The 142,962-nt window shown below is 39.2% G+C and overlaps 6 protein-coding genes across 12 annotated transcripts in view; 5 read left to right on the top strand and 1 right to left on the bottom strand.

Annotated features, from left to right (window-relative positions):
- Positions 1-464: 464 nt before the first annotated feature.
- Positions 465-32,150, top strand: CPSF6 (cleavage and polyadenylation specific factor 6). Of its 4 annotated transcripts, none has more exons than XM_083860554.1 (11): positions 465-584; positions 10,897-11,106; positions 12,233-12,336; positions 13,024-13,169; positions 13,844-14,017; positions 15,108-15,612; positions 16,848-16,940; positions 17,976-18,091; positions 18,428-18,581; positions 19,153-19,344; positions 26,822-32,150. In XM_083860554.1, the coding sequence occupies exons 1-10, from the start codon at positions 525-527 to the stop codon at positions 19,337-19,339; spliced, it is 1,749 nt and encodes a 582-aa protein (XP_083716680.1). In that variant the 5' UTR covers positions 465-524; the 3' UTR covers positions 19,340-19,344; positions 26,822-32,150. The 4 variants fall into 4 exon arrangements, with proteins under 4 accessions (XP_083716680.1, XP_083716679.1, XP_083716682.1 ...); XM_083860553.1 differs by having other exon boundaries at positions 19,150-19,344; XM_083860556.1 differs by lacking the exon at positions 16,848-16,940.
- Positions 32,151-41,036: 8,886 nt separating this feature from the next.
- Positions 41,037-46,251, top strand: YEATS4 (YEATS domain containing 4). 2 transcript variants are annotated; one of them, XM_083860318.1, is made up of 7 exons: positions 41,037-41,121; positions 41,219-41,338; positions 41,873-41,939; positions 42,030-42,124; positions 43,489-43,581; positions 43,656-43,743; positions 45,669-46,251. In XM_083860318.1, the coding sequence occupies exons 1-7, from the start codon at positions 41,071-41,073 to the stop codon at positions 45,836-45,838; spliced, it is 684 nt and encodes a 227-aa protein (XP_083716444.1). In that variant the 5' UTR covers positions 41,037-41,070; the 3' UTR covers positions 45,839-46,251. The 2 variants fall into 2 exon arrangements, with proteins under 2 accessions (XP_083716444.1, XP_083716445.1); XM_083860319.1 differs by lacking the exon at positions 43,489-43,581.
- A 19,320-nt stretch (positions 46,252-65,571) lies between these two features.
- Positions 65,572-110,542, top strand: FRS2 (fibroblast growth factor receptor substrate 2). 3 transcript variants are annotated; one of them, XM_083860249.1, is made up of 8 exons: positions 71,288-71,351; positions 77,975-78,046; positions 97,650-97,755; positions 100,093-100,184; positions 102,016-102,202; positions 105,191-105,349; positions 106,165-106,328; positions 108,643-110,542. In XM_083860249.1, the coding sequence occupies exons 4-8, from the start codon at positions 100,119-100,121 to the stop codon at positions 109,591-109,593; spliced, it is 1,527 nt and encodes a 508-aa protein (XP_083716375.1). In that variant the 5' UTR covers positions 71,288-71,351; positions 77,975-78,046; positions 97,650-97,755; positions 100,093-100,118; the 3' UTR covers positions 109,594-110,542. The 3 variants fall into 3 exon arrangements, with proteins under 3 accessions (XP_083716376.1, XP_083716374.1, XP_083716375.1); XM_083860250.1 differs by lacking the exons at positions 71,288-71,351; positions 77,975-78,046 and adding an exon at positions 65,572-65,593; XM_083860248.1 differs by lacking the exon at positions 77,975-78,046 and having other exon boundaries at positions 71,261-71,351.
- Positions 110,543-118,040: 7,498 nt separating this feature from the next.
- On the top strand, positions 118,041-128,538 carry CCT2 (chaperonin containing TCP1 subunit 2). The gene is made up of 16 exons (XM_083859645.1): positions 118,041-118,108; positions 118,889-118,963; positions 119,410-119,475; positions 119,574-119,685; positions 120,508-120,584; positions 121,305-121,417; positions 121,960-122,162; positions 122,351-122,451; positions 122,531-122,658; positions 123,101-123,204; positions 124,734-124,853; positions 125,421-125,549; positions 125,634-125,737; positions 126,731-126,830; positions 127,533-127,674; positions 128,231-128,538. Exons 1-16 carry the CDS (start codon positions 118,106-118,108, stop codon positions 128,259-128,261), a joined length of 1,608 nt encoding a protein of 535 aa, XP_083715771.1. The 5' UTR covers positions 118,041-118,105; the 3' UTR covers positions 128,262-128,538.
- A 2,494-nt stretch (positions 128,539-131,032) lies between these two features.
- On the bottom strand, positions 131,033-131,869 carry LRRC10 (leucine rich repeat containing 10; the record flags this gene model as incomplete). Its single annotated transcript, XM_083858778.1, has 1 exon — positions 131,033-131,869. One exon carries the CDS (start codon positions 131,867-131,869, stop codon positions 131,033-131,035), a length of 837 nt encoding a protein of 278 aa, XP_083714904.1.
- Positions 131,870-137,181: 5,312 nt separating this feature from the next.
- Positions 137,182-142,962, top strand: part of LOC310908065 (cathepsin E-like) — a gene marked incomplete at both ends in the record, with an annotated part of 8,469 nt that continues 2,688 nt past the window's right edge. The window contains 7 exons of the mRNA XM_083858727.1: positions 137,182-137,237; positions 137,409-137,586; positions 139,626-139,743; positions 140,230-140,348; positions 140,806-141,005; positions 141,666-141,788; positions 142,696-142,840. Of these exons, the coding sequence (XP_083714853.1) occupies positions 137,182-137,237; positions 137,409-137,586; positions 139,626-139,743; positions 140,230-140,348; positions 140,806-141,005; positions 141,666-141,788; positions 142,696-142,840 (939 nt within the window). The remainder of the gene's footprint in view (positions 137,238-137,408; positions 137,587-139,625; positions 139,744-140,229; positions 140,349-140,805; positions 141,006-141,665; positions 141,789-142,695; positions 142,841-142,962) is intronic.

The following is a 142,962-nucleotide window of genomic DNA, read 5'->3' as shown; positions in this document are numbered from 1 at the left end:
TGTGATGTTACAAAGAGAGCTCTGCAGCAGCAGCAGAGCAGAGAGCCCAGGCCAAATGCAGGTGCCCGTTTTGTGTCCTTTCCGCAGGTCTCACTGCGCTCCCGAGCCCGGCGCGCCGCTCTTTTGAAGACGCAGCGCGGTGCTCGTTCTTCAGCCGATAATTCCGGCCCCAGGCTACGGAGCCCCAACGCTGGGCCTGTGCTGGAGCTCCTTCCCCGGAGCGAGGCCGTGCGGCACACGAGCCCGCACCCGCAGCGCCGACACGGACCGCACCGCCGGGCACGGCACAGCCCAGCCCAGCCCAGCACAGCCCCGCGGAGCCGGGCCGGGCAGGGACGGGAGGCGGCCCTGGCGGGCGGGGCGGGGCGGGGCGGGGCGGGGCGGAGGAGCGGCCCGGCGCTGGCCGCGGGCGGAAGCCTCTCCGCGCCGCCGCGGAAGTGACGCCGCGCTCCGCCCCCCCTCCCTCCCCCTCCCGGCGGCGGCTCGGGAGCCGGGCGCGGCTGGCGGCGGCCCCGGGTGGGACCATGGCGGACGGCGTGGACCACATCGACATCTACGCCGACGTGGGCGAGGAGTTCAACCAGGTACGCGCGGCCGGCGGGCGCGGCCTCTCCGCTCCGCTCCCCTCCGCTCCCCTCCCTCTCCCGCCCTCGTCGCCGCGCCGCCTGCAGGGCCCTCAGCGCGCCGCCGCCATTGTTCGGGCGCTCCCGCCCCGCCGGGCGCGGGCAGCGCGGGGAGCGCGGGGCCGGGGCGGGCGCGGCCTCACGCCCGGGCCGCGGGGGCCGGTGGCGGGCCCGCCTGGGGCAGAGCGCGCCTGGCGCTGAGAGGGGCTGCTGCTGCCGCCGCCGGGCTGGACGTGCCGGGGGCGAGCGCCTGCCTTCCCTCCTTCCTTCCTTCCTTCCCTCGCTTTTTCGCTTCTTACCAGCCTTCCTCCCTCTGCGCCTTTTCTCCTCAGGGCCCGCTCCAGAGGGCTCTCCCGCGCCGCTCGGCGGACGGGCCGTGCCGGATGCGGGGGGAGAGCGGCCCCTTCCCGCCGCGGCGCAGGGGAAGCGCTGCCATTGTTCGCAGATGAATCAAAAAGCCGCCGAGCGGTGGCCGGGCCTGGGCCGCGCTTTGCGGGGGAGGCGGAACTAGTGCGGCTTCATTCTGCAGCGCTGGAGAAAGTATCCAGCTTTTTGTATTTCCTTTTTTTGTTTGTTTTTCTTATTCGTTATTATCTTCCGCTTTAAAAAGTGGCGCAAGCTTTTTTTAGAGGACGACTTCATATTTTGTTGAGGAAATTTGGATGAAATAAACATCTCCGGATTATAAGTAGTCTACTTTTGTAGTTTGTTGTTGTTGTTGGGTTTTTTGTTTTTTTTTTTTTGTTTGGTTTTTTGGGGGTTTTTTGCGATGTTTGTATCAGTTTTGCACGCCATCTATCCTGTTAGCGAGTCCTGCACTTGTCCAGGTTGAGTTGCCCCGGATTGCTTTGTTCCTGCCCTAGAGCGTAAATAACCGGGAACAACTGCACTAACGGGGCCCAGCTGTATGCCGGCTTGCCCTACAGAGAACTGGGAAATGGGTAATGGCTTTGGAATTCACAGGTAATTGGTAACTTTCTCAGCAACTTGCAGCTTTCTCAGAAGGCTGTTTCTTCAGGTATCGAGTAATACAGTAATTCTAAGTATTAATAATCTCGTAAAGGTATACTGTGAAAGAATGCCATGCTAAAAGGAGATGATGAAAAGCACTGATTTGCTCTTAGTTTGTGTGCCTGTGAAGGTTTCTCCTTTACAGTTGAAGACCCACTATATGAATTTAAACAGGAACAAACCCTAAGACAGATATAATTTAGCAAAACAGTACATTTTTTGAGATTCTGTGATAACTTGAATTTGGTTTAATCAATTCTAGATCAAACTGTTAACAAAACAGATTTTTCAGGGGAAAATCCCGTGCTTGAATCTGGTAGTGTTTGTGTATATTCATATGTGCAGAAGCCCTCAGAGTAGAGTAGTTATGTGCTGTAAGTATATAGTGTAAAGAGATAATGCCAGGACAAACGTGATGGGGATGATCTGTTTCACTCACACAGTCCTGGTCTACTCAGCTCGTCATTGCTGTCAATATTCTCTATAACCATGGTGGTATGAATGAAGAGAATCTTGTGATAATGTAGTTTAGCTTAATCCAGCAGGCAGAGAACCCTTTTGCTTTTTTCACTGTATTCACCCCAGTTGCTTCCCTGTTGGGTTTGCATTTCTGCAGTCTGTTGCTTCAGTTCATAAATCTTGCAAAATACAGGGCAGAAAGGTGAGAAGAAGCTAGTGCCCTTTTTCCATCAGCTTGAATTTGGGGGTTTTGTTTGTTTGTTTTAGGGGGTTTTCTTCTGTGACTTTCTATTTAAAGTAATGTTGAACTGAGCAAGTCTTGAGACAGTTTTAAAGTTTTACTATGAGAGATTGATGCCTCTGCACTTTCCATTTCCTTCTGTCACATATGAAAGAAGGCGAATTGTATTAGTTACTACCACTTAATTCTGACATCGAGAAAGGTTGTCTAGAAACTTATTCATCTGTTGCTGTTCCTGATTTGAAGCTGACAGCTTAAATAGATCAGATGGAACATAGTTCTGTGGATGTGTGAAGATGACAATTAGGAAAATGCTTTAGGGAGAAAGTGATTTGCATTATTAATTTGTTTATGTAGAGGGCATTTGACAGAACGTATTTGGAAAATAAATTGTCTTTATCTGTTAAATGAACTTGTTTTTTGATTTTGTTGCTCTACAGTAATGTGACTTACTAATGTATTTTAAATTGGAGTATAGAAACCCTTTCCACTGGTTTTGGCAGTAACAGGGACTGAAGAATATACTTTGGAGCTTGCTGTTCTTCTGAATGCAGTACTAACTGTGTTTATACACAAGCTGGGACAAAACTTTTGTTTGCACCTGGAGTTAACCCTTCATTTAGGACTTGTGACTGTTGTTTGTTGGTTGTTTTGTCTTGTTCTCTACCTCAAGGTACTCCTCCTTGAGGCTATTCTGGGATTTTTTAGATGCCTTTTCTCCAAGTAGGAGGAGGGTAGGGATGTTCTGCTTGATTAGTGCTAAATGAACCTTAGGTTATAAAGGTGAAATAAAGACCACAGAGCCGTGGGTTTACAAGCTGGCTAAGATGGATGACAGCTGTAAACTGTCTTGGGTTGTATTTAGTGTTGGTTCCAGTGAGCTGACTAACTTGATATCAGATCTTTTGATTAAAATGCATCTTTCCTATTCCATCTGAAGCTCATTGTCTGTCAGTGTTATGTCCTTACTCTTTTATTAACATACTGTTCGTTATAATAATATTTTTTGTCCTTGGGCTAACAGCTTTAGTCAATTTGGCTCTGACCAATTACATTTTTGTTTAAACTGTGGTTTCTTTTTTTTTTTTCTCTTTTTCTTGAAGAGCTTGGTTGAGTAACTTTTCATATTTTTCTTCTAAGCTGAACTTCCCCATCCAGCAGTCTTTTCTGTTTATTTATGGTCTCATTTTGGGATGATAGCCCCATAAATGTAGTAGTTCCTGCATGCATTGCTTGTGCCCTGTTAGAAATAGGTATTGCATGGAATATTTTACCTTGAGCATCTCCCTGCATGTTACACATCTTGCTGTTCAAGAGAGTGAGATCTGTGGTGCTTGTTAGAACCGTTACCTGCATACAAATCGCTGAGGATGGCATTCTCTCAAGGGCAGAAGACCCTCAGTAAGGTTGGGGTGCTTTAGCAAATATTAGGGTGTGGTTTTGTACACAAAACCCTAGAATATTGCTATGTGATACAGAGAAAATAGAGAGCTAGTGCAGGAGGCCAGTTTGGTTTTGACTCGAGGCTGCCTGCCAGTTTGGCCAGCAAACTGGGTTGCTTTTTTATGGCCATGAAGATTTGACCATTGCCTGTCAAGTCCCCCGATGTGCTTTGCATTTTCGAGCTTGGGGATTTTTTTTCACACGTGCTCGTGCACGTAGTTAAACAGTAAAAACTTTCTACACGTGTACATGCAAAAAACTTTCTGATCAGAAAGAGGATGCAAAAGAACTTAAGGATATTGTATTTTGATGCTTTGGAAAAGGTGCTTGCTTTATTTATACTCTTAATGAGTAAACTTGGATTGTTGCATTGTGGATATGTCTAAATATGCCTCTAATCATCTATTTTGTTATTTAAATGCTAGCAAATTGGGAATGAAAGACTTTTCATTTTGTATTTTGTAACTGGATAATGAAACTGATTTAGATGGAATAAGCAGTTAAGAGGCTAATTATCTGAAAACTACAGTATCTTAGGGATGTGTTAGTGACTATCTTGACTTCAGATCTGTGACACAAAGGAAATTTTTTGTGTGTGTGATAAATAATAAAAGCTAGCATTTAGTGGCCAATTAAAGCCAGTTATTAAAAACAGCCTTTATATTAGAAAGGCAAGTGTCTTATCATGGGAGGGATGGACACGTTGATGAATTTCTACTCAGTAGGACTGTCCTGGTCAGAAAAAACACAAGCTGGCAGACCTGCATGTGTTATAGGATATGTCTACAATACATGATGGTGAATGCATTTTGTCAGTTCTGCTGAAGGGAGCCCTGGGAAGTCACAACTTCTGTGTATTGGTAAATATCAAACTCCCAGAAAAACTTCAGACCTTCTTATCTGGCACCTGTGAACAGTGATACTATGTATGTTTAGTTTGTGGTTTTGACTGCCTGTGAATTTTTAGTTATTCTTTGTAACTCTAATTACTGTGTAATTTTTAGTTACAAGAGATCAGGTTGCTTAAATCTTTGTGCTGTGCTAATTGTAGGGCCAAGAGCATTTGGGCCTGTAGAGTAAATACGGATCCTGTGGTTGAACAAACTTGTCTACTTCTGCCATAGGCAGTTTGCTATCTTAGAAGTATCAAAGGCTGCCTTTTTTGTTAATGTTCCAGTTTGTTTGTTCGGACAGTTAATCAAAACCAGAAAGATTTTTGTTTTGTCTTTAACTTGTTATTCTTCAAGACCTACAATTTTTTTTTTTTTAGTAAGTACACTAACATGTTTGAAGTTTTTGACCACAAATATGGTAACTTAAGTGAAAAAAACAGTAAGGGGGGGAAGCTGGATAGTTTAGTGGCTTTTTTGGGGTTGTTTTTTTTTTTTTTTTTTTCCCCAAAAGCCACAGTAAATATTTTTCATGAAACTTTATTTACCTCACTGATTTTTTTAATATGTTTTTGGAGATGTAAGTTAGTGTTTAACTCTTGAATTGGGCAGAGTTCTGCAGCAAAAGCAAGTCTAACAGACATATGGACAGATTAAAAGAAATTTTGCCTAACACTGACAAAAGCCATTTTCAAAACAGCATTTGCAAAGGAAGTGAGTGGTTTTCTGCAGCTCAGAGTATGACTGCTAAGTTCCAAAAGGAAAATAACGTGTTAAATTTGTCCCTTCTGGACACGAAGTTCCTTGTGCTCATGGCTTTCATATGGGAATGTTTCACCTAATTCCATCTATTAGCACAGAATGTGGAATTTCAGTCCTGATTTTATGATAAAGTATTTCAGACTGTGGTTTAGTTGAAATGTAGACTTTGGAAATGTATTGCTGCCTGATTTTCTTTTAGAGGGGCCAGAACAGCAGTGGTCACTTGGTTTCTTAGCCTGTTTATCTACAAGCTTATGAGTTACAGTAATTGAGAAGAAATAATTTCTCTTCATGCTTGATGTCCTTCTTGTAAGTAAGGAAGTTGGAAGAGGTCAAAACTGCTGAGATTAGAGAAGTAACACTTCCTGTACTTTTTTCCTCTTCTGCATCTAGGAAGGAAGGAAGGGTGTGTTTAGGTAAGTTTGCACAGAACACGAATGGAGGAGAAGGGGTTGTTAAGTCTTGTGCAACATCCACGAGGACACCTCTCTTCTGTCTGCACTTGAGTTGCTGGTTCAGATCATTCTTAATCATCTAAGCACACACCTTGCTGACAGATTGGTGAATGAATAATTCCATGCTGGATGCAAAACCAGCACAATGTGAGAAGAAATTCTAGTGAACAACATCAGGTTTTCTCTTGTGTCTTTATGTAAATTAAGACACTGATGCTATTGGGCCTGCCCTGCCCCCCTGTCAGTTACGTGCAGACGCTGCTGCCTTAATGATTCTCTCCACTGATGGAGACCTGAAAGCCTGTATGATACAAAAGATCTGTTTGAGAGGAGTTCCTTATCGCTAGAGGAGTGCAGCAGAGCTGTGCACTGCTGCCCACTCTGGTGTTCTGGCAATGCTCACCTCAGAGAGATAGGTTAGTGTACATACATCTGCTGTAAGTTTGGTGATTGTGTCTGTCTACCAAGACTAAATTCCACTTCCCTGAAGTTATCATTCATATACACAGAGTTACTGCACGTTTAGCAGAGGACTTCCTTAATTGCCTTGTGACATCACCATTAATCCAGCTGTAGGATGTCATGTTTAGGCCTGTCTCAGGCAGTTCTGTGTACCTGATTTCATTAGCTATGGTGATCAGAGGAATCAAATAGAGAACTGGATAGACTAGGTGAAATATGAAACCCTTAATTTAATTGTGATAAGCTTACCTTTAGAGGAAGATTTTTCTATTTAAGTTTATTGGGACAATGCAATTTACTGAGGATTAAATGTACTTGATTGACAATGCCAAAACTCAGATTACCTGTTTGTTGGGTTTTTTAAAAATTATTATTTGTTTTAGTTACACTTTCCCTGTATGAGCAGTACTTGATAGTATTTTTATATTTTCAAGACAGTGGATCTTTTGATCATGGTTGTGGATATGTTGCATTTGCAACACTTTGCCAGCTTTGCAACCTGTGTTTTGTGAAGTCCAGCTTAGTTTTCTCTAGCTGCCGTATATGGTACCTTGAACTATTCTGTCTAGGGTGCTTCTGTGAGTTTCTGGATACGAATTCATAGTGGATGCAGAAATATCTCTGATACCAAAACATGGTGAGGCAGTTTCTGTTCTGGAGCAGGGTATGAGAGTCCAGTAAACTGGGGGAAGTTGGCTCAGAGGGGCAGTAGCTGCTTGTGGATGGGCTGGGCATTGGTTATGCATCACTTGACTCACTTGTGCATTATTTAATTTCTTTGGTTTTTTTCATCATCATCATTATTATTTTTATATTTTACTTTATTTCAGTTATTAAACTGTTCTAGTCTCAACGTACAGGTTTTACCATTGCACTGATTCTCTTCCACTGTTACACAGGGTTTGTGGGGTGGAGTGAGCAAGTGCTTGTGTGGTACTTAGTGACCAAGTGGAGTTAAACTACAATAGCCCTTTTTTTGTCACCCATCGTGGGGCTTGACAGGTTGAGAAAACAACACATCTGCTTAGAACATCTGATAGAACAAAATTGTTATAAGCATTTGTTGTATTAATTTAATAGTTGCTGGACACAATGTTGATTTTATGCTCTCAGTTCTGCTTGTTCTCAGAGCTCCATCATTTAACTCCTTATTTCCAGTGTGTGCTCCCTGTTGTGCTGTTTATCACCCGTGGGAACTGGTCTAAGTTAATTGTGTTTTAACATAAACAATCTGGTCTAGTGGAAGATATTCGTGCCCACAGCAGGGGACTTGGAACTAGATGGTCATTAAGGTTTCTTCTAACCCAGGGCATTTGATGATCCTGTGAGCACTGCTGTATGATGTGACAGAATTGCTGGTTGTGAAAGTAATCGATTATTTGTGCTCATCTCTGCTGTCATCTTTGTACTTTGTGAGTGCTCTGGAAACTATTAATGATTACACCTTTTACCTTTCATTTTCTGAGTTAACCTGTGGAGGTGACATGATCCCACATCTTACCCTTCTCTGCCAGACAGTAGCTCTTTGAAATTTTGAATATCCTTGGGATGTTGAAACAAGCATGGCCCTATTACCAGGAACCATGATTGTGTGCCAGGTCTTGTTTAGGGTTAGACAGCTATTTGCAGCTGCTCAAACCCTGTGACGAGGCACTGTGGCTACTCAGACCTTGGTGGCAGGTGCTGCAGGTGCTCAGCCCCTTGCAGTGAGTGATGCAGTTGAACCAGAGCACCAACCCCGGCCAGTATCAGTCACCCCTTTTCACCAGAAGTGGACCCAGGAGAGCTTGTTTAGTAAAGGAGAACAAAGCAGGGCCATCACAAGGACAGGAGGAAGAGGCAGAACAAGAGGGAACCACTCAATCCCTATCCCTGAGAGAGCTGTGGGATATGCAGAAAGATTTCAGCCATCACCCAGGTGAGCAGGTGATCACCTGACTGCTTGGATGCTGGGGAACGGGGCTGGGGGCCTGGAATGAGAGGGTAGGGAAACCAAGCAGCTGGGAGCACCTTCTAAGGAAGGGGGCATTGACAAGGCGATTGGCAAAGGGCCACACGTCCTCAGCCTTTGGGAGGTGACTCCTGTGCAGAGTAAAGGAAAAGCATCCTTTCAAGGAAGATGTTCCATGTCACCCAGGGCCACTACTGAGGTATCCAGTACCTTTGTTATGACCCAGACAGTGCACAGTCACCCACAAACCCAGAAGAATTCCAATACATGTGAGCCTTGTGGCAGAAACTTTTCCAGAGGTGCCATTTTCATATGCTGGGTTTACAGGAGTGGAAGGCTCTAGTGCACAGGGTATCCCAAAGCCATCCAGCTCTGCAGGGGCAGAACCTATTTCTATTTCTGAGGAGAGAGGGGGAATCCAACAGCTGACTGAACTGGAGGCTGAAGTGAGCCTCACTGGGAATGTGTGGCAAAGGCACCCCCTGGGTCTAACATGGAGGTTCTGTGCATGCCTGGCACAGGCAGTCTTAGGAGAGGGTATTTCAAGGACTCAGAAGGGTACTGGTGGGTGTTCAGTACCACTGCCTTGGAGGTGGAGGAAGTTAAGCAGCTGCCTGCCTTGCTCTTCTCCCAGAGGACCTTTCTGTTGGCCTTGCTGAAGGTCAGAGAACAGGTGCTGGTCGTTACCACGGTGTTGCACCAGCAGCAGCCTTGCACTGGGGCTCCACTATTCCCATTCAAAAGCTGATTTATCAACTGGAGAGTTAAGCAGTGATCAGCAGGACCATATGGCCAGTGTGAAAGTGTAAGAGAGAATAGAGACTAACGGTGAACTGTGGTGGCCTAAATGAAATCACACTGTGGCTGAGGCTGTCATACTGGACATACTGGAACTCCAGTATGAGCTGCAGTCAAAAGCTGCCAAGTTGTTTGCCACAACTGACATTGCTAATGCATTTCAATACCTTTGACAGGACGCAATTTGCTTTCCCTTAAAGGAATATCTAGTACACCTGGAATCCAGTGCCTCAGAGGTTGAAAAATGGTGCTACCAATTCTATGGGGTGATCCAGACTGCATTGGAGCAGGGTGAAGCTCTGAAACTCCTGCAATACATTGATAACATCATCATATGGGGCCATATAGCAGCAGAAGGTTTTGAGAAAGGGAAGAAAATAGTCCAAATTATTCCATAAAAGATAGTAAGGTCAAGGGACCTGCGTGAGAGATTAAGTTTTTGGGAGTAAGATGGCAAGATCGATGTTGTCCAATGCCAGTGGATGTGATCAACAATACAGCAGCAGTGTTTCCACCAACTAGTAAGAAATAAACACAAGCTTTTTTAAGTGTTGTGTGTTTTTGGAGAATGCACATATTCAAATTTCAGTCTAATTTTAAGCCCTCTATCAAATGACCTGGAAGAAGAATTACTTCAAGTGAGGCCCTAAGCAACAACAAACTTTTGAACAAATTAAATGGGAGATAGTTCATGCAACAGCCCCCAGGCCAGTCTGGGCAGGGCAAAATGTGAAAATGTGCTCTATACTGCATCCAGGGCAAATGGCCCTACCTGCAGTGTCTGGCAAGAGACCCCAGTCCATCTCCAGTCTTCTCTTTCGGAACTGGGGATACAGAGTATCTGAGGCCTCCTATACTCCAGTTGAAAGAGATACTGGAGTCTAATCAAGGGACTTGAGCTGCTTTGGAAGGGGTTGGTGTTGGAGCACAGCTCCTCCAGCTCCCCAGTGACTGCCAGTGCTAGGCTGAATGTTCAAAGGGAGGGTCTTCTCTACACATCACGCATCTGGCGCTACATGAAATATGTGGGTTGCAGTGACCATATAATAAGCTCAAATAGGAAATCCCAGTTGCCCAAGGATCTAGGAAATGATCATGGACTGTCTAGAAGACAAAGATTTCAGAGTGTCACCAGAGGAGGAGATAGCACGTGTTGAAGGGGCCCCATCACAGAAGATGAGATGCAGTATACCTAGTTCATTGATGACGCCTTCTATTTTGTAGGAAAGAATCAGATGGAAAAGCATCATGCCCAGTACATAAACTAGTGGGGGTTGAGTGGAAGGGGCTGATCATTGCTCAGAGACTGGCAGCTTATTTTGTTTCAGTTTTTAAACTGTTCTTATCCCACAGATTTTACTTTTTTCTGATTTTCCTCACCCGTCCCATGGAGTGGCTGGGGAGGCAGAAGTGAGTGGTACTCACTAGGGGAGGAAGCAACTGTGTGGTACTTAGTTGGAACCTTGGATTAAAGCATGACAGTTCTGCATTGTAATGTATACAAGTCTGGGAGTGGGGATTGTGGATTTTTTTTGATTTCTGCTTGTATTACAGGAGCAAAAATATCAGAATGGAAAACAGTGGCCAGGAGATGTTTTTTCTGCATAAGTTTAGAAAATAATAGGACTCAAACGAATATTTTATGTTTTGATGTGGATGAAACTAGTGCTTAGCTTTTCAGCAGGGATGTTGTGTGGGTGGTCAGTCAGACTTGCTGTGTTTGTGGAACATGGCAATTGTCATAACTTTTGCTTCAATAAGTTTTAAGAGTAATATTAATTATAACCTTTTTTTATTTTAGGAGGCTGAATACGGTGGGCATGATCAGATTGATTTATATGATGATGTAATTTCTCCATCTGCAAATAATGGAGATGCTCCAGAGGATCGTGATTACATGGATTCTCTTCCACCATCTGTTGGGGATGATGTAGGTAAAGGAGCTGCACCAAATGTTGTCTATACGTATACTGGAAAGAGAATTGCCTTGTACATTGGAAATCTCACTTGGGTAAGTATCTTACTGCTCTTCAGTTGTAGACAGAAATTTTAATTATAGACTTAACTATTTGTAAAATTTTTGTGTTTTAAAATGTTTTCTATGAAATATTATGAGTATCAAAAACCAGTTGTTTTTGTTGTTGGTTTGATTTTCTTTAATTTTAATTTGTGGTTGTGGGGTCATTTTTCCTTTTACCTGAATTTGGAAGAGCCTGTCTGGACCTGTCATGCTGTCTTAAAAAGCAAGAAAGTCTTCGGTAAATATGAACTTCAGAGTTTCTGTCATGTTTTAAGTGTTATGAAAGAATATTTGTGCTACTATGTTCTTAAGGTTTTCAGAGAAACAAATGAAAGAAGTGAACAAGTTTAAGCTATTAAATACTTCAAGGTTACTAAACAAACCCAATTTTTAAAGTTAACTCTTGATGAAGGTTTTAGTTTAATTGAAGTTTAATTCTCTGGGATTTTCTTGAAGTTACTTTTCACATTTTTCCAGGGCCTTTTCCATTGGCTGTGACTCTTTCAGCATAACTGTTTCAGGTATTTGTCTTGAGGCTTATTTCTCCATCCAAGAAGAACAGGCTTATGATAACTCACAAAGCTGCAGTCGCCCTTAGGACAATTACCTTTATTAGATAGAACATTTTAAAATCAATTGCAGTTAAGCAAATAGTGTAAGAGTTGGTCGGTAGCTGAATTAGGTGGAGCTTTTATCTGTTTACATGAAATCAAGTTCTTCAAGGCCCACATATACAAAAATATATTTTAAAAGATAAATAAAAATATGAGTTTCTTTCGTTTCTGGTAATTTCTTACTGTAGGTGTTTTTTTCATTAATTGTTACAGTGTTTCAGGAGCTAATAGGTAAGTAAAGGACCTGACAGTTGATTTAAGTTGTCCCATTTTGAAGTACATGAATGGAATCAGTAAAACGTGCGTGAATTAGCTGAACAAATTGTTGAATGGTAAGATAAAAATGACTACTCCACAAGTCAGAATAAATCGACAGCCTGAATCAAGTATTCCTCTGGATCAGTTTCACATACACACACTCAAAAATCCATGGAAAATTTAGTTGCCCTTTGCCTGGTGTTTCAGATAGGCTCTCATAGTTGAATATTAAAAATATTTTTCAGTGGACAACAGATGAAGACTTAACTGAAGCAGTTCATTCACTGGGGGTAAATGACATTTTGGAGATAAAATTTTTTGAAAATCGTGCTAATGGCCAGTCTAAAGGGTAAGAATTTGTCATTTGTTTTTTCTGTGTATGGACTGAAGTTTGGGTGAGGAAGAGGTTCTCATTTTTCATAATTGTCAGTCTTAGAACTGCTTATCTTAGCTTATTGATCCAGAAATGATTTGGCATATAATTTCATATTAATGACTTGAATTTCAGGTATAAATTTTTGTGATGGTATTGCGTGTCTCATTATTTTGTGAGTTAAAGCTTATTTTAAGCTTCATTTAAGACTATTCCTAGATTTTTAGTTGGTGTGGTGGTGATGCTTGTTTTTCCTCAGTGTAAATGTTATTCCCACAACCTTCATTATTAAACCTTTCTTTACATCTTTATTTTCTATTAACTATTTAAACTAAGTGCTTAAGCCCATTTTTCACTGACAACCTAAATTCCACTGCATGAATGTGCCTTTCTGTCTCTTTGGCAGCAACGAGCTCGCAGTGTATGCTTAATAACTTGGTCATATGAATTCATTATGTAGTTTGTTGAAACTCCACCAGAAAGCTGTCTTTGTTGTGATAAATTTTGATGTGTCTTATACTTGCTCTTTGGTTTCCTTCTTTTGTGTCCTAGGATAAGTTATTTTATCTGTTCTTTTGCTTACTCTGTGTAATCTTTTTCATGAGGTGTCAGGATGTCAGAAAACGAACAAATTGGGGTGTAATTTTTTTTGTTTCCTTTCAGGTTTGCCCTCGTGGGTGTGGGATCGGAAGCATCCTCCAAAAAGTTGATGGACTTGTTGCCTAAAAGAGAATTGCATGGGCAGAATCCTGTTGTAACCCCATGTAATAAACAGTTTCTGAGTCAATTTGAAATGCAGTCTAGGAAAAGTAAGCTTTTCTTCCATGCTGTCTTGGAAATGCAGAAAAAGTAGAATGGCACATTTTTAGCGCAGCGTCTTGTAATTTCTACACAGTTTAAAATATCCATAAAATACTTAGAGTCCAGATGAATGAAATTGTCTCTTTGTTTAAAGAAACCACTTCATATACTGAAGAGCTGCTGCATTCTGAAAAAAGGTTGCAGCTTTGTGCAGCTCTTGTCTTAAAAACTGGATATGCTTTCTCAGTTTCTTGTGGGTGTAATTTAAAAAACACAAAACACAAGAGCATTTAGAAATTTACCATTTGTAGACAAACTGGAGTAAATTCTTATGTGTGGATGGTCTGTATTTATGATAGAATGGGGAAGAGAGGTTCCATGCTGTACTTTGGCACCATGACTTGTGTTTCCCAGTGTGGCCTTGGGCTTCATTGAAGGAAGGACTGGCGGTCTCTCCAGATCCTCTTCCTCCATCCTATTCCTAAAATACTATGCATTTAGTATGAGGCATAGTATTTTAGCAAAGAATGTTTTCTTCCCCAGATGTATTGGGTCTGGGTACAGGGAGCAAGTTGGTGCTCATAAGGTCATGCTTTAGCACTGCATGAAACTTTAGATCAAGCGTTGAAATTCTTTAACCTATTTTGATCTGCGTAATGAAATTTTTGCTTTTCCATTGCAGCCACACAATCTGGCCAGATGTCTGGGGAAGGTAAAGCTGGTCCCCCAGGAGGAAGCTCAAGAGCAGCATTTCCACCTAGTAATAGAGGTCGGGGCCGTTTTCCAGGTGCCATTCCAGGTGGAGACAGATTCCCTGGACCGGCAGGGCCAGGAGGTCCACCACCGCCTTTCCCAGGTAAAATTATGCATATATGGAGTTTCAGTGTTACTTGTGTTTCAATGTGGCTTTCTTATTTGGGAAATGATAAAGATCAGGGCAATTCAGTAATGAGACATAAGCAGTGTTCGCAGCTAGATTGTAGAATATGACTGTTCCTGTGTTGATATTCAACAGGAAGTTGTACCTAGTAAATTTGGTCGCAAGAGAGGAGCTTTTTTACATACGTTCTTTATACTATGTCAATATGCATATTTAAGTTTAAAAAAAAATTGAAATAGATCATGTTAGCAGGTAGATTTGGCTTTAGTGTAGTGTAGTTGAGATTTTCTGATTTGCTATATGTGCTGGGAATGCCTATGTTGCAGAGTGCAAAGTAACTGATTTCCTTATTTTAGTACAAGTTTGCATGTGGTCAGAAATTCAGCTTTGTTTCATGCCCACTGACAAGTCACTTGGTAGGCACTTAAAACACCAGAAATTTGAAGAGGAGGTCTTGCTGTTTAGTTAGGTATCTGATATAGAAGAAATACGTTAAACAATTAGGTTTGCACTGCAGTGATGTGCTTTTTTCAGCTGACGTGTTTTTTAGTAAATGTCATTCAGTAATAGATTGTCTGCCAACAGTCAAAGGGACATAGTCAAATTGAAAAAAAACAGTAATGAGAAAAAAACGTTTGGATACTGCATTTACATTACTTTCTCCAATACAGCTTCTCCCATATTTTTAATACGTATTTTCTCTTAAGACTCATGTGAAAGACTAGCTTTTGTGATCTTCTTGTGGGTTTTGGAAGCAACAGCAGGTGATTAAGTGATTTGAGGAGGGGAGTTGTCAGTGTTCAAGATACCTTCTTTTTTCAGTATCTCTAGATACCTAGTATCAATAGATACAGATAAGTTAAAACTTTTCTAAGCTACTGGTCCTAAAGCAAGAACACACATCTTGTACATGTTGCACAGTGTTTGGGGAGGGAGAGTTGGTTTCTTTTTTGTCATTGATTTTAAGAATAAAAAACCAGAAGATTTTTTTAAAAAATATTTCTTTGTATTTATTCACTCCATTTTGTTTGTTTGTTTGTTTTTTTGTTTTGTTTTTATATTTTAGCTGGACAAACTCCCCCACGTCCACCCTTAGGTCCTCCTGGCCCACCAGGCCCACCAGGCCCTCCACCTCCTGGTCAGGTCCTCCCACCTCCATTAGCTGGACCTCCTAATCGTGGTGATCGTCCCCCACCACCAGTTCTGTTTCCAGGACAGCCTTTTGGTCAGCCTCCACTTGGGCCACTTCCTCCAGGCCCTCCACCACCAGTTCCAGGCTATGGGCCACCACCAGGTCCACCACCACCTCAGCAGGGTCCACCTCCACCTCCGGGTCCATTTCCCCCTCGTCCACCTGGCCCTCTTGGGCCACCCCTGACTCTTGCTCCTCCTCCACATCTCCCTGGGCCACCGCCAGGTGCTCCACCACCAGCACCACATGTGAATCCAGCTTTCTTCCCCCCACCTGCCAATAGTGGCCTACCCACTTCAGACAGCCGTGGGCCACCTCCGACAGATCCGTATGGCCGACCTCCACCATATGACAGAGGTGACTATGGGCCACCTGGAAGGTGAGTTCTTTTTGTCTAATGTGTTTGGGTAGCAGATTTTACTCCTCTTGTTGGAAGCATTTGATTTTTCCCTTTTAATGCAAATGGTAGGAAAAATTAGAAGTAGAGCCAGAAGGGATCCCACCAATCTTGTAGTTTGCCCTTTTAACTTCTCCAAGGGAATAAATCCGAGAAACATGTTTGCAGTAGGAAGAAAATCCTGAAATGCAACACCAGTAATCTCACTTCCCTTTTCAGCTCTGAACTGTTTGTCTTCACTGTATTTGGCAGTGTCATCATTCCATGTATTCTTACATGTAAACTTACATATCACTTCTTATGCAGCAGCTTCTGATTGTGCTTCTGTCTTAACTTGAAATTCTGACTTTTACCTGTATCATTGTGCTTTGCAGGCTGCCTTGTAAGAATGCTCTGGAGTTTTCTTTTTTGAATATGTGCATATGTTGAGGTCATACCAAGCTCATACCATTTTCATCTTTCAGCAGCATTGCTTGTCCCTTTTTTCTTCAGGATTTAATTAGAACTTAGTGTTTGTCTTAAAAGCCAGGTGTGAATTTACTGCAAGACTTTTATCTTCCTTTCCTATCAAGATGTTTCTGCTCATTTGGTGCAATCTTGCTGTGTTTGTAGCAGTGGCTTTTCCTGTGGTTAATCCTATCTGTGACAGAGTTCTTAAATCCCTGACTTGACTTGTCTTGTCAAGTTTTTCACATCTTGTTTGAAACATCTTTTTCATCTGTGATTTCAAGCATCTCTGTCTTGCTGCTGTTTGTGATTTTCACCATATTTGTATTCGTAAAAAATTTTGGCATAAATTGTAAGAGAGCCCATTTTACATAGCTAGATTTGAATTTTTCAGTAGCAATTTTACTGCGAGCATGAGACACACTTCTCTGGCTTAAAATGTTTCCTGCAAAGATGCTGTGTTTTGATTCTTTTTTTACCAGAAAGTTTAACCCCCCCCCTTCCCCCACAAAGCATTTGTACATGTGATGTTCCTACAAAAAAAAGATAGAAATTCAAGAATTTGGCTTAATTGCCTAAAATATAAAACTGTAAGGTGTTGGGTGTTTTTTTGGTGGACAAAATCAAGGTTTATAGAATGCAGTTTATAGAATGTCTGGGGAGGGAAGGAGTGGGAATAGGACAGTATAACTTACTGTCCAGTATTTTCATTAATAATGTTGAAGCTATCATCCATAACTATTTAAATTGTCATTAATTATATATCATAGGCGTTTCACTGGAAATAACATGTCCATAAGAGAAAAATTACATATTCCATTCTATGGGAGGCACACGAAAAATAATACTCAAAACTCAGGGAGGTATGAATTTTTAGACATTTCCTCTTATGCTAAACTGGCTATAGGATCTTGTTCCACTTCTTGCAATTAAGAGGATAGCATTGCTTATTGTTCTGCATTTTCTTTCTACCAGAAGAACTAACACTGTTCTAGAAATATCAAGCAGTGGGCCAGTTTGACAGTCTCAGCATTTATCTCTTAACACATTTCTCCAAATTTTCTATGTGACACAGAGACTGGCTAATAGGACACTGCAAAACTTTTGGGAAAATTGAGGTTTACTTCTGTTATTTTGCAAACCCTGTATAGGTAGCTGATAATTGAAGTGTAATGAGTATGAGGATTCTGCTTTATTGCTTCCTCCGTACTGTGACTAGTAGGGAGATTAAATTGGAGTACCTTGAACTTGACCAGAAATTAAAAAAAAAAAAGAAAAAAAAAAAAAAGAAAAAAAAGAAAAGAAAAATTGCTGTAAAATTGCTGACATATCATTCAGAAAATTGAGTGTTTTAAAGACGATAACTATATTTGTTTTTCAAAAGTTACAGCATTCTGGTCTTAGTTAAGGTCTGGGAAACAGGATCATATAGTTCTGATTCCAGTACTGTTATGAAAATTTTCTCTAATTTTGTTCAAAGCTGCATTGCCTATGTACATGTATTTCCACATCCATTCAGTTGGGAATATCTATTTATGTACCTTCAAGGATTTTATGAAAATTGTAAATATTTGTCAAGCACAATATTAAGTGCTGCTGAATGTTTGAAATAGATGGGATGAACAAAGAAAAAGTCTATTTATACAGCAATGTCTTAATTGTTTTTTGGGGATTTTTTGTTTGGTTGGTTTGTTGGGGTTTTTTTTTTTTGTTTTTTGGTTCTTTTAAGCTTTCAGGATTTTATACTGTAACAATGGTCCTTAACCAAAACCAAACCCAGATCCTGCTTTCTTTTCTGTTTGTCACTGCTTAAAGTTGCAAACTTGGATTGTTGAAATTGCAATGATAGCTTCTGAAGTTCTCCTTAACCTTTTAAATACTAGTTTTATTGCTTGCAGAGAAATGGATGCTGCGAGGACACCTCTAAGTGAAGCAGAATTTGAAGAAATCATGAATAGAAATAGGGCGATCTCAAGCAGTGCCATTTCAAGAGCTGTATCAGATGCCAGTGCTGGTTAGTAAAACTCAATTAATGTGTTTGCTGTTCTACCCAGCTGAAAATAAGTTATAGGTTTGGGTTTTCTTATTTAAGAATCTGAAAGTCCTGAAGCCAGATTTTCCTGATAGGATGCTGAATTTAGGTCCAACTTATGACTGATTTTGTGCTCTGCTTCAGTTAGTCTCTAAGAAAACCTTCTGAATACTGATCTGGACAGTATTTTAATATTTGGTGCTACAGTTGATTATCTAGATGGCTGTTTAAAAGACTCAAAATGGTAATACTGTTACAGATAAAAATCTATGTTTTAATTTGCATAATTTTCTGATTATGATCTTACATCGTTTTCAGGAGACTATGGAAGTGCGATAGAGACCTTGGTAACTGCAATTTCCTTAATCAAACAGTCCAAAGTATCGGCAGATGATCGCTGCAAAGTGCTTATTAGCTCTCTTCAGGACTGCCTTCATGGAATTGAGTCCAAGTCTTATGGTTCTGGATCCAGGTAAAACTTTCCTCTTCCATCTGCTCTTAAGAAAGAGATGGTGTAGTGCAGGACTAGTTTACAGAGAAGAAACCAAGGTGTGTAAGAAGTTAGTGATTTGCTGAGTTGCACAGGAAATATGTGAAGGGAGCAAATAAGGCTTTCCTGAACCTAGGAAAGCTGCCTTTCAATTAACCCTCTAGCTAACTGACTAGCTGCAGTTTAACTCTTAGTTTTATTTAGTGGTTTTGGCCTGAATTTTCCATATGCAGATTAGCAGCTATGTTGTAATGATTGTTTGAGATGTGGTGCACTTCCCCCAGCAATTTCAGTCATCCTCCATTCTGAGTATGTGCCTTGACTTTTCCTTGCTACATTAGAAAGTGGGTGCCTGTAACTGAGTTCTTAGCCACCACTGTTTGTACCAGGTGTCTTTTAAGTTACATACAAAAGTATACCTGCATCACAGTGAACAGATCTTTCCCTCATATCTGTTTTTGGTCAAATTTATATTCCTAAGCAGAGTACAAAACTGGCGTGGGGATGACAAGTATTTTGAAGAAAAAGTTAATGAGGTAATTTCTTTTAGAAGACGTGAGCGATCCAGAGAGAGGGACCACAGTAGGTCACGAGAAAAAAGCAGGCGCCACAAATCACGTAGTCGAGATCGTCACGATGACTATTACCGGGAAAGGAGCCGTGAGAGAGAGCGGCATCGTGATCGTGACAGGGATCGTGACAGAGAACGAGACAGAGAGAGGGAGTATCGTCACCGTTAAACAAGGTGAGCGTTTCTTTCAGGTTCTTGAACTTTACTGACTTAATAAAAGTAACTGCTCTAGGTTTGAGATTATTTATACCATTCATGTCTGCATTTAAATGATCCTGCAGTATGTACTGAATCACTTTCTTCTTGCAGCACCTGACATCAACATAGGTAAGTAACAACAGGTAATTAACTGGTCTTGGGAGGGAGCAAGTATTTGTACAATTATCTTCTACATTCTGCATGCTACTTCTTTTATTTTGACTGATAATAGTGTTCCCAGTTTTCCTGAAATGTGATTGAACCACTTCTTCAAAAGGCAATAAGTCAGACTGTTCTCTTTGTAATCTTAAAAGATTATGTGACTTTTACAGTTTTATTTCTTAATTGTATTTTAAAATACTAATTTTGTATTTAAAAATATACTTCTGTAAGGACTGCAGCATTCAGCCCTTCATAGATTGTGTGTGGATTATTTCAATGTCCATATTGTTCTTGCGCAGGTACGGTGGTGATTTTGTGGGGTTTGGCATTTGTGGGTTTTGTGGTTTTGTTGTTTTGTTTTGTGTTGTTTCTGTTGTTGGATTTTTGTTTTTCGTTTTTCATTTTTTTTGCTGGTGAGTTTTAGTCAAATTCAGGAAATATAACCAGATTTTGCTCTTTATTTTATGAAATGTGTATCAGTATCTTCTGCCTTCTAGCTAAATCCAGATATTAACCTTCAGTAAAATTTATTATCAGTTGTTGCCCACCACCTTGATTTTTCAGTCTGTCCCCCTTCTGGTAGTAAAGTCATTTTCTGAAGACTAGCAAACAAATGTATGACACTAGAATTGATTATTTTCTGATTGTTCACAAACTAATGCACTTTTATTTCATGTATCTGAAGTTTTGTATGCATCAGATATCTAGACAGTTAGAGTAGCATGCTAAACAATGATTTTTTTCAATGTACTGCTTTAAAATACATAGAAATTTTTTTTACGTTATATAATGTACCATTTTGAGGGTTGGGAATTAAATCACTCATCATTCCTTATATTTGACAATTGAAAAAAAGCAACAACCCTACCTAATAGTGACTCCCTAGAGGTCTTTTCTGTTTTAGAAAGAACTACCTCTGCACTCAAATTGAAGCTTGTAGACGTGCCTGTCTGCCCAGCTTCCATTTCTTACATTTAACCTCAGATTTAGTTTCCAGATCTGCGTGTGTTTTTTATTCATGGAAGTTCATTTATAGATGTAACAGAGCAAAACTTTAAAAAGTCAAATAAAATGTAATATAGTCCTAAGTGAAGATACCCTTCTATATGTGTTAAATATCAGGTTTTCAGTCAGGCTTTTTGTGTCACTGACACTCCTCAGGGAGAGATCAAATTATGATAGTAAATGCTCTAGTGTATTGGGAATTAAGTGGGATGTTAAGTGGAATGAAGTCTCAGGTTCATATACCAGCAGGGGACACAAAAAGAAATGACTGACCTAGAGAAGGGGAGTCAGAGGCTTAAACAGGAAGGTGAAACATGGCAGCTGAAATAAGGTTGGCAGTGTATTTCAGTTAATGCCACTTTTTTCCATTAAAAATGGATTGGTAGAAATATTTCTGGAATTTAGAAAATTATCAACTCTGGTTCTTAATTGTAAAATGAGAGAACGTAAAAACACAGATATAACAAAAGTAAATTAATTTCTTTTATTGAACTGCGTTTTACCTTTTATAGTAACTGCGGTTTTTTGATATTTGCAAATAATTGTTACTAATAGAGGTAACTATTGAGCTGAGTAATGGATGTGTTTTCAGAGTGTTTTCCTTCTGGAGATGAGCAAACCATACTAAAAATTGCTAATAGCCTGGAATGAAAGAATTTTTTTTACCCTTGGCATAGTTTACTAATCTAGCTTTAATTTTTGTGTATTTAGTGTTGTGCACGTAGATACAGATTTACTGTGCCAAGTACAGATTTCCTACTCTTACCCCAAGAATATATATCAAACAGCATTAGGTTGCATTTTATAATTTCCAAAGCACAGTTTACACTGAGGCTGTGATTTCAGTCTCAGTTCACATGGGAATTATTTTCGCAAGATCCTTCAGCTTCGTTGTGTGCTGGGACTTCTCTTTTCTTTCAAATGGGTGTCTTGGTAAGATTCCCTTGTGCAAAGAAAATAAGTCCTAAGAACTTGATTTAAATGGCAAATTTAGTATACTACGTGTAAATGAAAGCATTTGATATTTTTTTTAAGTTAAGTTGTAAACATTTTGTCTTGTTGCTGTCTTAATGAAGAAGAGCTTTACTGTAGTTCTGTTTTTATATATTTATACACACATATAAAAGAAACACAGTTATCTCCTGGTTTGTATGTTTCATTTTCACTAAGATGTATGTTCCCATACATTTTTTGTTTCATTTTTTACATTGAATAATATTCATAAAGGGATTTAACACTCAGTCATTTAATAAATATCAACAGTGCTGAAACGAGTTATTCCCCATATTACTGTGTTTTGCCAGAAAACATGAAGTTGCTTCTGTGCCTGCACCCTATGAATGGCACCTATATTTCTCCTTACTGTGTACTTATAGTCATGACTGTGATACTGTACTGGCATTTTTTCCAAAGTGTTGCACGTCTAGTTCAGAAGGATTCTAAGGGTCCATTGTGATAACTTTTGTAAACAGTGAAATTCAGTTTGTACTGTATTACATTTATAGAGATGGGTTAAATTGGAATAATTTACAAAATAATGTTTTTAACAGAAAAACTCTAAAAAGTTTAGTTGTACCATATCAGGTGTTTACACTTCTGTTTGTACACTTTTGATTTAAACTTAAATTGTTGCAAGATGTTTGTGCCTTCACTTGAGTAAGACTTCATGTACATTGTCAATCCATACTCCTGAATTGCCATAAACTGAATGCTTCCTTGGAGCATCTTGTGTTTGCACAGAAAGCCTGTAAATATAAAAAGTAACAATGGATTTAAGACAAATGTCTAACCTGGATTAGTCAATAAAACTGAGAACCCAATAGAATGATATTTAGAAGAATTAACAGCAAAATTAATGTGTACAAACAGAACAGTAATGTAACTTCATCAGCATGAGTCCTGACTTATAGGCAGGATTTTTTTAAAAACTGATAATCAGTAATGTGTTTCTAGGTGATACATTGTCCCAATCTTAATCTGTCTGAATTTCTATAACTGCTGAATGTCAGGTTTTTCATTTTATGTTTTTGTTACTGGGTTGATGAATTATTTCCTATTTAAACTGGATTTGGATTGAATTGCAAAGACAAAATCACAACATTGTAACAGTTGATATGTATGTGGACTTTGTATTTCATATTTCATGTTTATACTCTGATTTTTCTGCTCTCAAACCACTGTAAGCAAAATAATTTGAAGTCTGAGGCATAATGCTTCTTCAAAAACTGCTCAGATCACTCTGAAAATTACTTCCAGCATTTGAGTGATTCAAGAAGTAACATGGTTGGAATTTTTTGTGTCAATATGAGGGGAAATGGTACTGGTGCCTTACATGGTACTCATATTTTTGCTTCTCTAAGTTGGAATGGTCCTGTAACTTTGCTAGTAACCACTTAAACATCAAGTGAAGTATGACGTTAGCCTTTTAAGAAACCTTGTAATGAATTGGCAAATGCCTGTTTTTAATAGGCTATTTTAATAATGAGCTTCTAGTTAATATTAAGTGAATCATGTGATACCATAATTCAAGACCTGGGTATATATACCTGTCTAGAATTATATCAGGTCTTAGTCTTAAGCTATTATGGATATTGTTTACCTATTTTTTTTTTTAAACTGTGTGTTTTATGTGGGACTGGCACTATTCTGTATTTAGCATTCACCAGAGAAATAATGCTTTGTGCATCTGATTCAGTATTTGAAATCCAGCATAGAATAACAGAGGCAAGCAGTACCACTGGTTTATGTGCTTCTTAAAGTCTGTTTTACCATTACTCTGGTGCTTTGCAGAAACAGAGTTTGTCTGTTAACGTTCAGTGATGAATCTGAATTTCTTGAGGCTGAAACAGGGATTTTAAAAATGAATGAAATATCTTATGCTACTTATTTTCAAATGCATAACTTCCATTACTTTTTTCCCATGAATATGTTGCTGTAATTTTATTGACTTCTGAGGTGTCTTTAGGCACACTATTTTCTTTTGTTCCTCATATCCTGGGCTCTTTTATTTGTGAATTCATTAGTTTTGACAAATTTGATCTGTGTGAAAGGTTCCCAAGAAACTTTTAGGCATATGAAACACAGAAGTGAAAATGTTGGTTTAATACAATGTTCTTCAAAGAATGAAAAAACCCTCATTTTTTTACTTTTGCTCATTGTGGTTTGAGAACTAAGATTTCTTTTTACCCAAAAAAAGGAGACACATGAGAGATCTTCATTTTTATGTTTTCATGTGGCAGCTCAATCTACCTTTTTGTCTCTTCCTCATATATTAATGTGAAAAATACTTGCCAATAATTAATATCTTTTTAATTTGTAAACTAAAGGTTGAATTTTCTGAATGCACCTCTCTGTTCTTCAGTTAGTTTTGGTGAATAGACAGGATGCGATAATAGAAGAAAGATCCCTGAAAAATGAAATTAGTTTAGGAGGATTTTCCCCCATGTAGAATTATGTATACAGTCATGAAATCGTTGTTACGTTGATCTTAAATTATACACTAAGAGTGAACAAATACAGCAGGTAAGTACACTCATAATAGGAGAGGGGAACAGGCAGCAAATGTGAGAAGGTGCTAGTGCTGATAAAAATAGTCTGTATGTGTATGGTAAACGGAACAGAACTACATGTATATCTCTGCTTACATGCTGAAAGACAAATAGAAAGTCAAGCTTGAAATTCCTTCTTTCTCACTGTTATAGCTAAAGCATCAGAATATTTGGGTATTTTGTGATGTTCTGGAATGTAGGTTAAATTAAAAAGACATTTTTGGCTTTAAAGCTGATACTTTCTGTGGGATTTTTGGTTTGTGTATTTCTTCTTCATGTATAGAATAAAATAAAGGAGAATTACATGAAGTAATTAGTAGGAGCTTCTAGGATATAACAAATGTGTATTGTGCATTTTACTGAAATGTGAACATGTGAGATTGAAATTCAATCTCTTGAAAATAAACTACTATAATAAAACTTAATGGGTATATGTATATACAGCTTTAAAACTGCTGTAGAATTTTCAAAATTTTAAAGGCTGTTTAAAGCTTTTATGTGAATATTTGGATAATTGATATTAAAGGGAAAAAATAGGGCTCCAATTGCAAGATGCTTTTGATATATATATATAGGAAATCTGTTGGGGTTTTGTTGTAAGAGTGTGTCTTTGTGGGTAAAACAGTGCTCAAGTTGCATCTTGCATAAATACAGAAATGTTTGATCATTCAAGTACTGAGATTTCATTTGTGAAGTGTTCTGGCATAAACCCCCTTTAAATGACAAAATTTCTTTTCTGCACATAAGTCTGAAATTTGGATAGAGTTGGTAAATTTTGGTAGAAATGCTGAAAACTGATTGCTGTCTGGTGTTAAACTGTACAAATCTAACACATGCTTGGGACAGATAGTTTATGTATGAGCTTGAGGCAGATGGAAAGATGCCAAGAAATACTGACTAGAGATTTAATTTTTTAGAAGTTTTTTGTTGCTTCAATATTCTACTTGCTTGTAGAATACTGAAAAGGGCTGAGCACGCAGGTATAATCCATACAGATTTCTTTTTGGAACCACAAGGGTTTCCAGTTTTGCCAAGATGTAATTGGCAGAATATTTGGAACTGAAATGTACACCACTTTGGATTTTAGTTGGTCGTGTTTTTAAAAATGAAGGCTGCTGACCATCTTAAGAGCCCTATACCAAAAAGCATTAATTCTAAATCCACTTCATTGTGCATTCTTTAGCATTCCTGTAGTTCTAAAAGTACTTTTACAAATATAGCAAATTATTCCCAGGAACTGAAGCTTTCTTATGGTAGTATTATAAATCATATATAGGGCGCTTTGGATCTGTTAACTGTTGCCATAGACATAATAAAGATCCATAATTCTGGCTGCAGCAATTGTATGATGAGAGCAGCAAATTCTGATGTGCAGTCTCACAGCTGTCAGGTACTGCCTTTTTCCACTAGAAAACTGAGATTCTCTCCTGTCCATTTGTGCTAACTTAGCTCACAACTCCAAACATATTTTTCTTGTGGAGGTAGCACCTTGTTACTTTGCTACTAATTAATTTCAAAAGTGCACAACTCCTATGGAAACACTGGCCTCTGGGGAAGGAACTTCCCCAAAAGTAGTTACTGGTTGATGCATTCAGGACCTGGGAACAAAATGTGTGACTAAGAGAAGAAATTTTACTTGCTGATTTAGATTAGTTTAATTGCATACTATAGTGTATAGGGTCAACTTGATTATACTTTGGGTATTTTTTTTAAGTTACTGTTAACAGCCACTTTGAGGAAATGAAGAAAAAATACTGTGTACTTAGTTTTCCCAGCTTTGAAATTACTGTACCTAGTAGAAGAATATTTGACAGCTGTGTACTGTTGCACGTTCATGAAATTGCTTCTCTAAATGTCTTGGTTTTCAAATGAATAATTTAATGTGTTGTTTTTTTTAAAGAATTTGAAAGTATTTTGAAATTACTGAATGTTGAAATTGTGAATTATTAATGAAATTAAGATAGGTAATTGTTTTGTAATGGAATTCAACTGAAATCCAGTGTATGGAATTATACCATCCTAAGTATTTTGTGAACTCTTACAAGTTGTGTGGTTCCTTGATTTGCCAAAATAGATGAGAATAGGAAGTAAGGCTTGGGTTTTTTTCAAGGGCAAGTAGGTGAGGAAACTTGCAAATCTACATTGTATTAATTGAAAAGTGAGTTCTTGTGCATAACTGCAAGTCTGTATTTTTAGAGGTGAACCCCATCCAGCTTGCCACTAGTTTTTTGAAGTACTGGTGTCAGATTCTGTGTGCTTTTAAATGTTACTGAGCTGCGAGCCATCCACTTCATTATTCAATCAGTTAATTACTTAAATGTCAAACCAGCTTAAAACTTATGTAAGTGGGCAGGTAAAAAATGTAAAAATCTAATTGTGGTAAAATTACTTCAAATTCTTGTTTGGTTACTCTTGCAGAATGCATACTTTAGGAAGTGTTCTATATGAATTTTGCAGTCACTCACAGAAGCAGTAGTTACTTCTTTCTTTATTATCAAAATACTTCAACTGTGAAGTTTATATTCTTTCAACTTCGTTGTACAACAAGGTTAATCTTATTTTTAATTACTCTATTAGAAAACAACTTCAAATGAGTACCTACTGCTTCTGGGTGTTTCGTGTTAGTTAACATCATGGTGAAGTAGATGCACGAGTTGTGTATGTATAGATAAGCCAACAATTTTCTGTGTGTTTTGGGGACTAGCAAAATCTACATCACAAATTTTGACACATTACAGCTGAAGGAAGAGGAACAGCGTGGAAGACAAGATACATTCTTCAAGGAAAGATGCTTGTCCAGCAGTTTGCTTCATGTGATTGAACTGAGCCTGTAAGGATTCATGGATAATATGAACAGGAATAGATCTGAATAAAGCAAATCTGCATACATGGTAACCAGTAGCTCTTTTACTTTTTTATGTTGCTTAACTGTTTTATTTGAGGGAAACCTGTGTGATTTAAACCTTATAGCTTTTGCAACTTTATTACTGGTTATATACATTTGGCAATTATAATGTGCAAGCAATTGAAGAAAGTCAAGTAAATGCTTGTTTTTATAGTAGTTTGTTCATGTTAAACTGTTCATATAATGTCTGTACACAGCACCACTGATTACAGTAGATGTAGTGTTGTAATAAACTGTTTAATGGGGCTGATGTGTAAAGCTGTTCAAGTTATTTGATGTTTACACCTCAGGGAAAGTCATGTGTTCAGCAATATTTAAAGATAATGTTACAATGAAAACACTGATGCTGTCTTCAAAAACATCGCAATAGTTCTTGCATATGCCTCAACCTAATCTTGCATTCAGCGAGTTAAACGTACTAATGTTGCGCTCTCCCACTCAATTTTGATACAAAAATAGGTGGTTACGTAAAACCTTTAATTTTGTTTCGCTTTTTAGCAGTGTTTACCTAGGTGGCTTGTGAATTTGCTAATTGAGTTATAAAACTGTAAAAACTGCAGCTCTCTGTGGTCAGTTGTTCTGAGGAGAGATAGTCCCAGGTCTGTGATTTTTTAGCTCACTGAAAATTTTGTCTCTCATACAGCCTTGATCCTGATTGACACTACAGTCAATATAAATTTAAACTGCTCATATGAACTTAAACTGCCCATAATAAGGGGTAGAAAGGTTAGGTTTAAAACACCCAAAATCCTGCAGTTGTTTACAGTTTTATTGTGATAGTGCTTGTGTGTGTTCCTTGTCTACCCCCAAGGCCATAGCAGTCTGTACATAGTTGTATATTAGAAATGTGCCAGAAGAAACAAGATGTTACCATTTTTATGACTTCGTGGGTTTGGTATTTTCGTAATACTTTGGGGTTTATTCACACATGCATATAAAGGAGAAGGTACATTTGTATGTCCTTGTTCACCAGTGGGCAATATTTAAATGTCTTAGCAAAAAATGGCACTGATTAAATTTGTCAGATGAGGTTTTGTAAATTTACCTGAAAACAAATTAATGGAGCACTCAGTGAAAGTAGGCATCAAATTAAAGAATTTGTTTTAAATTTCATCAAGTGTGAAATACAAGCAAATGGAAATTCCATAAAAACTGCAAAAGCTTCATTTCTGTCAGCCTTGCGCAAAGGCTCGCTTTTAGTCTATTGTAAAGCGTTATGTAACAGACACGCTCTTGGAGTCGTCACTCATTCAAATAGCTGCACTCAATGTTTTAAGTTAAGTTTCAAGACCTCAGATGGCTTTAAGAGGCAACTCTTTGAAGTCTCTTGATTTCTTTTTTACCAATTTTGAAGATTTTACAGCTGACTTAAAATGTTACCCTGTTCAGAAAAAGCATTTAAATCTGTTTGGTTTTCCAGAGCATATAAAGCATGTGCTTACATTTCATAGATTTCAAGGAATGTAAACATATGCTTTGTGTCGTATTTGCATACATGAATGATTTTTATGCTTTACTGAGTTGGGATCTGTAGCTTGTGCAACTACAAAAGTTTTGCATAAGCCTGAAATGCTCTAGTATTTTTGGCACCTAGTATTCAACCAGGTTTCCTGCAGCCAGGTTGATGCTGTTGGACTTGGCTACAGCTTCAGATTCGCCCCTTTTCCTTTTTTTCTTAAATTGTGTACCTCAGTTCCTCACGCATGGGATCGCTGGTGTTTATTGAACTATTTGCTACTGAGAAGATATTTCACATGTTTGTTTAATCCTGTTTGAAAATGAAAACTGCCTTTAAAAATTTTGTAAAACTGAAAGTTGTATCAAGCAAGTCATGAATCACTTCCTGCTTTTTTTTTTGTGAAGAGGTATTGGTTACAAACAGTATTGTTGTAACTTTTTTTCTTTACTTAAAAACATTGTTTACTACTGTGTGTAATGAGTTTAAGGAAGAAATTACCTGCCTGTAGCAGTTTAATGGGGAATAGCTAATACTGGAAAAGCAGCAGGTAAGTAATGTTCCATTGCATAGATTTTAAAATAAAAGAAAGTAATGTTACAAGCATTTTATGTAGGAACTGATATTTTAATCCACATTGAAATAGATTTGAGACTGTTGTTCTTTTTACATTGAGTGTAATTTCTCACTCACATATTTCCATTGCTGGCAATGGAAATAGCAGGAGGAGAATAGCAGGGGTTAAATAACAACATAAGTTAAACAGAATGATCATTGTGACCTGAGAGATAAGATCCCTGTATGAAGCCCATTATATCTGCCTGTTCTCCAAATTCTTAGTTTTAACAGATAAATGTACTGTGTTGCAATTTAGATAATACTCTCTTGTTGTTGTGAGCTTCCTTTGTTAGATTTTTTTATAAAACAAAAAAATGTACAGAAAAAAATCCAAAGACCATGATAGACACCAAAAAGGAATATGCCTAATGTACATCATGTAGAATTTTTACCAAGTCTTGGTTTACTAAAGGTTCCTGCAATTCCTGTGCACATGCAGGAAATGGCAGTTTGGAAACTTGCTGACTGGTGGTGATGCCATGATGGCTACTGCTGTTTAATATTCATTCAGTTGTATTTCATTTCCTTTTACTGATGAAAGGATGAAACAATCTGTGAGGAAATACTTAAATTTTTTTTTCAAATATTGAGTTTATAAGTATCGTTGAAAAATACTATCTTAAGGCTATGTCCTTTATCTTGAAAGAGAAAATTAACAAGTAGTGACTTGGGGTGGTGGTGCTTTACCAACAGAACATATTTTGGTGGTTTGTTTTTTAGAAGTAGAGGGTGATTTTTTTTTTAAGTAAAATTTTTACAGACTGTATGTTTTGACAGGTCAAAGTACATAAGAAGGAGAACATAGCATTTTGGAAACTGTACAGTCTTTTTTTTTCCTCATTCCCTTTTTGCTTTCTGTGCCAATAATTTTTGTTCTGATTACATTTTGAAAAATGTTTGTCAGAACTTCAAATTTTTATTTACAATGTGGCTTATAAGCTTGGGTAGCTGTTTGTTTTTTGTGTTGAACAAGATATTTTTATTAAATTTAGACATCAGCTTTTTTCTTTATGGACTGAGTACTTTCTGGTTTTGTTCCTTTGAAATTGGTGAGGCTTAGTTTTTCTAACTGTATTTTTTTACTTGATTGTTTAGTTGCATACCCAAACTCTTGTAAATGTGGTTGTTTTTTTTTTTTCCCCTAGTTGTACGTGGATAATTGGAGATTTAAATGTTGTATATACTTGTCATCTGTGTTTCTAGTAAAATACATGGCATTCTTTGTAGAAATACTTAATTCCTGATTTTCTTTCCTTATCCACTTGCTCTTTGTGTACAGGTTAAAAAGATATTGCTCTCATTTTTATTTATAGAATTTTATATGTAGCCTGTTAAAATTGTCTTTGGTTCTTATGTGAACTGAGATACGGCCTTAAATTTCCTAATACAATGCTCTTTAAGATACTGTCAGTCATGTAGATTTAAATATAAAACATGCACGTTTAGGACTGGTACTCTTCAGAGTTCTGAGATACTACATTGCTTCTCCATTGAAATATAAACCCTTCTAGATTTTAGAGAAGAAAAGTGCAGGCCAGTGTCCATATTAAAGAATGAATTAATTTGAATTCTTTCCAAAATAACAATTGTAACATAGAAAAGAAGCAATGTGGATTCAGTTGAGATTCAAATTATTTTGGTAATTAACTGCACAGGTCTTGAACATAATGGTTGCAGCATGCTGATGAATCATGATGTTTATGCAGAAATACTGTCTCTTGCAATTATGCCTTGCAATTAAATTAATACTTCAGACTGGCTTGGGGTGGATGGGGGTGTTGAGTTGGGGTTTTTTTGGTTTTATAGTTCTTTCACCTTCTTCCCCTTTCCTCCCCATACCCCATTAAGGTCTGACATCTCATGTATTTCTAGATTTCTGTTTAGCTTTAGAGGATAAATTTACTAGGGAGCAGTTTGTGGTATAGAAGTTCATCAATTTGATGTCCTTGTGGGATTTGTTTTCCCCCATGTGGGACAAAATATGATAAAGCTCCTTCTTCCATTTGTATATGATATGTTTGTCAATTCTTGAACCCTTTCTGTAGCCTCATGATTGCACTGGGTTCTGGGATGATGCCTATGCCTGTGCTTAAATCTTCTAAATACACTATATTTACAGAAGTCTCTTAAAAGTAGTAAGCAGCATACCTTTGATCTTGATGGAATGGAGCATTTAAGTTGTAAAAATTCCCATCTATTCATACCACATAATGTGATTTTTACATGATTTCAGAAATAACACTTTAGAGTATATTCAACTAATAGACTTCAGCCTCACCCTCTTGTACACAGTATTTTGTAATAGAAAATATTTTAAACTGTGCATATTATTATCACATTATGAAACAGACATTCCTTTGATCTTCAGATGTAAGAAAATGAGGAATGTTTGTGCTTTTATAAATATAAGTGATTGCAAATTCATATTCCTTACTACTGTTGTCCTTTTTTAAAATAAGAAAGAAAGGAAAAAAAAAAAAGCCAAGTGTTTTAAAGGTGAAATACATTCCTATTTGGTAAACTGTAACATTTTTATGACGATTACCAGCACTGCTGACTTTCTAAACAAAAGGCTGTATTGTCTTCCTGTACCATTCCATTTCCTGGCTCCCGTTTTGCACAAGGATCTATGAGTAAAATACTCTAGAAATGGTTTGAAATACAGGAGGGGGGTTGACCAAGTTGGAATGCAGAATTTTAATGCAAAATGTAAGGAAATGGATGCCTGTCAGAATGCCTGACTCCAAAGGATTTTATATATATAGTAAACAGTTTCCTGATGCTGGCAGGCCAAAGAGTCTGTTGAATACTGGAGTTTTTGGAGACCTACATTTCTCCACAAGGTAAGATGGTATCCTAGCAAATGTGGACTTCAATACATTTTCAGCAGAGGTACTTAAATTATCTGTAAGTTTATGGATAATTTTGGTTTTTTAGATGTTATATTTGAAATATTGCACAACTTTTAGCTTTCATAGGTTTCTTTTTTTCAGCCTTTAGGAGACTGTTAAGCAATTTGCTGTCCAACTTTTGTGTTGGTCTTAAACTGCAATAGTAGTTTACCTTGTATTGAAGAAATAAAGACCATTTTTATATCAAAAAATACTTTTGTCTGTCTTCATTTCAGCTTGTCTGATTTCTTTGCAATTCTTATTATTGCCAGACTTCAAATTTTCAGACATTAAAACTTGGAGGGTGGACATTCTAAGATAGTTAGATTCTGTGCTATAATTACTTCTGAATCTAGAAATAGTTTATACTAATCCTTGTCCTTATCTGGACTTTTTGCAGAGTTACACCAGTGAGAAGTGAAGACTTTTTTTTTAAGCTAACCTTATTTTTCTTCTAAAGCACAGTGACCCACATGTACTGTGTTAACTAAAGGAAATAAAATAAACATGTGCATAAAGTAATTTCAGTCTCTTAAAATTACATTTTCAGACTCAGTGCAGTAATGTTTGGAGTTGTGGGCTTTCTCTCTAGGAGGTATTAAACCACTGGTGATAGAACTTTTTAATCTGGTTTCTTGCTTTGACTAAATCTGGCAGATGTTAATCATTGCAAAACATGTGAGTGTTAAATGCAGTGGCTGTAAAACAGCTGTATGGCAGGCTGAACCACTGTCTGCTCATGTCATGCAGAACATTGGTTTGGTACCAGTGACAGTATCCATCCTCTGATGGTTTAAAACTACTTTTGGTACTGGGCTTACATGGGCAAACGTTTTAACTGCTAAAGCGGAACATTATGTTATGTAAAACACATCTCTGTGTTGGATACACAAAGCCACTTGCATTGCCATAGTGTGCCATTCTCCTGAATGAACTTCCATAATTCATTCAGTTGTCAAAAGTTCGTTCACTGGCACAAAACGAGCTATATCCATTGTACCAGCTTAGATTACTGGTATCATTTTCTGTGCTGCTGGCTCCACCTTTGGCCTGTGATGAGCCTCTGCCTTTTGACAGTGATATGATTATGTGAGAACACTGGTGTTTATTTGGAAAAAAATATAGTTTCAAAAATAAGTCTAAAATTTAATCTTATTGGCTTGGAAGAACAAAAGATTCATGACTGTATTTAAACCCAATGGGTAACTGTCAGGTCTCTGTAGAGGAAGCAAAATGTTCATTAGAAAATTAACCTGAATTTCTTTGGGTAGTCCTCCAAACCTGCAATAATGGAAATAACATTCATTTACACTGAAGGGCTCATACATTATTTGTCCAAATAGCAAGCAGTAATAGGATAGGCAAGCCAGCTTGGCCACTGAGTTTACTGTGTCAGAATTCACCATAACAACCTGAGTTTTTAATGTGATTGTGTGTTGTAGCCTGGTTTCACTGACCACGTGAAAATTCAGACAGATGGAAATGGTGTTGGGTTGTGGCTGGTGGGGTTTGGGGGACTCCAGACTGCCTTCTGGGTTAAGAGCAGAGGGGAAAATCATTGTGAACTCTTTATTTTGAAAGTAGCTTCCTGCAATTTTCCTCCAGGTTAGAGTATTCAGCAGTTCCAATTGCTGAAATATGAGACAAATGTAAAACATCCCGTTCCCCAAAACATGAGATGTATTACTCTAAGATAAACACAGTGAGGATTCAGTAGTACATGGATGAATTCGTTGTGGAGGTGTTCAAGCATAGCTCAACTAACCAGGACACAAGACCATCAAGGTATGCATTGTAATGGGATTGGAGAATGGGGAAGGTGATATTACAAGTATGGGGTTTGTTTTCTTCCATGAGAGTTCCCTACGGAAAATAGTATCTTTTGAGTTACAGACATGGAAATAATTTTATAATGCTTACTAGGAAAATGTTCTTGCTCAATTCTTATTTTAAGAATCTTGCCTCCAACCTCTTTCAGGATCTTCTTAATAATGCTGCAGATTGAAAGGCTCAGAGGTCTAGGTGAGCTGGAGGGAGAGATCCTAGTGGAATCCGGGCTTCAGATTATTGTCCTTGCTTGTTTCTCTCTGGAGAGTCTCCAGTGCCTAGCAATGTGAGGGCTGATGCAGAAACTTCCTCTCTGCCACCTCAGCAAAGAGACTAACCTTTCCCATCTATTGTGTACTCTCATGGTTGGAAACAAGATAAAAATGCCAAAATCTCAACTCACACCAGGATAAACCTGTTCCTGAATATGGCTGTATTTGGCTCAGTAGCCTCACTTTGTGGCCCTTATTATTGGCTGTTAGTTTTTTGGGAAGAGAGGAAGGCGGAAGGCATTTGTGAGGTTTGGCAGGGGAGCTGAAAACAGTCACTTCTGTGAGCCTTCTGTTCTTACACTAACTGCCATTGAAGGGGGATTACTGGACTGTAGGAAGTTTTTCTGTGAGGAAGCTGTGAAGTTTCTGTGCACGTCTGCTGTGGGTTTTGTGTGCCAGGCAGTGGGACTGTCTGAATTCACCAGATGTTTCTACAGGAGAAGTCTTCCTTTTTGCTGCCACGCCTTTTCTGCACCAGCCTCACTGAAAGCACTGCTGAAGTTCCTCCTCTCGCAAAGCTGGCGTTTTGCTTTATTTGCTGTCAGTACAGGAGTTACTGATCAGAGAGAGACTTTAATTTGTCTCTCTGGAAGTGAGACATCTTGAGCACCTTCAGGGAAGCAGGCACTGAGTAAAGAGTTGAAAGTGTCTTTTTTAATCCTTGTTTGGGCTGGAAAGAGATGCTCAGGTTTGGAGTATTAGTGCTATTCTCTGCCTTTTAATTTTCCCCTGGTTCATCATTCAGACAGTTTCATAATACTGCACCTTGTCCAGGAAAAATGGTAAGCTGCAAAAGCAAAGAGCAGCAGAAAGCAAATCAAACACCCAAATAAGCAGAGCGAAGTCTGTGAAGCTAGAAAAGGTAAGTTTGTCCAGTGCAGACTGAGTAAAGGAAGACAGAGGTATGTGTGTAGTTCATGATCACAAAGATGCCTTTTTTACAAACATTATTTCATGAAATTTAGGTGCAGGCACCTGAGGGTCTGTACCCTGAAATTCTGGACTATAACAGATCATGACACACAAGATGAGGAAAAACTGGTTTAATGATTTTGAGGCCATGATCTCTGTTTTGCGTTGGGATTTAACCGAGTCCCCTAGAAGGCCTGCAGTATCATGCTCCTAGATATAAAGTAGTCAATTGAGAAAGGAATTTTGCGAAGGAATTTAGCATTCTTCTAAAGATAACTTCCTGGTCAACATAGCATATTTGTTAAAGGAACATAGTCTGCACACTCAACAGCTCTGACAATGGGTTTAGCATATCCTAAAGTGCTTAAAGTGTGACACTACTTTCTGCATGTATCTTGACTAACAACAGGGATTACTCCAGACATAGTGAAGAGTATATGATTTTATGCTCATTCATGTTCTATGAGTATAGGTAAGGCTGTAGCTGCTCAGGAGACTTTATTATGCAGTAGATGGACAGATGAACTGCATAAGGAGGAAAACTTATCTGTCACACTGAATTTTTAGCTATTTACCTCTTGGAAGATACAAAAGAAGTGATGGCTTCTGTAAAATGTAAGTAAATGGCTGGGAATGGGGAAATGATAAGCCTGCTCTGTGTCCAAGAAGAGTAACTTGCTGGGAGATGTACAAAACAGACAACAGAGAGACAAAGTGAGAATGAGGTGGGAATACATTTCCTTTCTTAGCTGGGAGAAGAAAGGAGGGGATTGTGAAAGGTGCAGAAGCGGTGCTGTGGAGTGACAGCTGGGGAATGCAGCACATTTGTCAAGGGTGTTGCAAGCTTGAGATAATACGCGGTGCTGTCCTTGGGATGAGAGAGAGAGAGAGAGAAGGGCTGAGGTAGTTACACTCTTCTGCTGGACAGATTTTTAAAGACTAAGTTTGAGCATGAAGTGAATCAGAAGAGCAGCACAGTGTAACATAATGGGTAATATAGAAGACAGGTGTGGATCAGCTTACACTTTTAATGCTGAGTCATAAAGTATATGATGTTCAAGGAACTGATCAAAAATTTGCTAGTTTTTTTCCTCCATTCTTTCTGTTCCTGGAGAGACCATGTGAAAAACAAATGCAACCCAGTGGAAACAGAGCTCTTTGCTGCAGATAGAAGGTTGCTATTCCTTTCAGTTAATTCAATCTGAACCTGTTTACACATCTCTTCTGAACAACTTGCAGAAATTTTTTAGCACTTTGCTTCCCATCAGACTGCTGGAAGTCTTGTAAATCCTGTACTTAGTGTAAATGGGAAGTAAAATTCATTTCTTCTCAAACAAAGCTGCTCAGCTTCACAGAAAGGACCCGCTGTAAACAAATGGTTTTAAAAGCTATATATTGTTGAACATTTTTTTCAAAACTAGTTGAATCTACTTAGCACTGGCAGTCCTTAAGTAGATTTTTTTCTTATATCCTGCATCTTAATGGTGAAGATAGGGCCCTAGGTGTCCTGTAAGGGTATGTTCAAAATGGTGTAGATGTGATCAAGGAATGTAAAAGGGCTCTTTCTGCCATCTAGTGGCATCAAGAAAACCTCTCCTGTCCTCTTCACTTCATTAATAATCTCATTAATTGCGTCTGCATTGTTAGCAGAACTAGGTGTAATAATCCTCAACTGTCCTAAATGTAAAAAGACAAGAGCCACTTTTTACTTCCCTTTTGCACATAATAAACAAGCTGTATTTTCTTTGACACCTCATGAAAAGGTCCCTGTTTATTGTCTGAATACTTTTTGAGTGCACTGCTTTTAAATTCCTGCGTGTGTTTCCCTATACAATACACTGGAACTGAAATACTTCAAGGCTTGGAAACCTTTCTTTGATGCTGAAGACACTGGAAAAAGATATTGCCCACACAGACAGATAAAATGATGCATGGTGGAATGCATCTTTAAAACTCCTCTGAAGATGGGTGGGTTCCCCTGTGGAACAGGCAGCATTTGCCTCTGAAGGAGGCAAGTGAGCTCTATGGAGTTACTGCATTTCAGAATGCTTACTCTTACACTTAAAACTGATTTCTGAGGCTCACTGGTGTCTCATTTTCCCTGTTAGCCATTCATTAATTTTGACAGGCAGCTACCCTTGTCACCTTTTATAATCTGCAGACTGTGCTTCTCAAAAATATATGGCTTTGCTTGGATGTGTTACAGCTCCACACTGGTGGGAGGGGATAGAAACAGAGACCATTCATGCCAAACAGAATCCTTATTCATGGGTCAAGTTGTAAGGGACTTGGGCTCCCACCTCAAAAAGTTAATTGGAGCCTATATGTAATTAAAACTGCAGTTCTCACTTTCCTGAAAGTGATTTAGCCTGGAATATTTGCAAAATGAAGGTTCATAGCCCCTACTTTCTCAAAGACCTGTAGTGTAAGGGTATTGAAAATGGTGAATAGTGTAGAATGGCTAACAGAACCCTGCAGAAGAAACTGTTGAAAATAATGTCTAAATTGTTTGGTGGGTTCTTTTTTTAGTATATAAAGTACTTTGAATAAAAAGAGTCAGAGAAGGCCAGTGTTTTATTAGCAGCTCTAAAAAGCTGTATTTTGAGCTTCTCTATGTAAGTATTAATTCTCCATAAGATTAAAGCTATCTGCTGGCCGGCTTCTATCATAGCAGGAGTCCAGGAAAATTTTCTTGGTGTTAATTTTACAGTGGTAACAGTATGATACTTCAGAAAAATAATTTATTTTGTCATGTAGGATTCCTACTGTGCCCTCTTAATTCCAAGTTATCTCCTGCCTGTTCCATTCAGTTAAGTAATTTATCACATTTTAAAATTAGTTTTATGCATTTTACTAAAAAATAATTTAGTAATAAAACTTAAACCTCTAATTATCATCTTTTTTTTTTTTTTTTTTTTTTTTTTTTTTTTTTTTTTTTTTTTGTGTGTGTGTGCGTGTGTGTTATAATTACAGCAATAGCTAATTCAGATTTTTAACTGTGAGGTGCTTGGGTATATTTACCGAAGAAGGGATGGTTTCTAAAAATGTAACTCTTTATTTAGGGGAAAAAGTAGCAACTTGCCAAAACCACATTACCATCAAATTAAATTAGTTGTCTGTTACAACAGTCAGGGTTAGTGAGAGAGATGGTGGTATACCATTTCTTGCTGGAGCCAGGTTTGTGCTACCTCCAGCTGCACTTGATCTTGGAGCAGGTGACGTCTTCCCCCACTCAGTTTGTTCTTTCCAGGATTGGAGGAAGTTTGAGGAAAGTCTTGCGGGACACTTCTGCAAGGTCAGCTTCTGTGAGATTGTATGTAATCCCCTTACAAAGAATAAAAATTTAACCATCTCTTTTGAACTTAAAAAGAAAAAAAAAAGAAAAAAAACAATTAAACCCCACAATTTTGGAATTAAATCTTGGAATGACCTAACCTGGGTAAAGATGCCGAGGAACTTGGTAATTTTGCCAAGAATCTGGAGCTGGAAGTTGTTCTTTATTTGTGGTGTATGCCAGTATCCAGTGTTGCGTGTGCCATCCGAGGACAGCTAGCAGGTGAAGGGCTCAGCTCTGAGGAGCACCAGCTCCCTGTACGTGGTTCTTGCCTTTTGCAGCAGTGGCGTATGAAAAAACTTCACCTGAACTGCACACTTGGACAGAGCCTGGGCTCAACTGTTACAGCATGGTGGCAGATCACGTGCAGCAGCTCCCAAAAACAGGTTGGTAGAAGCAGATTTCAGTACTTCTGTTCTTTAGGGTGCTCCCAGCCCTTTGTTACAGACCTGCCTAATGTGGTCTAGTTCAAACAATCCCATCCATTTCCAGCCTCTCCTATGTCATCTTGTTATGCAGATTCTTCTCATTCCACATGTTCCAACAAAGGTTTTCCCTCCATGCCTACAATTTGCCTCTGAAATTCAGTGACTGCCTTGAAGCCTTCTCCATTTGAGATGATTCCCTTTATTTCAGTTGGCACAGAGCACATGTCCAGTGTCAGTTTCTCCAGTTCTGCCACTTCCTAACTGTGTTTCCATCTTGTAATAACATTCAAGCCTGTGAATATTCAGATAGTAAATCCATTAACCATTCTTTGGTGAACAGATCTTTGTATCAGGTTTAAAAAAGGCATTTATTTCTTTTTCAATCAACCTATATCTCTATGATTGCCCATACTTATAGGTAAAACAGGTTGGGAATTGCGTGGGTGTGTTTTAGCCTACCGTACTTCATTGCAAGGCCAGACAAGAAAGCAAAATAGCAAGAAAGACTGGAAAATGCTGCCTGATATGAAGCTCAGTCTTGTCCTGGGGCAGACAACTGCCTCATTTAACTTCTTCCATGATTTATCTTAAAACTTCATAGGGTCTGTCTGGGGTGTTTGCTCCTGCATTTCTTACAGGACATCTGTCCTGCTCCTCCCATGCTCCAGGGTTTCCAAAGGAATTGCTTCGCTAGATTATATTAATCTCATTTTCATGCTGATACTGCTTGCCCTCTTGTTATTTCCCTTCCCATCTTACTTAACCCCCTAAGGCATTTGCAACAGCTAGTTAATACTTTCTACTTTTATTTTGGCAAATTTATTTAAGGAGGCTCTGACCTTCTTTGGGTCACATGGTGTTTACACCAATTGGCCCTTTTCTTGCATATTTGCCTTTCAGGTGTTTTTTGTTTTTTTTTTTTTTTTTTTTTTTTTTTTTTTTTTTTTTTTTTTTTTTTCTCTATAACAGGAGATAATACACTAGATATTAAGAAAAAAAATTTCACTACAAGGATGCTGAGGTACTGGAATGGGTTGCCCAGAGAAGTTCTGGATGCCCCACCCCTGGAAGTGTTCAATTTGCATGGGACTCTGAAGCAGCCTGGTCTGGTGGGAGGTGTCCCACAGCTGGGGCGAGGGGGAGAACTAGATGGTCTTTAAGGTTACTCCCAATCCACCCCATTTTATTATATACTCTTAACAGAAAGGTGCTTTGGAAAAACTTTTTTCCAAATAGGGTCTCAACAGGGTTTGTATGAGAGCTTCTGATGAAGTTTTTGATGCTCTTAAATCCTGTTCTGACAGATTAACCAAGGTCGGTTACATCTCTGTCTTTAAAAACCAAAGCAGAAATGTTCGAGCCCACTCTTCCCAAAGGAAGATCTGTAGTCATGAGCACATGGAAGGAAAAGGTTTCTTTAGATCAGGAACTGCATCATTCCCCTTCTTGTTCATCTTGTTGCTGGAATAAAGAGTCTTCCACAGAAGGCAATTATTAATTAGAAGTTAGATTAACCACAGAAAACTTTTCTTTGAAGACAGAGCTTGACCACTTGTAAAAGACTGGCTCAGCTGCCAGTCTTGCCAACTTGCTTTAATAAAAATAGCTGTAACATTTCAGGGCTGAGCAGTGCTGTTCACACAAGGATTACGTCTGCCACGAGTCCCAGCACAGACAGTGGAGGGCCAGGGGAGGGGGATGCTCTGGAAAATGGTTTGAAGGCAGGGTCTGGCTGCAGCTCCCCAGAGGAGTCCACCGAGCTCTCCGTTCCATCGCAGGGACAGAGCTGGGCTGGAGAGAGGGTGAGCTGGGGCACGGACAGCTCCACAAAACAACCCACCCTCAGACTCATCGTCTGAGAGAGCTGGATGAGCCGGGAATAGAGAGAGCTCCGGGGAGGCCTCACAGCAGACTTACACTACCTCAGGGCGCCTGTAAGAGAGCTGGAGAGGGACTTTTTACAAAGGCATGAAGCGACAGACCGAGGCAGAATGCCTCTAAAACTGAAACAGGACAGATTTAACATTGCTATGGTGAAGAAATTATCTGTGCGAGTGCTGAGGCACTGAACGGGTACCCAGAGCAGCTGTGGCTGCCCCAGGGCTGGCAGTGTTCCAAGGCCAGGCTGGAGCACCCCGCTGTAGTGGAAGGTGTCCCTGTGCCGGGCCCGGAGCCGGGGCCCTTTCCGGTCCCGTCGGCGGCCGCGCTCCCCTCAGCCCGGGCCCGGCCCCGCCCCGGAAGCCGCGGGGGATGGCGGTCGCGGGGCGGCGGCGGCGCCGGGAGCGGGGCCGGGGCCGGGCGGGGCGGGCGCGGGCGGCGGCGGCGGGCGGCGCCCCCGGGCAATATGTTCAAGAGAATGGCAGAGTTCGGGCCTGACTCCGGCGGCAGGGTGAAGGTGCGGGCTCGGCGGGCGCCGGCCGGGCTGGGCCGCGGGGGGCGGCGCGGCGGCGCCTCTGAACGCGCCGTGCCCGCTTGTGTTCCTTTTCCCTAAGGGCGTCACCATCGTGAAGCCGATCGTGTACGGGAACGTGGCGCGGTATTTCGGGAAGAAGAGGGAGGAGGACGGGCACACGCACCAGTGGACGGTGTACGTGAAGCCGTACCGGAACGAGGTACAGCGGGCCCAGGGCTGCCGGACTGTGGAACAGGCGGGCCGGGAACCGGGAATTGCTGTCCCGCCAGTGTGCGAACCCCCTGGATGCGGCACTCGGGGGCACGGCCCGGTGCTTGCCTTGGGCTAAGGGTTGGAGCCCGTGGTGTTGGGGGTCATTTCCAGCCGGGCGGCACCGGGACGTGGGGCTGGAAAAGCCGGATCCGAGCAGAGGGCGGGGGCCTTCGGCTGTAACACAGAAAACAGACAGGATCCTGGGCTTCCAAAAGGGAAACCACGGCAAAGGCATGCCTCCGGTTATGGTTTTGGAGTGATCTTTCCATTTAGGGGAAGACTAGAGAACATTCATGGGGACCAGTACAAACAGATCTGTGTGCCAGAACTAGTTTTGGGATTTACCGTTTTGCTTTCCTTCTGTGCTCAGAGTCAGAAGAAATACTGTTCACGATCAGAAGGAATGTAGGCTTGTAGCTTAGGTGACTGAATAGAAGCTCGGTGTGCTGAATAATCAGAAATAACAATGTTTCTGTTTTAGGACATGTCTGCATACGTGAAAAAAATTCAATTCAAGTTGCATGAAAGCTACGGTAATCCTTTAAGAGGTGGGTTTTGCATTTCAGCAGTTGTTCCTAGAACTGGGCTTTTGTTCCAGCTTTATCATGGGATTAACACTTTTATGTTGCCTATTGCAGTTGTTACCAAACCACCATATGAAATCACCGAAACAGGCTGGGGTGAATTCGAAATAATCATTAAGATATTTTTCATTGATCCAAATGAAAGACCTGTAAGTACATTGAACTTTTAACGAAGCTTAAATAATTAATTATGGTGACCTAGAGCTCTAGGAAATTGCTGGTCAAGATAAGTCTCATTGGCCATGGAAGTAATAAAAGTCTGTTCTTACAGAAAATTATTTTAAGGATTGAGCACATTTTCTTCTTTCTGTGCTTCACTCCTGGTATTCATGAGTGCTTTTCTGTTGCTTGGCTTCTCTGACATTTACTAGAGGATTTCTCTTCCACATTGCTTCCAAGTTCTAGGATATTTGAGTAATTTAATTTTTTTTTTCTGTCAGATCAAAATCAGTCAAAAAGTAGCAGGGCTACTATGCTAGCATTAGTCTCTGCCTAAGAAGACCAGGTTGAAACAAATCTTTAGTTGCATAAAGTACTGGAATTAATTTCTTCGTTCCATTCCTGTGTTTTAGACATATCTTGTAGGTTTGTTTGTGCAGGTTTAGGTAGGAAACCTGATTGATTGCTCTGTTCTGGGGGAAAATGATGTTTATTTCTGGAAGGATTGAGTTCCTTCTGTCATATGAACAATACTTTTTTTAATCAATTTTTTTGCTAAATGAGAGCAAAACTGAATTTTGTTTTTCTTGACTACATGGCAGTTGGTAACAGTGGGCTTTCCTGTTGGGCTCAGTAGCATCCTGACTTGTATTAATTCCATTCACAGCTCGTCCAAGATGTCTTAAGGTTGGTTGGGTGTTTTTTCTTTGCTGCTGTACTTGGAAGGCTGTTTTGGAGCCTGTCAGGCTCTTCCTTTGCAGGAAGTAGCAAGGGGAGTCGTGTTCTGCTCTGTTCCACCGCCGCTCCTGGGCCTGTTGTGGAAGGGGAGAAGCCAGGGCTGTGTGTGCTCTCCCCAGCCACGGGCCAGGTGCTCCTCAGGTCTGCATGGAGGGCTTCCAGTCCTCTCCCCACCCTGCCATTTGCAGCACAGGGATGGAGGAGCAACCCCATTAGACAGGTTTCAGTGAAAAGCGATTCTTTGTTTTCTCAAGAATAGGGCATGAGGTCACAGAAAGCACTTTCTAAAACTGATTAATTGAGAAAGTCTGTTTGAATTCAATCACCCATTTGGAAATGTTTCAGAGAAGGCAGTATTAGTATTTTTTATGTACCAGTCCTAAACCACTTTCCCAGACATTTTTAGTCTCAGGAGGCCTTCGGATAATTGGCATGTTTTAACAGTTAATGTTAAAGTAATTCTGCTGAAGCTATATGACATTTGTATTTGCATTCCTAAAGCATTTTTAAATCCTATACGGTTATTTTGAAAGAACAAATACTACTTGTTGATATCTAGAACAAGATTTCTAGTTCCCTACAATTTTCAAGCTAATAAAATTCTGTCTTTGCATAGGTAACTTTATATCACTTGCTGAAGCTTTTTCAGTCGGATACCAATGCCATCCTGGGGAAGAAAACTGTAGTTTCTGAATTCTATGATGAAATGGTATGAACATTCTTAATGTAATCCTCACTTTATTTTGAGGAGTATTATTGATACCGTGCATTTTTCTCCATTAGATATTTCAAGATCCTACTGCAATGATGCAGCAGCTGTTAACAACGTCTCGTCAACTAACACTAGGTGCTTATAAACATGAAACAGAGTGTAAGTTGAAAATTAAAGTATTTTAATTTTAGAAATAACTATAGTTGGATTTGCTTTTTTTTTTCTGGGCTGTAACAGTACAATGGATTTGGATGCTGGAAAAAGTGATAATTTTGCATTAAATTTAACTTCAACTTTTGCAAAGGTATTAATACTTACCTGAAAACTTCTAAGATTTTATTATCTCTATGGCTGCTGAAAAAAAAAAATGGAATTTGGAATTACTTGGTATGATGAGTGACAGCATGAACTACACCTAGTCTCACATCTTTGAAATTAATTAAAACAGAATAAATGAAGGCCACCCTGTGGTACAGTACTGTTCAGCACTGCAAGCAAAGGTCACACTTGAAGGCCTGAAGTACAGAACAGTTAGTGATGTTTAAGTCAAACCAGCAGCCCTTTGTGGATAAAGAGCAGTGTCTGAAGTTCCCTTCTACTTCTTTAACTGTAGGTAATTTCATAACAGACTTGTTCAGTACAGCATAATGGTTTTTGTGTCCTTTTATCCAGTTTGTTTCTAAATATAAGCAAAAATATTAAGGGAAGTAAGGAAATTAAATTAAAGATCCATTGGTTCATAAGTTGTAATGCTTTCAGGGATCATTTCTATTCTTCTGTATTTCATTTCTTATTTGCTTTCTGGAGATATAGTATATAATTAGAAGATACAGTATTTATTGAACCCAAATCCTGCCCTGTTAATTAGAAACTTTAATCCATTTTAGTCCACCTCACCTGACCTTATGTTCACCTGACAACAAATGTCAGGTATTTTTTGGACAGCAAACACCTAGAGCTAGGAGTGGTGAGTGATTATGAATTTGGAGCTCTTCAAATTTAGGATTCCTGTATGGCTTATGTCTGCTTGGCTATGTGGATGTGTGAGCTATTTGTATTTCCTGCTTCAGTTCCTCCAGTCTTGAGGTGAATTTTTGGTTTTGTTGTATGTTACAGTTTTTGTTTAGAAAATGTTTAATAATATGATTCATAAAAACATCCAAATTTAAACTTTCTTAATTTAAAATTTTTTGATATTTCTCCAGAGAGTAGCTAGAAACTTTGTGTCGTTTCTTTGTATAAATATTTCCTTAAAATGTGCTAATGAAGCTGATAATATTTTCCACTGCCCACAGTTACGTAATTTATGGGATATGAGTGGTCTCTGCAGCCTTCATAGACTTGTTGGCTTTACCATCTTTGCCCTAAAACTTGTGCATGAAAAAATAATAAAAAATAGAATACTTGATGTCAGATAACCAAAGCTTTCAAATACATAGAATTAAACTCCAGTGAGACATAAAAAATGGTTACAGTATATGGAGAAGGAACCACAGAATGGTGGAGGCTTGAAGGGACCTCTGGATGCATCTTGTCCACCCCCTGCTCTAGCAGGGCCACCTACAGCTGGTTCCCCAGGACTGTGTCCAGATGGCTTCTAACTGTGTCCAGGGATGGGGACTCCACTACCTTTCTGGGCAACCTGTGCCACCACTTGGTCACTTTCACAATAAAAGTTTTCTGAAGTTCTCAGGGAACCTCCCATGTTTCAGTCTGTGCCTCTGGCCTCATGTGCTGTCACTGTATTCATAGTTCTCTGTAATTTCCCATGCATTTGCTGTCACCATGTCAGGTTCTATTTTCCTCACCTAATCTTAAAAAAAAACCTGTAGAAAATTGTTTTATGAATTGTTTAACTATCTGCAAAACTAATGGGCTGAGGGCTCAATGAGGCAAAACAAGCTTTTTTTTTAATCCAGGTTCTTATGGGGATACCATTTTGATTACAAACATTGAATCTCTGAGGTTAACAGTAATGGATTTTTTTTCCAGGACACACGCTATCCAAATTATTGTTTCAATTTAAAAAAAAAAGCAAATTTCATGGTACTTAAAATACATATTTTTCTTTATCACCACCACAGTTGCAGATCTTGAAGTGAAAACCAGGGAGAAGCTCGAAGCTGCCAAAAAGAAGACTAGTTTTGAAATTGCTGAGCTTAAAGAAAGACTAAAAGCAAGTCGTGAAACCATCAACTGTTTAAAGAATGAAATCAGAAAACTTGAAGAAGATGATCAGTCTAAAGATATGTGACAAGTGCTGACTTGTGTGTGTACTGAAAATGGAAAGACTTCAGTCATGGAATTGTATGAGCTCTCTTCAGTTATGGAACTGAGACTATGAGAATTTCACTGGCAAATGACTGAAGTTTGTGGCAATCAACTCCATAAATGGAAGAAAAAAGAAAGAATGTATCCTTATTTTATAGTTAAAATCTATGGGTACTCAACGATTTATTTCAAGTGGAAGTGGTCTTGAAGACCAGACTACTTTTACTTTGAAAACTGCATTTGAGTCGTGTATGAAAACTTTGTATTAAGTCTTGTATTAGTTCAATGTGATTTTACAAAATGCTGGTGTTTACTTTTTTTACTTTTTTTTTTCTACTGATTGTTTAGCGATGCATCTTTAAAGCTAAAAATAAAATATGCAGTTTTTTATTTTAATGTTTTTTGTCTCTGTTCAGCTGAGGATTTCAAGAGCAACTGTAAGTAGCATATTGTGATTTAAGGCAGAGGTTGAAATACAAAGGCATGTAAGTTGTTTAAGTCTGGTTACAGTGATTTTTGGTATGTCTTTGTTATCAACATAGTGAAAACACTTTGTGAAGACAGGATTTTAAATAGCTTGTCTATGTACAGGTAAGAGTTTCTAGCCCCAAAGCTGCTTTAACACATATAAATGCATCAGTGCTACAAACTATGCTTAGAAGCAGCAAATTATTCCAGTACTGTTTTTTAGGGGTTTATTTCATATTTGCACTGTACTGAGTCACTTCATCAAATGTTATCTCTGCCACTTCTTTCTCTCACTCTTCCCTGCTCCAGTCTGGTGTCCCTCCCACAAGAGACACTTCCACGAATTCCTCCATTGGGAGAGCTTTTCGTGGGCTACATTTGTTCAGGAAGGGTGAAGTCACAAGTCCTGCCAGCACAGCTGCACCATGTGGGCTCCTTTCCATGGGGCCACAGGAGCCCATCCAGTGGAGGCTTCCCACGGGATCCCAGTCTCCTTTAGGCATCCCTTTGCTCGGGTGTGGGGTCCTCCATAGGCGGCAGGTGGATCTCTGCTCTAACACCTGGAGCATCTTCTTTCTCACCAACCACGGTGTCTGCATGGTTGTTCCTCACATATTCTCCTCCCTCTGCTCCTGTTTCCCCTGCCCAAGCAGTTTTTTTTTTCCCCTTTATTAAATCAGCAGCCTTGGGCTCAGCCTTGGCACGTGGCAGGTCCATCCCAGAGACAGTCCTGTAGCCCCCTCAGTACCAAACCCTGCCAGGTAATTCTTAAGTCACTGGCAAGCGCTCCCCAAAAAAATCAGTGCTTTTATCAGTCCTTTGACAACGAAGCACTCAAACTGCTGATTGATCTGCTTTTGTATGACTTGGTAAACTGAAATGAAGGTTTCATCACTCAATAGGTAGAGTAAGGGTTATCATTAAGAATAGCAACTTGGCATACTTGGTTTATGGTATTATGAATACACATAGATTGAGGAATAACTTGTACCGTGGTGTCCACTCAGATCCTTCCTAGCCGTGCAGAATATCCAAATTTGTCAATTTTTGGCTGCCTAAGTGCTTTGGTTTCATTATTCAGTAGCCAATTTCCTTTTAAGCAGCAGCTGAAGAAAAATGCCATTTTCAGAGCTGTCCACTGAGAATAAGACTTGCATGAGCCACACCGAAACAAAAATGGGAATGGAAAGCACAGGTTTTGGGATATACATTATTATTTTCATATTTGTCAGTTAAAATAATAGTAGTGATGACCAACTCAAATGGAATATTAAAGAGGTTCTGCAGGAGCTGTGACGAACATGAACAGGTCTGCCGAAACAGGCTTGAACAGACCAAAAAATAATGGAGACGTACCTTTTGAATACAACTTTTTTGTGGGAGCCTGAAATATTTTTCTTGTTTGCATCCAATAAACAGCCTAGTGTCCTAGGATACAGGAGCAATGATCTTGGCTCCACTGCTAGTAGCCATCAGCATGCTAGACCACTGATGTAATTTCTGTTTGCAGTTAGTGGTCTTGTTTTCCTCAGTTTTTCTTTCAACTTTTTGTATTTTTTTTTTCTTCTCCTTTGCACTCTCTGCAAAGGTCCTGGAAGAGTCATTAGGCTCCTCTCTCAATAATAAGGAAACAGTCCTAATTTGCTAACACAGCTGTCTGTGGTGAGTAGTCTCTGTCAAAAGACAATAGGAAGAGCACCTTCTGCTTTACAAAGTTCCATGTTAGGATCTGTATTTTTATTAGAAAACACTTTTTTCAGATGCCAAGAAAGCAACTGAGGCCAGTATTAGACAGTAAATAAATTCTGGGAGAAGTTAACAACAATTAATCATAGACTCGGTCATAGAGTATCCTGAGTTGGATGGGAACCACAAGGATCGAGTCCAGCTCCTGGCTGTGCACAGGCCATTCCCAAGAACTGAACGGACCTCAGAGGCTGTGTTTGTTCACATGTGCTCTACAGTTAAAAGTTACTGATGCAAACACCTGAGAGCGTGTATGTACACAGTAAATTCACAGTAAGTGTTGATCTTCTAGTGTGTATCATTTTCAAAGTTACTAGAACTGAAATGGAGTGGGGCATCTAAGGACACGGTTGCATTTCAACTCCATTGCTTTGAAGAAAAAGACGAACCCAAATGCTACACTCTGCTTCATTTTTGGCAGCCCTACAAATATGCAATTCCAGAAAAATATTTCCAGTTAGTGCTTGCCAGGGTGCAAATTTAAATGCTATTTATATTGCTGAGACTGACCTTAGGCTGTGGCTTCATCATGCGTTATCACTGGGAAACATAGTTGTATTTAAATCTTGCTTTGCAAAGGAGGAGAAAAAAAAAATCTCACTGTACTATAGGTACAGTTTTATATCACTGAATTGCACAGTGATTTGTTCAGTTGCCTATACTAAGGCTTTAGCCACCACTTGAAGTAATATTTTGCTAGGTAAACATGGTTTATCTCAGTTTACATGTTTACTGTTATGAGTTTTACCAGTGAGCATCAATATCAAATGTGCAGAACTATTAGTGTCATTGCCACTTCCACTATAAAGACTTGGGCATTAGCTAAGACAAATTTAAACTACTCATCACAGTAATTTCAGACAATGACTCATTACTCAGAACCCAGTATTATATCACCAGTTTTTCTCTTACCTAGCTCCATCTCGTATAACTCTGTTGTTTCAGTTTAACAGACTGTGAAGTACTATAAGTCAGTTTACAGTCAGACTGTGAAGTACTATAAGGCTGTTGCCCAGGACATTTCTCACCAAAAGTGCCTTTATCTGACAGGAGATGTGTAGATACAGTTAAAGAATTTCTGTAGTCAGTAGAGATGGAATATTAAAGCACTGTGTTAATTTTCTTTCTAGACAGTTGCTGGTAATAACACAACCTTTTGCTGCTTATGCATTTCATCCTTATAAAATACATCAGTGTATGTTTGCATCTTAATACTGTTTTAAGAGCCTCTCAGGTTGTTTTCAGACATGATGTTTTCCAAACACCAGGTGGCAGGTATGTCCAAAATATTCAATATTCTGCAGTCTCTACAGCAGCTTAATGACTGGGACTTTGGCATATTTGTGACATCTTTGGTTGATCTCATTTGCTTTGAGACTTGGTCATCTGATGAGAACACCTGTATTTGTTTCTGTAGAGGTGACCAAATTATCTCCTGCATGTTACGGAACAGTTCAGCGGCCTTGTCAACAAATCAAGTGTGCAGTGCTACGAAGCACAAAATAAAGCATGAGTGTTTACAATTTTTCATCATTTGGGAAGAGGAGGAGCTTTCAAAATACGAATCTCTGAGGTTGCTTTTAGTTGGTATTTTCCTTTTTCGGGCCAAGGTTATGTGACAATATGACAGCACAAAACACAATTTAGACATTCTATTGGACTGCATACTTTGCTTGCACTCAGTTGCAGGTCCAAAATAGCAGGATTTTACACCAGTTAAAGTAATTACTTTTTACAACTTAATGTTGATAAAGTTAATAAACTTCTTTAACTACTTACTGCTTAATGAATACTACAAATGAACATTTGGCTTTCAAATGTGTAGGAACTTCAAATTTTCCTGCATACAGCCAAGAAGAATACTTTCACTTAAGAGGAGGAAGAAAAGAGAATTAGGATGGTAGAAAAGAATAGCAACAGTAAGAAATTTGTTATATATATTTAGTTGGGATTTATGTAACTGTTGCTTATGATTCATTCATACTATTTCCATTTATTTAAGCTAGCACATGAAGTCATGTAAGTTTCTAGTGAAAGTCTTGCAAATAGGTAATACACATCCAAAATTAAAATTTGCATTTTGATTTTCATAGAAAAAATCTCTTGAATGTCAGTGATTAGGCCACAAAAAGAATTTCATTAACATTGCAATATACAGTATTTTTCCTACTCCACCCCTAATAATGACTGTATTTTTAAGGTGTTCATTTGTTAAATGAGAAGTTGGCCTTTCTTATTCCCACACTTGTGGGGAATTCTGTACTTTAGGACAGAAAAAAATTTCATCTGATCTACTACTGGCTTCTGCTCTGCAAATACTTTCACCTGAAGTGACCAATAGCTTTTTTGCTTCTAATATCTTAATTCTGCAATGCTGGGCAAATCTCACTTATTTTTCAGTCTACAAACCAGCTTTTTTCAATTTGCATATTTTATTTAACTTCTGATCTAGAATGATAATTAAAAGCATCTCTATGTTTTTTAAAGTAAGAATATTAATCCAGGTTATTTTTGTTTTAATTACTGTCCTGAGTAGAGTGATAACTGTGTTCTACCTGAAGTTCCATTCAGGTCCCAAGCCAACTGAACTCTGAATAGGTAAAAAGGAGAATGTTGAGAAGTTATGTTTGAGGAGTTTGCAGTTAACTTTGGTGTTATTTCCTGGTTTCTTTATGGAAGTTTATGTAGTAGGTAAAGCATTTACTTGGTAAGCTAAATATTCCTGAGTGAAACTGAATCTGCATTACACAGTTTTAGTTCTTCACCATGAGGTGATGAGAGTACTCTCCCCTGCTGCTGCCGACAGTGAGCTGTAGACAGGCAGCTCTGCAGGGCTTCTCTAGGACTGGGCAGGGAACAGGCAAGGAAAAACATAACCTCATGTAGTGATTAGGGCACTGGAGAAAACAAACAGAGTGCTTTTTTTCAAGCTGAAAAAAGCCACCGTCTCAGGAAAGAGTTGCACTCTTAGTAAATAAATATGTCTAAATTAGATGGAATTATGTTCCCATTACCTTTGGAAGTTATACAACTTTTTAGTGATTGTAGAATATATCTGTATATATATATATATTGCATAACTGGAACTAGTTTTTTCCTTCTTGCTACAGGTTAAGTATGTTTGTATGGTGAAGAAGACACAGGACTAAACTAAACAGACTGAACTCTGGCACCTACTACATAGTGTTCAAAATGATCAAAGCATCTGCTGCTTTGCAACATTTTGTGGTTGCTCTGAATCTCCTTTGTATAGTCCTTATGAGCAACAGCCAGGAGGTGCAGTGTTAGATGAAATGGACATTGCATTGGATCACGACAGAAAATCGTGGGCCATGTCAGAGGGCACGGCTGATTTGGTGTGCACTCAACTGCCTGGGCTGCAAGTCACCAACCACAAGGCTGCTCCTCCTGGGTGGTACTTTGTACTCTTGGAGCATCTCATCACTGATTGGTCTGCTAGTCCTGCATCCTGATAGAGTCACTCGACATTATTTAAGTTAGTGAATAATAACGAGTGAATTTCAAATTCACAATTCAATTTCAAATAGCGAGCACAGTCTAGCTGAATTTAAACTAAACTGTGTTGTGAGTTTTGCTTGGTTTTTATTAGTAAATAAGAAATGAATCCTAGTCCTTGTGCATTTGCTGAGAATAAAGAAGATATATTTCTAAGACTGTGAACACTTTCTAGTATTTTTCCCCCCTCAGGGATAAAAGACAGAAACAAAATCATTACTTTTTGGATTGGGCTGACACAATATGTGTATTTTAAAATGGAAAAGCAGTAAAACTCTTCATGGATTCATTGTCTGAAAATACTTTGTTCATAGTTTAATCTGACTCCATATGGTACTAAAATCTTGCAATTGCTCTGCCTCTGTGTTTGGAGATGGAAATGCTCAGTACTCCACTAAATAAACCTGACCTTTGATCCTTGTGAAGTGAGTGAATTTCCATCAGACCTCTGGTGAATGAAGATAATAAATCAGTAAATGAAGAAGCCACATTTTAGTAATGTTTTATATTTCATGATACTTAAGACTTTACAGCATTCCCTTACAAGTATTAAGCTAAGGCTTTTGGAAATCTGAAGATACCCTATGCATAAATTTAAACCACTTGTCAGTTTGTCACCTAGCCATTGCTACTCCATGCCCTCTTGTTGACTTTGCAGTAAAATTATTTTTTGCACTGTAGTTTGCATACTTGGCAAATGATTTGCCCTTTGTAAGTTCCATTATTCTCCTCTGTTCTATGCTACAGCTACTCCATCACTCAATAAATACTAGGCAAATTATCTGTAAGACAAAATGCAGTGTAACTTGGTTTTGCTGCTGCTGTTACTTCCTGAGCTTTATCTGACACTGATGCTGTAGAGTGCTAGCTTCAGTCTTACTTAAATCAGAGACAGTTTTTGTGACAACTCTGGATACATCGTGATCATTGAATAGCTGTGCACACTCAAGGATGTTGAACTTGGTTAGCAGCCATTCTATACCTACATCACTTCTCTGTGGCCTTGTGTAAAAATACCCCTAAGAAACCAAAATGCTGTGGCTGAACCCCTTTCCTAGTATCTCTGATACAAAAAATAAAATTTGCTGATCTACTGTAATTTAATAATAACAACATTTTGTAAATGCCATGTAATGCTAAATTGTTGATGTTTCACATCAGATGCTTGTTATCATTACAGCTTTGGTAGGAATTTCTGTCTAAACCTCCCCCCCCCCCCCCCCCACATAAATCAACTCAATTATTTGGGTTCATTCTGATCTCTTTACTGCTCCATAGTCATAGGAGCAATAGTCCAGGTTTTTTGAGGAGTGACTGTGGTTTACCCTACTGGGGTTAGAATTGCATCCAAACTAACTTCAGTGAAGACACTTTGTAATTACAAAGCAGAACTGGATTTGAAATAACATTCTCATGATCAAAGATTCCAAGAAGCTTTTGTAGTAATTGGAGAATAACAACTATATAAAATGTGTTTGCTTCTCATATTTAAATGAAGTATAAAGATAAAATGCATGAGAGGCATATTAAATGAACACACAGATACTTTATCTGATAAGACCAAAGCAATTGAGTGGGCTTTTAATTTAGGCATTTGACTGACTTAGTGAAAAAAGAAATGTTTTTGAAGTAATGCTGGCCTTGTTCCACAATATCTGAAAGGTTCACTCAGTTGTGGATTGCTCCACAGGGCTATTCCCTTCACTGATATTATTATTTATATTGTATCCTGAGAACACTGCACATGTAAAATGCCCAGGCAGAGTTCCAGGCCTGAAGGCCTGCAATCTCAAGGGGCAATATAGGATGGGTGGTATAATAAATTGCAGTTCTTTACTCCTAGTGTAAGCAATGTCTTTCAGCTCTAAAATTACACCTTTCATCCACTTTGATCTGAAGAAGCATTCAATACAATACAGTTCTCATCCTGTGGCAACACAACTCAGTCTGACTGTAGTGGGTAAGAGAGGCAGCTGCTGTCTATGAATTCACCATCTTTAACAAATCAGACTTATTTTTTTAAAAAGTAGTATTCCAGGAGGTCACTTGCATGAAAAATGTTATGGTTTTAAAAAAGGAGAGATGGAAAAAGAGTTGAGCAAAAATATTCTGAAAATCTGCCATTTCAGATTAGCAAAAGGCTGTTTGAGGGTTGAAGTGGATACGTTTGGTACAGAATTAAGTAGCCTTGGGAGAAAAAACTTAAGAACAAATCTCTAAGCCTCTTGCTTCATACTTTGACAAAATAATCCTGTGCCCACCAATTTTGAAAGCAGAACAAAAAATCCCAAACACTTCAGGCTGCTTCACCGAGGTCTGCACTGCCGAGTGGGTCTCATTTAAAACCAGCATATGCAGTCTTACCCTGAGCTCTGACACAAACAGCAACTAATTGAACATCTCAGGAAAGGCCAAGAGTGTGACAGAGAGAGAAGGAAAAGCCCATCAAAGTTCCTCTGTGGTCCACAGTTTGGCTCTCCTGACATAATGGAGCTCTCTGCTGTGAGGAGCAGAATTTTTCTTAGCAGGGCAATGAACTTCCCCAAGAGGCAGGCTCATAAACTTCAGCTTTTCTCAATTCATCTTAAAAGTCTGTTTCTTTAGGGTTCTTTAATGTAAACACAAGACTAAAAAAAAAGCTTTAAAATGCTTTAAAAATTAAAGCAAAAACTGTTCTGTCATCTTTCCTTCCTCCTGGAAGCAGTGAAGCAGTGAGGAATAATAACCTATTAATAAGGTTAGTTAGTCCCACCTGAACCAAACTACTTCAGGAAAAATCTTATGAGCAAGACTTCCTTGGTCTCCATCCTTCAGACTCTTCTCCATACTTGTTTCTGCATGAGGAAATAATGTTGGTATATATTTTGATTCTGTCCCTAAATTGCCTTAAAATGTAAGCTATTATATGCTACTGAAGGGAAATCTAATTATTTCTGCTTGAAATAATTATTACTTAAAATATCATTACATTAACAACTCTGCTTTTATTTCCCTTGTTTCAAGCAATTATGTAGTTTTCCTCTATGAGTTTATGTGTGAACTTAGGCAGTCCTAAAAGTGAGAAATAATATGCTGGCTGCAAAATGAGGCAGTGTAAAAACAGCTTTACATGCCATTACCAATAATTCTGCTTTGCCACAAATCACCTTTTCTTTTTCTATGCCTCTTCTGAGGGAACATGCCCGAAGTTATTTCCACAGACTTTTACACTGTCAGTCTCAGCTCTAACTTTAAAGGTTATTTTTTCAAGGGCCTGGAGTGGTTCATCACTTTGGATGGCCCATTACCTTCACTTGGTGGTTTCTGCCCACATGGTAATAAGGTTATTTTTTTTTTCCTGAAGAAGCCCACTCCTTATATGATGGGGAGAAATTACAAAAAAAAAATCCTGGCATTTATGCTTTTCTTCTCTTAAAACACTGGGGTATGATCAGTACTCAGCAACAGCTTCATAAACCAAGCCTTTCCCTAAGATGGGGTGAGACCCTTCCAGGGGAGGGTAGGTGATACATTTCAGAGTGCTCACTTTTTAACTGTCTCTATAAATCACAATGCTTAGTTATCTACTCATGTCCAGATGTGATTTTGGAGTCTGTGGGACAAGGGCACATGCATGAAGGAGGGTGAAGCCTGCTCTACCAGTGTTCAGAACAGCTGACCTTGCACTTCCTTTGACCACTGCTTTCACTAACAAATTATCATTAAGAGGCAGAAGTGTAATCCTGCCAGTGGGTTCCCTCTGTAGATTTACTGCTGAGTAGGCAGAATTGTTTTGGAATACAGAGAGTGTGTTTTACTGTTTCTTAATATGATAATTTGACTTTTTCAGAGAAGCTTTTATGTTTTTCCTGAAGTACTATATCCATCCCAGAGAAACTACATATTGCCGTGAGTCCAATTCATGTCACTATTTATATAAAAGTTCATTTGAGGTATTTTATTGTATTTTATTTTTTAATTTATTTTATTTTTTCTACTCCAGATAGGAAAAACACGGGATTAAAACAGTCATCATTATATCTGATTTTGTTAAATCAGTTCTATCACTGCTAGGAGAAAAAAAATCGGGTTGCAACTTTAAATGTTCCTTTAAACTTCTTCCTGAGCATAGCAAAGGACAATTTTCTAGGAAAGCCATGGTATCACTCTCATTGTGCAGGACATGCTAATTTGTGTGTAAGAGAAAAGAGTTTCAGAAGGGCAGATACACAACTCTGGTATGTAATGTAGATTAGAAGTTAACATGGAAGAGTATTTTCCAAAGGCAGTTAAGTTATTCTGCCAACCCTAATGTCCCTTAGCTATACAAATGACCAAGCAAAGCAGCGATTATCTGCCTGTGACAGATCTTTCCACCCTTTCCAAACCTTCTTAATGCAGGTCTTTCCACTATTGCTAAGGATAGCTTTTTGAGAAGGTACCTGCTGCCCCTAAAGGCACCAGGTTGCCTGAGGGTCATATTAACAATCTTTGAACATGAAAAAAGTTTATTTAAATGTAATCCTGAAATGCTTCATTCACCCATTCGTGAAAAACTGTCTGTAAGCCCATGCAAAATACATACAGTAAGAGCTATTCTAATAAAGGTTTACATCAATTTGCCAGTTTTCTTCCCTTACTGTCTCATATCCTACATGTTGCCATGTTATCACCAGATTTTCTGCTACTGCCCTGCATTTACAGTTTGGAAATCAAAGTGGAACATATTCTTGTAGCAATGCAGACCCAAGGAGAAAGTTATGTTTTCTCTCTAGTAGTCACCATTCATAATTTATAATATACGTGGTGAAAAGACTGAAAAAAACATTGATTGATTTAAATCTGCCTTAATTTTTGACCAAAGGCAAAACCTCCACACACTGGTGCTTAATCATACTTTGCATCAAGTACAAGCATGCAGTTTTCCATACAAATTCCATAAGGTGTTTAATCTGCTATTGCAAAAATACTTATTTGCATACAATCACACCCTGCTGTGGTTTTAAATGTTTTCTGAGAATACATTTTGAGACTATTATCTTAACCTCACTGCCTTTCTACCCACATACAGACTAACAGACATGCAAACCCTTTAATTTCTATTCAGGCCTGACTGTAATTAAGTTGAAGTACATTTGTTCTTTAAAACTATAGGACTCAGCTTATTCCACAAGTATTGCTGAGGAATACACGGTTGTTAAATTGCTGAGCTGTGGCAGGATCTTCAGCTTACAAATACAAGTTCTTGTTACAGGAGAAAACAGTGATGGGCAGTTTTGGGTGTTACTGTAGTCTGAATTGTTTGTTCATGCCATGTGTGCCAGGTGTTGAACAGAAGCAGTCAGCCACAAACAGCATTATCTTACCTTTCAAAGATCTTAACCCAAGTACGAAGAAGCACTGACCCTAGTTAGGCATGTCAGGGTGAAGAACATATTTTTACTGACTTTCTTGTTGGAGACAGGTTTGATCCAGATGCAGAGAATATGTACCTATACAAACACATCACGGGACATGGCAGCACATGCTATGCCATGTCCTCTTCCCCATCATTCAGTGTCTGACAAATGAATTATGTAATTTGTTTAAAGAAGACATTGGAAATAAAAAACCAAAAACCTTAAGAACGGACAACAGTACCACTTACCAACTCCTGCTATAGCTGCACCCTGACAATCAACTCCTCTTCTTGACATTTTACAAAGTATTTTAATACTTTGTCAAGCCACTAGACAGAAAGTACCATAGCTGACTCTGGCTTTGTTTATGCCAAATCCAAAGGGTCTTAGCCCCACAATGCTCTTGAATTGAGTTTTAATATGTAGTTGTTAACCTGGAGCAAATATATTCCACTTCTGTCATGAATATGCCATCTGAAATAATGTATAGTTAGGGCACAAGCACATGGTAAGAGCCCATCTTACCAAGCCAGAAGCCATAGGTTGCAAAGGGCCTCTGGAGGCCACTTAGGACAGGCAAAGTGGGGCCAGTCAGCCCAGATTGCTCAGGAACATGCCCAGCCAGACTCTGGGTATCTCCCTGGAAGGAGGTCACATGCCCCTCTTGGCAACTCCTTATGGTATTTGACCACCTTCATGATAGAAAGACAGAAGGAGACAGAGAGATAGAGAGATGGAAAGAGAGAAAGAGAGCAAAAAAGATAAATAAATGAATCTCTGAATCTAGGCAGAACTTAGCAGGATGTGTCCTTCCCCTCTCAGCTTACCATTTTGCACCTCTGAGAAGAATCTGGCACATTTTGTCATGTGGGCAACAGCAGTAAGTTCTTCCTGTAGCTCCCTCCCTAAGGCAATACACCATTTTTCCAGCCCCCTGCCCATCTTGGTTTCTCTATCCTATATTAGCTGCCAAATGGCCATACTGTATCAGACTACACAAGTACCCCTAACCCATTTCTGAACTTAATGACCAGGAATAAACAGTCAGGGGTAGAAAGAACAGGTCAGGTACAGCACAATCTTTTTTGATATATTCAGCTTTTTGTAAATCATTTGGTAGGGAAAACCAGAACCAAAGGCCACTGTATTCCATTCAATTTACTAGCTGCTAATGCACTGCTTTGCTTTTATTGCCTTTATTGGTTTTGCCTGCATTACATTGCAGTTAGAGACCAAATTTCCACCTCTAGTCCAACACCCATGCTGTTCAGCAGGAGATCCTTTTGAAACTCCTTGCTATCAGCTTCGTAGTGCACTACTGCCCAGGATTTTGCATCAGCAGCAAACTGTGCTGCTGCTTTTACTCAAGTCTCTTTCCAAGACCATTTCCTGAATATGCTAACTAGTGCAGGTCCCAACACGAATCCCTGAGGGAGTCCGATCTACTCTCCCACATTGTAAAAAATGACTATTTATTGCTACCTTGTTAACCTTTCTCTTTAAGGTAGTTACTAATTCACAGCAGAGGCTTCCTTCCTAGCCTGTGACAGCTGGTACTCTTTAGCAGCACTGCTGAGAGTCAGTGCCAGAGGCTCTTTTGAAATCACTACAATGAATGTATCACCCTGGTTTATCAGTTTGTTGATTTCGTCAAAGAACTTCATAATTATGACAAAGCTCCTCTATCTACAAAAACGCATGTTGATTTTTCCACAGTCTGACGTATTTGTCTGTATACTAAAGCCTCACCCCACCCCGTCACTGGTTAGCTTCTGTGACCTGAGACAAGTCATGCTGACTATTCCAACAAGAGGGCTCAGATGCTGAAAATGGACACTTATATTCCTTAAATCTGAAACTACTGTCTGAAAATTTCTCACTTGGTTGTTTTCCAGCTAGGAAGGTGCATACATTCCATAAATTCTTTCTTCAGCGATGATCCCAAAACATCTCTGACTGCTTTCACATGTACCTCCCAGCAAGCTAATTCTACTCTTAAAAGCCCAGCCCAGATGATCAATTAAACAATTTCAGTGGATTGATTTCAGAGCTTAAGGAAGCTGTAAGAATTCTATGATGGCTATAGCACACCCTAAGTATGTGGATAAGTTCACAGATTGAAGATGAAATGAAACCAACATCCCTGCACAAGTGAATTTCAGGCTTTCTAATCACTGAACTACAGGAAAAGGACAGGATGCCTTCTCCTAGCGTTGAATATGCACATTCTGCATAAAACATATCTAGCAGAAAAAAGTTCACTGACATGAACTCCTAGTGGAGCAGGCAGGTCCTTCCAACTCTGTTGAGGATTTTGAGGGACACGCTTTTAAGTTTTGCATCTGTATATGCCTGCCTGTTCTGCCTCTGCACTGAAACACTGAAATACTTGCTGTCTTGGCAAACTGGACTATTTGTCAATGTCCTGGTTATGAACTCACAGTGCGGACTTAACTGAACATTCCTGAATTAGCACTGTCATGGCTGATGCACCATCCACCCACAAGTTTTCCAATAGCAGTTGTAGTCACTGGTTTATGGGACACAACTGACACAAGCTCAGCATCTGTCAAGATTATTTAGCACTATTCCCCAGTCACTGTGACTTCAGTCACATAAATGCCATTTCACAGTGAAATGTTTAGCCAGCATCTTTTTCAGAGTTAATCTCAAGTGATCCTGTTTCTCCACTTACTTCCATCACATAGCACATAGAAAACCTGGACAGAGAACCAGATGCAATTGAGTTCACCCACCACCAAGATCCTTCATCATTAACTGCCACAAATCTGAGCTGTGGAGTACCAAGGCCTGCTGCAGACCCAACCCACATTTCCTTGTAAGAAAAATGAAACTCTGTCACAGTTAGGGACATGAAAAGAACCACACTCACCCGTCAGGCAGAAGCAGGGAAAAGAAGGCAGTTTATTATGATTCAGGGTTTATATAGTATTTGGGATTTGGTCAAGGATTGGTCAATGAGAGGAACACCTCTCTGACCCCAGTGGTCAATCCAGAAGTCCATTACTGAGAGGAATGAAAGCAATATACATTGTTTTGAGACACTCCAAAGGAAAATATGTAAACAATCATCAGAAGGCTAAGGATTAGGGCGACAAAACTCTACTGCTTTTCTTGCAAAAGAAGCACAGACATAATTCCACTAATGCTAATGAAGTAACAACTAACACAATGAAATGCCCTAAGAATGTCTAAGTATTTACTGACTAAATGACTAAGGCAAAAGGTACTTGTTGCATGCAGAGGTTTAAAATAACCATTTCCTCCTGAGAGGCTTCTATTCTGTCCCCCAAAAGGCACAAAATAGAAAAATGCTGTATGGTAAACAACCTAATTCTATCATACTTGGTGCCCACAAGGAAGCAAAAAACACAGCAGCACACATTGCCTAATTTTTAAAAGTCTGCCATTGCGATGGTGTTCTTTGGGCACTGTTTTGGACACAGCACATAGGCAAGTGTACGCAGTTCTGAGGCCCTTAATCAAACTTACATCCCACGTGTTTATTAGAGGTGTAATAACCTGGAAACAGATGTGTGTACATTCAACAAACTGATGGTTCTCCAGGGAAACAATCACCAGGAAGTTACAGGAACTGCATATGACAGCCTTTTTTAGGAAAATGAAACCAGTTCAATTTGGTTACACAAAACTTGTGAGAAGAACTGAATTAGTATATATACTTGTGAGGCCCAAAAAGAATCTTCCCTTGCAAAATTGTTTTTCAGGCTTTCAATATTCAAATGATAAAGGACCAAACATCTGGCATCTATAAGAATAAACTACATAATGCCTCAGACAGCAAGCTCAAACTTAAATGAGGTCAAAGGAGATATCCAAGTTTAAAATTACATTTTTGCAACTCATTGTATTATCTTTAAAAGTTTACTTTTAAAGTAAACAACTACCCTGTTCTTCATAGAATATTACTTAGAACTCATGGATCCTTTAACCCGGTCAGCAGTTTATTTGTATAAAGACAAGACAATTTATAAAACTGAGGAAAACCAAATTACAATAAAAGTAGCCATCAAAAGAATTCCTGAATGGTGAGCTCTGCTCCACTTTTCCTTGTAAGAGCAGATAGTGTGTCATATTCCAGCAGTCATTTCAGGAAAAATTCACTATGTGAATTAAAATGTCCAGCTGCAAGACACCTTTATTTACTATTGGATTTACACTTTCTTTTTGACTTTTAAGTGAAATCACAAGTAATGACAATACTCAATGAAGCAGTAAACTACTGGTTTAAACCAGCTCAACCTTGCACTTCCTTCTGAAAAAAAAACCAACCCAACTATTCACTGTACTGTGGAGGTGTGCTTTCATAAGAAGGGCAGGATCTGGCTGTAAGTAGCTGCTGTGTGGCCCTTACTGTATGCAGGAGGTTTGTTTCATTGTGAAAACAAAAATTTCTTGATGTGATATACAAAGTGCTATTCTACTTAACATGCCACACATGAGAGGATGCAGAATGTGATGTGACTGGAGTTATTCTGTTCAGGCAGCACACTAAGTCCAACTCTCTTTGTAAATTTGTTTTCCATCTTCTTAAATGTTGTCATAGCCTGAATGTGTGGGGTTTTATTTTTAAAAAGAAGGGTTTTTTAGTGTCAAATGGATTTTGGAAAATGTGGGTCAGAATACAATTACTGTAGATAGTCTCCTATAGCAGAGAAAGTGCACAAGCTTCTGCACTGCATTTCAACCAGAAACATGCTTTCAGCACAGTCATAAACCAGGAAAGAGTGTTTCTAGTACAGCTGTCACCTATAGCTGTGTTAGATGGTGCCTACAGCAATATCAAAGGCCTTCTGTATTACAAAACAAAGTGACTACAAAGTTCTGTGATTGAGGCTGTTGCTATGATTTTATTTTTAAGAGAAACTGTATGCTCTCCTATGTTTACTGCAAGAGTAAAGTTATAGTTGAAACATTAAGGATCTGAGTCCATATTAATCTCCAAAAAGACATCCAGGCTTTGTGCTGGTGCAGACATACTTCATACCAGTCAGAGAAGACTTCCCTAATGGGAAGACAAACTATACATGAAATGCAAAACATTCCAAAGTTCTTCAGAAAAAGAGATATAAGTGTCCATTTCATGGCTTTGAGAAGTTTTGTGGTCTCTGAATAGCATATGAAAGGAAACTGCAGAAACACAATGCAGAATTTGGCATTCTATTTCCCAAGACTCCTCTCTTTGTCAGGTGTAGATACTAAGAAAGAATACAAAATAAATAAGAAAACACTGTTTTAATCAAATAGATCACAGACCCAACTAGGTTGGAAAAGACCTCTAAGATCACTGAATCCAACATGTAATCAATCACCACCTTGTCAACTAGACCATAGCACAAAGTGCAGTCACTTCTTGAATGGTGACTAGCATTGGTGACTCCACATTCCCCAGCCAGTCCATTCCAATGGTTAGCAACCCTTTCCATTAAGAAATTCTTCCCAACGTCCAACCCGAACCTCCCTGGCAGAGCTTGAGGCCATTTCCTCTTGTCCTGTTACCAGCTGCATGGGAAAAGAGGATGATCTCCACCTTACTACAGCCTCTTTTCAGGTAGTTGTGGAGAACAATAAGGTCTCCCTTTTTTCTAGGCTAAACGACCTCAGTTCCCTCAGCTGCCCCTCTAATGACTGACTGACCCTCTAGACCATTCCCCAGCTCCATTGCCCTTCTCTGGACACTCTCCAGCACCTCAATGTCTTTCTTGCAGTGAGGGGCCCAGAGCTGACACAGGACTCGAGGCGAGGCCTCATCAGTGCTCAGTACAGGGCAAAAAGATCTGCTGTTAAATGTATGTGACTGGACTGTGCTCCTGCTCACAGAATTGAATACTGCCTAAATCAACACAGGCCAAGGGCGAAAATGCTTGACTCTCAGAGTCCAAATTTCATTATAAAAGCCACCAAAACATGTCGGTATCACCTCGTAAGAATTCAGGAACTGGAACAAGAGTGGTCTATGAGTCAGCACTGAAATATATTAGGACAGTGTGATAAGAACTTCTGGAAATATAATCGACTGTGATAAGAACTTCTGGAAACACAATCTACTGAATATCTGATGCAGTTCAAATTTATTTCCTCTTAAAATACTAAGAATCTTTCAAAAATATTTAATGACCTAATTTTTAAATTCTGTTGCCTCAGAAAAGCCATGCATTTAGCACACCCTGTAGTGGCTGTATAATACCATATAAAAAATGCTGAAGCAAACAATTTGAAAAGTTTATTTACCAAAAAAATAATTTTACAGATTTTATCTGTGGATGAAACATTTATGGAAAAGCTTTAAACATGCTAGCAGCATCTAATTTTTTTAAAAAAAAGTGAGAATGTGAGCTATAGTAAAACAACACAGAAGGCTTTTGACTTCAAAGTTGACATAAAGAAAGTTTAATGAGATCTAATAGAAATGAAGATGCCATCAAAGGACTTAAAGCAAAAAGTTCATAATTTACAAAAGTCTGTAAAGCAGCTATATAATCTTTGAAAGACTTGTAATTGATGCAGTATCTGGACAGAGCTGTAATAATCTCACTTTGGGATGACAGAAATGATTCCAGATAGGAACAGCAACAAATATGTCATGGACTCAAAACATCTATTCGTGAAAACAAGAAGGAACAACAACAGAACAGAAATTCTCACCACGAATGCAACACAGCAAGGTCTCAAGAAGCAAGAAAATCCTCTGGAGAAAGATCTATAACAGCCACAAAGTGCAACTCCAGTATCTAAATACTGAATTGGTCTGTTAGTAAATCTGGGTGAGCTGGGTAAGGTAACACCCAGGGAAACAGTAGGGATGACCAATTTCACACATGAACAAACACAGCACTTCACCTTTGCTGAAGATGTTGAACTTGACTGTCAAAGAGATGTTGTGCTATCCTAATTTGATACAAATCCTGACATAATTTCAGTGCAGCCATTCAAATGAACTGGTGAAGGTGTCATGAGAGCTAGAGGGAGGAGAAAAATAAATGGCCCAGAAGAGGACACACTTCAAAACTTTGTTCCTTGCTCATCCAGAGACTGCTGAAAAGACTAGGGGAAAATTGCAAGGCACAATGCTTGAATGTGCACTCACAGATCGAGATCAACAACTGCACCTGAACAGACTTTAAGGCCAGTCCTGTGACCTGAATGTCATGAGGGATCCTGCAGGTGTTTAAGAACAGCCCATTGCTTTGAAGCCCATTGGTAGATCATATTTATGGCACATGAACACAATACTCTATGTTAGATGACAGTGTTTGCTACATGACTTCACCTATTACATGACTCAGACATAGGAAAATCCCATTTGCTCTGTTTATCCATCTAGTCCTCTGGGTCCTGACTCACATGCACAGGAGCCAACAGCTGTGATAGTACAAATGCTAAACCACAGTTGTGCTTTATCCACCCTTTTCCTTCTAGGTATTATCACCTTTCTAGCATGTCCATCTGAAGAAAATTTCTGCTTGGACTTCACCTTTTTCAGTTCTCACACAGCCTACAGATTAAACAAATGCCAGGATAGTGGAGTACTGTGATCCATTTACTTTTGACTTTTCTGCTACAAAGCAGTAACTGTCCAGGGGAGGGAAGAAAGTGAGCAACTGTGAGAGCAGGATTTTCTATTCTCCTTATCATGAGGTAACTGAAACAGAGTCAAAAGAGGAGCTGCACAACCCCTGAGAAAGTCAGAGACACAGACAAAACTGTTATATGGAGCACCCTGGTGCAGGCATTGTTTGGTGAAGAGTTCAGAAGTTAATTACGGCCAGAGCAGGTGGGTAACAGGACAGACAGAGCTGAATTGTATACAAGCTGCTGGCTGCTCTAGCTGTGAGCAGTGCGTTTCTGTGTTTGTTGGGACAGAACCTACACATTCAAGATAATTGTAGATCACAGTGTCCTCTGGCCCAAGGCCTGTCAAAGGTATTGGTCTGTGAGGAGGGTACACGGTACACGGAGTAGTGAGAGCACAAACCTGTGGGGCTTCTGCACTGGCTAACAGGAGTTTTAAGCGTTTCCAGAAACCTGCACAGGTGTGGCACCTCCTCTGGTTCGGGTTTCCCCAATACTTTGTGCTGTCTCTTTGTTGTTTAACGCGCACATCGCTCGCCTTTGCGTTCAGCGGCGCATCCCTGACTGACCCGGCCCAGCTCCGGGGTCACCGCCTGAACCGACACCGACATCGAGTGCCACAGGTTACAGCGAACGGAGCCACTCCGCCCCAGAGCTGTGCGCGCAGTTACAGCCTTTGTTTATTTATCGATCTATTAAAACCTAAGGAACCCATGAGACGCGCTCGGCGGGCACGCCCCTCCCCTCCCCGCCCCGGTGCCGGCCGTGCCCGCCCCGCCACCCCTGATGCCGCTGCCGGCCCCGCCCGGCCCCGCCCGCCCCGCGCTCCCGGAAGGCGCTGCCCCGGAAGCGCTCGCGCGGCGCTCCGGAAGCGGAGCCGGGCAGGTCCGGCCCAGAGCGCGGCCCTGTCGCTGCCGCGGTCGGAGGCGCAGCCGTGCCCCGGCCCGACGCGGGGCCGCCGTCTCGCCCGTCACAGGCGGCCCGGCCCGGCGCCCAGCGCGGGGCTCATGGCCCAGGTGGGTGCCGGTCCTCGCCCCCTTCCCCGGCTCCTTCCTGCGGGTGCCCGGCCGGCTCCGCTGTCGCTGCCTCGCAGTGGAGCCCCCGGGCCCCGGAGCAGCCCCTTGTCCGGGCTCCTCCCGCCGGGCCCGGGCCGGGACGCGCCCCGCGGTAGGACCTGCTCTTCTTCCCGCGGGCGCGGAGCTCGGTGGGGCCGGGCAGCGGGCACGGGGGGCTCCGGGCCGGGGCTGTTCCTGGGCGGGGAGGGCCGGGCACGGAGCGGGACCGCCGCCTTACTCTGGGGCTGGGGCGGGAGTGGGGGCGGACGAGCGGAGTGCGAGTTTAGAAACAAAAGATGAGGCGATAGATGTGTCTGTGGTGTGGCTGTGCTGGAGGCAGGTCCGGCTGCCCGGCCGCCTCCTCGCTGCTCGGCGTGTCCCATGGTCGTGTCCCATCTCGTGTCACCTGTCAGGCCTCGCACCTTCTCCGGGCCAGCTCCGTCCGTCACACGCCTGCGGGACAGGGGCGTGTGCTCCTCCACTGAGCAAAGCCGAGGGACTTGGGAGGTGCGAGCCCTGAGACATGGAGAGCTCTGTGGGGTCGGTGGGCTGGGACACGCAGACTGAGCCTGCCGGGGCCCGGCTCCTCCAGGCTCTTGGTGTGTGCTGTGTGTATGAATGAAAGCGATACCGAGCTCATTCCTCGTTGTTTTAAACTGCCCTTCCTGTGACACCGCTACACGTAAATGTAGCAAGGTTAGATCTGAAGGCATACAGGCGTCAAAAGGTGTCTCAGTGCTGATTTGGCTTTGAGTGCTCATCTAAAGTTGAAATTTTTGAAGAAGAATGCATGTTTTTGTATCTTCCTGGTCACTGCATCTTGTACAAAGTCATTGCATAAGAGTCATAATCGTGATTAGAAATCACTAGGAATGTTGTTGGGACTGTGAAAGTAATGGTATTATTGCAATGAAGAAACAGTGTAGAAATCAAAAGATTTTAGTAAGTGTTGAAAAACCATCTGTGGTTTGATACTAATATTTTTAACAAGCATTTTATTTGTGAGATTTAAATATTCCCGCATTTTTGTTTTTAACTTTAAGGCCTAGTGACGAAGTGGTGCTTAGTGTAATGAGCAAAAAGAGTTCTCTGAGTAAGTCTTTAATGGTGTTAACATTAGCAGTAATTCGTTTAATCTATTCTGCTAATTCTACAGTGTATTTGTAGTTAGTGAAATGAAAAACTAACTTTTAAAGATTTATTGCTCTGTTAAAAGTGGCTTGGTATTAAGATATGTGGGTTCACATCCAATAAGCATTCCGGTTTTTTGTTGAAGCCGGGGAAATTCATTGTCTGTTTTCCTTGGTTAGCAAGTGCATTTGAACAGCACACCTGTCTGTGTCTGCTTGAAAGGAGACTTGTATCAGTATTTCAGGTCCAAGTACTGCTAACTCCATGCTAAAGGGAACGAAAGTAAGAACCTTATTCTTCTACTGAGAGTCCCTGAGTTTATTTACTTCCAAGTCAAGAATGCCTTGAAAATGCTTGTTGAAACAGTGTGACAGCAGTTGTATGAATATATGGTTAAATAGCTTTTCAGGGTTTTGCTCACTTTCCAGTTCAGTGTTTTGTCTCAAGTGTTGGTGGTGAATTGTAGTCAAAATAAACTGTTCTTATTTTTCTATAATTTTTATAGGCAGAGGGTACTTTGGAACACTTTTTTGTCATACAAGAATTTTCTGTTAAAGAGAAGATCAGTTGTTTTATAAAATGCTGCTGTATGCAGGTGGTAGTCTGTGGAAGAATCTAGCTTTGTGAGAGAGTTTCATTAATTGGGAAAAGATAAGGTATGGCATTTGGGAAAACTGGTTTTCGGAAAAGAACATCTCATTCTGCACTTCAATTCTTGTACTGTAATGTTGATAGGTCTTGCCTTTTGAATTTATATTTCTTTGTTAACTGGATGAACGTAAATGGACATTTCCTTTGTATGGAAATAGTTCTCTGCTAAATTTAATGATTCTGTTCTAAATCCCATTGTTTATAAGTTAAAAAGATCATTGCTAACAGTCTGTACTCCTACTTAAGATGTGTTGCTGTTCAAAAGTTAGCTTGAAAGTAGCTGCATTCATGTTTATTAGGAGTCTGGTTATGACCTCATTGAAATTAGTTTTGTTCATTTCTGTGATCATTGGGACTTGTAGTTCAAGCAAAACAACTTTTTGAATAATAGATGAAATTCACTCCTGGGTAGAGAGGTTTGTTAGACGACTTTAATCACCAGAACCATTTAAATTTCTTGTAAGTACTAAACGATGGTTAAGATAACACTTAATGTGGCTGCAATGGTTTTATTCCATGTATATTCTTCTTATGCAAATATCTGAGGTCATTTAATCAGTGATGTTTGAAACAATTATCTGGTAAAACTATCATTGAGTTAGAGAAACTAACACTCTCTCTTTGTTTTATTGAATATAAAGGGTGAAAGTGGTTAATGGAGTGAACTGGCCTCACTTTTTGCTTCTTGTGCCCAAGTAGACTATGGCTACTTAGGTTCCCATAAAGATTAGAATAAGGCTTAATCTTAGGAAAAAATAGATTAAAATAGTCATATTCAGCTGTGTGGACAAGTTGAAATTTAAAATATGGTGGTGTCTGAGTTTCCACAGCATCTCAAGCTGGTTAAAATTGGACCTCCCACATTCCCAGCATCCTTCCTTCTCCTCCTTGTGCCGGTAAGAATTGCATTGGGAACTCGTTCAGGAACCTGTACTGGTTGAAAATTAGCAACTTTTTTTTTCTTTTTCTTGATAGAATTAGTTTTCAGTTGATGGGTACCCTGAACCATCTCACCTGGCAGTTGCACAGCTGTCAGTGGCTGTGTGAGTGGAGGGGTGGGATCCTGGAGAGGACGAGCAGGAGTGGCTCACCACAGGCCTGGGTCTGTGAGGCTGCTGTTGCAGGACTCCAGCCTTCCACCTACTGCTCCTGCTTTGCATTGACATACAGCTGGCACAGACCAGCTCCACCATTGAAAAACATGGTCCTGTTTGCTTCCACCCTGCTCTGCTGCTTCCTCCTTTGTGCAGGCAAATACTTGTATGGTTATGTGGTGAGCTGGGCTGAGGATTGAACTAACCTGGGGGAGGGGCAGGCAGGGAAGGGTTTGCTTTGAGCTGGATCAGTTTGCTGCACAAACATTTGTGCTGGCGCAGAGATGGGGGTGGAAGCAAGCAGTGAGGGGAGCAGGGTGTGTCTGTTTCTTTTGGTGACAGTGACACACTATGCCAGTTTAAAGTAGATTTGGTACTGGCCTAGTTCTGTGAAGTTAATATGGTACAGCATTAAAGGATTGAAGATGTCGTTTGGTTATGGCTCAGGGAAATATTTACGTCTAAGACCCCTTAAACCAGGGTGGTGTGTGTTCTTTGAAGGGATTTTGGGGGAAGAATCTGGCCTTTTGTATAGTAACTAATTAAAAAAAAAATAAATTGGTACCTATTGTTTCATACAACTGGTGCTCATCAAATTACTGCACAAATGAATGTTTGGTATGTATATTGAATTTTTAAATTTTAAATTTTTAAAATACTTAAATAAGGAAGGTTAGTGATCAGAGTGTCCACTAAGAAAATGGCAGTGTATTTTGCAGTAACAAGTAGATAAGGAGACAGAACAAAATCTATGAAAATTATGAGGCTGATATAAGATACACATTCTAACTTCACGTAGTTTCTAGGGAGCCAGTCTGTGACTTCCTAAGTAACTATAATGATTAATGGTTTTCAAAATCCATCTTATTCAGCCTATCATAGAGGTTGTAGTTAATATTTCAGGATATGGATAGGCATTGATTTTCTTTTTTTTTCCTCCCCTAATATCTGAAAATTGTAGATACAGTGCCCCCATCCATTTGTCCCTCCTTCTCTGCCATAGATTACCATGTGTAATAATCCTTTCCACCAGAGAAGCCATATGCAGTGTTACATGCTTTAGTCATAATCAGCCATTAAATGGACTGTATTAGCTCAGCCTAACTTCACTTGGTCAGTTACTTTGATTAATTTTTCTCTAAGTGGATTAGTGTGCTCTTACATGATTCACTCTGTTGCAAGTCTGTATGGGTGGTAGTCTCTGCTCAGTGGTGATGAGTAACTGGGCAGTAGCTACTGCTGGAAGAGATGACCTATCTGCAGCTCTTAAGTAACGTTTTGTGTAAAAATGTAATGGGTTTTATTTTTGTCTGCTACTGTTTTTTTATCCAAATGGTACATCTCTGCTGTCCAGAGATGTAGGGCATGCAGATGGTATTTTGGTTATGTATGACTTGTAGAACAGCAGTTGTAATAGACTTTCAGTTTTCTACCCTTAAACATCATCTTTAGTTGTTGGCCCTTCTATGTAATCAGTGCTAGATTTGACGATTCTTTTTAAATTTGAACTGGTGATAAACAGGTGCGTAGTGCTTTCTCATGTAAGTATGTGTGCATACAAATATCTGAGTATGTATGTCACATATTCTCCAACTTTCGTGTTCTTTTCAAAGCTTCATCCTCACTGCATCTGACAGGGTGGCAACAATCATGATGGCAAATTTAATTCACTCTTTATTGTGTTCCCTCTTCCTGCAACCATGGGATTCTCCACAATTTCAGTTTTCCCCTCAAGCTTTAAATGACAACAAAAATAATTACCTCTTGGCTTAAATAAAGAGAACTAATAACTTATTTCTGATGTTTATACAATAAAAATTCATGATTATTTCATGCTTGGGACTGTTCTTTTCTAATTAGTGGAAATGACATTGTGATTACTGACTGTTTCCTTCTCATGCCTTAGAGTACTTTAATTTCATGTTTTATTTTATTCTTTTTCTAAAATGCTTTTACATCCATATGTGGGGTAGTGAGATGAGAAGCTCCTTGTCACAGGAGTGATGTGTAGTCTGTCACTGTCTTCTCAGGTGGTCCAGGGTAATCCCTGAACTTTTTGCTTGAATCTCAGCCAAATATACCAAAATAATACTTGTATCTGTGTTAGGCCGTGTGTTCCTCTCAGATACTGCAAGTGTAAACTCATTGCGTTGCATGAAATTGCAATCATAACTGACCATACTGGATGGCCTTTATTTACTTCAGCTTCTAGAATCAGCCAGTTACTAGACCTGCTGTTTCTTCCCACAGAACTGGGTGGGTTTTGTTTGTTTTGATTTTATTTTGTTGTTTGTTTTTTTTTAAGTAGATGTTTAGGTTCTGTTTTGGCTGTAGATAGAAACACCTCTGTGTTGGTACATTTTTGGACCAGGATTAAAAAACCCTACATTTAAAAAATGTAGGTTTTAAGCTTATCTTTATTCTTTCCTTTATTTATGATGTGTGTATCTTATGGCAAAGGTGCTCAATTATATTTTGCTATTCAGCTTTTTCTTGTACGTGTGTTTGTTACTTTTCTATTGAGAAAAATTCAGTTCACGAATACCTTATTAATTGCCTCTGCTTGTAGCAAATGTAAAATACTGTCAGGCAGTTGGCATATCTGAGATACTGATAGTTTTCCTGTATGTATGCCCAAGTCAGGAGAGACTGAAGCCCCATGTTGTCAGTGTGAAGAACTGACTCTTTTCCTTGGCTTTTCTTCGCAGCGATTTTGATCCTGGCAGGGTTGAGATGCTACTGCTGTCATTCGCAGTGGTGATGGTTACTGTAAACCCCTGATCCATACTGAGTGCTGCTGATGCAATGGTGAAAAGTTGCTTTAATTTCCTGCCTTTCCAAAGGTAAAATAAACTCTCCATCCCATATAACTGGGCTCCTGTGTTTCTGATGCAAGTTACAGGTCTTTGATCTCTCATGAGAGCTGCAGTTTAAAATAGTGTGTTGATATTTTCACTGTTCTCCTGTCACTGCTGCCATAGAAGTTAAACTGCATACTAGTTCTTATCTGCTGGGATTGCACACCTTGGCACAGGTGAAGCATTTGTCTTTCATGAAGATTTTCCTAAATGCTTTGCACAGGTGTATTGCCTTCTTGTGTGATAGGATGACACCTGGCCCAATATGCAGGTGGGGACATTTCATTCTTACCATTATTTACTGGGCAAATCTGATAGTAGTAATACTGATTGCTGAGAATCATAAAATACCATGATTTGGAAGAGACACAATTGTGTGGACATTGGAAAGATATTCATCAGCACAATACTAGATGAATTTCTGAGATGAAATGTCTTTATTTCATTACTTGCAAGATGTTTGACAGGGTGGAGAGTTGACTGGTTTTGCTGTGCTTTAGGACACTTGCGACATTTTTCCCTAATGGAGATGTTGAAGCAGTTGCTTTAAAGAAGGAACTCTCACTATTTCTTCTTTTTCTCCTACAGAAATGCAAACTTTAGTTTATATTTAAACTTGAAGTGAGAAATGAACAATCTAATGCTGTGTTTGATTTTGGTAGCAATGTATCACGCTGAGCCTGTCTGAAGTGACAGCAGTAGCTTTTTGCTTAGCAGCATGGCAGAGCAAAACTGAGTTGACTATGCAGCAGTTATCCTTCAGACATGGCTAAATTTTTCAGTCTATTTATGAGTATCAACAAACACTTTGTGCATACTTTTGCCATGCATTGAATGCTTCTATTTTCCTTTAATTTAGCTTAAAACTAGTAATGGAATTCCTGAGGTTTTGAAAGGAATAGCTCTTGGCAAGCCTAGGGTTTTGAAACCAAAGGCAAATTAAGATACCAAGCAAACACGGGGAGGGCTACTTCTTCAGGGAAGTATGTTAAGATTCTTCTGGCATCTTAGCATTTGTTGTAGGGCTTGTTTTTTAATCTTTTTGAATTACTTCTTTAAAGCACAGTTGTTGTTATTTTTCTTTTAAGAAAATCTTACTGAAACACAAGTGGACTTTTTTTCCCCTTGATGTCACTCCACAAGTTTAGCCTTTTCAGGCAACCATTACAAGTAGAGGGTATTAGACTACTGTTTTTTCTAGCTGTCTTTATTTTTCAGTAATTCCACACTGATTGAAGCATGTAGTTAGAACACAAAATTTAGTTTAAATAGAATATTTGCTTTTGAATCACCACAGAAATTGTAATTGAAAGTAGTTGCTGTTGTGCATCTGTCAGGTGGTACAATAATACAATTTAAAAATTATTTGCATTTTCAAAGTGTAGTTTGGCTTTTTTCTAAATGCATAACTAAGCTGCTTTAGGTTTGTGGGAATGAGAGGGTGTGTGATGTAGGGAGACTTGCCTGGCTGCCACAGCCTTGACCCCCTCCTGCCTTTTGCAGTGCTGCTTGCTGCAAGCATCTTCCCACTTCTGTACCCTCTTCCCACTAACCCTAAAGTGTGCAATGTTCACAGAAATCTCTGCATCTCCTATATTTAGGTTGCTGTAAACTTTGTAGAGTTTCGTGGCTCTTTGTAAGTCTTCATTCAGTTCTGCATTTCTTTTAAGTGTTTTTTATCATCATAAACATTTTGAATGTTTCAGAGCTCCTTATCTTTTTTCTCAAACTTAACTCATTTGCCTGCCATTTGCAATGCTGCTGACGGTGTAATAATCCTCCCTCACTCAGGGAGGGCACTTGTTTGGGAATAGCCCTTTCTTTTTCTTCTCCTTGAGTCCACAGTCATGTTTTATTCATATACTCCTTCCTTGTCCAAATAACGTTTTCAAGATCACATTTTCTTTTTCTGTCTTTGCAAATGAAGTTTCTGTATCTGCCATCTGGAGTACTTCAAGTACCTTCTCCCTTTGCTGATATTCCTATCTCTGCAATCTGTTCAAAATACAGCTGCTAGGATTTTTCAGTAGCCTGGCTGCTACTTTCCTCATCAAGCTAAAGCTCGCTCATTGTCTTTGAATTCAAAGACCCGTGTCTCGTATTTCTGCATCGTAGCCTTTTTCCTTGCTACTTTTGGCACTTGAATCTGTCGTCTTTTCTTCCCCCCCGCCCCCCCTCCCCCAGGCTCATGTCTTTACTTATGTTTTGTATCATATCCTTTGATTTACAAAACTTCTGAGATGTTATATATGTTAATACTATTACAAGAGAAAATGACTGCACCTCTGACCATTCTTCTTGGATATTAGAGTATCCTGTTGTCTCTTTGCTTATACAGATAAATAATGTTTTAAATTTAAGTGGACAAGGATACATATTACCTTTGGATCTTTTCTTATAGGTAGTTTGGAAATGTATATTGCTGTGTATCTTTTAAATGTGATTTATTTGTCCAGTGATTTTACTTCGGAGTGCACCAGTGGCACACTTTAAAATCTGTTGTGTGATAAGGTGTCGTATTTTGTGGCCATTTAGTATCATATATGATTTCAGTTAGTAAATATTGTTTTCTGCACTTGGCAGGCTTTTTTGGTGAGGCAGATGTAATCTGCAGCTTTTATTGAAATAATACAAGAATGGAATTAAACTGGCAATCAAAGTAGTATTAAGTGCTATGTCATATAGTTGATTTATTGCAGAACTAATGCTAATATTAAGAGAGGTAATATTTTTTTTTTTTTAATTAAGGAAAGCCAAGTCACTCTTAAATATTTTTTTTTCGTGTTTCATGAAGCTTTGGTCCCAGGGTTTCTGTGGCTTGTGTTTTTGCATTTTGTTTGTGATTTTTTGGGGTGTTTATTTCAGAGAAAGGTAAACTGCTGTGGCTACTTGTAATTTGAGGTTTTTTGGCTGGTAATATAATGAAAAAGTAAAATTTCAAGTAGTTATAATAGATAAAAGAAGTTATAATAGATAAAATAATAGATTTTAAGGTATAGCTTGCTGTATGTGTCTTAGGAATGTTTTAGGATAGTATAGTTAAGTCATTGTGAATCTCTTCTGTGTCATGGCAGCTGCCTCATGTTTTCTTCTCTTAAAATATGCTGAGTAGACTGTCATAGCTTGAAACTGAGAATGCAATGTGTATTGCTTATCAATTTGTATTGCCATAAATGTAAAAGGACTAGGGTTAAATAGCGAGAGTTAAGAGTGTTAATTCTCTCAGGGGTACCAATGTTAATACTAAAATAGGCTGGATGTTTCCTGTCAGACTATAGACAGGATGCACTATTTGTGCATCTAGAATGGATGTAGTCTTAAGTTCTTAAATAATTTTCCACTACTTTTGGGCTACAAAAAGCATTTAATTGGTAAATATTTATATCTCAGTATGAATGTGAATGCTTGCCTTCTTGTCTTTCTGATAGCTGTCTCTTTCTTCATTTGGTGTGCAAGTTTTAGGTGATGGTATTCAGTTCCTGAAAGAGCTTCCTCTGTGCTTGCAATTTTGCTAGGAAGGATGCCATTATGTTAATCTTTGTTATTAAAAGGTATTTAGTTGAGACTTTTTAGATCTTGAAAAGTAATGAACAAGCTAATATTAAATCCAGTGCAATAAATTGTTCTCTAAACTTGAACTTTGTGGTATTTTAGTATTATGTTAACAATATTGTTGTCTCTATAGTTAGAGAAATTCTGAGTAATACATGCCGATTGGTCAGTCCTGATACTCCATTCCTGAAAATTGCTGGACTAGAAAGAATGTATAGAGGAAATGAAAAAGGAAAGGTGCTACATAGACCTCAGACAAACTATTTTATTTTTTTATATTTTCTTCCCTCTTCTTTTTTATTTTTTTTTTCAGTAGAGATGTGAACCTTTCTTGTGGAGTACTTATGTTCTCCCTCCCTAAGTTCTAGCACTTTTTCTGATAACCGAGGTTGGGAGAGCATTTCCAGCTTGTCCTGTGGCTCTTTAGTTCTAGAGCAGTGTGCGTTTTGTCTCAGAGGTACAACATATACCAGAAACTTAGATAAGCTTCTAGTTTCTGTAGGGCACTTAGAGTTTAAGTGTACATTATGACTCTTATTTTAAGATACTTATGGCCACTTAGGGTCTTGAAATATTTCTACTAGTAAAGTGCAACAAAAATGCTCTTCAAAATCTAAAGTTCAAGTTATTTGTCTTGGATTTTCTCTGCCTACAGTGTTATGCTGATCATCTGACCTTCATAAATGTGTTTTCTTTTATAATGATTTTGTGTCAGTGTCAGTAGATTTGCTTAATAAATATTTATTTCTTTCTGCTTTAGAGTTCATTATTCTGTTAAATCCCTATTCACTAGTTCCATAGAGCACAACTTCATGTACGTCTGCTCAATTTAAATTTACTTCTCTTGAAGAGTTTGTATTTCTTACGTCAGCTGTAATATAGAATTCTAATTGTTAAATGGATGTAACTTACTAATTGTAAATAGTATGGTTTTAAAATAGTTTCATATCAAAGTGAAAAGCAGTTAAACCTTGTCAGTCGTATAAAATTAGAACTACCTCTCTTGAAGATTTGATTGTACCATTACCATATCAATTTAGCATTACTGTTTATAAGCTCTCCATAGGAAGGATGTTTTTCCTGAAGTTGTAGGATGATGTCTGAAGAGAAGAAACATATTCAGCTGAGGCCTTAAGGACAGACTAAAGTACTTAATGATACCCAGTGTACTCTGGGGAAAGCTCAAAATAAATGATTAAATGTTGACTACCAGGAGATACTTTGTGTTGATAAGTAGAGATAGAATCAGTTGTTATGTGACATCAGACTGCTCTTGCATTGATGACTGGATGCCGTGGTACTATTTCATTGGTGCTGACTTCTAAAGTGAGCAGTGCATTAAGGAGAATGCACTGGATTCTTATCACTAGTGTCCTATCATACTGTATGAGCTTTTAAAGTAGTTACACTTTAGGTTTATTCTGTATGAAATACTATTTCTCAAGGGTGTTGTACTAGGGAAATGCACCTTCTATAATCTTGACTTCAAACCAAACAAGGAAGTATCACAGAAGAATACTTCTGAATGGAATAATAAAGTCTAGCAGTGGTGAACAGCTGAAGTGTTTTTTTTTTTTTTTACATAGTACTTCAAACAATAAATATTGTGGTCTGACAGTGATTTGTGAGAGATCTTGGTTTACATTCATTGCAAAGGCTTTCTATTAATTAATTCCAATACTGGACTATTTCAATGAAGTCACATCATTGATTACCTTTCAGTGTGAATGAACTGTTTTGAAGTGGGTAGTTGTAGGAAATTCTGTAACTACATAGCAACAGGTAAAAAGAATGTAAAAACTAGAAAGAATAAGGGAGTATAGTCTTTGAAATACAAGTCTGGAATTGTGAATAAAATGCAACTGAAATTGTTACCAAAAATTGTAACCAAAAATGTTTGATGCTAAATTTTGTATGTTAAAGGCTGTTTGCCCAGCTACTTATAGGCTAATCCTAAAACCAGACTTTATTTAAACTTTTTTTGGGTTTAAAATCTGTATTTGTGAATATATTACTCTTACGTTAGTGGTGAAAGTAAAACTATTGTTAAATGGAAAATTGGCAAAAATCTCAGAAATCTAGAAGCTGGATTTCATTTGTTCTTTGCTAAGTATTGTATAATTTGGGGCTAGGGACTCTTGCTTAAAAAAAAAAAATAAAAATACATTATTTCCAAGGCTTGAAAGTTTTGTACTGGTGCAGATGCACAGTGAGTGGATCATTCTCCCTTTCTCTGACTTTATTTTTAAATTGTTTGAATAGCACAGTTCTGCCCAGCAGCTGTACACTTGGGTGAAGTGTTTACAGTTAAACTGGATATCACTAGATTTGGGCTTTTTAACTCAGAAAAGGTGGTGGCATATCTTAGGACAGGTAGTGCACTTCTTAATGTAGTTTGTTTTGCAATCCTCCTGCACATGCATGACTAAACTGTTTGTAAATGAGTTTACAGTATGGCCTTACAGTATTTTTTTGTTTGTTTGCTTTAAGAGGCCATGGTGTAAACTGCAGCAGTTGAGCAGCTGATTCGTGACTGGCTCAGTGTTTGTCTCCTGAATAAGGTGGGGATTTTAGTGGGGGCTGGCACCTAGTGAATACAGTGAATTTCTCAGCTGGCTTCTTTATGGTGGTAGTTGCTACTTCCCAGAACTTCATTTTATTTCCAAGAAAACTGTAAATGCTTCTCTATGAAGTGTGTGCATTCACAGGCACACATTAGACCTGTGCCTAATATAATGAATTGTGCTAGTGGGTTTTGTGGTGCATTGCATCTTTTCATATAGATTTTAAGCAATATTTATAAATCTATTTTAGTACTTTTTTTAACTAACAAAGCTACTACATGTGCTTCAACTAAGGTCATGTTTCACAATTGATGGCATAAGTCTATAGTAGTGACTTGGCAGAGATTTTAAACACTTAAAAATGTAATGAGACTTCTGAAAAGTGTCCACTTTAGAAGATTCCCCAGGGAAACTCTCAAATGAGTCATGTACAGTACCACACAAGTAGCAGATGGAGTTCTTAGAATCCTGTGATTGCATCTTGTTCCCTAGGCTGTCTGATGACCATCAAGGAAGCCTTGATGTGCTAGAGGTCAAAGAACTCAGCTCTTGCTTCAATACACAGTAAGTTACAAAAATGACCAAAATTAACATACCCATACAAATTTGTTCTATCCAGTTTGGTTGTAGTTCAGTAAACATAATAGACAAAATGTATTGCCTCAGCAGTCAAGAATTAATGCAATTTTGGTTGAATAATAGAAAAATTACACCACTGGGGTTAATTGGTTCATGCTGCTGCTGTGTGGGGCTGTTAGAAAGGGCAAAGTTACATGCTCATGGTCCTGTTTGAAGGTGTAATAGGGCTGCCTGCAAAAGTCACTGCTGCAGTAGGAGAGTTTATATCAGCCTGCAGCACTAGGCAGGTTTCAGAATTTGACAGCAGCTGTGCTTGCATCATACTACAGGCTTTTATTAGCTGGCACAGCAGAAGCAGTGTATGAATATAATCTTGTTGTGGTTCTGTCAGGTATTATTTAAAAGTTTTCTAACTGCTCCTTTTCCCTTCTGCACTACATTTTGCTTTCCTCTCACTCGGCATGTTACAGGTGTATATAGGATGACTGAAATAATGTAAATTAGAAGTCCTCCTTGTTAAACAGTATTGACTTCCAACTAAACCAAACAGTTTTCTCCTGCTGTAGTTTAGGGGGTGATGTACAGAAATTGAGCTGCATATTCAGATAGTCAACATAAATAAGTTGGAATTTATGAAGGAGTGTAGGGATGTTAGTTTACTAATATTGAAAATATTCAGAGTCAAGTAATTTACCTGGAGTTGTACAATAGTATCAAAGCACATATGTTTACAAACACAGTAATAATTCGCTTCTTTTAATGATCAGCTATTAGAGGGAATACATCCAGTTCAGATGTAGAACTGGACTTGTGAAAACTTGCAGTGTTTCACATAGGTGAGCAGCCAGATTTGGTGGGTTAAAACAGAAGTTGTAGGAGCCAGGCAAGATAAGGTAAGGCAGTGAATCAGCACAGGGAATTGTATGGGAACTGATAAAGAAAGGGGACTTGAAATCAGTTAGGAAGAAGTTTGATTTTTGGGAATTTTGTGTGCTTGCTTTGATTTATCTTAATCTTGCCTATTACATATAGAATTTGAATTATGGTGTTTAACTGTCTTAACATATGCTAATTATCATGTTTCTTAGTTCTAAATTACTTTCAAAATACCTACAATATTTTTAGGCAGGGATAAGTGGCTTCTGTGCTTTTGGGTGTCTTCCAGTACATACAAATGGGTTACAGTAAGTGGACAGTGTATCTGGGATTAAAGTACACTGTAAGTAGCATAATGATTATTTCACACTGCTTCTGTAACTGCATTTAATTTTTCATCAATTTATTTCTATTTCTCTTCTAGAAAATAAGGTAACTTTTGCAGATTTAATTGTGGGGTTGCAGTTTCTGTAACATATGCTTGTTGACTGATTTCATTATTTATTAATGATAATATGTTGCTCTGACAGAAACTTGTGTTTTGTTTGCTTGTACAGTGTTAGACACACCATTTTTGTTTGCTTTTGAATTTTTATATTAACTGAAAAGTACAGAGAGAAAGAATAGGAATCATGGTTTATCTTGGATATCCAAACTTGCTTTGGGACATTACTGCCAAAGGCAATTACTCTTAGTGATTATTATGTTTACGAAGTTGTATTTTCTCAAACCACAGTTCTTATAAAAGGATAATTAAGTTAAAGCCTGGGCTTTTCTTTGCAGATTCTGTGCCAGTGCCAAAATATTTTCAGACAATACATAGTTATCATTTCAAAGATATCCTTTTAACTTAAAGTTAAAAGCTGAGTAGTGTACTAAGTTTTTAAACTGGTATTCAGTAAACTAGGACAGTAGTAACTATAAGGTAAAAGCAGATCATTTGTCTTGCACTGTCATTAGAAATCAGATGTGAAATGTGAAGGCTTAAAGTTTATGTTCTTGCTCTGAATTAATTTTTCTCCTATTTATCTTTCGCAGATGAGGGGGCAAAAATCTTTCAATTTGTAGCTATGCTTGCTGAATACTTTAATGATCAGGCTTAGCAAATGGCAAACTTCTAAAGGTTTCATGCTGAGTGTTCATGTAAAGTATAATTTAAAACTTGATATCTGTAGCTGACTTCTTGAGAAATGATGGGAATGACTACCATCAGTCAGCTGAAACAGCTTAACTGTCAGGAGCTTAATCTTAACTTGTACACTTAAATGAGGTTTTGTGTTCTTATTTTAAACAAAATGCAAAATTAAATGCACTTCTGTAAGAAAACAAAATCTGTACTGGCTAAATTCACTAGTCCTGTTCTTAAATATTTAGGAATTTTTGAAGCTGTATTTGTGTAGTATTTTTGACGCTTACACTGCAGTGTAAATGGAAGTTAGAAATAGCACTGTTTAGAAGCTGTAAAATACCAAGAAGCTCTGTGTGTAAGTCTAGATTTAATAAGTCTTATCAATACAATTTTTGATGTTGCAACTGAAATACTGTACTTTGTTTGTATAAAACTCTTCCCCAGTTTTAAAAAGATTTACACTTTGCATGTAAATTCATCTTTATATAAACTTGGCTTTGCATAAGTTTGTTGAAAGAAATCAGTTTCAGAGGCTACAGATTGGTTTCTTTTCCCTTAGATTTTCTGTATGGTTCTGTAGAAGTGATACACAGGTTAATTTATTTTAGCAAATTTTGGTAGTATCATCTTAGATTATAAGGAAGCTTTATTTTCCTGATGACTTGAAGGTGGTTGAAGTGTGACCTGCTGTGAAAAAGGAAGTGTCTGATTTCTCCTTGGGCATCACGGTCCAGCCTTCCTTTTGTTGGCATTGGTCTCAGTGTGGTCATTCAGTCTGCAAGACCAGTGCAGTAGCTGAGATTGAAGCTTGTCTGGCTAATTAGAATATGGCCAGGGCAGGAAAGATCATGTCTTTCAGCTCCTTCACCTTTAGATCAGCTGAGGGAAACACAAAACAACATTCTGAGAAAGAAAAGCATTTAATTAAAAATATCCCACCTCGCAATGACTCTTTAATTTACAAAAGGAAAGCTTCACCATACTTGAGAAAAATAAAACTATTTTCTATACATATAAGGAAATGATACACCCTTGTATTAAACTGACTTTGTATTACCTCAGAAACATAGGCTTGGTTTTGAAAGAGATGGGGTTTTTTATTACCTCTTATTATGTCAGTTCTAGTAGACATAATTGCAGTAGAGAAAATTGCAAATGTTAAAAATTATTTTTGGCATTTTTGGCCTTCAGTGTCAGCATATAAAGAAGAACAAGTGGAGTAGGACATAGGTATGTAAATATTACTATTGAGTCATTTGGACTTCCCTGTGATTTCACAACAGTGGTAAGAAATTAGGGTTTTTTTCAGGCAAGCAAGCAGAGGTTGGCAGTGTAAAAATTTATGGAGCAGCCCAACTTAATCTTTAGGGAGTGTTACACAACTGTTTGGTTACCAATATTCATTGCTTTGGCCTTTTTAAAATTTTTTTTTTTAAAGTTGTACAGTCATCTTAAGTTACTCCCTTTATGTAACTAAAATCAAACACTGTGGTTAAAGTACTTCTTATAATGAAAATTATATTGAGTAGAATACAACTGAATTTCTTCTTTTTATGGAATTTTTTTATGTCCTTCTTCCTACCTCCCGTTCATTCCTGTATCACATGTACTTAAATATGGCTTCTGGGACACATTTAATGTCATGTGGGTTTTGGGTTTTTTTTTTGTAATTATAAAAGAGAATATTTAAAAGAAACTCAAAACTTTTAAAAGTTTGGCTTTTATCTTGAGTATAAGGGCAAAAGAGCTTTTACAGTTTCAGCTGTTTGAAAACTGTCTGGCTGTAATGTTCAAATCTTTGACATAAAACATGGCCCATATTAACATGAGCTTATAAAAGTAGAAAAGGCACACATTTTCTTTTAACCTTTGTATTTCCTTTTCACATTAAATACTTATTGCTACCTGCAAAATAATTGAACTTTCAGGTACATTCTGCCTAGATTAGTGTTGTCCTTGGATGTGCAGAATATATAAATATGTAAAATTATTTGAGATTTCTCCTCACTTTTAAATTCAGAATGATTGAAAGATTACTACAAGAAAGTTAAATTTTTAATGTTAACTCGTTGCTTTACTTACTGTGAGGGGAGTTATTAGACACAGCTGTTCACTTATTTTCTCTGTTCTTCCCAGAAACATCCTATCTATCCTGGTTGCATGAAAACACCAGAAACCCCAGGTTTCTGGGGTTGCAGTGAATCAGTAGGAACCTTGTGGTGTTAATTAGATGTTATTAACAACATCTGGCTTTGCTCTTCGTCCTCCTGTCTTTTTCTGAATAGACTAAATAAGCAAGACCACTTCAGTATTTTGAATTTGGAAGCATCAGTTTCTGGTAATTGAAGATGTGGCTTTTAAGGAATAACTTGGAAAATACTTTAAGGAATAGATTTAAGGGACGACTTGGAAAATACATTTAAATTTTAATAGCATCCTTTAATGGTTTATATTGTGTGTATATGTAATTTTTTATGGGAAAATGCAGAGTGTGAGATACATGGCTGTGCTATTGTTAATTTGTCTGGTTGTTTTTAAGCGGTGGTTTGAGGGGACTGTTCCTAACTCAGTGTGAAATGATAATCTTTCTCTTAGTTCTCACAGATCTGCTACACTTTTTAGGGATCCATGTTGATTTTTACAGGTAGGAAAATATATGTATCTGGCACAGAGACAGCAAGATAAATAGCAGTGGTGAGATGGAGGCACAGGCAGGCAGTTGGTGCCTTAAAATTTATAGAAAGCTCAAAGAGGCTATTCCTTTTTATGAAGACCAACAAGCTATTTCAGAGTTAGGAGAGCAAATACTGGATTTATGTATGGTGAGACCACATGTAAAATCTGCCCTGCTTAAAATCAGTGACACTGAGTAACTGGAGCTTCTGGTGTGTAGCAAACTTTGGAAAAGAGAAACTGTGTGCTCAGGAGCTCTGCATCTGTATCACCATTCCAATGAGTACAAATGATCAGGTCCTTGTGCTAGGTTATTGTGTAGTTTGGGTAAAGATTGAACTTTTTGCCTTAGAGCCTGTTAATTGGAATAATTCTGTGTATTTTGGGAGTAGGTAGTTAATGAGTATTTCAATACAAGTAATCACCAATGTTTTTTCAACCAGTCAGGTGTACTTGCCAGTGTGTTTCCAAAACACCCCTATATCCAAAATTGCAAGTTTGTTGGACCACTTGGGCAGATTGATGAGATAATTTTGTGCATTTAGTAGAAATAAGTAATCCTAAAGACTGTTTATTCATTAAAGTTCTCACTGGTTATTTACAGCGTAATCGATACCGATTAGTGCTCAGCTTCATTTGCCATGCTGTAAGGTTTTTGAAATGTTTGATGGGTACGTGTTCTCTTCACTCACCTTTTCTCTTTGCCACATAGACTTTCTTTTATACAGCCTTCAGATTGTAAGGGACAGGTGTGACTTCATGCCGGGGTGCCTCTTTTGTCTTAGTATGTATGAGCTAAACTCTAAAAATGGTTACAGAAAATATTTAAAATATTTCATTAATATGTAATATTTAAAATATTTAATATTAAGGACATGATTGAGTCTCCTAAATATGGATCTTTGGACTTGCTAGTTGTATTATCTCTAGGAACACAGTTTCTGTGAGAAAAGTAAACTAATTGGCACAGCATGTCTGGAGAGTCTCTTTATTTTAAGGTCTTTCACCATTATGTTTCCTTCCCTCTTGTCTCTTGAACTATTGCAGAGAAAGTTTTTAAACACAAAAATAAAAAATTTGTCAGCACTGTGCTGACTGTAAATAAGGTGTAGCTGTAGTTTCTTAGGAAGCTTTGTTAAGCCAAGTTTACTGATAAACTGTACACTTTCCCTTTTAAAAGCCTCTACCCATCAAATAAGTGTTTATCTTTACAGGTTAGGGTTAGAAGGGTTATAAGCAGTACAATATCAGGTAATACCTCTGTAAGTGTAGAATTGTGTATGAAACCCCCTCATAACTTGTACACAAATCAGGGATGAAGTGCAAGGCCCTTATTATAAGCATAACAGTGTTTTAACATAATTGAAATGAATCTGCTCATTGCTAGTTCTTGGATGGAGAATATTTTCATTGCATGGAACAGACAAAAGGAGGATAGCTGTGCCATAAAATAGGGATGCCATTAGACTGGTAGAGGTGTTTCTGCCAAGGAACTGTGGCTGGACTTGAGAGTTTTTGTGTCTGTTACATGGTGTGTAATGATCAGCTTTAGTCACATCTCCTGTGATAGCTGCAGTATATTAGAGCAGGTATCACCAGCTGTTTTTTAGAGTACAATCCAAATGAGTGAGATTGACATGCAAAACAAGAAAACTACATTATATAAGTGATTGTAGATTGACAGCAATGGTGGTAACAAATTCCTGGATATGAGCTAAGGATGAGCTGAACAAAGAAAATGGAGAAAGTGGCAGATAACTGAGATGAGGAGTTGTGAGAGGAGCGGGTGCAAGGAATTGAGAAGAGGACTGTAACAGAAAGAAAACCTCTCAACAACATAGGAAAGACCATCAGTGAGCTGTGCAGAGATTCTTTCCAATGTCCTGGAAACAAAAGGTCCTGGCCTTAGCTGCCACCTGGCTCCATCTGATGCCGTCTCCATTGGACGGAATAACTGGCAGTGTGGTGATCATTACTGATCACCCTACTGATTTACTAAACCCCCTTAAATCGGTACAAAAGGGTCAAAGGGTTATTTTCAGGGTGTTTGCCAGCAGAGGTGTATGTGGAGGTGAAAGGCTATAGAAAAGACATGAAAAAATAATTGAGATATACAGAAAAGAATGAAGACTTTGTTCAGTAATTGTGTTGTATGAATCAGTTGTCACATAAAATTGTTACCTGAACTGTTTACTGCTGGAAAACCTTCTCTTAGAGAGTCCAATGACATTTTCCCCTTTAGTGAATAGGTGAAACTCATTATAAAAGATACCAAAGAAAGTAATTATAAAAGATCAAAAGTACCAATTATATTAATGAAACCTTAAAGTTTACACTTCAGACTTTGCAGCTTTGTTACATAGCAAACATTGTGATTTTTCTACCCAAACATCCACATACTTTCAAAATATTGGTGTTTATTGGTTTTATTTCCATGGTTCCATTTTTTAAGAACCTCAGTAATCACTTCTGTAATTTATATCAGTCTAGTATGTCACATGGTGTTACGCTAGAATTTAGTTCTTGCCAGGAATACATTTCAGCACGAAGTTCAAATGTAGTTTCTAGTCAGATCAGAAACTACTTTTGAAAATCACTAAATATTGGAGAAAGAGATTTTTTTTCTTGTTTGGTTGGATTTTTTAATGCCAGTGTTTATTATTTATTGTAAATTGCTTAAAACTAGCATGCATGAACCTATCTTGACTTCTTTGTGTTCTGATAAGACACTACATCTCACCCATTTATTGCAAGCTGTTAACTTTCTACCTAATAGTGTATTCCAGAAAGGTTTTTAATCTTGATCTTGGAGCTCTTCAAGACATCAAAGCTCCACCAGTTTTCTTGTCATCTTATTGCAGACATTAATTACCATGTATTTATTCTGTGTTTAATTATTTGGCAGTTTTTATAATTAATGGGTTTAAAAGGTTTTTTTCATTTTCAAACATTCTATCAAGTTATCTCATCTTGGAGTGTAAACTTTTTTTTTCTATGTAGCCAATAATTTTTGTGTGTAAATATTTATTAACTGTAATTTCTAATCCTAGAAGTTGTTTAAGATAAAACAGCTCAGGAATCTGGTAATATCCCATGTCTTTTGTACACAGGAGAGCACCTCAAAAATAACTGCATTTCTTCACACAATAAAATACATGGGTCTCGGGAGGCAGGGTATTCAGCAGAAATTACTTTTAAATTACTGTATTTTGTTACGGTAACTAGTAAAAGCCGGTCTTCTCTGTGGACAGTGGTAGTTCAGTTTAGCTGGTTTAGACTTTTTGTGTGTGTCATTCCTTGGACTTCCTTGAGCAGTTGAAATGTGCTATAGGGAGTGAGAAGATCCTGTAACTACTTTACAGGAGTTTAAATATTAACAGTGGTAAGAAGCAATTTCCCTAATTTCAAAAAAAGCTGGTAAAATATATAGTTTGCTGCAGAGATGCTAATAAGCTGGAGTAGAGAAATATAACAAGGGAAATCTGTACTTTATAAATGTTATTGCTTTGAGTTTTCACCTAGAGAGTAAATCTAGAAGGGGCTTAGTAAGTCAATTATGCTGGATTTGTTTTTTAACTTGTATTCCTCTATACTTGAAGTCTAGTTTAAGACGTTGAGTCATGTACAAATACTACATTTAAAATACAAATCTAGTTCTTAGAATTGAGCGAATTAGAATAGATTTTGTTTTCTTTCCACTCTTTTCTAAGTAAGTGCCAGCAAGCTTTATGGGCTTGTTATTTAAATGGGATTTGTGCCAAGTCATATTACATTTCATGTTTTTAAACAAGTGGTGCTGCTTTGCTAGAGACTGCAGAGTTTTTACCCACAAAGGGCTGTACTTTCAGCATCTGCGAATGACCGGGTTTTGTGTCCTTTTCGGGCAGACTTCTAGTACTCTGAAGCAGCAGATTCGCTGAATGAACTATCTAACTAAACTTATCTGTCCTCTTCTAGAAAATTGTTGTATTGGAGTGGTATCCATTTTGCTTGTTGTAACTGCTTGAAAATTAAGCTCCAAGTCCTGTGGATTGGTCAGAACCGTAACTAATTATTCTGTTAAAAAGATCCTGCCTAAATCTGAATTCTTCTTTATTCTGTCCTTTCTTTCAGGTTTTCTGTTACTTTTCATTGACAATAAGATGTGACTGATTACTTAACTGGAACATGGAATAAGTAACTACAAAGATGTATCTGTGTGCATGGTTTCAAAGAGCATTTCTCTTTGTGCTGCTGTCGGTGTAAACAGTGCCAGCCCCTGACTTGTGTTTGAGTGTTCATGTGGTGAACCTGATCAGGAAGCTGGTCCGGGTTAAAAAATAGCTGAGCAAGGAAAACCATGATTGTTTTTAACCCAGAACCAGTATGAGTTATCAATGACCTGCTGAAGTTTGGAAGTGATGGGTAACTGAAAACATATTTCTAGAAAGGACAACCTGAGACAGCTTGAATTCAGGTGGGCATGGGGTTTTATTATTATTTTATATTTTATTTCTCAGTAGCAATAAATGGTATTTTACATACATTTAGGTAGAGATGTATTAGCTGGAGGAGGAACATAAATCAGTTTATCCCCTTGCATTTCTCCACTGGCTCCTGCAAAGAGCTGCTTGAACTGCAGGGGAGAGTAGGAGGGATGGGAAGATGAAATGAACCTTGAGATTGCAAGCTTCAGTTTGAGAACTCCTGGTTTAGGAGATGGTGGCAAACTTGTGAATAAGGACTCTTCATAAAGGAGACAACTTGTCTGCTTTATCCACACTACCTCAGAATTGACAACTCACATGGAGGATTTTCAGAGCATCAGTATTCTGTTTGTTTTGGTTTCTTGTTTGCAAGGTCTTTTTGAAGTTTAATAATAAAAAATTAACAGCAGAGCTACTGTTTGGACCCTATAAGCTAATGTGCTCTGCCAAGTGCTACTACTTCACTATCCATTAAATAGCACAGCTGGCATACAGTAATGAGAGTGTGATCAATTTGAGTAATGATTTGTGAAAGAGAGCATCATACAAATATGAAGAATTAATGTAGTGTACTCTACACATGCTGGTCCCCCTGGCTTCAAATGTATATGTTTTCCACTCTGGAAGTTGGTCAGAAAAAAGCACAAACTGTGTAGCTGTGGAGGGTAAATTTTGGAGACTTCAGTCCCAAGTAAAGACAAAACCCTGTTGTGTAATTGATAGCATTTTCAAAGAGTGCTGTGGATGCTGCTTTGATGTAGTCATGGTTAGTAATGGTAGTAAAGTTTTGGCATCTACAGCAGTTTCTAGAATTAATTCTTTAGGAGAGAACATGGGCATTCAATATAACCATCAATGCTAACAAAATGGATGGGCAAGGGCAAGCTTGTTCATGCTAGCTATAAATCAAATCAGTTTATTTTCCATATGCAAAAGTGCTTGGAGTTTTAGTGTGGTATTTTGAACTACATCAACCTCTTTCTTACTATCTAGAAGTTACGGAAATTTGCAGCACAAAAGACTGAGTCACAAAATAACACAGAAACATATAGCCAGTGTGTAGAGATTACCACAGAATGCAGTTGTAGAGAAACAAAACATCTGTATGGAGGCTTTGAGGGCTACAGTGTTTCAGGTGATATTTGACACTCTGCAGTGCTTGAATTCCCCATGGCCAAGGAGAAGAGAAGGTGTGTGAGGTTTGTCTGAGGCTGAAACTTAAAGCTACTGTGCCTGCACTGGGAAAGTTCAGACACTTCTTTAGGTCTTTCACTTAAGAGGCTTTTTTCTAAACCAAATTGTGTCACTCTTGTTTATTCAGTCTTCATAGGTACTTATGAATCCAAATCTTGGCTATGACTGCCTTGTGATAGCATGTAATGCACACATTCTGGCATCACAGTTGTTGATTAGAAAACGTGTTATGAAAATGAAAATCCAGAAAGGTTGCCTTTTATCCTTAAATATCTGCCACTTATGACAATAGGAGATAATTTCAGCACAAGAAAGCAAATATGATTTTTCTGTGTAGTCAAATGTACCAGTGCTTCTAAATGTCATGTGATACACAAAGTCGACAGTTTAATCCCAAAAATTTCCCACCACAGGCTCTTCCACTGGTGTCTTTCTGATCAGGCCTTGCTGCTGGGAGCACTGCTGTGGGAATGGTGCTCCTCCTTATCAGGGCAAGCTAAGCTTTAATCTTTGTCCTGCTCCCTGTTCTAGTGTGTAGATGTTGACATGCACACACTGATATCCACATTTCTATTGATACTTATTCTCCTAATATTACTTTTATAGCTTTTTAAATAGTAAAAGGATAGTTATACAAAACAGACAATACGGATTCTATAAAAAGGTACTTTGTTATAAAAAGGTATTCTTTGTTAGAACAAAATGGTGCCTGATCTTAACACTGAACAGCAGTTGTCATATGTGATGTAAATCTTCCACAACAGAATAAAGCTTTGTAGGGCTCTGTATTGAGAAAACTAGGCTAATACAGATGTTTCTGTAGTGTTTCAGCAGTGATAAAGCAGGACACATTTTTATAACACCCTAAATGGAACTTTTTAAAAGCACAGAAGCGTAGTATAAGGAAGTGGACCTTTTAAGTGTGTTAATTACAGAGGACTGTGAATAAAGGTTGTTTCTTTTTGTCAAACTTTGCTCTCCATTGTACAGGTAGATCAAACTAATTTTTAGTAGCTTCCATCTGAAATAGGAAAATAATTTTTAGGGCATGGATCAACTAGACTGATGGGGAGGGTGTTAAATCACTAACAAAGAAGTACTCAAAGACATAGTTGTTAAATTACTTAAAATTGACTATAAGAGATTCAACAATGAAAAAAAGAAAATCATTTCTTGGAAGCACAAATGTGATTATAATTGGGTTTTACTGAAATCTGCCATGCACATCCCAATAATCAGAATTTTAATGAGTTGATGTAGCCCAAAGCACAGACAGACATCTATGCAATCAAGTTACCATGATTTAGCAGATCAGCCACATAAACTAAATGTTTTTATGCTCTTCTTCACTGTGAATACAAAGAAAATAAATTTAATTTAAACCTGATTTTTGGCAGATGCAGTTCAGTGGTGAGAAAAGGTACCCTAAGACTGTGGATTTTACTTCAGTGACCAATCTGCATAGTTTTGATTTAGATGTGTAACTAGCCATTGTTAATCTTTCCCTTTTATGTAACGTTTTGGGGCCATGGGCCATAAGTTTAAATGATTTTAGAGTGTCTCCTTAAAGTAAGAAGAAAAAAATGTGCAAGAAGCTCGTGAGGAAATATGTGAACAGAACTAAGAAAATTGTGAGCCTTTCAAAAGTGCTGGGAAGAGTTCTATGTGGAAAATGGAAAAATGGTAAATAAGGAAGGCAAGTTTTTTGGTGGTAGGTTTTTTTTTTTTTTTTTTTTTTTTTTTTTTTTTTTTTAAATAGATTTAATGAGATCTTGAGAGGATTCAGTTGACAGTTTTCCAAGAAATAAAAACCATACATAAACATTTGATGTGCAGGTAACGCCAGATTCCTTGTATCCAAGTTCTAAGAACTTGCTGATAGCGGAACCAATGATTAGATGAGGAAGGGCATACTGAGACTACATACTGAAATGATATACATACTATGTTTATTAATTTATTTTAATAAAACACAATGGTGTGGTCTCAGTTTTGATAACTTCTTACTGAATCTGCACAACATTTTGGTAAGAAAGACCTTGCAGGCTTTCCAGAGTTGTTTCTATTAATGTATAAGAAAATTGTGTTTAAAACATGTCAAGAACATAAAAACAGAACTTAACCCTTCCTGAAATGTTTGAACAAAAAATATTACAAAGATTAAAATATTACAAAATATAAACTCAATGACATTTACTTAATTACAAGATTTGGCACTTTATTGGCTTTGAAAACTTGGCAAGAGCTGCAGGCCTCAAGTTGTAGGAGGCATTTGTGGTTAAATACTGGAGAACTGACTCACTATTTAAACAATTTTAAGTCAGGCTTCCTTTTCAAGAATTAAGCTAGATTCTCTCTTCTTCCTCGGCCCAATTACTTAATTATTGTAGCCTTCCACTATATTTTCCCATCTCCTAGCCTTACTCCTTGATCCTGTATCCAAAAAGCATTTCCATAGCACAGCTCTTAAAATTTCAGTCCCATTTCTGCTGTTTTATTGTTGCGTAAAAGTGATGCTTTCAGTATATGCTATTCCTTAGAGGATGTTTTAAAAGAGATTCAGATTTCCCAAGAACAAAATAATTTATGATTCTTGCTTGTTTAACCTAATGTCATGGTTTGGAGTTTGATGTTCTGCTATTTCTTATAAAAGGATGCAGTTAATCTGGCAGACATTCACAGAAAACAATATGGTGCTGTGGATCTGGAGAAATTGTTTTACTAAGAAATTGAAAAATATTTGCATGTGTGTAAGTTGTTTTAAAAATGATACCAAGTAAAACATAAGCCTTGTTTCTCTGGAAGTTTAGAGTAAGAGGATCATTTTTTGAGAGTGATTAAAGAGTAGAAAAAGCAATGATGTCCCACATCCTCAGAGGGATTAATGGTGATGGTGAAGCAAACAGCTTTTGTGCTGCTGTTCAAGATTCATGTTCTGTAAAGACCTAGAGTTTTCAAAATAGGAACTGAGGAGAGAATTTGAAGCTCCGTTTAAGGCTGTATGTGTGTCTGTGTGCACTTGTTGAATAAAACAGTTGTACCAACCTAGTACCTGAATGAAATGTGTGATTACCCTTTATATTGCATTGGGACAGGCCAAGGTATGGGGGTACCACACCTCAGGATAAGGGAATGCAGTTCTTAGAATGCCATGCTAGAGCAAAGTGGAGAGGTGTAGGATTGGTGTTACATAGACTGGTCTTAAACACCATGAAGTATTTAGTGTTGGCACAACATTGCTGCCTGCTGCAGTTCTCTCTCTGCTCATCTTAGCTCAGCTACTTGACCTGGCCTTTAATCTTCACTTCTGTGGTAATTGTGGTGAATATAATAGCTTTCTGTTAGAATGAGCATGTTTTTTTAAGGAATTACTGTTGAACAATGCTCCTGCAAATGTTTAACTGTCTCACCTAAATGTGAGCATTTTGCCAAAATGATCACTTTTAAAAGAGAACTGTGGATAATTAATTTAATAGTAGCATACCATTTCAGATTTTTGCATAATGAATCTTCAAGATCAGTTGCTAGTTCTGAATTTAAACAAACAGCAAGGCTCCAAGTTTGCTTTTCCTTACATTTTATTTCATATTAGTTTTATTAAATGATATTGGCTATTTTTATATGGCATTAATAAATATGAAATAAAAAGTTGCTGTTCATTTTGAATCCAAATATATGGAAACATACACAGTAAACAAGTCAAGTTGTGAGGTGATCTGAGTGTTCAAAAGCAGGAGTAAGAAAAAAAGAAAGTCTCCTCTGAGTTTGAAGAGCAGGCAGTTGGCAGCAGCAGAAGGTGCCGGGAAAGGAATGCTGCTGAGAGGGCGAGTTCTGGTGTGATCCTGCATCAGCCTCCTCAAGGCGTGTTCAAAGAGGGCTCTGAGGCCACTGCACTGAAATGGCAAGCTGGTCTGCTCAAGCTGGTGTGTGGTTGCAATAATTTTGTTTTCATTGGAGCCAGAAAGCTTTTACAGTTTAGCTTGGGTTCTGTTAGTTTTGTTGTTTTGTTTTTGTTTTATTCCTTTGGAAAGGGCTAAAGAGAGAAAAGGAGTGTACATTTATTGCTGTGTTTTAATCATAAGTCTGACAACATGCTCATTTAATAAAAATATTGAGGGAAAACTCCACCTGTTAGCATAAGCAAAGTTATAAACTAGATTCTGCAACTTCACCTCAACCCTTCGTACTTTGTTTTCCCTAATTGCAGCCGGCGGCACCAAACTCTTTCTCAGCATGTTTAGTTTCTTCTTGGATCTCCTTCGTTGTAGTTTTTAACTCTGTTATGGTTTGTTAGTACTGCTTTTTTCATCCTTCTAAGGTACTGAGGCACCTTCAATATTAATTTTCTAAGTAATCACTGCCAGGTGGATGAAGGGCAAGGACTGTGTCTGACCTTGGTTCAGTTTGCTGTACTATTAAAGTGCCTTGTTCCCAAAACTTTGCTTCTTGGGTGTGAATTGTTGTTATGTTGTTGTTTGTCAGACTGTGCAAGGCAAGAGCCTTCCAGAACACCCGAAAGAAGATGAGTAGATTTGAATGATGGTGGCAGGCATGGGCAGGCAAGGAGAATATTTTGTGCTTTTTTTGCTATATTTCTTATGGGTTTCTCCCTGTTCTTCTGAACACTCATATGTGATTAAAACCCTGTGTTTCCATGGGAGAACATTCCAGCTTTGGCACCTACTTTGTCTGTTGTGTCTCCAGACATTCAAGTCAGTCTTTTCTGATGGACAGATTTTTTTTTTTTTTTTCCCTTTTGGTAATTATGAAGTGAAGAAGTCCTTTTTTTGGCCATCGGGGAAATAAGGCTCTTGGATTTTAAGGCCACACTCAATAATTATTTGCTTTATTTTGGTGCTTCATCTCTTATGTGCATGTGAGGTCTGGTATGTGGGAATCCCATGTACCAGAAAGGTTTCGATTTCTAGTTTAAAAACTTGGCCTCATGGCTGTGAAGATATGCTAGCCAAAATAAACAGAAGGTCAAAGTATGGGTGGTTTTAAGTCCGAGTCGGATACCAGGATTCTTAAATCATGTAGAATTTGCCAGCACGGATTACATCATGACTCTAAAGACCTAACATATATCACATTAGGTACAGAGGTTATCCTTTTAATCTGTTGCATTAGCCAGTTGTGAAATGGGCAGTTTTCAGCTACCAGCAAAATTCAAAGGACTGACTGCAGTACCCTTCAGCATCCTTCACCTATATTCTGAAATGAGCAGCATGCCAATAAAACAGTCATTGTCTTACTACATAACATTTTTCTTACATGGTAAATTGATTTCTCTTATTTGTCTGTTTGCTGTCATACAAGTTTTTCTTTGTGTGGAAAGCTGAATGCTGCTTTGCTGTAATGTCTACTCTGGTTAATGAGCAGAGAGTATGATGTGTTACTTAGAAATTTTCTATGTATAACCTGAGATGTTCAGATTTATACTCTCAATTTAATCTCTGAGGTAACATGTTCCAGGTGAAATTATCACCTGCTGTAGAAAAAACATTGGCATCAACAAGTGCTCAAAAACTGAGAAGAGAAAATTAGTTACAATGTATCTGTGGGGATTTGGCTGTGTTTTCTTCAAGTATTTCCAATTTGCTTGTGAGGTTGCAGGATGTACTGGGCAGGTGTACTGATGGTCATCATAGTACTGAATTGGGGATACTTCTCTGAATTCCTCTAGAAATGTAAACATCCAAATTCTTGAGGGCCAGGACTTTTGAACTTTGGGAAGAAATTATCCAAGTTAGTTTTGCCTCTTCCAGTGTGTTCAGTTCTCTAGCACATTATTTGTGATATTTACTCCTAATGTCTAGTTTAGATGCAGTTTAGACAACCAACATCTGGACTCTGTTTCTTACACAGTAAATGGAAAGACATAACAGAGGACCTAGCACTGTGGCAAGCTAGTGGTTTTGAAGGCCACTTTTTCATTTGAAAAGACTGTGTAAAAGGTGGGTTAACAGACAAGGCACGCTTGCTTCTCCCTGCCTCTTCTGAGGTGTGCTATGGTTTGGTGTTTTTTCCCTCCCTGATTTTTAGGAAGTTTTTGAGAGGAATTTATGTGTAAAGAAAACATCTCCTGAAGTTAACGTTTGATTCTGCAACCAGAGCACACAGAGCTAAATTAAAACCAGCTTTTAGATCAGCTTTGCAACTGTGAGCTGACTTTAATGGGGTGACTATGAGCAAATGAGGAGTATGATAGCAGCATGTCCTTGTGGCCTTTCTTGCACAAGGGGAATGCACACCTTGTTCAGATCATTCCTGGCCTGGGGAGACAGCAGAATTGAAAATGCTAGAATATCTACAAGCTTTTGACTGTATTATTATTTTAAAGTATCTATTCTTCTTTACACTGATGCCTTGTGTTCCTCGACTTCTGAGAGATTAGCATAACTTGTTGGCCCTGCTTAGTCTGTGAGGGAAAGAGCCACTTTTTACTTCACAAAGCCAAGTAATAAATCTTAGTGAGGTTACAGCAGTTCCTACCTTTCACTCCCGTTAACAAGTTTTAGATGAGTGCTGATCCTTGTTTGTCTTGCCTAGGATTTTTACCTTGCAGTGCAGTACTGAATGTGTTAGGGAGAAGCAGAAAATCCTCTCCATCCCTTTCTCCCTCCTTTCATGACTGCACACAACCACCACTGATGCTTTGTGAATGGGAAATTACAGCTACTAAATTTGACATTGTAGACATAACTTAGGGTTGTGACTGTGGAAATGTCTACTTCTTCTTGTATGTTTAAGTTTGGGTAAATATTTTGCAATCTGGGAAAATTTAAGGAAGTCCTGAACTGAGTAAATAGCCAACTTGTAATTGGAAGCAACTGTTTGGAGAATTTTGTTATTGCTTTGCATTTAAAAAAAGTTAGGTGCTGCAAGTTTGTGTGCTTTCTTTAATCCATTATAAAACTCTCTTTAGATTGTTTAAGAATCATTCTTAGGTAACTGAAATAGGCTAGTCTGCTTTAGGTAGCCAAACCATGTAAAAGGTTTAAAACTGTGCTAGAAAAATACCAAGGTAAAGACCAGTGCAAACATACCTGCATTAGGATAGCTTGCCTATGAACACTTTTATTTTAATTGTTTTTCTAATTACTACCTCCTAAGATTTCACCAGAGTGGATGGGTCAGGTTTTCTGCTCCCTGTTTCCATTCTCCTGTTATGAAAATTTTAGCAGGGAATTTGGTAACTTCACTCACAGTAGTTAGTGAAGTGGCTGATTTTTTCTGAAAACTGGGTAGATGTGACTAAGGCTGTGATTCTGTCCCCAGCTGCCTCTGGCACTTGCTGGACTCTCTGATAGCTGGTTTGGTGTGCTAAGCCAGCAGAAATCTAACCTGATCAAACTCACAGTTTAATAATAGCAGCGAGATTGGGTAGGGCCATCCCATAACCAAAGCTTGAGCCTGCAGAGGGATAGATACACAACTGTATGCAAAAGTGCATCTCTGTCAAGCAGTTCATTAAGTTTACCTTTTGGTACCTTTGTGAAATCTAGGGTTTAGTTTCAAGTTAAGTAAAAGTTTTTAATTACTTTATTTTTTTAATGTCTTATGGCAGAGCACTCACAAATTTTTGCTGAGTTGATGTCATCTACATATGTTAATTAGAATGGCTTTATTGGGTCACACTTGAAGTATCAGTTTGTCCAGTATCCTGTTTCTGACAGTATCTAGTAAATTCTGGTAGCCAATAGTAAATATATGGGGAAGGGAATAGTAAGAAGGAACATTTTCTGATCATTCTTTAAGATTCTTCTAAGTTTCTGCAACTTAGAGACTTTTGGAGCCAGATACAACATCCTTGAGTTTAAAAGTTCTTTGTGGAGCTTGCATTTGTCCAATTACTTTCTGAATCTTTAAAATTTTGTAACTCATTCCCACAAGACATTGCAGTTCACAAAGTTTAGCTATGGATCATGTGCAGAATGAACTGATGTGTTTGAACCCCCTCTTAATAATGTCAGCTGCTGTTCTCTAATGTTTACATTTGGAAAATACTTATGCTTTATCTATCTTCTCTTTGTCACCTACAATTCTGTACAGTACTGATGGCATACATTACTACATCTGTGGGTACACTGTGGATTCATACAATAGAATTATATTTTTGGTTTGTCACTTTGAAGTGTTTCCAAACACTTTTTATAATTTGTTTTATGATAGCTGTCCAACTAGAGTTTCTGTTGCATTGCATGACTATGTGACTGATCTTTCCTAACAGATAGAGCTTCTTTGCTAGGAGTGTTATTTTTGCGTTTGCTGGTGTTGAATTTTTGGTAATATCTTGCATAATCCTTTCACAAGTAAGAGGGTTCCACAACTGGTATAATCATGCCTAGGACCTGGGATGAAATTAGGACTACATTACATGAGATATGATGCAAAAATGCAGGGTGCATTGGTTTGCCAAGATGATTTTAATCCAGGGGCAAGACAGGGGGCAGTTGATGAATACAAAGAATTGCGGCAAAAAAAAATTATAAGGAAAGCTGCAGTGGTCTCAAAGAAGTTCACATAGACGTCCTGAAAGACTGATAAAGAAGACTACTAATAAAATATTATTCTGAGAAATTAGCCCTTCTATTGAGTTTAAAAAGCAGCATCAAAGGAAACATCAAGTGCTTGTTTGGCAGTTTTACAGAGAACAGAGACTGCCAGCTGTTAGCGTGATGGAAGCGGCAGTTAGCTTTAGTGTTAAATGTGAGTGGATAGCTAGAGAGAATGATCTGGGGGGTGGGGAAGTAAAAGCAAGCAGTTTATGGTTAATGTCATGGAGCAAGAATCATGAGGGAAGCAGAGAAAGGATGATGTGTTAACCATACAAGTCAGCATTTGTGTGTATTCAGTAGGATAAGCAAGATGGGGTAAAATAGAGTGAGTTGTACGTGTTCTTCTGTTTGTCTGCTGTGGGTTGGGTTGGTTTGGGTGGGTGTGCACTGAGGATAACGGGAGCTTCACATCTGTCATTTCCACACTGAAGCATGTATGCAGTGAGTGGAGAATGAATGGAGTCCCCAGTGTGACAGGTTACACTGCAGAAAGGAATGCCAGATTATTTTCTTCCAAGGCGCTGAAATGCCAGGGCAACTCAGATCAGTCTTATCTGAAGCATCATGAAGACCTTGCTTGACATAATACTCACAAAGTAATTATAAACAAAAGCATGTATTTTTGTTAGTTTACTAACTGGCATCTTAAAAACAAAAAGAAAAATTGACACTTTTATTTACCCTTCTAGTTCTAGGTCCAATGATTAGTTCTGTGACAAGACAGCATGACACTTTGAGTATGATAGAAACCCTAATGCTGCAGCAGAGGCTGGGAATATTAATGGCCAAATCTAGGTGAGTGATTTTTAATTTTGCCAGTTCCTTGGCTGTTTAATTTCTTCCTCATAGCCTTGGTTCACATCTCTCCTTTAAAGCAGCATCTCAGTTCTTGGTTTTCTGAAATATTAGTATTAGAACATGCTTGAGACAAAATAACAAGCTTGTATGACTATTGGTTACATACATTTTCTTTGTTGTTCCTGAGATACAGAGGCTGTGCTTCAAACATATTCATGTACTACAGCTTTCTTCTTGCAACTCTAGTGATTTTTTTTCTCCAAAGTGCTTTGCATTTTAAGTTCTCGGGTTGTTTTTTTTTAAAGAAGCAAACATCTGTCTTCAACAGACTAGGTCAGTTATTTCATGCTGAATGCATAGAAAGTCTGATACTAACAGCATGCAGCTATGTAGTTCTGTTTACATTTGAGGAGGTCTAAGTCTGGGCTTTGTTAAGTGCATGCATTTGTGCCTGAAGGCTGCTAGAGCTGTATGCAACTACATTGTATGGACCAGAATATTCACTGTTAATCTGCATTAAGGCTATTGTCACCTGTTGCTCTTCATACAGGGGATTCTCAGGGTAAATAGCACAGTGGCAGAAGGCTGACAGGAGCAACACCTGGACATTACTGTACTGAGGCACTGTGGGGTGCCAGGGCAGGAAACCAGAAACAGGTGTAATTACCTGTATCTCCCTTTCTAAATAGAAGAGAAAGAAGAACTACTATTACTACTACTACTACTATAGAGATTTCAAAACTTCACAATAAAAAATTGTTCTATTAGCATAGCTTCTCTCCCCCACAGTAGAAGCAAACAAGCAACCCCCAGTTTCATTTTGAGTTGGGGAAAAAGTCTTTGTCAATATAATGCATGTTTTCATGCTATGGCCAGAAATTACATTAACGAATCCATGATTTTGGTTAGCGGTCTGGTATTTTGTCTCTTTATGACTGGATTAATTGGAGCAGTGTTGTTACCTCTGCAGGAGATTCTTGGTGGCTGATTTATACAGTCTCTAGAGTTAGGAGTATCTCTTTTGAGTGACTTTCCTGATCAAAAAAAGTGGCAGAGTTAGCTGCTCTTTATTGTATTCTTTGCACCTTATCCCTTAGCAGACTAAATGTACATGGATACCACTGCTGCATGCTGATAAAAATGCCTGTCTAGAAACCAAGTCACGGTTTTCTTAAGATGTCATTGGATTTTTTTCCCTCTAGTCAGGAAAGCTTATCAGTCCATTGTGTCTTCTTTCTTCTTGATTTCTAATGTGATATCTCCTGTTGACTTAATAACTCTCTTCCAGGATTTTGCCCTGTTTGTCATTCGGGTAGTGGAAATTTTAGTTCTTATCCAATATAAAGATGTAAATAAGTTAAGTTTTCATTTGTCAGACTTTCTTGTATTTAAGAAATATGAGACTTAACACCTTTTTCCATGGTGGTAGAGGGTGAAATAGCAAGTTGTGAGACTTCATTCTGTGAATATTTTATCATACTGTTTTGTGAAAGTTTTGCCATACACACAGAAATCTTTAAATGAAAATACAAAAAATACCAAGATTTCTTTTTTTGGTTTCATTACTTTAGCCATGCTGTTCAGTGTTACTTGAGTATTTTACTGTGTTAAAATGCATGTGTAACACAATTTAATCCTTAAGGAACTCAACAGAAATAAAAAAAAACCCCAAGTTTTAAAATATTTGTCTTGAATGTGGGGTTTTTTTCCTTCCCTTGTCTTTAATGACATAGTTTGATATACACTGCTATATGACAAGTATTCAAAATTGGAAGCATGGAGCCTCACTGCATGGCTGCCAGCACAGGGCTGCCTGCAGGCCTGGAGTGTGTCCACCCTGGAGCTGCCAAAGCCAGGGCAGCCTCTTGGGATTGCCATATGGGCTCTTTGTGTTGCCTGTGCCTGGTAACCTGCCACAGCCCAGGGCTTCTAGAGGTGTCTCCAGTGCGGTGCTCCTGAGCCAGGGAGTGCTCATTTGTGTAAAAGCCTGGTTTAGGAGATGAAAATCTCACACAATAAGTGGTTGGGTTTTGTTTTCCCCCAGGCTGCTACCATGGGAATTAAGGTGACAAATCAAATGAGTATGTTTGGTAGTACCTCAAGTTGAGTTATTGGTAGGACTTTAACAGCTCAGTGTTGCCACTCCTTACTGTCAAATCTAAATTAACTATCATATTTGTAGTACCTACATTGATTTTTTTATTACATGTGACTGGAAGATTCATCATGAAGAACTGTATGTCAGAGTAATTTGCATTGGGTTATTTGTTGATGTTACTTCATTTTTATTTCAACTAAATGATCATTTTGTTGGTTTTTTTTTTTTCCCTTTAGAGATCAGATGGTCTTCTAAAGAAGTCATGGGTAGCTGTTGTAGCTGTCCAGATAAAGAAACTGTCCCAGATAACCAACGAAACAAGTTTAAGGTAGGCAGCTGGTGTGATGTGCTGTGAACTATTCTGGTTTTTTTTACAGACTGTGTCTGTGATTTAAAAAAGTAATGAAAATAGAGTTCAAATTTCTTAGCAGTTGAAACACTGCGGAGTTGCAGGTGCCTGTGGCTACAGGTTTCTCTTCTGCCTTTGAGAAACCCTCTCTTATCAGCAGTGACAGGAATTCCCTAGGCGTGGTAGGCTTTTTAGGACAGTTTTGATCTTTGGGAAAGAAAAGAAGCCCTGTGATTTTCATCCATCTCCATTTCAGTTGATAGAGCCCAAGTAAGTGGTGTCGCCTGTGGAAGTTAATAGGTTAAGTTAGGAGAGGAGTCCTTCACATAAGGGAATAAATAGCTTTTGGGGAAGTGTGGTTATGAACCTGAATGTGGGGTCATCAACAGAAAATTTTAGGACTGCTGATTTTACTTGTAGGTCACTACTGATTATACATTTTGAAAACTTTTGTCCTTTATGTGGAGAAATTTTGTTTCTAAGTGTCCTTTTGTCTCATATATATCTCTGGAATTTATAAGCTTGTGAGCACTCGTTCATGCTAAGCATGAAGCAGCTGAAGTCAGTGACTGTAAGTCAACATACCTTTCACAGGTCACACAAGTCAGATTTGCTTCTGTGCTCCAAACTCTCTCTGTGAATTGACAAAGGAATGTAATGCTTCCATAGTAAAAAACTGATTCATGTGTTGCCTGAGGGCAACAATGAAATGAGCTTTAAAGCCATGGGAATTTCTGGAAATGTTTAATATTATCAGTTAAGAAAGCTGAAGGATAAAATATTTTTCTGTTTTCTTGCTCTTTATGCATCAGTGTGTAGCTAGTTCCTATTTTTCTCCTTGTAGAATTTCTCTATTGTTTGTTTAGCAGTGGGGTTGGGGGAAGATGAAAGAATGTAATCTGCAAAATGAGGAAAATGGGCATAAGCTTCACAGGCAGATGAAACAATTCTACTTCTTTTTAATTGACTAGATTTCAAGTCAATATATATTATATTTATATATATATAAAGATATATAAAATATATCTTTAAGGAGTAACATTAACTCTGTAGGGAAATTTTTTTGGTAGCTGTTTTATTGATTAAGAAAGAATCCCACTAAAAGCAGCATTGTGAGGTAAAATAGAGGAGAAATATATATTGACCATGTTCTATAAAGGATGCAGATGACCTCAAAACTGGCGTAAAAGCAGAAAGAACAAGAGTTTATCTTTATATGCCTCTTTTCACACAAGATAACTATAAGGTATTTGAATTATTTGTTAACTCTAAAACGGCAGCAAAATATCTAAAACTGTCGGGTGATTCAGCACATTGCAAGGCTATTCATGTATGTGAAGGAAGCTTTATCTTGGAGCCACTTACCCTTTCTCATTCCTTTTCCCAACTGTAAGTGGGGTTATATGACAAAGCAAATACTTTTTTTTTTTAAAAATGGGGCTCTGAAAGATTCCATTATCTGAGGTATGCGTTATCCATGTGGGAATACTAGAATATGTACATAAGGCCAGTTAAAAAAAATATTTAACTTACAAATCTCTTCTACTTTAAATTTCTCATCAGATTTTACAGTAATGTTGACAGCCTCATTTGTATTGTTTTTAACTAAGTTATTATTTTAATTTTTTAAATTCTGGGTTAGGGTAGCACAGAAACTAGTTTGTTGGGTTATTTTGTTTTTTGTAAATGTTCACTTCAAGGATTGTAACTAATACAGATGGAGTCTACCAGTCAGGCATTAAGATTATTAAAAGTGGTGTTGTTTCTCAAAAGGGTGATTACCTAATGCTTTTTAATTTCTTTTTTATAGGTTATTAACGTGGATGATGATGGTAATGAACTGGGTTCTGGCATAATGGAACTTACAGATACAGAACTAATTTTGTACACCCGTAAAAGGGACTCTGTAAAATGGCACTACCTCTGTCTCCGTCGCTATGGCTATGACTCAAATCTTTTCTCTTTTGAAAGTGGTCGAAGGTGTCAAACTGGACAAGGTATGTGGAAATGCTGTATATAAAGCTTTTTTGAAATTTATTTGATGTTGGAAGACATTTGCCAGTCCTTTGGCAAGAGTTATAAAGGCTATAGTTCTGTATGTTAATGTGGTTTCTGGAAAAAAACTTACCTTACGGGGAATGGTCTTCTGGTAGAATGAGGATTTGAGTTGCACATAGTTTTTGGCATTTGTAGGTATGGAGGACTTCAAGCTTCTATGTGAGTATTCTTTTGGTCAACTTAGGAGGTGGTTTTCACAGGGAAATTCTCCTGCCTCAGAGGTTGACTTGACTTCCAGGGGGAGGCAGTAGAATCTGAAACTGGAGGAATCCCCTCAAAATCAAAGAATTCTCTTTTTTTAGGATTTTAAAAGCCTCAAGTGCTGATATGAACAGGATGTCCCCACCTTATTATTGCCTTTAGTAACACACTTGTGCTTCATCCTCTTCCTAAAGCAAATACCACTTTCATTAATATTAATGACACAATTCTCGAATTTTGACTTGAGGTGTGTATACTTCAGCTATGCTCAGTCATTTCTTGAATGGCTTTCATTGGAAAAAGATGGTTACCTTTCCAGTACCCAGACCATGCCTGCCTTTGCCAAGGTTGGCTCCCTCTAAGAACAGTCAGGTGTTTCTCTCTTTCCTGCAGCAGTCCCCAAGGGAACAGCTATTTCTGTTGAGCCTTGCTTTGCATCTTCCTACTGTGAAATAGCTGTGTGTGCTTGGAATTCCTATGCATTCATATGTTGTGAAATTAAGTTCCAATGTTCTTCTTTTGGCATTTACCAGTGTTCTTATCAATGATTTTAGGTTTTGGTTTTTAATTTCACTTTTAAAAGCTTAGAAAGATGAAAGAACTGGATCGTAAATGAACTCAGTCAATATTCATTGTCCAAGCAGAGGTAACGGAAGACAAGTTTTTCTCAATGGGAGTTTAAAAGGCACTCTCAGTTCATCTCCTTATGAGAAATGGAGATATTTTCAAACACTGTGGTATACTCCATACTAAACTAAATTTTCATCATTCTTAAAGTAATAAACTTTGTTTTGAAGATAGTCACTTGAATGGGTTTTGCAGGTTTAATTTACTGCTTCTTCTGAACACTGAAAACAGATACTAATAATACTTAATTGGAAATATTAATTTGAATGTTGTTCTCTACACTCTATTAGCAAGTCTGCAAAATCTTACACCAAGTCTAATTGACATCTCTGCCTTCCTTCTAATTTTTCCTTTTTTTTTTTTTTTTAACAAGATTAAGCAGGCTGTGTAAGCAGCAATTCTTTCCTCCCTCTTTTGCTTCTTGCTTTCCTTGTGTAATACTAAAATACTGTGAATATTTAGAAAAAAGAAATCTGGCAGAAAATGTTCTCTGCTGCCCTTTTGCAATGGAACATTGTTCCTGAAAACTACAGTGGGTTTTGTGGGCACTGTTGCAAAACTTCATCTTCACTTATTGGGATGAACAAGAAGTTTTTCATTTGAGAATTCCCTGAATACTGCCCAGCAAATTCTTACATTACTCAGTATTTTTGTTTAGGTTTTTTCTTTAATATCAAGTTATTTCTATTGATAAGTTGTGAGAAGCAATGATGGTGAAACACTGAGTTTGTGCTAGGTATTAAAAACCTTGCAGACATGTCTTGGGAGCACATCTAACAGATAATTCAGGATATAAAACCTGGAGAAGTTGGTATGTCACCATGTTGTGTGACAGATCACATTGTATTTAATATGAATTAATTTAAAGTCAGCTGTGTTTCTCACGGACACATACTGGGAGCCTTTTAGAGTTTGCGAACCTAGATTTTTTAAAAATTCTGGGTTTTGTCCATTAAGATTTAAATATCCAGTGTGAATATTCAGAAATATACAAAATATTAAACATGGACTATTGTACATGGCTGAATTAGGGGTAAGGGACATATAGTAATAATAGCTCTAGAGATAGCTGCAGTGTTGCAAACATGAAGTTTATTCAGTGCAGCAGCTGCATATTAATAGCTAAGTGTTGTTCCTCATAGCCCATTTGTATTCCCAGCTGGGGTTGTGTGAACTTCTGCCATGTGAAGCATTTCTGGTGGCTCTTGTCTGTCACAGCACTGCATCCCTAAATATATATGATGATAGTAATTGCCAGTGTATTCACAGAACTGCACTTTCAGAAGTGGCTATATAGGTAGGTAGTTTTCAGTAAAGAGTGTTTTAAGATTGTAATACTCACTTTAAAAAATGAGCACCTGCACCCACATTTAACAAGCGTGTCAACTTTAACTTCATGCTTTCAATGGAAGAATAATCCAAAGCTGCGACTTTGCTGGTGAGGGTAAGTTGGGACACTCCCTGCTGTTCAAAGGCAAAGTGGCACAATACACACGCAAAATACATGGTATTGCTGCTAACTTTGTGTTCTGTGTCTATCCTTTAGCCTGAAGCAATTAGTTTGTTACTGTCTGTTCCACACAGTTCGTCTTATTAGCTTTTCATCTTAGTCTTCTTAAAGAAACTGAACTTTTACCCAGTGTCAAATCCTTTTCTGTTGTGCAGGTATCTTATTTTTATGGTAGTTTAATAGAAATCTGATTTAGGAAATAGGACTTTGTAGCACCACTGTAGTTAAATATGTATTTATTTAACAGGTATGCTTTTTATCAGCTTAAAAAAAAAAAAAAAAAAAGAAAAAAAATCCCACTTGTTTTTTTCCCCTCATTTAGCACTCAAAACTTAGTTTTGCTCCTAACTGAATCAGTTTTCTGTTCTAATTTAACTTTTGGTGCATGGGAATCTTATTCTTCTATTAGATAACCACTTTAAAGGTTGTCACAGTAATTTTGTGTGTTTTGGTGCAAAAAAAATTTTCATAACACTTCTGCTTCTTTAACAGGTATTCATTATGTGGATTCCAGTTTTATTTCTTGAAAGTTATGTATATCTTATAAGGCATGTTCCTTGATTTTTTTTTTTTTTTGGTGTATTTGTAGGAATCTTTGCCTTTAAGTGTGCCCGGGCAGAAGAGCTATTTAACATGTTACAAGAGATAATGCAGAATAATAGCATAAATGTGGTAGAAGAGCCAGTAGTAGAAAGGAATAATCATCAAACTGAATTGGAAGTACCAAGAACCCCTCGAACACCTACCAGTACGTATGGTTCTACTGTCAGATGACATACCTGAATGTAATGTGGTATTTAGCTGAAAATAGTGTTTGATTTGAATTTAATCTTTGAGTAATTAAAAGGAAGGCTAATTTAAAGCTGAGAGGCTAATTACCAGTAATGCATTCTCTTGAGGTACTTACTGAGGATTATCTTCAAGAAAAAAGTTTTGGGAACTTAGTTGTTGCATAAGAACACTTATGAATACACTTTTTGAATTGCTTTATGGTATATCAATGTGCTTTACGTATAGCATTTCAGAGAAATGTTAATGTTGGGCAGTGTTTCAAACTTTTTATTAGGGAAAAAAAATACTGTTTAAATCACATGTGCAATTGGTTTGGAATCTTTCTTTTGCTCTGAGTAGATGAAGGGGTGAATGAAGTATTTACCTAAAATTTTCTGGTATTTTTGAAATCTCACGCAGATGGCTTGATATTTGAAACTATGAATTCCAGTTTATTGACGATTTCAGAGAAATGGAAGCTTAGGTAAAGGAGTCTCTGTTTTTCAGGGAGATATGCTAATGGGGGAAAGAAAAGTTGTAGGGAGCTTACTGGGTGTGTAATACACCTAGGTTTCAGTGGTTGCTTCAGAAATGTGTTCTGGTAAATACTGGGATTCTTTTCTGTTTTCCATTTCCTTCCTCTGAGCAAAAATGAGCTTTGTGAATATTTAATATTGCTTTACATATTTTACTTTCTCTTTGAAAATTAAACTTTAGCTATAAAGTATCTTATTCGTATACAGTAAAATGTTCTATTTTAATATGGTTTTGATTGTTTTCTAATTGAATCAGCTCCTGGGTTCAATGCACAAAGTTTACCCAACGGCTACCCCAGATACCCGTCCTTTGGAGATGCTTCATCACACCCTTCCAGCAGACACCCTTCTGTCGGCAGCGCGCGCCTCCCCTCTGTCGGTGAAGAGTCAACACATCCCTTACTTGTAGCAGAGGAGCAAGTGGGTGCTTTTTTCCCTTCATACAACTTAGGTTCTACATTACTTCACATTTTTCTCATGATTGTTCTGTAGGCTTTCACTTTCTTTTACAGTAACAGGTGTAATGTATTCCTACAATATTTTAACTACCTCAGAAAAGTGTTTGACTTGACTCTTTAAAATGATATTTTGTAGAATGGCTTGCTGAGGAATTCATATTTTATGTAAAAATAAAGATACAGAAAGTATGTGTTTGCATTATACTCTTTTCAAAAATTATTTTTAAATTATTATTTTTAAACATGAATAATTGTACATTATAATGAGAGATGCTGGTCAAAAAGCTTATTTATATACGTCTTCTATTTGCCAAATAGAAGCCATGGAATAATTTAGGTTAGAAGGGACCTCCAGTCCTCTAGATCAAAGTTTTAAGTTAGAGACAGCTGCACAGAGCCTTGTCCTGATCATATTTTGAATACTACAGGCAACGGGATTCCACAGAATCTGAGCCATTTGTTCCAGTGTTTCACCACTTTTGTTGTGAAATAATTTCTCTCTTAAAATATTATCAGAGTTTTGCCTGTTACATCTGGTGTTGGCTGTCCCTTGGCCTTTTGCTGAACATCCCCAAAAAGGGTCTGGCTATGTCTTTGCTTTACCTCTTAGGTAGATGAAAACAGCTATTAGGTGGTTCCCTGCCTTAATGGAACTAACATGGTGTCCTCAGCTTCTCCTTGTTTGTCATGTACTCCAGCTCCTTTCTAGTCACGGCCCTCAGTATGGTGCTGTCTTTTACTCTGTTCAGTCTCGTGAGAGCTGAATTGATGGTAATAGTAACTTTCCTTAACTTACTGGCTGTGCTATGCTGACAGAAACCAATGCATGTTTGGTTTTCATTGCTGCCAGAGCAGACTGCTGACTCACATTCAACTTGCCATCCACCTGGACCCCTGAAGTTTTGCTGCAAGGCTGTTTTCGATCAGTTGGCATCAAGCCTGTACTGTTGGTGTTGTTTCATACCAAGCACTGGATTTTGTATTTGCTGTTGCTAAACTTCGTAAGGTTTCTATGAGTTCGGTTCTCCTGGTTGCTGAGATCCAGCCCTACCAGTCTGGATAGACTGAAAACTGTCAGGATATGTTCTCTCTCATCACTCAGGTTGTTGATGAAAATGATAGTCAAGTTTAAAAATGTCATGTGGTTTAGGAAGACTTTCAAGTGTGACAAGAAACAGTGTTGGAAACAAGAGAAGGTAGCCAGAGCAGAGTGTGTGAACTATCTTGTGGGAAAGGATTTGTTAGGAGCCCACACAGAAGAGCTCAGGTCTTATTGTTGGAGTTACTGAATAGTAAGTGAGTTTAAAAAAATCAGTGGAGGAGTCAAGTGAGCTGGTAAATGACACTTCAACTTGCAGAGCTTGACAGAGAGCTTGGCAAGCTACATGACTGCTGCTGTAAAATACTACTTTTGCTGTTTGCGTATCCAGACGTAGGATTAAAATTTAGAGAAGGAATCCAGTCTTTCCCATTCAGTCTGGTATTGATCCACTGTGGAAACTGGAGGGATATGACCTACGAGTGTATTTCTGCCTTTCTTAGTGACATACGGTGTCAACTCCTGCTTCTTCTTAATTCTAAGTGCCATACTTCATATGGAATTGTATATTTTTCTACTTGAGTTCTTGTTCTTAGAAGGCTGTTGGCTCTTGAAGAAAGAATGGATAGTTCTTCCTGTGGACCCAGCCTTTCTTTTTGTTCCTGGACTAGTACATAGCAAGAGACCAAGGGTTTTCTTAGGTCTCTCTGTAGTTTTCTTTTTGGTTGTTCGTTTTGTTTTGTTTTTTCCTTTGTATGGACAGTAGATTTCCTTGCAGTGTGGAAGTTATGAACATAAACTTAGCCAGAGTAATTGTTGGTCACGGGTAAGGGGCAACAAAGTAGAGCTCTCAGTGATCTGCCCAGGTAAAGTAATGAGCTAAATAGGAACAGCCCACAGTGGCCTTGATTAGAGCCAAGCTCTAGAATTAGAGCACAAACATGTTTTATTTGAGATAAAACATCAAAATAATTATCAGTGTAAGATATAAACTCTGGTTTTTCATTGGAGGAACATTAACATAACTAATAACAAAATTTCAGGGGAAAAACCTAAAACTGATTACAGTTTAGCAAAATGCAAGAGAAGTGACTTTTGCTCTTAAACACCTGCCATCGCAAGTTTTTCTTTTCAGGTATTTTGATTAGAAAAGTGGGGAGTTAAGAAGCTAATTAATTTGGGGTGGGGAGAAAGGCACAATAGTGCTTGAATTTCTTCTTTTTTCTTTCATTTTTAGGTGCACACTTACGTAAACACTACTGGAGTACAAGAGGAAAGAAAAAATCGATCAAGTGTGCATGTGCCACTGGAATCAAAGCTTTCAAACACTGAAACAACTAAAGTGAAAGAAGATCAGATGTGTACTGATGACAGAGATGCTCAGGTTCTCCTGGAGCCTGAAGGAGTGAAGTTTGTTTTAGGACCAACACCTGTTCAAAGGCAGTTAATGGAAAGAGAGAAACTGGAACAACTTGGGAGAGATCAAGTTAGTGGCAGCAGCACAAACAACACTGAATGGGACACTGGGTATGACAGTGATGAACGTAGAGAGACACCATCTGGTAATAAATTGGTGTATGAAAATATAAATAGGTTATCAATCCCTAGTGCCTCAGGGGTCAGGAGAGGTCGTTTGACATCAACCAGTACCTCAGACACCCAGAACATTAACAACTCTGCTCAGAGAAGAACTGCGCTGCTGAACTACGAGAACTTGCCATCCTTGCCTCCTGTTTGGGAAGCCCGCAAGCTGAGCAGAGATGAAGATGACAGTTTAGGACCAAAGACCCCGTCTCTGAATGGCTACCACAATAACCTAGACCTAATGCATAACTATGTTAATACAGAGAATGTAACCGTACCAGCAAGTGCTCATAAAGTAGAATTTCCACGACGTCGGGACTGTACCCCAACAGTCTTTAACTTTGACATTAGGCGTCCAAGTTTAGAACACAGGCAGCTCAACTATATACAGGTTGACTTGGAAGGTGGTAGTGACTCTGACAACCCTCAGACTCCAAAAACCCCCACCACTCCACTTCCGCAGACTCCAACCAGGCGCACAGAGCTGTATGCTGTGATAGACATTGAAAGAACTGCTGCTATGTCAAGCTTGCAAAAAGCACTGCCCCGAGATGATGGTACTTCTAGGAAAACTAGACATAACAGTACTGACCTGCCTATGTGAGCCTGGGGAGCATTGAATCATTTGCACCTTTTGTGAAGTTTATAAAATTGAAGATGCGAGTACTTTGCATTTCTTAACACTAACGCCTTTTATAGACTAAAAGAACTTTTTCTGCATACTTCGTGTACTTGTCTTACTAAAGGGAATTAATGTAGAGCAAGTATTCATTTTAGGTAACACTATTTCATTCTACAGTAGAAGTAATTACTGCATAGCAGCATCACCACCTTTCACAGTGCCTCTTTAATTGATTAGAGTCTGAGTGACATGCCAGTTTTGAATTTATAAATATTCTGGTCTGGTGCCTATACTCATTAATGGCATTTATAACACTTTTTAAAGCCTCTTGATATGTGCATTATTAGCAGGTAAACCTAATCTTTCAATATACATATCTGATGTTCATTCCATTGAAGTGGTTCCTCCAGAATGAAATCTATGTAATGCGTTAATTCACTCAGTTTGACATACACAAGATATATTGGTTCATCTCAAGGAATATAAACACCATACCTTTTTTTCCTGTGGGCAAGAAGGCCTCTAATTCCTGACAGTTTTCTTAACTTGTGTGCTATTTGAGAGGTCACATTGACGGTTGTTGATCAGAGCTATAAACACATCAAAAACTAGCCTTAAGCTCCTTCCACTGGAATAGAATTCCAAGTGACATATCAAATTCCCTCTGAAATCTGGCAAAATTTTAATCTCATCTGAGTTTTTTGGGTTTTTGTGAAGGAATTCAAAGGTGGGCTGTAAGAATTAAGGCTCTCTTGTCATTTCTTAGTTCAGTGTGCCTTCTTTTCTTTGCATTTGTGTGTTTCCTTTTTATTTGTTCCATAATGTCTTGTTTTAAAAGTCAAAATTTTGTACATAGCTTTAATTGTTCAGGGTCATGTATGTATTTGTCTTACTCTCTGTATTTGACAAAGCAAGACTCTTGAAGGTCAAATGGTTGTCTTCGTCCAGTGTTCTACTTTTTTATGCCTGACAGGAATATCCCAGCTCTCCAGCAGTATGCATTATTGCACAATGGAAAGGTTTATTATGCAGTTATTGTCTTCCTCTAAAGCATCAAACACAGGTTACACGGGAGGCAGGGTACTGGACTTGGTAGTTCTTTATAGAAAGTTGTATGTTCTAGTAATGTGCATCCGTAGGTGATAGTCTAATTTAAAAAGTTACGTAGTAAATTATCTGAAGGTAGTATTATCTATGAGCATACTTGTTTTCCTTTTGCAGTTGGTGAATTTGGTTACAATGATGGCTGCTCAGTGTTACAGGTACATCCAGGGAGAATGTTGTTTGTTGGATATGCCAGAGGCACCCTTAGAAATTTTTTTTTCTATTTTGTTTATTAATACTCTGAATAATCTTAGAATTCTGGCGGTATTGCAGGTGCACCTTGGTACTAGCAGCAGGAGAGATTGCTCTTGAGCCTGTGATTGCAAAGGAACTGACACTTGTGTGAACTGGTATGATGTAAAATAACCCTTGAACTGTGAGGAAAAACATGCAAGAAAAGCCATTTGGAGATCTGAAAAAACATTAAGGGTCTCCATGCAATATTTGAATTGAAGTTTTATAAAACTACTACAATTATTTTCCATCTTTTAAATTGGCATGTATTTCTGTTCCTACAACTTTTTTCTTTGGTCTTTTCTCATTTAGTAGTGGCAGCAGTAGTAAGCACCTGAAATATATGTCTCTTGCCATACCATTAGGTGGTATCAGGCCATGTTTTCACTCTGGCTTTCATTATTCTTTACAGACTATGGTACTGAAATACCAGATGGACAAAGAACATAATTTGCTGAAGTAAAAGATGGGGAGTCATTGAGACCATTGTGAAGAACTTTAAAGAGATTTTTTAAAAAAACCTTATTTATTATTTCATGGTCAGCCCCTGCATACTCTTGTGATAGACTCGCTGACTTGTGGGGACCTTGGTACTCAAGAGGGTAAAGACTACCTAGAGCTAGGCCTTTTACAGGTTGTAGCCAGCTGGGGGTTGGTCTCTTCCAGTCAGCCAGCGACAGGACAAGAGGAGGTAGGGATGTAGGCTTAAGCTGTGCCAGGTAGATGTTAGCAGGAAATTCTTCACAGAAAGGTGATTAGGCATTGGAATGTGCTGCCCGAGAGGTGGTGGAGTCACTGTCCCTGGGGGTATTCAAGGAAAGTCTGGACATGGCAGTTGGTGCCGTAGTCTGGTTGGCAAGGTGGTGTTCGGTCCCAGGATGGCTTCAGTGATCTCAGAGGTCTTTTCCAAGGCTACTGATTCTGTGATTCTGTAACTGCTCCCTCACATCTTTGCCATTGCCTCACCTTATGGATCGCCTGGTTTGTACTGAAGAGAAATTACCATGTATTGCAAAATACTGACTGGGTTAATAATATTGGTGTGATTCTTGTTCCTAGCATATAGCTCACTTAAATTTGTGAGCTGGACTAATGCTTCAGCATCTGTTTTGAGGCAAACCTGTCTGAGCTAGCTAGCTGCTTAGAAATACATGGTCCTCATCTGTATAGTTTGGACTAATTAACTGGACCCCACCTGTGAGGCAGGGAAGTAGTAATATTCTTAACTACTAAATAGGGAAGCAGAGGCTTTGGGTAGATCTTAAGTGACCTGCTGAAATTTCAACAACAAGCCATATCCCTCCTTAGTTCCAGTGCACTGTCCTGTGCATTTATTCTGAATAGTCTCAGATAGAAAGAACAGTCTGAGCAAATTTTTTTTACATTGTTGCAAGTTTCACAATGTTTTCTTTGCTCTGGTCCCCAGAATGAGAACATACTGAAATTTCAACTGTCTGTAGCCTTAATTATATTAACAAGTCTAATGACATATTTTCCGGGATCACTTTTTTAGCCTGTTACGTTTTACAGGTGGGATAACGCTTTCTTGTTTTGTGTACGCTGCAAACATACTGGGTAGTCCCTGTCACCCACACTACTCATCTTTAGCATTCCTTGTTTTCTGCCCCTTGAAGTAGATGCAGTTGCAATGCACTTTACCCTTTGAGACTAGGTAAATATTTTTTCAATTCAGTCTCTTTTAAAGGCTGTGATGTTAGATTTAGTGTCTGTAATTTAGGTTTCAGTTTTCAGCTGAAATCTCTCCATGGTATCTAGATCATATTTATTTTGGGCCCACAGGTGTATAGACTGAGAAACTAGAAATATGCAACCATTTTTTTTAGTAAATATGGCATGTTAGGTTTACATAAACTAGGTCCTGTAAAAATGGTAGCATCTCCATCAATTGTACTTCTCATCCATAACGTGCAGTCGGTTGCTTCAAACACATTTGACATGGGGAAACCTTTAACTGTAGGTATTCCTTTAGTGCAATGATTTGGGAAAGACATACATTACTGTTCCTTTTAAACAAGGAAACTGACCTGTTAAAGAACACAAAAAAGTGACCAAAAGTATATCATAAAGATTGTGCTAGAAATACAGGGAGTGAGAATTTATTCCATTATTATATCAGGATTTTTCTTCAAAATTATGTCAGAAAGAGGACCAATTTTTTTTAATTTTTGTGGTGTTTTTTGCTGACTTCCTTATGCAATATTGAAAAAGACTATTCTGAAAACCTTGACACTCACTAGAACATCTTTTGTTTCCTCCAATAAGTATGTTTTGCATTTGACAGGGGTGGAATCTGATGATGTGCATCGAAGCACTACTCCTATTAAAGTCTTCAGAGCTTTTATAGAAAATACAAGTGTTGAAGTAGAAATTTCATATAATAAATTGATAAAATGTTCTTCCCCCTCCCTGATGTTTGGATATTTGTGTGTGTTTGCACCTCTGACTAGAGCTTGGGTGTAAAAAGGATCACAGAAATGTGTAAACTGTACAAAGTCCAAACCAATGTCAAAACAGGGCTGCTTTTTATAGGTGACAGACCAGCAGTTGATTTTGCTGGTTTTTATAACACTGTGTATTGGCTCAAAAATCTGGCTGTTCTTGTTTTTGTTTTATATTTAACCACTTCTTAATGAAAGAGATTCAGGAGAGAGCAGATTGTTCTTACTCATTGTTGGTGAAGTAAAAATGGAAATTCTGATTAATGTCAGTTAATATTTTGAGCATATAATGATGTATCTGATTTGGACATCTATTTCTAAGCAGTATTCCTTGCTTCATGTAAGGTGAGATCAATGGTGAAATTCCATTTCTGCACTGTACTAATTTATTTAATGGCTGCAAATAAGATGAAATTAATGGAGTAGGAACTAGTAGTGGACTTAAATTCTGAAATTCTCCTATTTCCCCTAAAGGAGTCTGGTCCTTCATTGTGATAGATAGAGTTAGGTATTTTTGGAATTTAATTATATGATCTTTCCCATCTCTTCCTTGAGGTAGCAATTCAGGCATTTATATTTGACAGTATTTACTTAATATAAACCTAAGTTCATTTATTATATCTTTATTTTTAATTCATATACACTCCAAGAAAAAAAATCCAGAAGAAATTCCACCACAAAAAACTGCGTTAAGATGGAGTCAGGTTTGCTGATATCCTTCTTGCAGAAGATTATTAAAAAGGAAGTCATGTTGAGGTTCTTTCACGATCTTTAGGAATTACTTCCTCTTTTGGACAAGATAAGTGAATCAGAAGAAAAAAAAAGAGCAATTTAGCATCTGGAACTCTGACCATGTATACGTTATTTCTTGTGCTGTGCTGTAAGGTATGTGACTAAGTCTGTCAGGTGTCGTAGGAGGATATTTTCCTAACACGGTGTTTACTCCAGATTAACGCAGTATTTTGTTTGGAAGTATGTAAGTGTACAGGTAGAAATAGAATATGAGAAATAAGGTTGATGAAACAAGTGTTGGATATTTCTATATTTTTATACACTATGAAGGGCATTTTTGAAATTTTTCTTGCAGTTTTAGTAATTATTTAGTGCGGTAATATACATATATTGTGCCAATGTTTTCCGCTATATCCATTACTTTGGTGTAATTCCATTTTATGTAGCAAATACGTGTATATAGAAAGGAGATTATGTAAAAACTATGATTAAAAAAATAGACTGAAGCCCTTCAGAACAGGGACCGTCTTCCTCTGTGTCTACAAAGTACTAAATGCCTTGAGGTCCCAGCCAGAGCCCTTGTCTGAGACCTGTAGTGATGAATTGCCAAGTGAGAAGTGTGGGGGAAGCAGCTCCTCTGCTTTCCATGAGAAGCCTTAGTGTAAAAGGTGCTGTGAAGCTCACCCTGCCAATGCCCGATGCTGGGGCTGTGCTGTGTACACAGCCCTGTACCTGCCAAGCAACCCAGAGAGCCTAGAGTCCATGTATCTTTTGATCCAGTCCTTCTCCTTGGCAGTAGGAAAGGAAGTCTGACAAGGAGCTTTGATGTCATCAGGAAATCTTCCTTGTTAGCAGGGTAACCCTTCCAGAGCTTGTTCAGTCTGCAATGCAGTGTCCTTTGAAGCTGAACAAATGATTCTTGTTGACTTCAAGGGCCACTGGATGTGCTTCTGCAAAATCAAGTTCTGCTGACCTAACAACTCTGCTACACCTGAGGACCTGGTTGGTCAAGTTCTTCAGGAATGGTCTAAAAAGATGTAAAAATATAAATGTATTTAATTATATGTACTGAAAACCAAATCCTATTTGTTGTGGTCAGAGTTCAGATAAATATGAGAATTTTGATTTTTTTAGTTATACTTGCATATATATTGCTTTAACTATTTGTGTATGAAAGAGGAAGTGATTCTAAAATGTGTGAAAGATCAGAATTACAGCTGTTTTTTTAATGGTTATGTTATTTAGGAATGGATGTCAGCGAATTTAACTCCATAATAATGCAGTTTTTTTGCATTGGAATATGTGTGTATATCATACACCCACATTTTATATATATTATATATTTGGTACTAACTTTGTATTTTGAAATTTTGCCAAATCGCAAACACAGATGTTCTCACTTGTAAGTCTTTGGTACTTAATAACTGAATGTATAAGAAATGCTCTGGTATGAGAGGAAAGAGTGTTGTATGGTGTCCCACAGTCCAGATGGCTCGACCAGCAGGCACATTGCCTTTCTCACGTCTGGCTTCATTGCAGCATCACCTTTGGTCTCCTGGAAAGCAGTTCTGTGTCCCAGCCGAGGCGCAGGCCAGCCGCGCACCGCGCCAGCCTCAAAGCTGACTGGCAGGAGTGATACAGTAGCCACCAGTGTGCCACAAACGCATGGATTAAATGCAGAAATAGACATTTCTACAAAGGCCAAAATCTTTTGTTGTATGTTCTTTTCTTGTCATTACATTGTATCATATTGTAAGATTATTGTATGTCCTAATTTGCATTATAAAATGTTTTTTCCTACTTAAAAGGCATAAATATAGGAACTTTGTATAAAGGTAGCTTTCTAGATTTTTATTTCTTTTATATAAAAAGTCTAAACAGTGGGAGTACCATTGCCAAATTGTTTATAAAATTTCAAGTAATTTTCCCTGTTCAATTAATTTGTTTTTACAAACATTCCATATTTCTTATACTATGCAGAAAGAGTGTATTTTTATGCCATTCCACGTTAATCTTAAAAAAAAAATCATTTCTTTTAAGCTGTCATTATTGAGAAAGCTTACCAAATGTGCATTTAAAAAAATGTGTTATGTACATTTTTCCCCTTACCAGTGCCAACTTCATTTGAAAAAAAAAAAATTGTAGCATGGCAATAAACTATTGATTTTACATTAAAAATTGTTTGTGGATTACTTCAGTAGTTTGCAGTGTAAGTGTCATTGTATTGTGTTTTGTTCGTGTAATCTTTTTTGCTTTTCCTTAAATCACTGCTTCATGTACCTCTCTCTGCCCTTCTCCCTGCCACCGTATTCCACTCATTATTCAGTAGTAAAAAAAAAAAAACCAAATGGATCATGGTGATCTGAAGTCTGTAAATTCATCTCCAAGATTTTGTTTCATTTCTGCTGGTTTTCAGTTACGTCTTTGTCATGCATGTAGATCGAGATTTTTTTTTAAGTGAGATTTTTAAAATGAGGCATTTTTTTTCTTCACATCCAGTGCAACTTGAAAAATTGCCCACGGCACAGCAGAGGTGAGAGCACTGCACAGCTGAGAGGCAGGAGGGCAGAACCAGCCCTGCTGCTGGGTTCTTCCTATTCTGGTCCCACTACTTTTACACGCTGTAAATCAGCTTAGCAATGGCCAAAAGCCCCTCAAAAATTTTTTACTAATTTGCTGTAGTTTTTCTGTGAGCATTGCATCTTTCAAAGGCCTTAACTTGGATCAGTCCTAGGCACTTTAAAATCTTTTTTCTCCCAACTCACCACAGTAGCAGCAAATGCGAATTAAAATGAATTATTACTTCAGTGCAAATCTTTATGAATGCTGTGATTCAGAGAGAAGCTGTTTACATGGTTTTAGTTGTATTATTTGCCCTAGCCAAGACTTAAAGTTTTTTGCATAACTATGAGGTAAACTAAAGTTATTTAAATTAAATTAGTAGGCTAGATTTCAGAACAGGGTTGTGGAGGGAAGTGTATCTAACTGTGAAGAAAACAGGACAAAAAGCTTAACATACTCAAGAACTAATAGTAGCTAAGTATCAACAGATACTCAGCAACACAGGTGAGAGCAGTTTAAGTCATGTTCTTTTTTTCTGTCTCCATTGGGATGGATTTCTGTCTCTGGCTGGTTTGAATCTAGAACAAACAACTTTCTATATATCCCAAGAGTGTAGTATCTAGCAGCAAGAAGAGGGATACCAGCTGGAATTAGTTCTTGAGGATGTCATACAAAATAATACAGATTGGTTTTGGTCTTTTCTTTTTCTATGACCAGGTAATGTGCTTTTTGTGTGGAGGTAAAGCAGTGACAGAGCAAGCTTTAAGTGTTCTCTCACACCGACCAAGCTTCCAAGGGACTGGTTACCAATTCTGTATTGATTTGAAGAGCGTCTTGAGTGGGATTGCACTGGGGATCTCCTGTTCACGCTTGTAGCTGCAGATGTGGTCTGAGAGCCACATCTGGGCTGGGCTGGCAAGGCAGTGGAGGCCACAAGCTGTAACTAAAAATGCTTTTGACCTGACTGAGAAATGACCTCAGGAATGTCACAGAACTGCAGAACCATAAAATAGTTTGAGTGAGAAGGGACCTTAGCAATCATCCAGCTCCCCACCCTCTGCCATGGACAGGGACACCTTCCACCCGACCAGGATGCTCAGAGCCCATCTAGCCTGGCCTTGGACACTGCCAGGGATGAGGCACGCACGGTTTCTCTGGGCAGCCTGTTCCAGCACCTCTCCAGGCAGCGTAAGGACCTGCTTCCTAACAGGTCTCCAGCCCACAGGACCCGTCCCAGCCCCGAGGCGCTCCCGGGCCGAGGCCGCGCGGGGCCGGACTGCAGCTCCCAGCAGGCCGCGCGCCGCCGGAAGCGGCGGCACAGTGACGACAGTTCCGGAGGAGCTCGTGGGCTGCGGTGCTGTTCTCTGCTGAGGGAGCGGCGCACGGCGGGGCCCGGCGGCACCATGGTGAGCGGCGGGCGGCGGCGGCGGCGGCGGCGGCGGCTCGGCCCGGGGCAGGGCAGGGCCGGGCAGGGCCGAGGGCGCGGCGGGGCCGGGCGGGGCGGCGCTGCAGGCGGCGGGCGCGCGCGGGAGGCCTGCGGACCGCGCCCTGCCTTTCCCCGCCGCGCCGCGCCGCGCCGAGCCGAGGGGCGGCCCGAAGGTTCTGGAGCCGGGGCGGGGCCCACGCGCGGCGACCCCCCGATCCCGCGTGTTCGGGTACTTGAGCCTTGCTGGTTTAAGGCCTCGGGTGCCTTGCAAATGTTGAATATCCTTAAAGGCGGATATTGGTGACTGCTGTGATTACTTTGCATTGGTATAAACAGACGAATAAAAAAGACGAGTTCGGCTCAAGTATCCAAATGCTAAAGCCTCAGTATGGTCAGTAAATAGACTTTGGTTCCTGCTGGTTGTGCCTGCTCTCAGACTGCGTGAAGGGCCGGCCGGCGGGGCAGAGCAGCAGCGCCCGCACAGCCGGGAGTGAGGGGATGTGCTGGGGGGGCCCTGTGTGCACTGCCCTCTGCCAGCACAGACACTCGGGCTTGTCATCCCTTCACAACACTACCAGATTGTAACATAGATTTTTAAGACCCTTAACTGTTTCTTAAATATACCTGTTATCGTAGCAAAATGGGATATGGAAGTTATTTTATTAATGAAAGCGTTAAGTTGTTAGTGTCAGGGGTTTGCTTTTAAAACACATAGTTATACTGAAGCTAGAACAATATTCTTACATTAACTGTGTTTTAGGCATCCATTTCCCTTGCTCCTGTGAACATTTTCAAGGCAGGTGCAGATGAAGAGAAAGCAGAAACAGCTCGGTTGGTAAGTTTAATTTTTAAGAAACTGGTAGTACTTGAGGTAATTAAACTTCGTCTTTTCTACTACTTAAAATACTGTATCATGATATGGAACTTCTGTCTCTAACTGGCTTTTCTTGTTGTGTGTCTGTAAACAGAAGGGAGGAGTGTTGTTTATACTGAAAATTGAATAAACTTTTCACTGTCAAAACCAGAGTACCTCTGCTTGAGCTCAGAAGATTGGTGCTTATTGGGTGGTATTTCTTCTGGCTTTGGGACAGATGTACAGTTTCTGGGGGATTTAAGTATATTTCATCTGGTTATCAAAATTTAGCAGTTAAAAGACTTGTCTTAAGTTAAGCCTCCGTTGAAGGAGGTTGGTTTAAATGTGGAAAGCTATGTGATAGTGTATAATTCTTGTATTACAGTAGAAATAAATAGTTCCCTGAGGTATATTTATTTTCATTTCAGTCATCCTTTGTCGGTGCCATTGCCATTGGTGACCTAGTCAAGAGCACCCTGGGGCCTAAAGGCATGGTAAGACAGCTGCAGGCTCTCACTAGTCATGCCTGTTAATTTAGCTTTAATAGTTACAGTGTGTTTTCAAGCACTATTCTCAACCTCACATCTTGTAGGACAAGATTCTTTTAAGTACTGGGAGAGACAGCTCTGTGACAGTTACCAATGATGGTGCAACCATCCTGAAAGCTATTGGAGTTGACAATCCAGCTGCCAAGGTCTTGGTTGGTGAGTTATTAAAGGCTTGATATTTCTTAATTTATAACTCTTATTATGGAGTTTTTATTTGTTCTTAGGGTCAAAAGGGTTCTTGAACTACTGGAAAAAATTGAAGGGAGAGGGAGCAGAAATCCTAAAATAAGAAGGGCAGGGTATTGCAAGAGTTGTGGCGTTCTGCAAAAGTAAAATTGTGGTGTATGTTGCTCTTCAAAACTGTTTTTTTCTTCTCCCTCAACCCTGCTTTGTCCCAGGGATCAGAAGGGACAAAAGACAGCTGTGTGCCACTCTTTTTGCAGTGGGAAAATTCGGAAAAGAAATCTGTGCAGCAACAGAAGTTCTCTGTTTTTCCCAGATTTAAATTTCTGTCACTCAGGGAGCACTGTACAGCTGTATAGAGTTTACCATTGTGAACAAGTGTTTTACTGTGCCAGTGGTCCACTACTAGTGACAAGTAGGAGCCTGAACTATTGGGTGTCAGGTTTACTAATGATTTTGTGTTTGCTGTGTCCCAGTTTGTGCAGCAGACCTGGTTATTATAGTTTCTGATCCTCTGTGTATACCTTAGAGCCTCTATCCAGCTGTACCTCCTTTTGATAAACATCTTTAGGATGGGGAACAGCGGGGAGCATCTTGACCATCACCAGGCTGCAACTGTTGTCTAGGTTGCAAATAAAGAGCAGGAATTTGAAGGGTGCTGAATTTTATTTGAATCTCTTGTTTTTCTGGGTTTTTTTTTAGAGTTCCCTCTTTACACAAAGAGTAAGATCTGTTTTTCTTGTCCAAATTAATGCATGAGAAAAATAGCATTAATACTGTGTTTTCCTTCTTCAGATATGTCGAAGGTTCAAGATGATGAAGTTGGCGATGGAACTACATCTGTCACAGTGTTGGCAGCTGAATTACTGAGGGTAATGTATTACATTTTTGCAGATGTTTGTCAGTGTACTTCTGTGATACCACCAGTAGGAGTTGTGTTATCCTACGTTTGTGAAAGGCTCGCAAAGCATAGAAAGAGCAGCTTGCTCTGTCTGTTCTGTTGAATTTGATAGGGGAAAGAAAAACAACAACCCTTAGGTACTGCATCATCATTTTTTGAGTATTATTTTGGACTATTATTCCTTACATTATTTTTATAAACTCTCAAGTATTTTAAATTGACTCCTAGAGCTCACTTCCTGGCTGTTGCACTGAGCAGTGTGTAGTACTGCTTAGTTGTGAGGCTCAGTCCTCTGAAATCTGTTTTCATAGAAAAAAAAATCCTACTAAATTCTATTCTTTGCTCTAGACCTGAATTCATACTGTTCCTTTAAACTCTGTATGGATTTTATGTTTAGGGAAAAATGTACACTGCCAAACTCTAAACTTGAAATTACTATGAAAGAGATTTGAGAAATGAGTAATTCTTCCTGCAGACCTGTGTCAGAACGTCTGATCATCTCAGGTCCAGGAGCTGGGATGAAGAGCACCTTTTAAGGAATGATCTGTCAGTTTGCCAAGTTCCTCAGAAAAATGAAGAAAGCTTTTTTCAACTACACTTTTAAGTTGCATCCATAAATGAACATGTCTTTCCTAGTTAGTGTAACTGTACTTTTTGAGGGGAGAAATAATTACTGATTTTATTTAAATAGGAGGCAGAATTACTGATTGCAAGGAAGATTCATCCTCAGACCATCATAGCAGGCTGGAGAGCAGCCACAAAGGCTTCAAGAGAGGCACTTTTGAAAGCAGCTGTGGATCATGGGTTAGTTATGTTCATTTGCTGTAACTCTTCATAGAAAACTACTCAAGATCAAAACATCAATGCAAATTACAGTCCATTGGTAAATTCTTCACTCTTATTAAAGCAGTGTGAAGGCTGAGTTCATGAATTGTAACAGTTGAGGAAAAAATACTGTGTTTTTTTCAAATGAGTTATAGAAGCTTTATGATATTCAGAATTAATTATGATGTGCAGAAATACAAGCTGTAATTTGCTCCCTGGAACAAAGATCTGAGCTGTTATTTCAGATTTTGTACCCACATTTTAAATACAACTATTTCCTATGCTGAACAGTTGGTGAGCACAAACTTTCTGAAGCTGAATGTGAAAATTCTCCTAACGAAACTTGTATTTCAAATAGAAGGTTGTATTCTGGGAAAGTGGAGGGGTTCTGTGCAGCACTCCTCAAAAGAGAATATGGTACATATAGACAGAGGCTAGAAGTAGTGAGCTAAGACTTGTGGTAGCTAGTGGTAGTTAAGGCTTTCAGACTTTCCACTTTAATTGAACTGTCTTTATTTTAGTAATGATGAAGTGAAGTTCCGTGAAGACTTGATGAACATCGCGGGAACAACTCTTTCATCAAAATTACTTACTCACCATAAGGATCACTTTGTCAAGCTAGCTGTAGAAGCTGTTCTTAGGTTGAAAGGTTCTGGTAATTTGGAGGCTATCCATGTCATTAAGAAACTTGGTGGAAGTTTGGCTGATTCCTACTTAGATGAAGGTAAGTCTTTGAGTGCTGATCGTGTATGCATTTGAGAAATAAAGCTGCTAAAGGTTACACATCTGTGTGAATTTCCTTTAGGAAACACTGTTATTATTTAATTGGATACTAAAGATGGGGAATTTTGTAATAACTAGTAATTCTCCTTTTTTAATTTAAAGTTTTACAAGATCTTTCTGTTACTACAGGCTTTTTACTTGACAAGAAGATTGGTGTAAATCAGCCAAAAAGAATTGAAAATGCAAAGATTCTTATTGCAAATACTGGTATGGATACAGACAAGATTAAGGTATGTGACAGAGAAACTGTGTGAAACTGTGTTTTGGTAAATGGAATTTTGAGACTGAACTCTCTTTTCTTTGATTTAGATTTTTGGCTCCCGTGTTAGAGTGGACTCCACAGCAAAAGTGGCAGAAATAGAACAGGCAGAGAAAGAAAAAATGAAGGAGAAAGTGGATCGTATTCTTAAACATGGAATAAATTGCTTTATTAACAGGTATGCATTTCTTGGGAAAAGGAGAGAGTTACATCACTACCCATGTTGTTCTAGTTCACTGTGCTAGAACAGGCAGTTAAGTGCCCAGCAGACACTTAGGATCAAAGGACTTAGACCTTAAAGCATATGGCTGCCTGTGTTTAGTGTGATAGTGTTTCTTCAGAGAAAGGGTATTTCAAAAAGCATCGTAGTTTGATTTTTTTCCCTTAGCTTTGCATGTTTTCCTTTGTATGTTTTCCTTTTCCATGTTATTTTTTTTTTTGCATTTGTATCTGTGTTGTGTAAAGTTCCATGTGTGGCAGGTTCCTCATACAGCTACTGCTTTACTAGCTTTCAGAAATCTGTCCTGTGTCCGTGCTACTGAGAATCTGGTGGGTTTTGTTACTGTGTTACTTTCAAAGGTTTGCTCTGTGTGTGATGGTGAGATGTGTTTTAATTTTAGACAACTGATCTACAACTACCCTGAACATCTCTTTGGAGCTGCTGGTGTCATGGCTATTGAACATGCAGACTTTGCTGGTGTAGAACGTCTGGCTCTTGTCACAGGTGTGTAGAGTATCTTGTATGAAACTTGGAGGGGCACATCATTTGTTTGATCATTAGCAAACATTAAACATTCTTTTTCTCCAGCATTTGTGAATAAAAGATCATAATGCAAATCATGGGGGGTAATTTAGCAAGTTAGTGCCAGTTACTAATTTTCTTTCATATTTTAAAAATATTTTCAGTTTAGTTCCTGCTTGATAAGATTTTGAAATGTTTGTTTTCTAAGGAAAAGATGAAACTTAGAAACAGAAACAATAATTCCAGAAGTTAATACTAACAGTTCTTGATTCTGTTTTAGTAACATTTGGTTCTAAATGGCTGTTGTGACTGTAATGATAGAGAAGACTAAAGAGTCATCCTTTGTTAAAAATGTGGACCTGAGTTGTTGACTTGAGGTGGACCTCAAATAGCATGAACAACCTGGATATTTTGAGTAGTGGTCAGCATAAATGTGATTCTAGTAACTAAAGAAAATGAAACCTTTGGAATGCTATAGATAATTGTCATTGCTGAAGTTAGAGATGGGTAACTGGGACATCATAGTTGATTTTGAAAGTGATCAGGAGGATGAATTTGCTTTGCAGGAGAAAGGAAAAGACACTGCCTTGTTTATCTTAGCAAAACTGCAGTAGCAATTGTGTGTAACTGTCAGCAGGCACACTGACACAGGCAGATGCCTGATTGAGAGGAACATTGCTTACACTCCAGAACAAATTCAAAGCAAATTTTCTATGCAGAGCAAATGGGCCTTATCAGACCACACTGGCTTGAATAGTATATCTGAAAAAAGGACAAGTTTTTAATATACACAAACTCTCTGCTACAAGTCTTGGTTTTCCTTGTAGTGCTATGACTTCACAGTGCTGCAGGCTACTGTGGGGTAATTGAGCACGCATTGGGAATGCATACGTGTGAAGAGTTTTCTAATAGGAAGAGGAAAGAACTAGAACTAGAACTAGAACAATGTCATGTTCAAAGACATTTTGGTCCTTATAAAGCTTGTTTTGTTTATGATGTGGTTACAGATCTTGCACAGTTATTGCAGCTACAGCAGGGAGTGAGACTTCCAAAGCAGGAGGATGGTGGCCACTGGTTCTCAGCCATCATCAGGCAGGCAAAATGAATACTGTCACAAGCTCAAGTTTTAAAGCATAAGAGACTTAATTTAGTATTTTATAAAAACTTAATCAGTAAATATTGTGAAAACTTGAAACATACTGACATTTTAATGCTAGCAAAGATGAATGTTTATTCTGTTATCAGACACAACTCACAAGCATTTTGGTCCTCATGATGTGAAACAAAACATTGGTGTTTTAAGGATTTATCAGCATTGGTTAAAGGTTTCTGGTGCCACATGCTGACATGAGAAAGCCTTAGCTTATCAGTATTGTTAATTTAAATTTATTTGGGGGCAATTATGAAGACTTTTTTCTCACACACAACCCCCTCCCCCCTTTTGGTTAGACCTTGGCTGAAAGGATGCTTTCCTTGTGAGCTCTGATTTCATTATGATCTTACACTTGTAGGTGGTGAAATTGCATCAACCTTTGATCACCCTGAGCTAGTAAAACTAGGAAGCTGCAAGCTTATTGAAGAAGTCATGATTGGAGAAGATAAACTCATTCATTTCTCTGGAGTAGCAATGGGTAAGTGTTATATCACTAATGCTGTATTGTAACATTTATGTTAACCCTCTGCTAATTCTATTCAGTTTCCAGCCTGGCATAGGAATTCTGTAATGATTTATGCAACTGTTTTTGTTAAAGCCTTGCTTTTCAGTAAAAATCCTGCACAGTTTCATGGTTGAAACTCTGGATGTTTTGTGTTATGTAAATGAACAGATAATCATTTTTAAGGATGGGAACCAAGGTTTCTTCTTTGGGAAATTCAATTGACAAGAAAAGTAGCGATATGTCATACTTAAGGAGCTTGAGAGCTTGTGCTAGTAAATGTCAATCTCTAATTTTTCAAGGAGTTTTGAGGCAATATTAATTTTCTGTTAAATTAAATAAGGTGGTGTGGAACCAACACAATAGCACTGTGTACATAATTTCATTCTATCTTTGAAATGTCATCATGCTTTCTTTTGCTCCCAAAATTAAATAATACAAAACCTGACTGCAGTGCTAGCAAAATCATTGTAAATGCTTTGTGATAGCCCATTTTTGTGTCCTGGTTTCTCTTTTTAATCCTTTTACATTTGCACTTTCTAGGTGAAGCTTGCACCATAGTTCTGCGTGGAGCCACACAGCAGATTCTAGATGAAGCAGAGAGGTCTTTGCACGATGCTCTCTGTGTCCTGGCCCAGACAGTGAAGGACACAAGAACTGTGTATGGTGGAGGTGAGGATCAGATTCTTTGTCCTGTTACACATTTCATATTACTGAATGTCAGATATGTAACATCTGTGTGTCTTCAATGAACAGGCTGTTCAGAGATGCTGATGGCTAATGCTGTTGCAGAACTTGCTGTCAGAACACCTGGCAAAGAGTCTGTTGCAATGGAGTCTTTTGCTAAGGCTTTACGAATGGTAGGTTTATTTACTCAGATTGTTGGATTAAGAGAAAAAGTTTCATGAAGTTTACTGACTTTTGACATCAGATATTTTCTTCACTTCAAAAATTTTGATTGTCCAAAGTAAAAAAGGGAAGTTCAGCAACGCATCTTGGACAAACGAAGGGGGAAATTGGTTTTTTTGTCTTAGGAAAAAAGTATTGCTGTTTTAATAATTCTGCATGTTACAGAATTGTGAATGTCGATATGGTAGCCCTCCTCTAATTGGTTCTTGCTCACCTTACCTGCTAGTTGAAAGTGCTGCAGAATAGTACATAAAAATCTCATCTTATGTAGTTGACAACTGATTTAGAAAAGAGCAACCCTTGTGTTCCATTGGTGCTCTTGTGCTGTTTGGGTGTATTCATACTCTAGTACTATCTACAAGTTTCTAGTCTTGCATTGGAGATTGCATCTTAGTGTCTCAAGAAACATTAATAGAGTTGTGCTAACAGGGTGTCAGTTTCAGAAGAAACTGACTTTCTGCAATTTAAATTAGGGAAAACCTTTCTCCCAAGAAAAGGAAATTCAAGAGCATAGTAACACTTGGCATTACCTCTACAGTCAACACATGCAAGTTTGCCCTGCTGTCACAGAAACATTGAACAGAATGATCGGGTAGTTAATGCTTACCAGCAGGCTTGTGCTTTTTAAATGAAAACATTTCTCCAGTTGTAGTCTGAAATGATAAAAGACAAGATGCTTTTTTTTCTTCTGTCCATGTAAAATGAACTGACAATCTTCCAACGTGCTTCTGTCCTCTTAGGTACTTTCTTACAACAGGCTCTTGAAATTCTTAGAAAGATAGTTTGGGTTTTTTACTTTTTCCTTGTCACAGTAACAGATCATCTGCCATGTTTCTGAAGCATCTTGAAATTCATTTGTAAACTAGTAACATCAAAGTATGTTTCATGTTTACTAACAATTAGTCCCTGTGTTAATTAAAAACAACCTGTGTTTATCCCCTTAGATCCCAACAATAATAGCTGATAATGCTGGCTATGACAGTGCTGATTTGGTTGCTCAGCTCAGAGCTGCTCATAGCGAAGGGAAGACTACTTATGGACTGGGTAAGGGGATCAGTTTTACTTCTGTGTTTGAATTGCTGTTTGGCAGGTCCATTAGACTCATTAAAGTTGTTCATGTATGTCTGTTACATATATTCAGCATGGAGAACATGGAGAGCATGTTGATTTTTTTGCTTTGCAGAGAACTTGGGTGTACAGCACTACTTTTTTTTTCTGTTCTACCAGGCTTTTGACAGTGAAGTGAAAACCTTTGTTTCTTAAGTGGATGGTTTCCACCTCTAAAAACCACTTTCCTTACACCGAGTCTAGTTATAAGAAGTTTAAAAAGAAAAACATTGTTTTAAAACCGCAACCAGATAAAACCCCAGAAGAACCAAACATCCTACCCTTTGCCCCCCACCCCTCCCAAAAAAAACCCCAACCAAACAACAACCACAGAGTTGTGGAGGAGAACTCTGAAGTTTATATACCCAAGGACATTGTGCCAAGAATCCTGTTGAGATCTTGTCTCCTCATCACAGTATATAAAGTTTATTTCATTAATTGTTTGTATGTAGTTGCAACATTAGGCTTAAATCAGGAGTCTTGAGGTAGAAGACTTTATTTAAAATTCCCTAAATGTCAGCATAGTTCATTTGAGCAAATAAGTTACTCTGCTCTCATCTTCTTGTAATTTCCTTTAAAAAATGCTGAGTTAAAAAAACAAAACCAAAAAACCACCTCTTAATGTGTTTCTTTGTCCAGATATGAAAGAGGGTGTCATTGGGGACATGTCACTTTTGGGAGTAACAGAAAGTTTCCAGGTCAAGAGACAAGTTTTGCTGAGCGCAGCTGAAGCAGCAGAAATGATTCTCCGTGTAGATGACATCATTAAAGCTGCACCAAGGTACGATCAGAGTATCTGCATGGTCAGTTACAGTGGGGTAGAGTAAACCTCCTTCTGTGCAAGAGTAGGGGTGCAGAGAAGTCTTGTTCTAAAAATGCTTTACTTGAAAGGGAACCTGACACGTGACATGCTGATGTTCATACTAGATGATTTTATTCCATTAGCAGTATCATCAGGCCTTTAGAGTCATCAGCAGACTTAAATTGCTGTGCCTGAGTAATGCCTAGTTAATCTTAGGTCACCACTAAACATGAAGAAGTGGCTGACCAAAGTGTAAGGGATCCTGCTTGCTTTTTCTTCTGGCAAGAATTGTAGTGCAATGTCCAGCTGCTGATAGGCAGGTTATCTATCCCCTGGGTGCCTGCTACCAGGTAGGTTTCACTAGCATGGCCATGAGTCGTGTGTTAGCTTTGAGGTGGTACTCTTTTTTTGTGTTGTGAGATAAAACCGTTACTGAACACAAACTACTAACTAAAGATTTAAAAAAGGGTGGGTGAGGAGGGGCTGGTGGACATCAGTGTGGTGGGAATTTTCTGATTTTTCTTTTTCTCCCCAGAAAACGTGTACCAGACCATCGCCCCTGTTAAGTTTTCTTCAGTACCTGAGGATGTGTGGACCAGATCTCACCTAGTAATTTTTTTTAATGGTTTAGTTTTTGTGAGGTTTTGGAACAGAAGCTTGAGACACACAGATCTCCATCAATGGCACTGTCTTCAGTTGGTTTTTACTTACTAGAGCTTGTATGTGTTGTGGGGAACAATTCACTTTCAGAGGTGTATAAACCAGGGTTTTATACAACCCTATCCCTTCTGTTCCATCCAGGTTCCACTTAAAATACACAGAAATAAAAATAAGTAAAAATAAATAATTCAGCTTGCCTAAAGTTGTATTTCTTTCTGTAGAACCAGGAAGGGCAGATCCATTAGGACAGCTGTGTGTGCATCCTTGGGCCTCAGCTGCTTCAGTGAGTGACTGAGCCCCCATGGCTTGCTGGTTCATGTTCATCTGCTGTGTTAGTATAAGTTGCTTATTCCAGTCCTGGCTGCATAGGTTTTGAGTTGGGGTCCTAGAAGCAGGCTTTGAAGATAGATGGTATCTTTTTTTAGTGATATTGGAGTATTACTTTTTTTTTTATGATGGAAGTGAGAGAGTGGAAGAGGAACCTCAATCAATGCCCAGAACTACAACTAAGTGATTTTACTGCTTTTTATAGCACAAATTGTACATTCTGCTGAGGGTAGTTGAGAGGAACATGCAGTTTGAGAGAGAGCAACATTCTGGACCAAAGAGTTGGAGTGTTGATCTATAAAGTAGCGGACTGACTTTACAAACACTTATAATTGCGGACACTTAGCAGAAAATGTGCCAAGCTCCATAACATTCACTTCCTGCCCTCTCTGCCCCACCCCTTTCACGTCTGTATCCTGTCTTTATATTCACTTTCCTATTCTGGTAGTTGCTGCAAAGGCAACATGTTTTGTGACTGGACTATTTTTTTGTGCCTAGGTTGGAGGGAAGCCTGTGATACCTGCAGCAGTCTGCATGCAGATGTGTGATGACTGTAAGCACAGACAAGCAGGGAGGACCCTATCTGTGGGGGCCCAGAATGGTGCCTGCTGGGCCTTGTGACCTTTCTGGCCATTGGTAGTGTAGTACAGCACCTGGCAAACACCAGGGCAAGTCTGCCAAAGCAGGATTAGGCTGAAATACCAAGTATGTGTGCGAAGATTTTTCTCCCTTAGATTTCTTAAAATGAAGGGAATCTGCTTACAGAATCCTCCCCTTAACTCTTGACAGAGACTCTTCAGCTGTCCAGAAGTGACAGTACTGTGTGGAGAGGGCTGAGTGAAACACCATTGATAAGCAAGTGAAAACACACTCTTCCCCATCCCCTCGCATAAATACAGGACCAGCTCAGTTCTGTGACAGATAAAACATTGACCTTGGATATTAAAAAAAGCGCCCCTAACTCGTGTCCTGCTTTCCTTTTTGTAGGAAGAAATTGTTGGAACAAGACTAGATAAAGAATTTGCTGTTAATTCCAAAGAAGGATTTTTTAACTTGGCAAAATGCTAGTATAGTTTTATTTAATTCGACCAGTAGCACACTATATGGATGCCAACCAGATGCAAATTTGTACTTCATATAACAAGACAACAAGTGCTAGCAGAGTCTATATATTTCCAGATAATTTTTCAAGTATGTAGATGACATTAAGCAGTCATGAACTGGCATGGCATCAAACCTTTACCGGGAAGTCAACTGCTGCTTCTGCAGGCTGTGCTGGTGAGACAGTTCTATTCGAAGAATGTCAAACCAAGGGCTCTCCACCCTTGTTGAAAAACCTGTCACCTAATAAATCCATGCTATGGAGTCTAAAGTTTAAAATGTCCCTTTAAACCACATTTCTGTTACTCAAAGCAAAGCTTAAAAAGGATGCATTTTTAAGGGGATCTGAACTGGTCCAAGTTGCAAGCTTCAGAAATACCCAGCTGAAATTAGCTGAGTAAAGTTTGCCTCATCAGATTATGTGCAAGCCTACAGTGACAGCTCACAAGCCCTGGAATTTATTCATGCAAGTTTACCTTTGCAGCTCTTGTGCTTTTCCTTTTTAGTCAGGCTTTGATTTTCTTTGCTTCCGCATGAAAACTTGTCCTGTACAGCTGCCCTTAGAGGCAGTGTTGTCAGTAACAAAACCCAGCAGCAAAGCCTACAGCTTTCCTCCCCATCATTTGAATGCTGCTTGGCAGTAATGAAACAATTGTCACTAATTTTGCAGGAAGAAAGAGGAGAGCCCCCTGTACATATGTGCTGTTTCCTTGATAGTGCAGCTGGGACTCTGCTACCACTTCCCACTCAGCAGACAGGGAAACCTTGAAGGTGTTGCTATGTCTCAGATGTGTAATTTGTGACCAATGGTGTGGGTGGCTTTAGAGCTGTGGGTCTCCGCAGTGATCATCTTGAACAGTGGCTTCCAGCTGAGCTGGGACACCTCAGCAAGGTGGAAGGAGAAGAATGAGCCCACAGGTGAGGAGCAGCAAGTCCATATGTGCTCCATGCAATCCACCCATGGCAAACATATAAACTTGAGTTTTCATCTCTGTTGTCAACTGTGCATCGTCCCAGCATGGGAGGAGTGGGAGAGGGAAGAAGTCTGTTTGAGGGAGAGTGCTGGGTGCTGCACAAAGATGGGTGTCTGCACAAGAGTTTTGTTGTCACATTATCTCTAAGGTGGTGCACATACTCCTGATGACTGCCAGGTGGTGTGGTGCTCCCTGGACACCAGCAAGCAAGGGAGAGGTAGAGGTTGGGCAGCGGTGGGGGTGCGCCGCCACCTTGGCCGAAAGGGGCAGCTGAGTCAGCAGGGCTCGGCTTCTGGCTCGGTCTTGGCAGCAGGAGGCAGCAATGGCTTCTCGTCGAGCGTGATGTCTATCACCGCCCCCGATCGCTTGCGGGGCTCGGGGGTCTCCTCCGACCATCTGCCCACCCTGCGCACCCCTTTGGCCACTTTGGGTGCGTTCCTGCAGGGGTTGTGGTCGTAGATCACCAGCTTCAGGCCGGGGAGGTGAGCAAGGCTGGGGAAGAACTGGATGGAATTGCGATCCACGTCGATCACCTCCAGGAAGGGCATGTCCAGGAGCACGGGAGGGAACTCGGACAGCAGGTTCCCGGACAGCCAGATGGTGCGCAGCTCCTGCAGGCTCTGCAGCTGGGCAGGGAGGGTGCGCAGCGCGTTGGAGCCGGCGTGCAGGGTCTTGAGCAGGCTGAGCTCACACACCACTTCGGGCAGGTACTGCAGGCAGTTGGACTCGATCCAGAGGGTCTTGAGGTTCTGCAGGAGTCGGAGTTCGAGGGGCAGGCTGCAGAGCTTGTTGTTGCCCAGGTAGAGGATGCACAGCTGCTTCAGTGTGCACACAACCAGGGGCAGTGCTTTGAAGTTGTTGAAGTCCAGTGCCAAGATCTGCAGGTTTTGCAGCTGCTCCAGCTCAGGGGGCAGATGGTTCAGGTTGTTGTCACTCAGGTACAGCTTAACCAGTTCCCTAAAAGAGCAAATGTGCAAAGGCAGTCGCCTCATCTGCCTGCCACTCAGATCGACCATTTTATCCACTGGCATCTCTTCTAGGTCTTCTAGAAGGTACTTCTGGCACTTGTTAGAGGGCACAAAAGCAAGTATGGCTTTCAGACTGTTGCCCATCTCGGGATTTTGTTTTGGGATGGCTGGGACTGAGAGACAGGAGCCTGCCTTGGTCCTCTGCTGCACACTGGCCTGCTGGTAACTCGTTCTTCCCAATATAAGGCTCTGTTTACATGGCACCAGCCATTAATCTCAAGGGCTCTGAAATGTTTCTGATAACTGAATGAGTGTTTGGTGACGGGGATTATAGACAGGGCGACTCAAGGCCCAGGTCTCCTTCTCTCACCCACACTCCCACTTGCTCACCCCCCCGAAAACATTCCTTCTTGCACACTGTAAATGTTCTCTCGTTTTGCCCCAAACAAAATAAGGGTAACAGCAATGCCTCAGCCCCTCACCTCTTGCTGCAGCTGTGCTGTCTGTGTAGCCAATGCAGGCAGCAAGGATGGGCTTGGGAAAGCAACACCACAGCAGACCAAAGTTTTATGCTCAGATGTTTAACTTTCAGGAAACTTGGAGCAGAAATGTTGGATATAATCAAACTGTGGTTTAAAATACCTGTCAAGACTTGACTGACTTTCAAGATGAGTGGCACTTTCAGGGATGTATTTTGAAAGGTGCCAAATACTTGGATTTCAGAGTGTAACTTGCCACCCAGTACTTTTCTTAAAGCTTTAACACAAATCCTTGGCAAACTGCTATCTTGAGCGGTTCTGCTGTTTATGTTCCTAATTTAATGGTATTTGTTATAGCCTCTGGCACTCTTGACTGTGTAGAGCCTTTTTCATTATGTTTTACTTCTTGTCTGTAGGGCCTTTTTCATTTCATTATGTTTTGCTCCTTGTCTGAATTGTAATGTAATGTGCTATCACAAATTACCAAGATTGTTCTCCATCCACTTTCCAACTGTGCTACTGCAGTTCCCATGTCTGTACCAAAACCTGTCAAGAAACTCCCATGGATTTAATTCTATCAAGGTTCTCACTAATTATGAGTTGAATAAGTCCAATTTTAAAAAGTTATGGCTATTTAGATGTGACAGTGTAAACTGTTCTCCTCTCATCAAGACCCATTTTGCTAATCAGTTCTAATTTCTAATAGCATTCCCATGTATAGGAACCTCTGCATAGTTCCACATGTTGAGCTGCTACTATTTCAAGCTTTCTTGGGGACTCAGGGTAGGGGGGTTGGAAGCACATGATCTTTAAAATTCCTTCCAACCCAACCCATTCTGTGATTTTCCTGCCTACGTGTTGGCCATGGCTCTACCGTGAACTTTGATTGTGAAAGCTGGTAGAATGTTTTAAGGTAAAATAGCCTTTTCAGCACCTGGTTCTTTGCTCTGATATCTACAGCTCATTGCTGTCATTTTCCACACTTCCTGTAATTTAGAGAGAATACTTTCATTGAACAATCTGCATTTGGTTTCGGGGTATTAAGTGCTATGCTACCAAAATCCATGACTGCTGAGAGCCATACACTCTTGAAAAAACAAAAGGCAGAGCAAACAGAAAAATTGAGAAAAAGGCACCACTTAAGGTGGCCTCTGGATTTCTGGTCTAATCTAGTTATGTAGAGCTCTCTACTATCACTTGCTTTCAAATGTAAAGCAGCTCTTAGCTATCAGTGTGGTATAGGCTGTAGTTTATAGCCTATATAAATTTATGAGCCCTTTCCCCACAAGAAGAGTGGCTGTGCCATGCAGCAGTGGTGCTGTGAAATGTATGGAGGAGAACAATAGAGGGGACACCTGGGAAACAGTATTGCAGCAGGACGGACAACAGTGAGTGCTGAGGCCTGAGTGCCATAAAATAAGTTTTGGATGGAGACGCTGGGCAGAGATCCAAGTGACGCTGCCGTAGAGTTCCCTAGCCAGCCCCTCACTCCGGCCAGCGCCAAGAGTGCCGCCCCCAAACCATGGATGGCCCAAGTGGTGGTGCAGGGCAGGGCTGCTCCTGCTTTCTATGGCCTTGGTGTCACAGCTTCGAGGATCAGGACAAAGAGCAGGGAGGGAACCTCTATGTGGTTCTCAGAGGTAGTTTATCACCCAGAAAGGGTCACGGATAAAAGACACAAAGCAGCATTTCACACAATCTTTTAAGTGGGAGTGGTACAAGGGGTGGGTACAATTCTTCAGCCAATAGGGATGGTACAAGGGAGGAGCTAGAGGAGGGACTCACAGAACTAAAACCAATGGGGGAAGGCAAGGGGAGGATACAGTTTGAGGGAACCAATAGGGCGTTGAGGACCATGGAAACTTCTAGACCTGATGGCAGGGTCGGCAGTGAATTGGCAACATTAGGAGGCAGGGTCAGGGAGGAGTTTAGGCAGGGGGCTGGAACACCAGGGACTGACAAGGAACTTTTGAGAACAAAGGGGAGGGATTAGGGAGGATTCACATCTAGATAGGCAGGTTAGGGCCTTGATGGACAATACGAGAGGGAGGAGAAACTTGGAATAAACCAATAATTTGGGAAAAACTGGAGCAAACCGTCCAAAGGTAACAGAGAACGTACAATAAGAAAAACACAACAGCACAATCAAGCCTGGAGAACAAGACAATGTCACAGTCATCTGTGGTGGTGCTGTGGAATAGAGGGCCTGAAAGTTCCCTCTCTGATGGTGGGATGTGCTGGGCATTGCATCCCAGAAGCAAGAAGCCAGTTTGCACTGCATGAGCAAGACACTTTAGACACTGCTTTACTGCTTTGATACTCTGTGCCCTGTCAGAGGACCACTGTGGGGAATGTGTCAGCCGGTGGTTGTATTTGTTTTTCATTTCTAAACAGCTGTGGCGCCTTCTGAAGGCAAGGGTCCCTCCCCTTAAGGCACTGTATGCTACAGGTGTGAAAAACCAGATGCATTTGGCATAATTATTAATGAATATACATCCACACCAAAGCCTTGTCTTTTAGGCAAATATTTTCAGATAACCCACTAATGATAACAACATGAGAGCATAGCTAAGAGTATATTAATTATATAGTTTAGGCATATTTTTCTCCATAATCCATATGTAGACAAATAACTTTGCTAAGTACCTTATGTCTGCAGAGATGGATATGGATATATATTTTTTTCTACTTGAATTATTTCTCCTTAATGGAACTTTTAAGCTGCAGATAACTATTTCTTAGGGATCCTCTCCACTGTAGTTTAATCATTATTCCAGCTTATCAAAAAAAGGTCACAATGACCTTTTGTTGCTGCCTTTTGTACCTCTGTTAGCTAAATTAATGTCTGCTTGGAACATAGTGTGAGACCAGAGAATTTGGAAAAGAATAACCTTTGTGTGTGGATTAATGAAGGACTACACTTGCAATAAAATGAACAGTTGTGTTCTTTCTGAGAATTAGCCACTCAGTGGAGGCACTAAGGCAAAGGCAGTCCTCACAGTAGACCCAGGCAGTGCTTTGAAAGCCACTTCATATCTTCAAAGTTACCATGGTGCCCTCCAATATGAACATTAATGACTTCCCAGAAGCATTTGTAGCATTTGAAGAAAAGTTCAAGTGATAAAGGCACTCAGCACAGACGTTGTCTTGCTCTTGTCAAAGCGACACTGCCCTATTCAAGGGCATGACATCTGCTCTGCTCTGCATCAGGTGACAGGTGGGAGCTCCTTGAGAAATGCCTTTGCTTTCTAGAATTTCACAAATGGCTACATCTTTGCTCACCATTCCCATTTCCAGCACCCAGCTCTTGCATCTCAAGGGCTGGGATGACTCTGGGACAGAAAATGTGTTTGTTTGCTGATAACTTGTGTAAAACCTCTGAGTCCAGGAGAAATGGGGAATATTGCTCAGAGATAGATAATTGAAAAAAATAGAAATCAATATAAAAGATGCATTTTTGAGATTCTATTATTTTTTGAGACAAGGTATTTTAATAGAGATACTGGTTCTTTTTCAGATCCAAAGCTCTGCCCACAGCTGTGTGATGACACCAGGCTCAGCCTTTGCTGAGTTTTATTAGCACTTAGAATTTTGGAGGTATGCTGGAAAAAGAAAGCTATGTATTTCAAAATCCAGGGGAACTAATAAATAAAGCTCTAAACTTACTGATTTTAAGACTCTCATACCCCTCCTCAATCAGTCTGGCATAGCAAGGGAAGTGACTTAAAGGAGCAATTTTTTTGCTTTGTATTTATTTAAAGTCTGTGACAGGCATTTCGACCCATTCTTGGCTAATAAATGCTGTGTGTTTGGGTTTTTTTGCTGCTTTTTCTTGACATTGCTTCTGGAGCAGAGGATTGCAGCTCCTGTCTCCTCCTTGTTCTTTACTCCTTGCTGTGCTGTTCTACATCTGCTCTCTTTTGTGAGAATTACTTAGTTCCAGTTCACCTTTGCATAGTGAGCAGTTTATTTTAAATACGTGGTGTGTTGCGAGGAACAAAATGTGGTTGCTCTTTTCCCGGCATCCTACCATAGTCTTTTGAACAAAAAAATGGCTGATTATTCAAAGTTCGCTTTAATATATGCTAGGCTGCAGTATGTGGTTGCTTATTGCTCCTTCTTGTGCAGAGGAAAGATTCAAAAAGTCTTGTAAGTAAATTGCAGACCCAGTGCTGAGCTTCCTTCTGGGCAGCTGATGGGTTGGGGGTTGTGCTCTGCTGAATCAGCCTCTTTTTGGCACCTTTTTGGCCTCTTTTTTTTCTCTGCAGGTTTGACTTGAACCCGGGTGTCAGGCAGGGGCGGGAGCCACTAACCTCAGGAAACTTGCAGGATAATAAATCCAAGACAGCTCTTCCAAATGTCTTGCTGAAATGTGTGGAAAATTATTGCTGGTTTTTACTGTATGTTGCAGTATTGTACTGTTGTGTTTTTTATTTTGAAGATCCATTTTATGGGTGGCAGTCACATTTATGTTTAGACTGGATCTCTCTTATAAATAGGGAATTAAACTTCAGCTGTTAGGGGGTGACTTGTCACAAGCCCACCAAATATCTGCTCAGCCCTGCTGAAATGTCTCCGTGCAAAATGGAAATGGTCGTATATTATGTTCTCTTTCTCTGCACTGAACACTTCTGAGCAACATCTCACTAAAGTAAGCTTGAAAAGCAGCAAGTCCTTGGACTGTTTCCTCTTCCTCATGCTAACAGGAGCCAAGCTCACCCCATGTATTTTATTTATGTAAAAGACATTAAGGGTTGTTAGTTAAATGTCTGTTTGGTCTGTGCCTGACTAGCTCCACTGGACACCACTATTTGCACAAACCAGCGGTTAGTCTGAGAGTAAATGAATCAGTTTTCTGCCAAAGCACTGACCTCTTGCGATTGATTGACCTGGCGAGCTGCCCTCAGCTGACAACAGGCCATAAAACAGGGACTTCTGAGCAAAGGAGCGTCATTAGATTCTGAACTGCTTGGAGCCATGAGGGTGATACTGTTGGCTGTGGTTTACATCCCATTCATCATGGCTGTGGAACGGTAAGAAAACATGGCACACATCTCAGCTGGCTTCGTGGGGTGACCTGTGCTTGTTGCTACTTGAGGTCTCAAAAAAGAAACCCTTGTTTTTTATATAAAAGGAGTATATGACAGTTCTAGAAAGGACAATCAGTTTTTTTGTATGTGTGTGTGTTTATTTTATTTGCATAGAGTCCCCTTGATTCGATTCAAATCTATCAAGAAACAGCTGAAAGAAAAGGGAGAATTAGAGGAATTTTGGAGGAATCACCACCCTGATGTTTTTGCCCGGAGGTATCTGCATTGTTTCCCTGCAGATATTGCTTTATCAGTAGGAACTGCTGCAGAAAGGCTGTATGATTACATGAATGTAAGTACAGTTTTGGTAATGCAATCATTAGGACTCATCATTGTACTGAAGCCAGATTTTTTTTTTCCCAGCACATTTCAAATCTAGTCTGCCAATGAAATTATAGGGCTTGTGGTGTCTTGTTGCTTTATGCCATAAATATTAGATCATAAAAAACCAGGTTGCAATCTGCAAAATAAAGCATGTCTAGATCTAGGACAGCATGGGACCGGAGTAGAAAGCTGATGCAGAGTAGCAGTGGTAATCTTGTGACAAGTTTTATTTTTGTATAGATCTGTATTGGACTTGGTTGGGTCCCTAAAGAAATATGGGAGGTTTGCCTGTCTCAGTCTTGGCGAACTTGGGTTTTTCATAGCAGAATCTGATTACTCTCTTTAGTCATTTGCCAGACACTTGGATGCTTCTGTGTTATAAAAATCCTCCGAATCTCATTTATTTGATCAGGTGGAGTCAAAAATCAGTGATGACAAAGACTTAAGTAGAGTTTTTTATTTTTATGCTTTTATCTCTGGAGTTTAATGTGTATTAATATTGGAGACTGACGGGGAGGATTTACCATCTAAACTGAAACAGAAAAAATATTAATTTCACTGGATCTCAGACAGGCAAGTCAGCAGGTCTACCATTTTGTAAGCTGTCTGTCCTGGTTTTAGAATTTTGCCCATTTGAATGGTCTTTGTTTTCTGTTTTATTTGGTTTTCCTGCTATGCTTATCTCAAGAGAAACTAAACTGCAGAAATATTGTGCAGTCTTCATCTGAACAGGGAATGGAATCAAAAGGAAGGCCAAATTCATTCAGCAAGAACCTACTGACACTTGAGGGCCATAAAGAGATAAATATGTGGAGAAGAACAAAGGACACTGAAGCATTTCAACCTACTTTAAAGCTTATTTCAAAGAGGGATAAATGAAAATCTCAAAACAACAAAGCAAAACCCACTTCCCCAGCATATTCAGGTAGCATCAGGAATGGTTTTATTGCAGTGTGTATGTGGGTTTTCTGGTTCGATGGGTGGGGTGTTTTTTGTTGTTGTTTTTGGTGTTTTTGGTTTGTTTTGTTTTTTTTTTTTAATGAACATTCCTTAGGTTTGTTTAATGCAGGAAGAAATAGAATCCTACTGTATCATTGGATATTCTCTTAAATGGCATGCTTGCTTGCCTTTTCAAGATTATCTCATTCAGACTGCATATTCTGGGGTCAGAAATGTCAGTGTATTAATAAACAAGTATACACTTTAAGGTGCATATTCAAATACTTGTATTGCTGCAAAAAGTTTGGCACTAGCTATTGCTTTTCTATCTGTGGTTGAATTCCAGAAATGCCTCTTCCTAAAAATAGGTCTCTTAATGCTGAAGTGCTCTTCCAGGGCCAGATAGGAGCACTTACACACTTGTATACGGGATGTGGATAAGCACTTCAGTCCAGCATTCACGTGTTCACAGATTATCTCAATCTCAGTTGGTATCCAGGGATGGTCAGTGGTTTCTTCATCTGCTGGATGAACTTTGTCCAGTACATCAGGAATGGTTTGTGCAACATGATACTTTTTGACTTGCTATAATAGCTGCTAATTACAAAGGAAAAAGGGCAGCCACATAAGACAGTGTTTGTGCCATTGGTCAGAGCTCTCTGAAGCTGGCAGAGGCAGGTCATGCTGACTTTGCATCACTGATTTCTTATTGACATCAGTAAGGAGCAGCCTGAAAGTCTGTGTGGTCATGTGAGAGTTTCGTCTTGAGGACAACCTTGCCACCTCTGAAGCCAGTGCAAGGGGGTTTGTTGACTCCATAGGGAACCCAAATGAATGTTTGCTTAAAATATTTTTAAAATGCCACACCCTTGTCCATTCAGCTGGAGTAAAACCTGTTGCTTGAAGCCACTCGTGGAACCAGAACTTTTTGTGTGGTGTGCATGTACATTTAAATGGGATTGCAGAGAAGCCCTTGAGGGAGCAGTTGTGTGATGCTCCCCATCAGGCCCCTTCCTGAGGAGCAGCCGCTGGAGGCTGCCCGGGGCTGAGCGGGCTGTTCCCCCACAGGCACAGTACTACGGGGTCGTGAGCGTGGGGACGCCGCCCCAGAGGTTCACCGTGGTCTTCGACACCGGCTCCTCCAACTTCTGGGTCCCGTCTGCCTATTGCATCAGCGAGGCCTGCAGTAAGACTTGTTATTCTCCCTGATGCTTCTCTTGTCTTGGGTCCAGAGACCTTGCCCAGTTCTCTTTTCCCAAGCAGCTTGCCTGCAGCAGGGATGTGCAAGGGGAGGGTTTGGAGCATCCCTATGGACCACTCTCCTCTCCCCAGTTCGCTCCTCTGTCCCTCTGTGCCCACTGCAGCCACCCAGAGTCCCTCTGCACCATGAGGTAAAAGGCATGGAAATAGACCTAGGAGACCTACCAACAGAGGTGGAAATACCCATTTTTGTTCTATTTTTTTCTCCAAAATGCAAAATTACCTTTCCAGTACAGAAAAACTGAGGTGTTTGCAGGGGAACTGAGGTGCCTGCAGTACTTCTTCAACACTTTTATCTTGAGAAAAGCAAAAATCTAGCTCTTCTACATCTCATCTCCTTCTATACTGGGGAGTGGGTGGGTTGCCAGGACTTCCCCTCAGTGTAGAGATGTAATTTTTGTTTTTTGTATAGGGGTGCACCAGAAATTTAAGTCCTTCAAGTCAGATTCATATGAGCATGGAGGGGAAGCCTTCTCCCTGCAGTATGGCTCAGGACAGCTTCTGGGCATTGCTGGCAAAGACACACTGCAGGTGAGTGTCCACCTAAAATGAGTGTCGGCCCCCACATCAGCTGTTTTCAGGGCAGTTCAGATACTTGCCCTGGAAAACCTTGCCTGGTTTAGGCAAGGGCAGGTCCCACCAAGCTGAGTGCTGAGAGGTGTGGGTTCTGCTCCAGCTTTGGGCTACCAACACAAATGCCTCAGATTTGATTTTTCATTTCTGCGTGTCTTCTTGGATCCTCTTCTGGGCTTTTGAAGAAGCAGCCACATAATTAAGGCATTCTAAGGAATCAGTGCTACCTACCTGCCAAATGGGCACATGCCATGTTGATGCAAGTCACACAACGATAGCCAGGCTTTATAAACGGAATGAATCCACTGATATGTATGGCTAATTTCTTGCTATTGGTGGTGTCATTACTTTCAGTTGTGGTTGTTCTTTGCTTGGTTGTTTGTTGCCTTGTTGTTGTTTTTTTTTTACCAAACAGATAAGTAACATCTCCATCAAGGGACAGGACTTTGGCGAGTCGGTGTTTGAGCCAGGAGCAACTTTTGTTCTTGCCCACTTTGATGGTATACTGGGCTTGGGCTACCCCTCCTTAGCAGTGGCCAATGCTCTGCCTGTGTTTGACAGCATCATGAACCAGAACCTTATAGAAGAGCCAATCTTCTCCTTCTATCTGAAAAGGTCTGTCTTTAAAATGACACTGCTATAAAAGAAGTCAATCTATTTTAATTATTGATAGAAACAGCTGTGCATCTCTATAATGCTTCTACCCTACAAAGAAATTTCCCCCATTTTTTGATTCTCTGTGTTGTTTTTGTGTTTTCAATTTGCTGTTGAAGATTTTGGCATGAAAAGAAAAAATGCTATGGGGAGGACCATGACTTTTTTGACAGACATTTATTCTTGTCAGAGCTGGTCATAAAAATAAAGTTCCCAGCTCAGACTTGCCATGTCTCTTGTCAGAGGTTTCCCTCTGGCTCATGCACATGAACAGAAGTGCTGTGGTACACCCAAATGGCCACATTTCAGAAAAATACTGTTCCCTAATCTGGACCTAGCTGCAACTCCACCTATTTCTCTAGTGTTTCTTCTGAGCTGAGAGTAACATCTGGCTCAGCCTGCTCCTGATGCTTTCCTTGGTGTCTACAGTAATTCTTCTCAGAGATTGTTTGGAGGGTCGGAGCTGGAACATATACAGTGATAATTTAGTAATAGTCCCTTTCAGCCATCCATATCTGAATTTAGAAAGGGCTGTGATTTGACTTTTGCTTTTTAAGTGTAATCTCATTGGTGCATGCTGGCTTACTCCCATGTCTATGTTAAACTGTTTTCTGCTTTCAGAGGAGATGACACCGAGAATGGCGGTGAGTTGATTCTGGGGGGAATAGACCATTCTCTCTACAAAGGTTCAATCCACTGGGTCCCAGTCACTGAGAAAAGCTACTGGCAAATACACATGAACAAGTATGTATGTATGAATAAAAAAACTGGTGGAGTTCACCTCCCTAGGTAAACCCCCAGAGACAGAAACACCTGGTGACACAGGTGCAGGAGGACTCAGCTGCAGTGTTTTACCCCTGTGCCCCTCAAGGAAGGGTTCCCCAGAATGAAAACCCTGGGGTTTGTTAGTTCTCTGAATCTGCTGTGACATGGGTAGCTGTTTTCTGGGAGAGCATGTTAGTGTGTTTTAATATGGTGCACCAGTGGTCAAGATGAGTCTTGGTGGACTGTTCAGTTAAGAGGATAAGGCACCCAGGAATAGAATCCAACTCTGAGTCCTGCTTTCATCTGTCCTGCTAACTTTGGTCAAAGTAGTCAGTGTTCCTTTGTCCTGCCTCTAGCACACTGCCTAAATTTGTAAGAATCCTGGGGGTGAGGACAAATTCATCAGCAGGATGATTAGAATTGCAAGAGTCTTGAGAGAGAAAAATGGGTCCACAGACATTCTTGTTTTAGCAGAGCTTGGCAGCTGGTTTTAATCACAGAAACACAGAATCATTAGGGTTGGAAAAGATCTTTAAGATCATGGAGTACAACTGTCAATCCAGCACCACTACCAAGTACATCACTAAACCCTGTCCTCCAGTGCCACATTCACACATCTTTTAAACACTTCCAAGGATGGTGACCCTACCACTTCCCTGGGCAGTGTGTTCCAATGCTTCACAATGCTTTCTGTGAAGAAATTTTTCCTGATATCTAATCTAAATCTACCCTGGCGCAACTTGAGGCCATTTCCTCTTGTCCTGTCACTTGTTGTCTGGGATTAACTTCAGTCAGTATTCTGGTACTTTAGCTAGCAATAATATGGTGTTTCAGTCACAGTATATGTGCCATTTGCTTAAAACTGCTTTTTAAATTTCATTTGCAGTATAAAGATCCAGGGCCGGGTGGCATTTTGCTCCCATGGGTGCGAAGCCATCGTTGACTCAGGCACTTCTCTTATCGCCGGCCCCTCTTCACAAATCAGACGACTGCAAGGATACATTGGGGCAAGTCCATCAAATACTGGAGAGGTAAAAAACTGTACAGCCATAAAACAGCTAGAGAGGAAGAGAAACTGGTATATGTTGCAAAGAGCTGGAAAAAACCAGAAATGATTGCCTAGAAGGTGCCAGTGAAAGCCTTGTTTCCAGGA

This window comes from Zosterops lateralis (assembly GCF_965231275.1).
Source record: "Zosterops lateralis genome assembly, chromosome: 4".
In the NCBI taxonomy this organism is placed as follows: domain Eukaryota; kingdom Metazoa; phylum Chordata; class Aves; order Passeriformes; family Zosteropidae; genus Zosterops; species Zosterops lateralis.
The sequence above is the reverse complement of the archived record's forward strand: the minus strand, read 5'-3'. Positions and strand labels throughout refer to the sequence as shown.

Coding starts and splice junctions, on each gene's coding strand:
- FRS2 (XM_083860250.1), top strand. CDS start 100,119: ATGGGTAGCTGTTGTAGCTGTCCAGATAAAGAAACTGTCCCAGATAAC. Junction 100,185..102,015: donor ACCAACGAAACAAGTTTAAG/GTAGGCAGCTGG, acceptor TCTTTTTTATAG/GTTATTAACGTGGATGATGA. Junction 102,203..105,190: donor AAGGTGTCAAACTGGACAAG/GTATGTGGAAAT, acceptor GTGTATTTGTAG/GAATCTTTGCCTTTAAGTGT.
- CCT2 (XM_083859645.1), top strand. Junction 126,831..127,532: donor GAAGACTACTTATGGACTGG/GTAAGGGGATCA, acceptor TTCTTTGTCCAG/ATATGAAAGAGGGTGTCATT. Junction 127,675..128,230: donor ATCATTAAAGCTGCACCAAG/GTACGATCAGAG, acceptor TTTTCTCCCCAG/AAAACGTGTACCAGACCATC.
- CPSF6 (XM_083860553.1), top strand. CDS start 525: ATGGCGGACGGCGTGGACCACATCGACATCTACGCCGACGTGGGCGAG. Junction 15,613..16,847: donor GACTATGGGCCACCTGGAAG/GTGAGTTCTTTT, acceptor TATATATCATAG/GCGTTTCACTGGAAATAACA. Junction 18,092..18,427: donor TGTATCAGATGCCAGTGCTG/GTTAGTAAAACT, acceptor CATCGTTTTCAG/GAGACTATGGAAGTGCGATA.
- YEATS4 (XM_083860318.1), top strand. CDS start 41,071: ATGTTCAAGAGAATGGCAGAGTTCGGGCCTGACTCCGGCGGCAGGGTG. Junction 43,582..43,655: donor CTGAATTCTATGATGAAATG/GTATGAACATTC, acceptor TTTCTCCATTAG/ATATTTCAAGATCCTACTGC. Junction 43,744..45,668: donor TTATAAACATGAAACAGAGT/GTAAGTTGAAAA, acceptor TCACCACCACAG/TTGCAGATCTTGAAGTGAAA.